Source organism: Stegostoma tigrinum, chromosome 40 (assembly GCF_030684315.1).
Source record: "Stegostoma tigrinum isolate sSteTig4 chromosome 40, sSteTig4.hap1, whole genome shotgun sequence".
Classification (NCBI taxonomy): domain Eukaryota; kingdom Metazoa; phylum Chordata; class Chondrichthyes; order Orectolobiformes; family Stegostomatidae; genus Stegostoma; species Stegostoma tigrinum.
Window position 1 is genome coordinate 16,813,787 of NC_081393.1, and position 120,597 is coordinate 16,934,383.

At 46.9% G+C, this 120,597-nt stretch overlaps 2 protein-coding genes across 2 annotated transcripts; both read right to left on the reverse strand.

The window, feature by feature from the left end:
- Positions 1–944: 944 nt before the first annotated feature.
- On the reverse strand, positions 945–113,331 carry LOC125447975 (myoferlin-like). Its single transcript, XM_059641169.1, has 53 exons — positions 113,283–113,331; positions 112,938–112,993; positions 111,585–111,676; positions 108,082–108,190; positions 107,204–107,267; positions 105,177–105,331; positions 103,010–103,138; positions 100,356–100,418; positions 98,829–98,879; positions 96,802–96,832; positions 94,022–94,137; positions 88,532–88,655; positions 87,232–87,332; positions 84,863–84,931; positions 83,796–83,839; positions 80,885–80,961; positions 76,975–77,090; positions 75,133–75,246; positions 72,955–73,132; positions 71,147–71,271; positions 70,162–70,262; positions 67,924–68,116; positions 65,489–65,644; positions 63,921–64,052; positions 60,508–60,671; positions 59,861–59,975; positions 58,476–58,578; positions 56,908–57,047; positions 55,894–56,061; positions 54,320–54,431; positions 53,150–53,227; positions 52,386–52,567; positions 49,056–49,214; positions 47,120–47,221; positions 45,918–46,079; positions 43,850–44,003; positions 42,967–43,019; positions 41,563–41,619; positions 36,319–36,417; positions 32,594–32,722; positions 29,257–29,412; positions 26,844–26,935; positions 23,365–23,535; positions 22,586–22,734; positions 18,539–18,678; positions 16,544–16,632; positions 15,378–15,473; positions 13,931–14,072; positions 11,162–11,261; positions 9,061–9,254; positions 7,543–7,652; positions 3,444–3,591; positions 945–1,101 (listed from the first exon to the last, which is right to left on the reverse strand). The coding sequence occupies exons 1-53, from the start codon at positions 113,329–113,331 to the stop codon at positions 1,045–1,047; spliced, it is 6,066 nt and encodes a 2,021-aa protein (XP_059497152.1). The 3' UTR covers positions 945–1,044.
- LOC132206634 (uncharacterized) lies at positions 49,174–52,345 on the reverse strand. Its single transcript, XM_059641060.1, has 2 exons — positions 50,346–52,345; positions 49,174–49,420 (listed from the first exon to the last, which is right to left on the reverse strand). Exons 1-2 carry the CDS (start codon positions 51,124–51,126, stop codon positions 49,341–49,343), a joined length of 861 nt encoding a protein of 286 aa, XP_059497043.1. The 5' UTR covers positions 51,127–52,345; the 3' UTR covers positions 49,174–49,340.
- Positions 113,332–120,597: the final 7,266 nt, after the last annotated feature.

Here is a 120,597-nt window from a genome sequence, read left to right on the forward strand (position 1 = left end):
GTGACATTAACATCACACCACCACCTCTCGGGTAATAATTCCTGGGAGTGTCAAAACCACAAAAGCATGGTTTGAGGTTTGCACAACTGCCTTAAGATTTTGAGTTGTGCTCAATAACTTTGACATCCACCTCCCTCCCCTACTGCTGCTCACCCCTCTCATCACAGCTCTTAAGAAGACAATTAAAGGACCCCTTACCTCCTCTTTGAACATCAGACGTCTCTCAAAAGCCATTCTTCAATCCGCGACCTCCTCAAATAAACTGCTGCCATGTGGTACCCATTATAGATTCCAAGTATAAACCTTCTAAACGCCTGCATTCAGATGCAGCCTGTAACTTGCTGGAGGGTGTCCATTACTGTACAGAAACACATTTCTGAACCCTTCAATCAGCTTTCAGTCTCCCTGTAATCTCTCAGGCCCCATTGAGAAACAAATTGTCTGTTAAATAAGAGTATCTTTGCATTTTATTTACAGTGGGCTGATACATATTTAACAAGTAAAAAAAAAACAGAAAACTTCTTTTATACGTTATCGCGACAAATTCTTTGGAAAAAGAAACAAAGATCCCCTTTAAACACAGTTTTTTTTGAGGGAAAAAAACATGCAAGTAAATGGGACACAAATCTCAGATGGGTTGCAACTGGAAATCCCACGTTATGAGTTTCCAGACCCTTACTCCTCAAAGCCTTCCATGCAAAGTTCAAGGTTTGGTTCATTGATGGGAGGCCAGCACTCAAAGGAGGCCTTTTCTTTCTTTAGTTCGGGTGCACCTTCTCCGGAATGTTCCACGTACGAACGCGGCATTCTGTTTTACTCTTCTTGAGTCCTGTGTCTCTGATACACACATGCGAGTACACATACGAGTACACGCACACGCACACAGGCACATATGTGCCTAGCTACGGTCAAAGCCACAGCATGGAAATGAGCTTCTCCCTTCTGTTCCCGCCGTGTCGAGCACCCCCCCCCCCCCCAACCCTTGACCACGAGGCTGGATGCCTTCCGAGTCCAGATGGCCCTTCTCTCTCTCTCTCTCTCCTCTCACTTTTTCTTCCTGTGGTATCTGGTGGACTGCAACAAAAAGTTTGCTAGAGCATTCTGTTAAAAAAACAAATTCGAGGAAAGAACACATAGTATCCAAGGCAAGCAGCCCCAAAACCGCAACATCATGGTCGGTGACCGCTTTTTCATTGGCCTTGTGAAGGCTGAAGTGACAGCTAGAACCTGCTGACTGGGAATCCCACTGTCCAGAACTGGAGCGACAGTCTTCACCTTCACACCCCCCACCCTTTACCCATGCAGTTCTCATAGGCATGGGTCCTCGGCCTATTCTCACTCGCACGTTGGTGCATTAATTCTCTCCCCTCAGCTCTGAGGCACAGTCGGTGAGGAACCTGCTGCGAGTGCTGTGTCTGGAAGAATGACAGGCCATCTTCCGGAAGTTTCTGAGGGGTAGCAGGGTACTGAGAGGATGCTTTTCTTTCGTTGGGAGAGAGCCAGGAGGCACAGCAAGGTGTCCTGCATCTAAAACAGAGATGAGGAGATCTTCCCTCGCTTGAGAGGGTGGTCAGTCTTTGGAATCCATTTCCATACGGAGGCTAGTGCACTGAATATGTTGCTGAATTTGACTGATTATTGATCATCAAGGGAGGCTATGTTACAGTGGGGGTGGCATGGAGGAAAGTGGAGTTGAGATCACATAGACCATCCTCTAGTCTGATGGCCTGAATGGCCTCCACCTGCTCCTGTTTCAGGTCAGGTGAGAGTCCAGAATGGATTTGAGATGGCGAGGTGTCTGATGTTTCCTCACAAAGATTCCCAGAGGCAATCCCCCACTTTCCCTCACACGGGCATAAGCTGTCTCCCTGGCACTACGTTGGCTGAGGTGAGCTGACTCAGCATAGGATGGGCATTTCACACAGAGTGTAAGGTGTCAGCACCTACAGTGCAGGGAACGTAGACCAAGACCAGGTAATCATTTTAACTGCACACCATTCAATACCAGGCCGTTGGTATCGAGGCATTAGGGCCAGATGAACTTTAGATTCTTAAGTTTAAACTAATGCTTGATCATTGCACATCTGAGTTTACTGATCATGGAGCAATAAAAGACAAAAAAACTAAATGCAGCAATTACTATCCCAGGAAAGAGTGTACAGTCTCTGGGTACCACCAATGGACATTTGGAAGAGAAACACAGAACCCTTAAGAAAAAGGATCATTTTAAAAACTAAATTTCCCCCGTGCCTGTAAATGATCCATCAATGCCTTCACTTTTACCAATTCAAATATTAAAGCTTTTACCTAGGGGTGGGCCAGGACAGGTACAGCATGGGGTTAGATACAGAGTAAAGCTCCTTCTACACTGTTCGCTATCAAACACTCCCAGGACAGGGACAGAACAGGGTTGGATTCAGAGTAAAGCTCTTCCTACACTGTTTCCTATCAAACACCCGCAGGATGGGGTTAGATACAGAGTAAAGCTCCCTCTACACTGTTCGCTGTCAAACATAGCCAAGACAGGGACAGCACGGGGTTAAAACAGAGTAAAACTCCTTCTACTCTGTACCCCATCGAACATATCCCCGGACAGGAATAATACGGGGTTAAATACAGAGTAAAGCTTCCTCTACACTGTCCCCCATAAAACACTCCCCAGGACAGGGACAACATGGGGTTAGATACAGAGTAAAGCTCTCTCTACATTTTCACCATCAAGCACTCCCAGGACAGGGACAGCACGGGGTTAGATACAGAGTAAAGCCCTCTCTATAATTTCACCGTCAAGCACTCCCCAGGACAGGGACAGCCTGGGGTTAGACACAGAGTAAAGCTCTCTCTATAATTTCACCATTAAGCACTCCCCAGGACAGGGACAGCCTGGGGTTAGATACAGAGTAAAGCTCCCTGAACACTGTTCCCATCAAACACTTCCAGGACAGAGAGAGCAGGTGATTACAGACAGAGTAAAGCTTCCTCTACACCATCCGTACCAAACAACCCCAGGATTGGGGCAGAATGGGGTTAGGTATAAAGCTCCCTCTACACTGTCCCCACTATCAAACACTCCCAGGGCAGGGACAGATTTGGGTTACATACAGAGTAAAGCTTTGCGTACACTGACTTTTGGAGCTGAGATTAATGTCATGTAGCATGGCGTGAGCTGCTGAGGGCAGCAGGATATGGCTGACATTAGCTGGTGATCACATACGGGTCCCATTACATTTGAGCCCTTTATCCAGCATTGACCAGAGCTGAGAAACCTGCCCATCTGTGCAAACAAACAGTTACAGTTCACTCCCAGGGACACAGGGCTCCCCCTTCCACAGTGACGGTCCCGCTTGCCTCTCTGGTGCATTGAGGTGCTGAACGCTGTTGGGTGCCTCAGCACAGGATTCAGAATGTGGCTCTTTACATTCCAGCCCTTTCCGAATACTTACGGGAATAGCGTGCAGGAGAGCTACCAGGAAGATTACCGGTATCACCAGAAGCAACGTGCAGATGACCCACCACTTGTACCTGCGCCAGACAATGTGCCTCATCGCCTTCAAGGGAGAACGGAACCACAAAAACGATATATCTGGCCGGCTGCAATCACACAGAGCTTTAAAAGCTTTAAACACTGCCTCCATCTCGATAACAAAACATGCCACATGTAAGGAAGCCTCCGCTAATCTTCGGATCACCGTCACCAATATCAAAGTTCTGACACGCATACTGCCAATCTTTTCCTCCATTCTTTCTTGGGAGTGGGGGGCTTATGGCGCTCATTCCGAATTGCCACTGAGGCATTTCAGAGAGCTGTTAGGAATCAACAGCATTGCAGTGGATCCAGATTGAACTTTCAGCCAGACTGGGTAAGGGCAGCAGATTTCCTTCCCTAAAGGACATAGAGTCACAGAGCTGGATAGCATGGAAACAGACCCTTCGGTCCAACTCTTACGTGCTGACCAGATATCCTGAATTAATCCAATCCCATTTGGCCCATAACCCTCGAAACCCTTCCTGTCTGTGTACCCAGCCAGGTGCTTTTTAAATGTTGTAACTGTACCAGCCCCCGCCACTTCCTCTGGCTGCTCGTTCCATATACACACCAGCCTCTGTGGGAAAAAGTTGCTACTCAGGTCCCCTTTTAAATCTGTCCTACCGGACCTGAAACGTTAACTCTGATTTTTCTTCACAGGTGCTGAGCTTTTCCAGCAACTTACATTTTTGTTCCTGATTCACAGCATCCGCAGTTCTTTCAGTTTGCCTTTTAAATCCTTCCCCTCTCACCTTAAAACTATGCCCTCTAGTTTTGGACTCCCCTACCCTGGGAAAAACATCTTGGCTATTCATCCCATCCATGCCCCTCATGATTTTATAAACCACTATCAGGTCACCCCCTCAACGTCTGACACTCCAGAGAAAATAGCTCCAGCCTATTCAGCCTCTGCCTGTAACTCCAACCCCGACAACATCCTTGTAAATCTTTTCTGAACCCTTCTTCAACACATCTGTGGTGTTCAAGTGGGTTTTTAAAATAATTGGCGATTGTTGTCATGGTCACCATTGCTGAGAGAAGCTTTCAGTTCCAGATTTATTGCTGGAAGTTAAATTTCACATGCTGCCATAGTGGGATCTGAAACCCACATCTCCAACACACTAGCCTGGGTCTGTAAATTACTAGTCCAGTGACATTACACCGCAGGCTTCCTCTTAGGGTGCTGTGTGATGAGCAGTAAAATATTGTCTCTTTTGCCAGTGTCCAGTCTGGGCTTGTGCCATCACCATCTGCTGCCGAAACTGTTTCCCCACGAGAGACATATTCATAACTCTCCAGAGAATGAGAAAGGACACAAGTCCACATTCTTCCCTCAAATGTTTGTGGCCTGAATGGAGGGAGCGAGGAGCAGATTCACCAAGAATTGAAGGAATTTGCATGTATAACTAAGGAAACCTTTCCAGGGAGACAAAGGATGAGAGGTTGTTTGAATACCTATGCCGCTAAACAATTCATGCTTTCCAAGAGGCAGGTCAGGCTCAACGGGCCAGTGGCCTTCTTCTGCTCTCCATCAGCCTATGATAACACGAAGGACAGATATTCGGCAATAAGATGTTAATAGTGGGGGATTCAGTGATGATAGTGCCACAGAACGTCAAGGTGCAATGGTTAGATTCTCTCTTGGGTGTTGTCCAGGTCTTGCTGCATTTGGACAGATTCACTACCTGTGGAATCACGAATGGGGCTGAATATTGTGCAATCGTTGGCGAACATCCCCACTTCCGGCCTTATGACAGACAGAATTATCGATGAAGCAGCTGAAGATGGTTGGGTCAAGCACACTACCTGAGGAACTCTCCAGGGCTCTTGTGGTCTAGTGGTAGTGTCCCAACCTTTGGTCCAAGTTCAAGTCCCAGCTGTTCCAGAAGTGTGTCATAACATGCTTGTACAGGTTGGTTGAAACATATCAACTCAGTGTAGTGTAATGGTAGGGTGGGCCACGAGGCCTGTTTCCAAGTCCCACCCTCTCCCGGAGTGTGTCATAACACATCTGAACTGCTTGATTTAAAAAGAAATTCCCCAAGAAACTCCTGCAGAGAAGTCCTGCAGCTGAGATGACCGGCATCCAACAACCACGGCCACCTTCCTACGTGCCGGGTGCAACTCCAACCATTGGAGAGTTTTCCCCAATTCCTGGTCACTCCAGTTCTACTCAGGCTCCTTGATGCTCAAGGCAGAGTCCTCACAAGGAATCAATTGTGAATCCTTCTGCTGCACATTTTACTGACCCGCAGGCAGCGCTCCTCGACTAGTAGGCCCAGGTTCTGAAGACATGAGTTCAAATCCTATCATGGCAGCTGGTGGAATCTAAATTCAATCAATTACAATCTGGAATTGCTCATCGATGTGGTTGGTTCTTAATGCCCTCTAAAATGGCTTAGGAAGCTATTCAGTTCAAGGGCAGTTAGGAATGGGAACTGAATGCTGCCCCAGCCATTGATTAAAAATTAAAAATTGGCACAGGAATCATGCCAAGAGCAGTCTGGATGGTGGCAAATGTTTCCAGCGAACCCAGGGCTGCTTGTACTATATTGGCTCCGTGTGTAAACACAACATTAAGTCACTTTTCTCCTTGGAGCTCGCCAGACAGAGGGAAAGATTCGCTCGAGGCACTGAACATTATGAAAAGGGTTTTTTGATCACTGTGACAACACATGCAGGAATTCAAAAGGTCCCTCTGTCTGCCATGTCACGCACATCAATTCAGAATTTGGTAACCAGCCTCCACTGCACTGTGGGTTTCTGCAGAAGTGATGTTCTGTTGCTCTTGTCACGGGCCTCAAAGACACTGTGACTTCAAACCCACAAGCCCTTCCACCTCTCATTGGCAAATACAGTATAGTATCAACATCCACTCACAGAATCATAGAACAGTGTGGAAGCAGGCCATTCGGTCCATCAAGTTCACTCCAAACAGCATCGCACTAAATCAATCCCTGTAACCCTGTATTACCCATGGCTAATCACCTGCACATCCCTGGACAATTTCCCATGGCTAATCCATTTAGTCTGCACATCTGTGGGCTGTGGAAGGAAACCAGAGCACCCGGAGGAAAGCCACTCAGGCACAGTTGTGGAGAGAATGTGCAAACTCCACACGGTCACCTAGAGGGTGGAACTGGACCTGGTTCCCTGGTGCTGTGAGGCAGCAGTGCTAATCACTGAGCCACTGTGCCGCCACTAGAATATAGCACTGGGCTTGAAGATATAACAGCCCCACTTTCAGTTGCAAATCCTACAGAATTGTGAACCGGTTCTCTGGAGTGTTTCTGGGGCGATTGCTGCCAGCAGAAATATGGAGGGGCAGGGAAATCGTAGCAGCTAGTGGCCCAATTCATTTGTTACACTTGCTACCTCACGGAGCGTATTATTTTAGGGATACAAATCTTACGCTGAGACACCGGAAAAAGACCTAACAGCCTCAATTCAGCAGGTAGCACAGAAGGCTTTGCATTTCTCAATAAGAGAGCTGGTGTCACAGCTTTTCACCTTCACATTCATCAGGATACACGCAAGAATGTCATATTTCAAAGAGAGCGAGAATTTATACCGCTTGGGAAAAGGAAGCTGATTGGTTAGTAAGTCATCTTTTGTTGGTCAAGATATTGCCAGGGAGAATACAGCAGGGAGCCACTGTCTGCGCCTCATTTCTTTAATTCAAAAAAGGCACAATACCTGGGCATGTTCCTTTTGGCTGCAGAGGAAAGATTCCTCTGCACAAACGTATATAGCTTCTAGCAAATACGAGTGAGCCACACTGCAAGATGGACTGATAATCAGCAACTGGTTGTGACGAGTACACGGGATTGTCCAGCCAGTTCTGTCCAATCTTGGAATCACACCAAACATTAGACATTGTGTTCTAAACTGAGTTGGCTTCTGTACCATATATCCTATGTTTACCAGTTGAGATTACCAGCACAGTGCACACCACGGGGTGTCAGTTCTTTGCCAATAAGGGGATTGTTTTGATAACTCTAGCATTATGGACATACTTTGGAGGTTCCAGTTTGGGATTCATATTAGGCTCATCTCTTCCCTTCCCGGCTGGCCGCTCTTCAGCTTCGCGTTCTGTCAGCAACTCCAGGGTCAATTCCAGTTTTCCCTGAACACACCAAATAAGGAATGAAACATGTAAATGAGACATTGGCTAATGGCAGCAACGGCCTAGAGTGTCATCACAGACTATAATAGTTTAATGTACTGGGCAGCGCAAGAATCTGAACAAAGTGTAGAGGGTGTGGGAAAGGGAAGAGGAAGGGCTGAGGGTGTTTGAAGGGTGCTGAGAGACAGAGACAAACAGAGGTGGCTGAGGGAGACAGAGAGAAAGGGCAGCATGAAAGAATGAGGGAGAGAGAGAGACTGACAGACAAAGAAAGGAAGGAGGATAGAGAGAGGGACAGATACACAGAGACAGAAAGATGGATAAAGAGGCAGAGAGACCAGCAGGAGAGAAAGAGAGAGAGGAGGAACACGATGGAGAAAGAGAAAGAACGAGATGGATAAGGAAAGAGAGAGAGAGAGAGAGAAAAAAAAGCAGAGGTAAGAGATAGAGGGAGGCAACAAGAAAGAAATACCGACAGTGGCAGAGACAGGCAGAGGGAGGGAGGGAAAGAGTGAGTGAGAGAGACTGAGATGCCATTGTGAATGCTGTAACCTAGCATTTATAACTACATATGAGAAAGACAGGTTTGCACATTAAACACAGCCTTTCAGTATCAACAGGAATGGACCAAATGTAATGTTAGCTCCTCTCCACAAGACTCTTTATCCTGTCATGTCCACCATGGTCAAGACATGGCTCATTCTGACCACACTGTGTCTGGATCATAAAAATCATTCTGTCAGGAAGTCACAGTGTTAAATCCACATTCTCTTTCACTTCCTGCAATTGCCTTGTAAAGAGGGTGAACAGGAGAGAACTGAGCTCCATGGGGATCAGTCTGTAGAAGATATTCCAAGGCTTTACTCAACTCTTCCCCAGACAGCAGTGGAGGCTGGGTTACTAAAGGCTGAGCTGGGCAGACCGTAATTCGCACGTGAATCAGGCAGGCAAGTGAAGTTTCGGCAACATCAGGTCAGCCCTTATGAGGCTCGAGGGGCTGAATGACCTACTTCTACCGCAAACAAGCTTCGGTAATCCTTAATTCCTAGACTTTGACTTTGCTTCAGAACTGCGAGGCTCCAAGTCATGTTGTCTAACAGTGCACCTGAATGATACTTGGGCATGATGTATTAAATTGTCGGGAAAGGTTGCCAGCTTTAAACTTGTTTTCACTTGAGTACATAAGCTTAAGGGGTGGTGAAGTTGGGGAGTTTAAGATGATTGAAGGAATTGATAGGGTCGATTAAGGGATGTGGAAACAGGTTGGGAAGTGTGGAGGAGTGGGAAACGAGTCAGGGGAAAGGCAGAAGAGGGAGTATTTAGAAATCTAGACACATCTCGGAACAGAGGGCAGGTATTTTATCATGACAGACGCAGGAATGCTCAGTGAAAGAATATTTGCTCTTACTGTCAAATAAGGTTTGCCTGCTTCGTATGTGACGCACGGCCACCAGCCTTTAATAGTCTTCTGCTTGAAGAGTGAAATCATCTTCTGCAAGCTGCTAGACGAGGTGCCCTCCTGCTTAAAGAACTTCTCCAGTGTGCAGCTATCTGCCCACTTCGTTGGGGACCGGAAAGCATTAAGATTAATCTCGAGGTAGCCTGCCAAGGAGAGAGAGAGAGAGAGAGAGAGAGAGAGTCAGCACAGAGTTGGGCATTCAGGGAGCAATCAATCAGGATGTCCTAGAGAAAGGCCCAAGTCTGAAATAGTTCACTGCAACTTGTTAACGCCAGTGAACAGTGCAGTCCTAGGGTGTGCTGGAGAATGGAATGGCGGCAAGGATCAGTGCCTGGGCTTGGGGGACAGCGTGAATTTAAGCCACGATTCCCAGTCTCTAATCATCATGCTCTGTTGAGGCAGAGAATGAGAGTGAGCGTGATGCCTACCACAGTGGGCACAACCAGCTGGCGGATGACCCACTCAAGTGGCACACATAATCACACGTGCCTGTTCAATTCTGTGCCTGATTGAAGGTCAGCGCACGAATAAAGTGTGAAAAAGAAGGGATGCCTCTTCTCACCTGCTCACAAGACAAATGTGTTAATGTAACACAGTGACTGACAGACACAGATGGCATGTGTATACATGCATACACACACACACACTCACACGCGTACTGTCTCTCCCGCTCTCTCTCTCTGGGATCTTTGGTTCCCAATGTGGCAATGAGATGCCATTGGGGGTGAAGGTGAGGTTGGCTGCTCAGTGTTTAATTTGCAACTCCAGGTTGTGTGCCAGCAAACAATTAGAATCAGTCTCAGCGATATCACCAAGTCACCACAAACCCTCTCCGAACACAGGCTCATCTGCCCTCACCTGACACCAGCTGGTTACTGCAACAGGACAAATCCAACACTGAGTAATGAATAAGTCTGGAATAAAACACGCAGGTCGCCCAAAATGTAGATTCTCTTTTACCCAAGCAACAATCACTGACCCTCTCCGTCTGGGCTCTCACCACCAGCAAGCTCCTTCACACATACTGTTCTTTCTTAAACTGAGGACACAATCACTTCAAATTTATCAGGTTAAAATCCCTTCTAAGTACTAACCCAAGTCATTTATCCTGTTGGTCTCCACTAATGTACAAGTAATCTGCAACATAAGAACTTAAAAGATATGATCTAACTCAACCCTACCAATTTGCACCATCCCTTGCTCTCCTTAGTATCCAAAATTTATCAAGTTGTCTTGAATGACACAGCCTCCAATGCCATCTGAAGAAGAGAATTCCAAAGATTCACTACTTTCACAGTGAAGAAATTCCTCCTCTCTTCAGTCCTGAATAGGTGACCTCTTATTGTAAGATGCCTAGGTGTATTATGATTTTCTAAGTATCCCATTAGCAGGTCCCTAAGAAGAGATTTTCCCTCTTGCTAATCTTAGCCTGACTGTCCTATAGTTACAGTTCTCTGTCTTGCTCCTTTCTTGAAATAAATCTATTGGATGCATTCTTGCATTCAGGGCTTCTTAAAAATTTCTTTCATTGGATGTGGGTGTTGCCGGCGAGGCCAGACACTTTTTTGTCTGTCTCTAATAGCCCTTGAGCTGAGAGGCTCGCTCAGGCATTTCAAACGGCAGTTAAGAGTCAACCACATGGCTCTGGGTGTGGACTCACATGGCGGTGAGGCCAGGTAAAGAGGGCAGATTTCCTTCCTCAAGGGCATTCGTGAACCAGATGACGTTTTACTATCATCAAAGATTGTTTCATGGTCATCATTACTGAGGGTACCTTTAAATTTAAGATTATATTAACAGATTGAGATTAATTTCCACCAAGTGGCAACAGCAGTTTCTGGAAGTAGAAGCCATTCAGCAACACACTGACTGACATACACAGAGCTTCCTAAAGGATGCATAGCCAAGCAATTTCAAGAGAGAACTCTACAGCTACTAGGATTTGTCCGCAGAACATTAGCTTGGGAGTCCAGATTACTAGTCGCCCGGGATGTTATTGGATTTTAACCAAAATTCTGGAAGATCAAACAGCAGAGCTGTTAAAGATTACCTAAGTAGTCATCAAAGGACACTTTATCATTGTCCCACAGTTGGAGAATTAGTTTAGGAGGCATTTTCATTTCCGTCTCATCCAAGCTCCAAATATAGTTCTGAAAGAAACAGAAACAGTCTCTCACAATTGGCCCTTGCTGAATTACTTAGAAAACAGAGCCCACATGCAGTAACCTTTTACGACTAATATAAAAGCAAACTACTGTGATTGCTGGAAATCTGAAACAAACACAGAGCGTGCTGGAGAAACTCAGCAGGTCTGGCAGCATCTGTGGACAAAGGGAAACAGAGTAAACATTTCGAGTCTGGTATGACTCCTGTCTGGTTTTATGACTGGGTAGATTTGCACAGATCAAATTCCCAGCCAGCGCTTTGACAGGGTCTGCGATGAAATAAAATCAACAAGCAGTAATGCCAGGCAGTTTACGTCAAATATGTTTGTTGATACATGTTTGTGCTCTCTGCCTGTACTGAGAGAATCTGAATCTATAATGAGTACATTGCTTCAAATCAATATCCCTATGAATCAACCACAGTGATAAATGTAACACAGTGGGACAGCACGGTGCCTCAGTGGCTAGCTCTGCTGCCTCACAGCACCAGGGTCCCAGGTTTGATTTCACCCTCGGGCGACTTTCTGTGTGGAGTTTGCATGTTCTCCCCCGTGTCTGCGTGGGTTTCCTCCGGGTGCTCTGGTTTCCTCCCACAGTCCAAAGATGTGCAGCAAAGATGTGCAGGCTAGGTGGATTGGGCCAAGGGAAATTTGGGATTACAGGGATGGAGGTCTGATGGGATGCTTTTTGAAGAGTCAGTGTGGACTCGAAAGGCCAAATGGCTTACTTCCACACTCTAGGGATTCTATGATTCTCTGAAGTGATGGTAAGTGCCCAAGCGTTAGTTAGAGATAAAATCTGTATTGATAACGAAAATGAGGAGACCTATTGCATTGAATTTACATTTACTGGCGACAGAAGCTTCAGTGGGAAACGGAAGGATGCAAGGAGATCGGACAAGTTCAAAAGAGTGGGCAAAAAATGGAAGGTGAAAAATAATGTAGAATATTTTTAATAAAGTCATGGAATGTGGTTATCACTAGCTGCTCCAGCAGTTATTTCCATCCATAACGGCCCCTTGAAAAGGTGACGGTGAGCTGTCTTCCTGAACCACTGCAGTCCGTGTGGTGTAGGGACACCCACATAGTGCCATTAGGGAAGGAGTTCCAGGATTTTGACCCAGTAACACTGAAGAAATGGTGATATATTTACAAGTCAGGATGGTGAGTGACTTGGAGATGAACCTGCAAGCGGGGATGATGCTCCCAGGTAGCCACTGCCCTTATCCTTCCATGTGGTAGTAATTGTGGATTTGGAAGGTGCTTTTGTAGGAACCTGGGTGATTTGCCACAATACATCTCACAGATGATACACACCGCTACCACTCAGTGCTGGTGATGGAGGGAGTGAATGTTTGTCAATCTGGTGCCAAACAAGAGGGCTGACTTGTCCTGGATGGTGTCAAGCGTCTTGAATGTTGTTGGGGGCTGCACCCATCCAGGACAAGTGGGGAGTATTCGATCACACGCCTGACTTGTGACTTATGGATAGTGGACAGGCTTTGGGGAGCCAGGAGGCAAGTTACTCACTGCTTTTGCAGCCACAATACTGATACGACTGCTCCAGTTCAGTTTCTGATCAATGATAATCCCCAGGACGTTGATTTTGTATTTAAAAACATGAGAATAGAAAGATCTTACTGCAACTGTATGAGACTGAAAAGAGTTTAGCTCATTGGGATTCCATATAATTGTGTGAATAGGAAGAGGATTAATCCATTGATTCTTTCTGATTGTACATAATAGGGGTGGAAAGTTTGATCCATAGGGATTGTACGCAAGAGTGGGAATTGATTCATGAAGATTGTATACAATGGGAATGAAAAGACAGGATTTAATCCATTAAAATTGTGTATAATGAAGGGATGGGGTGTGATCCATGGGGATTGTATACAATAGGAGTGAAGGGGAAAGGGCACTATGTGGGTGTGCCTACACCACACGGACTGCAGTGGTTCAGGAAGACAGCTCACTGTCACCTTTTCAAGGGGCCATTATAGTATACAATGGGAATAATATACAATGGAAGTGAAGGGATAGTAGTTGATCCATGGAGGTTGTACACAATGGGAGTGACGGGATAGGGTTTGATGCGTTGGGATTGAACACAATGGGAGTGACAGGACTGGGTTTAGTGCATTGGGATTGGACACAATGGGAATGACGGGATAGGGTTTGATGCATTGGGATTGGACACATGGGAGTGACGGGATAGGGTTTGATGCATTGGGATTGGACACAATGGGAGTGACAGGACTGGGTTTGGTGCATTGGGATTGGACACAATGGGAATGACGGGATAGGGTTTGGTGCATTGGGATTGGACACAATGGGAGTGATGGAACAGGGTTTGATGCATTGGGATTGGACACAATGGGAGTGACGGGATAGGGTTTGGTGCATTGGGATTGGACACAATGGGAGTGACGGGATAGGGTCTGATGCATTGGGATTGGACACAATGGGAGTGACAGGACTGGGTTTGAAGCATTCGGATTGTATACAATGGGAGTGACAGTATAGGGTTTGAAGCATTGACATTGTACACAATGGGTGTAGAAGGGATGTCAGGTATGTATTTACATCATGTAAATACATAATCACTGTATTGCTGGAATAAATCATTCCTGCCTTTCACTGTCCTCAGCTCCTCACCTTCTTGTTGATGACAAGGACACGCTCCACAATTAAATAGTCAAACTGGAAAATAAACCTCCAGTTAAAGTTGCCCTCTCCATCCAGTGACCTGTAGTGCACGTCAGTATTCTGTTTCTGCTCCTCCAACCCAACCATCCAACTAACAAAGGAACAAGAGGTTTGATTAATAACCAAAGATTCCAGAAAAAAACATTCCCGACGGTTTTATTTTCTTCTAGGGGTGTTTTTCACCAAACTGTGTTGGGATGGTGGTTGCTGAGTGTGCAAGTTTATAGTCATGATGGTATGTCTGTTTTTATTACCAGAGACGTCTTACGTAAAGCTTTGGTGAAACAGTATGTGGATTATAGGGGATAGTTTTGGTCTCAGTATCTCAAGATTGCTTTAGGGGAAGCACAACAAAGTTGTCTGATGAGAAGTGACCGACTGGGCTAGGTCTACATTCTCTGGAGTGTGAACAAATGAGAAGTGATCAACTGAAATACACAAAATTCTGAGAGGATTTGACAGTAAAGAGGTGACAGACTGGCGAGTCAGTCTCTGGGTAAGGGGATCAGACATTGACTCTGACAAGGAGACATGTCGTTCTTCAGAAGGCTGAGAGGCTTTGGAATGCCCTACTCCAGAGAGTGGTGGGCAGTCAGTCAATAAGTTTTTTGGGACGAGATAAGGCAGGAAGGAAACTTGGAGGCAGAAGATTAACAAAGATCTTACTAAATATCAGGATACGTTTGAGGGTTTAGTTTTGAGAATCATGGCAATATGCCACTTGACATCTATTTTCCAAACTAACTTGGGGGTGGTTAGAAAAGTGAAGTGTAAAATTAGCATTAAAAAAAGTGCTGGGTGGATCCTCAGCAGGTTGGAAGGGAGCTGAGCAGAGTTGAAGTAGAGTTGTTTATTTCAGGTTGCCGATCCTTTGCGAGAGCCATTAGCATCGAGTGCATCGGCCATTCTGCACTGGAACACACAAAAAGCTTCGAGTTGAATGATCAGTGAACCTGTTTCTTGCAGTGCAATGTTGGCCAGGATTCAGGAGAGCTCCCTGCTCCGCAGTTTAATCTCTGAACCAATGGATGTTCACAATATTGAGCCCTCTCATTAGTACACTGAATTGTCAAGTCCATTTTCATATTGGCAATGAAAAAAAGAGATGTGCTGCCAAAGCTTTATTGTTTTGTGCTCATCAGGACACAATTGCAAGAACCGCAAATCTCCAAGAGAACAACAATTTACTAAATGAGAAAAAGAATGTTGACTGGTGGGAAAATAGCCCTTCCTCATTCTCCTTTTGATATTTGGCATTCTTGCATTTGCCCTGATAAGTACAAGATGAAATGCTTTGATAACATACCTCCTTTATTTCAGCAATACTCAAGTTCTGTATGTCAGATGACTATCTAGATTGGTGTGGGGGTTACACAAGGATTTACAATTTACCTACCCTTTAACATATATATCACTCATCCTTTCGCCCGTTACATTAGTTTCCTGCAGAATTACGTCACTCGTATTCCAGATTATACAGCGCAGAATGTACCTGAAAGGTCCAGAGGAAAGTTCAGAAATCAAAGTCCCAATCTCATTCCAGAAAGATGACTGGTGGTGGTTTAAGCTGAAAGTCACCTCAGGCAAGGGTGATATTTGACGAAGGCAGCACCTTTATGACCTTCAGCTGGTGTGGGAATGGAACCAGAGCTGATGGCTTCACTCTACATTGCCAACCAGCTGTCCAGACAATTGAGCTAACCAACCGCCACCAGGCTGGGTTAGTAAACTACAGCATTTTCAGTGGCTAATTCTCCCATAGGCCACATTGCAGTAAGTCTGCCCTCCAGGAGCTGCACAGTGGAGCCATGTAGATTTTAAAAAATACCTTTCACGGGATGTGAACATCGCTGACTGGAACAGCATTTATTGTCCATCCCTGAATACACTGGACACAGTGGTGGTAAGCTGCCTTCTTGAACCACTGCAGTCCTTGGGGTATAATTATGAGGCCAGTCAAATAAGGCAGAAGGAGATTTTCTACAGTGCGTCTCACTGATCCATAATCTCGGGACTTCATCAGTGGTTGGAATGAACCTTGTCCCAGGACGAGTCAGTACTTTCATGGGATGAAAATTGATGAAACAATTAAAGGTCTTGCTTTTCGTGGTGCGGATATCTCATGATACTGGACAGCCCAAGAATCATTACTGCACGGCAGCCAATTCAAACAGAACAATGAGGTATAAAACCTGGATAATCAGTTTTGCTTGTGATTATCGACAGGGATAAGCTTTGGGAATCTAGCTCTCCAGCTCCTACAAATAGTTACAGGGTTAGGGTGAGGGAGTGGGTCTGGGTGGGGTGCTCTTTGGAAGGGCATTGTGGACTCGATGGGCTGAATGGCCTGCCACTTGAGAGGGCACAGGGGGACTCAGTTAGGTCTTGGAGCTATAACCACCTGACTCTGATCAGTGTTCTGGGCCTAGAGATGATAGTAAGGCATCATAAAGTCGAGGTCATGCATATAAAGGCTTTTGACCTCAAGTATAAGGATCACCAGCATTAGTAGTCACACGGAAACCCTCTCAGTGGTTATTACCAGCACATAAGGTCACTCACCGGACAGGACCCCGAGGGGTGATGTTAAAGGGTGGGCCGGGGAGACCCAACTTCTTTGGAAAGATGTCAATCCACATTTGCAGTTTCCCCTGTGCAAGGAACAAAAGTTAGGGCAACTGACCTTCAAATAAAACAGACACGCGTAGCCATGGTTTTTTTTGTCTTGTGTTTGTCAGCACATCTCCTTTCTTTATCACCAAGTGGCCTACCCAATTCTTATTCCTCATGAGCACCAAATTTTAGAGGGAGTAACAATGTGCACCATACAAGTTTGGGTTAATGATTGATTAGCGAGTTGAATCTGCTAGATCGAGGCATTGTCATAGAGAAGGCACCAGGGAATTACTGTCCCTCAGTCTATTGTTTAATTCAAAATGTCTGAACTCGTTCCCTTTTCCCAGCTTTCTGCAGTTTTTTGTCCATTTTTTCTCCATCTTCCGTTCTCTCTTCCAAAATGACAGTGAATGTACACAGCTTTTAACAAGTGTAAATATTTGCAAGGTGAACTGATAATCTTAAATTGATGGTTAGTGTAATTCTTAGCGTTCCTGTGATTGTTCCACAAATGCTGTCCCATTACAAAATCATTGGAAAGTTGTAAATTACATTCTATGTTTTAAAAGCACATGCCAGTTGGGTACTGCTTGTACTCTGCTCACAGTCAAAGGGACATGCTGCTTCATAAGATCCACCAACGTTGGGATGTACCTCTTCAGGATCTGCATCACAGTGGCACTAACATTTGCACTTTCTTCATTTAGGTGGTCGGCCAGAAAAAGCCAGAAGAAATAGGAATTGGGAAGGCCACTTGGCCCCCCACGCCTGCTCCACCATTCAATAGGCTCACAACTGATCTGATACGCCTCATATCTACTTTCCTGCCCTGTCCCTGTCACCTTTGATTCCCAGACTGATCAAAACTCTACCAATCCCTGCCTGAAATATAAACAAGGACTCAGCTCCCGCAGCTCGCTGTGGCAAGGAGTTTCAAAGGCTCCCAACCCTCAAAGTAGCCCTGACTTTGTGGGGGCGTGTCCAGGAAGAGTCAACATCATCAGAAGAGGCGGTGTCAGTGAGGGTGGATACAGTGACTGATTTTAACATCAGCAGACACGTGATTCAGCCATGTGGACAGGAAGGAATGGCAACAAGCTCTATCGTTGTCAATGTGAGGAAGCGATACATAGCCCTGACTGCTGGATGGTTCAGAAACATTCAAGGCACAGGCCAAGATCTGAGGGAGCAATGGTGAAAGATTGATTTTTGGGATGTACATGGAGTACACGGAATTGAGCTAACCACTCAACTGGACCATAAGCACAAACATAGATCAATTCAACCAAAAAAACTAACTTGGACTTTGATTGTTTTCAACAATGAACAGGTCACAGAATTCAACTAGTCCTTGCCGTGTTTCTACTCTACGTACATCTTCCCTAAGCCTTCCATTTCTTACCCCATCATGTAATTATCCAGCTGCCCCTATAATGCATCTCTGCTTAATTGCCAGAGCTACTCTCTGTGAGAGTGAGCTCCACATTCTCACTAATCACTGGGTAAAGAAGGATCTGCTGAATTAGGCTTATTAGTGAGTGTTCTTGAACTCCTTCAGAATTGGGAACACATTCTCCATGTTCGCCCTGCATAACTTTTAAGACCATGATACCTTGCCCCTCAGCCTTCTACAGCAAAGGACTACAGCCTACGCAGTTCTTATAGCCTTTCAGTTCTGGTACCATTCTTATAAATCCTTTCACATTTGCTCCAGTGTCTCTATATCCTTTCTTTTGTAACACAGAGACCAGGACGTTGCATGGTACTCAAGCATGTCCTAATCGAGAGTCTGTACCAATTCAACATGACCTGAGCTGGGAATTGTGGTTCTCCAAGGCTGTGCTGTCTGGGATTTCCGAGGGAAGGTGTGAGACAAGATGGGTAATTCAGCACCAACGGCTGGCTGACGCGTACCCAGTAGCAAACACGGTCAGCTCCTACCTGCTCAATCCCTGGTTGAGTGCTGTTGAACAAAGTCCGGGTTTCTACATGTTCCGGCACCAGATTCTGCAGCCGCAGAATGTGGAGAGCGAGTCGTTCTTCTGGGGGACCCAGGAAGTTGTAAGGAAGCTTCTTCGGCTCTGTACAACGCGAAAGAAAAGGTGTAGGGGTGGGCATTGAGGGAGGAGATGCACTGGAAAAAATATAGTCTGAAACAGTTTGTGTGGACGCAGTGTGCCTAATGACATAAACCATCCCAATATGCTGCACTGTTCCTGACACCCTGTCACATCAAGGAGATACAGGGGAAGGGGGCCAGATGTTTCAAATTGCAGGCAGAGGGATAAAGAGACAGAGAAGTTTAGCAAGGCAGCCTCAAGTCCAAGCGGCCAAATTTCCAAGTGATCCGTAAAGGTCCTACCACTGCTAGTTTTGCCAGTTATTTTCCACCTTTCTCTACAACAGCAAGCGAGGGAAATCTTGCCACTTGGGTCTTTTGAGGTAGACCACTGCCTGGAAGCAGAGGAGAGTTCACAGAGCCATATCATAAAATCCCTACAGTGTGGAAACAGGCCATTCAGCCCAACATGCCCATGTTGACCCTCCGAAGAGCATCCCAACTAGACACATCCTCACTCTCCTACCCTATCCCTGAAACCCTGCATCTCCCTGGCTAAGATAATAAAATGTGAGGCTGGATGAACACAACAGGCCAAGCAGCATCTCAGGAGCACAAAAGCTGACGTTTCGGGCCTAGACCCTTCATCAGATGAAGGGTCGAGGCCCGAAACGTCAGCTTTTGTGCTCCTGAGATGCTGCTTGGCCTGCTGTGTTCATCCAGCCTCACATTTTATTATCTTGGAATTCTCCAGCATCTGCAGTTCCCATTATCGCTCCCTGGCTAAACCTAATCTACACATCCCTGAACACGACAGGCAATTTAGCACGGCCAACTCACCTAACCTTTATTCACCACATCTCTGGTCTGTGGGAGGAAACTGGAGCACCTAGCAGAAACAGGGAGAATGTGCAAACTCCACACAGACAGTTGCCTGAGGCTGGAATTGAACCTGGGTCCCTGGTGCTGTGAGTCAGCAGCGCTAACCACTGAGCCACCACGCTGCCCCCAAACCTCTTGTGGTGCAGTGGACTGCGTTCCCAACTCTGAGCCAGACACTCCTGGCTTGAGTCCTGCCCCAGGCTGAGGTTGGATCTCAATATTTGTACCCTCCCAACACACACCAGTGTCAGGTGGTGAGCGTGGGAGAAATTCCTGGTCAGCGAAGTGATAGAAAGAACTGCAGCCTCCGCTGTCCATAGATTTCAATTACAGCACGCACAGAAAAAGCTAATGCTGCCACAGCAACATGGGGTCCCCAACTGAAATGTAAGACCCACACCACCTCCATTTGAAATACGCTCCCAGAGAAACATGACCCCGCCCAAACAATTTTACAACCTTTTCCAGGAGAAATCTGTTGTTCAGTGCTCTTTTTAAAAAAAAACTAACACAAATAAAAACTTGCCACATCGCTTTGACACCGATCAACAAAAATCTGAGTACGTGCATCAACTCTTCCTTCTCCCTGGAGGCTATGGCAATGTAAGTGATTATCCAAACTTTTCAGGAAGTGTGTTCCAGACATCTATTACCCTCTCGGTGAAAATTTCTCTTCAACCATCCTCTTAAGCTTTCTACCTCCTATCTTAAATCTATGCCCCCGAATAGTGATCCCTCTACTAATGGAAGAAGTGGAATCAAGACCTACGTCCTTCTTAATCTTATACACCTCAATCAGGTCTCCTTTCAACCTTCGCTGCTCAACAGGAAACAAACCCCAGTCTATTCAAACTTCCCTCATAGCCTGATCCACCAGGCAAAATCCTGGTGAATCTCCACTGCACCTTGTCTAGTGCAATCACATCCTTCCTATAATGTGGCGACCAGAACTACACGCAGTGCTCCAGCTGTGGCCTAACCAGCATTCTTTGATTTGATTTGATTTATTATTGTCACATAGAGTCATAGAGCTGTACAACACTGAAACAGACTCTTCGGTACAACTTGTCCGTGCTGACCAGATATCCGAAATTAATCTAATCCCATTTGCCAGCATTTGGCCCATATCCCTCTAAACTCTTCCCGTTCATGTACCCATCTGGATGGCTTGTAAATGTTGTAATTGTACCAGCCTCCACCACTTGCTCTGGCAGCTCATTTCATACACGCACCATTCCCTGTGTGAAAAATTTGCCCCTTAGGTCCATTTTAAATCTTTCCCCTCTCACCTTAAACCTATGCGCTCGAGTTTTGGATTCCCCCACCCTGAGGGAAAGACCTTGGCTATTCACCCTGTCCATGCCCTTCATGATTTATAAACTTCCATAAGGCCACCCCTCAGCCTCCGACGCTCCAGGGAAAATAGCCCCAGTCTATTCAGCCTCTCCCTGTAGCTCAAACCCTTCAACACTGGCAACATCCTTCTAATTTTTTTCTGAACCCTTTCAAGTTTCACAACATTGTCGCTACAGCAGGGATACCAGAACTGAACGTAGTATTCCAAAAGTGGCCTAACCAATGTCCTGTACAGCCGCAAAATGACCTCCCAACTCCTATACTCAATGCACTGACGAATAAAGGTGAGAGTACCAAATGCCTCCTTCACCACCCTGACTACCTGTAACTCAACTTTCAAGGAACTATGAACCTGGACTCAAGGTCTCTTTGTTCAGCAACATTCCCCAGGACCGTTAATTGTGTAAGTCCTGTCCTGATTTGTACCGTGGTGCAGTGAAAAGTTCTGTTTTGCTTGCAGTACAGATAGATCATACCATTCAAAGACCAAAGGGTGATTGAACAGTGCAAGAAATACAATGTTGTTGCTGCACAGAAGGTATAATACAATAGCAAGATCAGCATTAGATTTGAAATTTGAGAGTTCAGAAGTGTAATAATAGCAGGGAAGAAGCTGTTCTTGAACCTGTTGATACGTGTGTTTAAGTTTCTGCATTTTCTGCCTGACAGAAGAGTTTAGAAGGGATTGTAACCAGAGTGGGAGGGGTCTTTGATGATGTTGGCTGCCTTTCTGAGGCAGTGAACTGGGCTGTCGTCTCTTATGGTCCTGGGCACAGCAGTTGCTGTACCAAGATAGTGCGGATGCTGGAGAATCTGATATAACAAGGTGTGGAGCTGGATGAACACAGCAGGCCAAGCGGCATCAGAGGAGCAGGAAAGCTGACGTTTCGGATCTAGCTTTAGCTGAAAGGGTCTAGACCCAAAATGTCAGCTTTCCTGCTCCTCTGATGCTGCTTGGCCTGCTGTGTTCATCCAGCTCTACACCTTGTTATCTCAGTTGCTATACCAAGCTGTGATGCACCCAGTAGAATGCTTACTAAGTCAACCAACTGGTAGGATACCACGTTGGAGCAGTTTCTTCAATTGTGGGCACTGCACTTTCAGAGACTTGTCAAGCCCGGAGAGTGCACAGTATTTCACTTTAAAGGTACCTGGAATTTATGGCTTTCTATAATGTAGGAAGACAAGAGAAATTGGGATTGTTCCCAAGAGAAATGAAGGTAAAGGAGAGATTTAATAATCAGGGCCACAAATGAGAGAGTAAGTAGGAGAAAAGGTTTCTCATCTCAGGAGAGTTAGTAACGAGAGAACTCAGACTGAAGACAGCTAAAGGGAATCAGAGGGGAACAGGAGGAGAATTATGTTTGAATATGCAACGTAAATATGTTGCTTGAAAGGACAGTGGAAGCAGAGTCAGTACTAACTTTCAAAGTGGAATCGAGCAAAGAAGGAAGAGAGAGAGCTTGTTCGGCAAAATGGACAACTCTTTCAAGAGAATGGCATGAGCACAATGGGCTGAATGAACTCCGTCTGCGACATCACATCTTTTTGGTGGAGATAGAACAGGGAACCTCATCTGGTTCGAAATCCGCTCAGCTCTGGGTTACATGCTGTCAAAAGCCTTTATCTAACAATAATACCCTGCAGCCCACACCCCCTCCCCCCCATCCAGCCTGGCCCAGAGTCCTTACCAAAGTCATCTAGCGAGAACTCCTTCTGCCCGATGGTTATCTTTTGCCCGTTGTTCCGAATGACAGGCAGGGCGTAGTTCTTCATGGCACTCAGGTTGTTCAGCAGCTCTGTTGGAGTCAGCTGATCTCGCCATTGAGTGGAGCCAGATCTGTGGTGGGGAAGGAAGACAGCACTGTCCAGTACAACCCCTTTCCTTCTCCCGTTCCCTTGTTTAGTTTTCATACGGGCTTTGCATTCCTTCCATCTCCCTCGAGCTACAGACAGCGAGGTCAGACATCTCACAAGAACGGAAATGAAGCCACCAAGGACTATCTCCCAGGGAATGCTTTGCTTCTGAGCCTCTGCCCAGGTTGTCGTACTGTCAGAATGACAGTGCTTCCTCTGTACTTGCCCTCCAACAGTGCAATGCTCCCTTGATACCACTCCTCCTGTAGTGCACCGCTCCCTCTATATTGCCCTTCTGAGACTGATGCACTCAGACGTACACAAATGCTTCCACTGCACTGTTTTGAAGCAGAGCAGGAAGGTGTTCCCAGGATCCCGGATAGCATTTATCCCTCAGTCAACGCCACAGAAAGCAACAATCTGGTCAGGATCCCATAGCTGCCTGTAGGAGCTCACTGTGGGCAAATGAGCTGCCATGCTTCCTCCACAGCTACAGTGACAAACATCACAAGTATTTCACCAGCTGCAAAGAGAGGTTTGGGACATTTGGCAGCCCCAAAAGGTGCCAAATAAATATAAGCCTTTCTATTTTTACATCAAAGTGCCAGCTCACATGCAGTATGTCCGGGGCAGGCCGCAACGTGCCCCAAACCGTGACAGGAACCGGTTTTCCAAGTCGATCACTGTCTCTCCGATTTTGTCGTCTTGGGTGACTAGGTCGTAGTCGTACACAGACACCTTGAGATCTTTATTCAGCGGAACAGTGGCGTAGAGCTGAAACATTCTGCGGAAAGAACTTGTGCCATTAGAAGAGGTTTCTTTCTCGAGCAGTGCCCTCCTGATACTCGCTGGAGCCATGACCCACACGAGCAGCCTCTCTCCTGGTGTGCACCCCCCACAACCAGCCAGTATCCAGGGGTTATCCCACTGTGCAAGTCATCACAGTTGAGTATGATTCTCACGATAGCACTCAAACCGAAGCACAGCTTGCAGCCAAGCACACGTGACCTGACAGAAATGCATGTACAGTGTTAAAATACACTGTTAATCGGTTGATTTTGTGCAGGGTTGAGATGCTACTCCCAGAGTTTGCACTGCTACCATTGCACAGGATCAGTTCATTGAAGGATTTAACCGAGCTCCCTCCCAGGGAAAAGACACTCAAGCCTTGGAGAGAACGTAACAAAGGGAAGGTCATAGAGTTTTCACATCATGGAAAGAGGCCCTTCAGCCCATTGAGTATTAGTGGATTAGACTCATTTATGGTACAAAAGGAGACCAGTTGGTCCACCAAGCTTTCTGTACAGCATTCTACCTCTATCCCACTCTGCTGCTCTATGCCCACAGCCCTGCTAGATACTGGGCAGCTCAGAACTGGAACCTAACTGAAGAATTGCCAAAGCTTTTCATTGTGCACTCGTCAGGCAGAAGGGGGAAATTTTAAACAATCACAACAATTTGTACGACAGGAGAAAATGTTGCTGATTACTTGGGTAGTTGATGGCTGACTGGTTGAGGTTTTGCCATGGAACCGGTTAGAATTCTTTGAGGAGATAAGTTAAACAAAGGAGCGCCAGCGGATGTGATCTATCTGAATTTCCAGAAGGCCTTTGACAAGCTGCCACACAGACGGCTGCGAAATAAGATGTGAGCCCAAGGTGTTAGGGCCAAGGTGCTGGCAATGGATGGAATCAATAAATGTGGAGCCAGAAAAGCAGAGGCAGTCAGAAAGCATCCAAGAGCAGGAAAGTCAATGTTTTGGGCCGAAACTATTTGCCAGGACTTATGTTGACTTTCCTGCTCCTCGGATACTGTCTGGGCCTGCTGTGCTTTTCCAGATGCACATTTATTGACTGTAGCTTCCAGCATCTGCAGTCCTTACAGTCTGCAAGCAGTATGGACAGACGATTGGCAGACTGGCCGAAGGCAGCGAGTGTGGATTAAAGGGTCATTTTCAGGATAGCAGTTGGTGACTAATGAAATTCTGCGGAGTCCACGTTGGGACTCCACCACTCATGTTATACATTAACCATCTGGATGAAGGAACTGAGGGCACTGTTGCTAAATTTGCAGATGACACAAAGAAATGTGGAGGGACAGGTATTGTTGAGGAAGTATGGAGGCTGCAGAAGGACTTGGACATGACAGGAGAACAATGTGGGAAAATGTGAGGTTATGCACTTTGGTAGGAAGAATAGGGGTGAAGACTATTTTCTAAAGGGGGAAAGGCTTCATAAATCTGAAGCACAGATGAACTTGGGAGTCCTAGATCAGAATTCTCTTATGTTTCAAATGCAGGTTCAACTAATGGTTCGGAAGGCAAATGCAGCATTAGCATTCATTTTCAGAGGACTAGAATACAAGAGCAGGGATATACTGCTGAGGATGTATCAGGTTCTGATCAGATCGCATTTGGAATATTGTGAACAGTTCTGAGTCCCATACCTAAGGAAGATTTGCTGGCCTTAGACAAGATTCAGAGGAAGTTTACAAGAATGGTCCTAGGGATGGAGGGCTTGCCAGGAGGAGAAATTGAAGTCTCTGGATCTATACTCAATGGAGTTTAGAAGGAGGAGAGCGATCTCATTGAAACTTAAAGAATATAAGAGGCCTGGTGAGTGTGGACATGGAGATGTTTCCACGAGGAGAGACGAGGACTCAAGGGCACAGCCAGAAAGCGATGGCTCTTTAGAACGGAGACAGGGTGAAATTTCTTCAGCCAGAGGGTAGTGAATCTGTGGAATTCATTTCCACAAAAGGCTGTGGAGGCCAAGTCATTGCGTTTATTTAAGACAGAGAGATAGATTCTAATTACAGGCAGAAGTCAAGAGAATGGGTTTGAGAAATATATCAGCCGTGGTTGAATGGTGAGCTGACTTGATAGGTTGAATGGCCTAATTCTGCTCCTACATCTTAAGGTGCTATGGAGATTAATGATGTCCCAGATTCCTGACTAATTCAAAAAAGGTAGAAGGTATGACATATTCCTTTTGTTTGCGGGGAAAGGGGGATGAACACATGCCATTTTGAGCCAGCCTAAATGAGCCACATTAGGAACTCAACTGAGTTTCCTAAATTGGTTGGTAGGGGCAGCTATTAATGCACTCAGAATTGCTTAGCAAGTGCTGTCCAAACGCAACATCATATCTCACAGCAAATGTTTTCTTTTGAGTTTTACAAATGCAGACAAGTACAGAATCCCTATATTGTGGAAACAAGCCATTCAGCCCGTCTGGTCCACACCGAACCTCCAAACAGCATCCCACCCAAACCTACTTACACCCCCACCCTGTAACCCTGCATCTCTCATGGCTAATCCACCTAGCCTGCACATCCCTGGACGCTATAGGCAATTTAATATGCCAATCCACTGTAACCTGCACATCTTTGGACTGTGGGAGGAAACCAGAGCACCCGGAGGAAACCACAGTTTCAGGGAGAATGCGCAAACTCCACACAGACAGTTGCCCAAGACTGGAATCGAACCCGGGTCCCCAGTACTGATGCAGCAGAGCCAACCGCTGAACCACAGTGCCAACCGTATGCTCTGTACTCTGTATATTTTAAATAACTGAAGGAACATGCTATATGATTCGATCAGCCAATTGCAGAAACATACTGCCCAGCACTGAAATGGAGCATTCTTCCACTTGACCTGGTGAATGATAGAGGAAAAGTTTCAGCAACACATCTCTCTTGTCAGCGATCTCTTAGTTATTATGAGGACAGCAGGACAGAGTGAGTGACCATCTTAGAAAGTGGCACACCAGCAAGGCAGACACATCCTAGACAGTGATAAAGCCAGGAGTTTATCCTGTCTCAGTTTTCACTTGTAGATGCAAGTGTTCACTCTCTGGAGACCCTAGTTTCACAAGATAATGCATAGATCCATGAGAGATTGAACAGTCTTCTGTCCATAGTATTTTAATGGTGTTAGGATAATACACTGGTGAAGGGTCACCCTTCAGCACTTACAGAGACTGTTGAGACTGCATGAGGACTTGTTCCAAAATTAGAAAAGGAAATGGCAAAAAAAAGAAAGAATGGTTATATCTTGTACAGGTTTAAATTCAAACAGAAGAAGCGACTTACTTGCCAAAGACAGGGTTGAGGTTGTTGGCAATGTAATGCTCGCGATCATCAATGGTCTCCTTCCCCAGCGAGACTTTAATGTAAGGATCACACTAGCAAAAGGAGACAGAGAGGTCAGTGCGCATGTAAACATGTTTGATGAACTACTCTTTGTTGAGAGCCCCCTCCTTATCTGAAGCTCCCTCAGTCTGCAAATATGAAATGATTACTCCATCAATTCAACTCCTGTGGTCTTGTGCCCTGAGAGTTGTTTCATAGAAGTGTCAAACAAAATTTGACACTGAGCTGAAATACTTGACCAAAAGCTAAGTCAAATGTTTTAACAACTGTCTTAAAGTGAGTGGGGAAGAGGTTTATGGAGGGAATTTGAGAGCTTATGGCCTTGGCAGCTGAAGGCACAGTTGCCATCGTTGGGCTGATAATGTGATACAAGAACAGGGTCGGAATAAAGGAAAATTCTGAGGGTTACCCAACAAAGAGCAGGTGCAGAAGGCCACATTGGTATCACTCTTCTACTTAGAAGTCGATGATTGGATCAGAGTAGGGAACACTTCAGCTGGACTCAAGACCCACCTGCCTCAGGAGTGATCAGTGACCACACTCCATTGAGAATGAAAGCAAAAATTCAAGCACTCCCCCTCTGGTACATTCTTCGTCCCAATAAGAAATAAGTTTGCAGTGACAACATGGCACCAAGATCCAGGTACTAACTGTAACCTAACCCATCCTTGGAAAACTGAGATGGATTGGATGAAATTTCAGGATTTTGGACTCCACAGTTGGCAAATAAGGGGAAGCTAGATAAACAGGAGGGAGATTGGAATAAAACAAATTGCTGGAGAAATTCAGCAGGTCTGGCAGCATCAGTGGAGGGAAAATAGAGTTTACATTTCAAGTCCAGTGACCTTTCTCCAGAACTGATAGTAGCTCAGAAAAGGTGGGTATAAAAGCTGTAGACAGGGGATAGGTGCCTCGCCACAAAGGTAGCATCATCAGAACAGATGCGAAGGATCGGAGAAACTGGCAGAATGGAATGGAGTCCTTAGAGGAAGCAGGGTATGAGGGTGTAAAGTCTAAGTAACTGTGGGAGTTGGTGGGTTTGTAATAGATGCCAGTGGGCAGCCTCGAGCCAGAAACGGAAACAGAGATGTCGAGGAGGGGAAGACAGGAGTCACAGGTGGGCCAGCTGAAGGTGGCAGTAGGGTGCAATTTGGAAGTGAAAGCGATCGATTTTCCCAATTCCGGGCGAGAGAGGGAAGCAGCACTGATGATGTCATCAATGTACCAGGGGAAGAGTTTTGGAGAGGGACCTGAGTAGGGTCGGAGCACGGAACATTTCACAGGCATAACTGGTACTCAGGGCCACAATTTTGAATGGAATGAAGTGAGAGGAGTTAAAGGAGAAGCTTTAAGGATGGACTCAGCCATGTGGGGGAGGGTGGTCGTGGATGGGGTCAGTTCAGGCTTTCTTTCCAGGAAGAAGTGGAGAGCCCCAAAATCATCCTGATGGGGGGTGGACATGCATTTGGAGCCAAGGATAGATGATTGGGTTAGATGAGGAAGAGTGCAGGAGGCTTGAGTGGAGCATCATTGGTTTTTGATCATTTGACATTTCAATTCTCACCTTGTTTCCCTACAGTCTTTGGGCTCTGATGAAGCTCAACTCAAGGTTGAGAAACAGCACTTTATTTGTCGACAGAGCACTGGGTTTAATAATTTCACATCATAGTACAGGGGCAATGTTCTTTTCTTTATGTTTTTGGGTCTTATTGCTGTCTTTGCCTTTGGCTTTTTGTCAATCCCAGACCTCGTCAAGAGACATTTTCTGTTTCACATCCTGCCCCATTCCCACTCCTTTTGCGTTCGCACAGAGCATCCTTTTGTCAATTAGTATCTCCTGAATTCCACACTATCGTAATCCTTCCTCCTGTCCCCAAACCTTCCAATTGCTCTAAACATTTCTCAATTCCAAGGAAAGGTCATTGAGCGGAACTACTCACTCTGCACCTCTCGCCACAGACGCTGCCAGTTCTGTCAAGTATTGCCAGCATTATATGTTTGATATCAGTGGAATGAATGGCCTACCTCTGGGCAGAAGAGGCCACTCAGCCCTTTGAAAGTGCTAGCCAGTCAGTTCCCACTCTCCAGCATTTTCTGCAGAACGCTATGAACCTTTGGACCTTCAACTGGTTGTTTGATTCCCATTGGGAGTTTGCGATCGAACCCGTATCACTGCCCTTTTAAACGGCGTTCCAAATTGCACAGCAACTCAGCATGGAGAGGATAACCCACACGACATGCAGGCCAGTGTTCACCACCACCCCACCCCCACCTCTTTCAGAAGCTGGACACACTGTTGTGAATTTGTGACGTTTGATAGTTTTCCCTGTATGTGGAGGTGACAGATACGTACTGTCCCAGAGCGATCCTTCGGCTGGAGGCCGAGAGCACGGACAATGTAAACTCTCACTAAACAGGTCTGCGGCTCACTTGAGGGCAGTTGACGGAACTGAGGAGGGGGGACGGGCTTTGCTGGATCTTCTGGTAGAGGATAGATCCGAAACGAACCCTGAGAGAGAAAACAAACTATGAACGAGGGGAGAATAAAATTGCGACAAAGAAACCTGTGAAAATTTCCAACAACTGCCTGAGACGTAAGACCATTCAGCTCATCAAGTGATCCCAACCCCCCACCCATAACTGAACATCTGAAACCACCCCCCAAATTCAAAATTCACGAGTAACCATCAGGTCTCGTTCTTTTGTCAGTTGAAGCTGTGTCTCTTGACCCTCCACCACAGGAAACAGTTTCTCCTTATTTCTTCCATTGTAAAAGTGTCTCCTTTTGCCGCGGGAGGACCACTCCAGCTTCCCTGGTCCACACCCGCAGAACATGGAACAGTACAGCACAGTACAGGCCCTTTGGCCTACGATGTAATGCCAACCTACTATCCTATTAAGATCAAACTAGCCTGCATACCCTACATTATACTATCATCCACGTGCCTATCCAAGAGTCGCTTAGAAGTCCTGAAAGTATCTGACCCCACTACCACTGCCGGCAGCCCATTCCACATGGCCAACACTCTCTGTGTGCAGAACCTACCTCTGACATCTCCCCTACACATTCCTCCAATCACCTTAAAATTATGCCCCCTTGTAACAGTCATTTCCACCCTGGGAAAAAACATGACTGTAGTCTCTCCAGTGTCATCACAAACTTCACATCCTCCGTTAAGGAATGGGTCCTGGAACTGGATCGATTCAGCCACGAGACTGGACCAGTCTTTGGTGCAGAGGGCTTTGAAAGAAAAACACTCCTGACAGATCTAACTGCACCCATTGGCATTCCCTCCACAGAATTTCCGACATCGAGTTCAAGTGATGCCTTTGCAGTATACATTGACTGACCTGACTCTCTGTGGTGAAGTTAACAGCCATTACCAGCAGCAGAATAGGAAATCCACCAGAAGGATGCCTGGGATCAGTGAAGGATGCTAACACCAAATTCGCTGGCTTGATATATGCCTAACGGACACCAATGACAGATGGTGGAATTTGAATTCAATAATAACGAGTCTAATGATGACCATGAATCCATTCTCAACTGTCAAGAAAAACCTCTTCAGGTTCATTCATGTCCTTGAGGGAAGGAAACTGCCATCCTTACCTGGTCTGGCCTACATGTGATTCCAAACCCACGGCAATGTGGTTGACTTTTAACTGCTCTCTGGGAAATTAGGGATGGGCAATGAATGTCAGCCTAGACAAGGACACCCCCATCCCATGAATGAATGATGAAAAGAAAAATGATCTCACCCACATCCTGAACTGGTACTAAGAGACCATTCACATATACATGAAACTTGACTATGTCGTGTTTTGTCATGTTTGGTCAGATCGCTCTTTGTTTAAAGAATGTTAGGAAAGAGGAGAAAGAAATGTCATCACTGCTGTGACCCATGCCCACATGATGGCACCAAAACGTTGCTGTTTCGGGTGACGGAACCATCCAAGAAGCCGCAACATTTTAACAGCATCAAGCACTACCCATGCAGATAAGATGCCGATAAAAATGCCTGTGTGATTTCTAATGATTTGGAGGTTGGGAGCAGGATTATTCAAGAGAAGGAAAGGAAGACCGTCACCCTGATGACCCTCGCAGACGATGCTGAATGCCCAACCTCTGACATGCCTGTCCCTTGGGCTGAAGCTGCAGAAATGTTCCCCATTTCACACCACAGCGTGGAAATCATGGGGAACATGTCAGATGGGCACAGATGATGTGGCAGACTCACCCAAAGACAGCACACTCAGCAGGAAAAGACTCCCAAGCTTTTCCAACGCTAACTGCATCAATATCTTTTATAGTACAAGATCAGACCATCACAAAAAGTGAACAAATTGAAAAGAAAAGAGGCTTTTAAAAATATACATATTGACTGCATCACTCTATTTTCACTGGGGCTTTTCACACAGAGCATGTTTGTAGGCACAGAGACAGTAGGAACTATGGATGCTGGAGAGTCTGAGATGACAAGGTGTAGAGCTGGAGGAACACAGCAGGCCAAGCAGCATCAGAGGAACAGGAAAGCTGACATTTCGGGTCGAGACCATTCTGAAGTGAGACCCTTATAATTTTTCTGAAGAAGGATCTCGACCCGAAGCGTCAGCTTTCCTGCTTTCCTCTGATGCTGCTTGGCCTGCTGCATTCATCCAGCTCTACACCTTGTTGTCTATGCTTGTAGGTGGGTTACAGAGGGGCTACCTCAGTACTCTATTTAACGTGAGATTGTCCGCAGGGGCCCTGTGGTTCTGCTGTACCGCATGTGACTTTGTTGAAAGAACTCAGTCAACCGACTCAAAAGCCTGTTGACAGAGAACGTGCTTTTCCAGCCTGATGAAGCACTTTTGAAAGCCATAATGAAGGGAGTACTGCGACTTATTCATGCCCAGGAAAGGTCTCCGAGCCGCAGTGAGTTAATGACCTGACAATCTGTCTCTGAGGGGCTGGTCAATGGACAAGTGTATTGGCTTTCCTTTCAAATAGTGGAGGGGTGTCTGATTGACTGCACCCCTAGCTTGGATTCTGGCCTGGAAACCACAACGTTCTGACTGCGGAAACGAGACAGCTACCCACTGAGGCATGGTTGAGCCCAGGAGGTACAGAATAAATACAGCAGAACTGGGCTGTGGTTGTAAGCCAATGTGTGTTGCTGGTTATTTATTGCCCATTCCAGACAGCAGTTAAGGGTCAGCCACATTTCTTCACAGAATCCCCACAGAGGGGATGGAGGCCATTCAGCCCATCAAGTCCACACTGACTCTCCAAAGAATGTCCCACCCAGACACAGCTCCCCACCGTACCCCCACGAACAGAATCTTCCCATGGCCAATCCAACTAAACTGTGCATCTTTGGACGGTGGGAGGAAAGCATAGCACCCAGATGAAACCCACGCAAAATTCATACAGACGGTCACGCAAGAGTGGAATCAAACCTGGGTCCCTGGTGCGCTGAGGCAGCAGTGCTAACCACTGAGCCACCATGCCCCTCTCTAAACGTTAACCTGAGGTCCTGGACTACGAGTCCAATGACCACTACACAACCACACACCCCCAGAGCACATAGCCCAGATGACTAAACGTATGAGGGCCAGTTGAAATCCAACGTAAAATCAGACAGAATGGATGACCCAAGGAAACCACTTCAACTGTCAACTATCTTCCAAATAACTCCTTTACTCATTACCTTAAATTCACCTACAACCATAGGATCCTCGATATCTCCATACACTTTCCCCCGGTACAGTTTAAAGGTGTGGCAGAAGTCCTGAAGCCCCTTAAACTGAGGCACATCTTCCAGGGGGCATGGATAAATCTGTACAAGTACAAGGGTTGTGGGTGAAAACAAAGCCAGCAAGAGAAAGAGAGAGGCGGAATGAGATGGGGGGGTGGGGGGGCAGAGTTAGAGAGGTGGACAAAGGCAGCGAGAGAGAAGATGGAATAGAAAGTTGGAGAGAAAGGCAGATAGATAGATGGGTGCAGACAGAGAAAGAGAGAGAGAGAGAGGATGTCAGCGAGTGAGAGAGCATGTCAGAGAGAGAGAGAGAGAGAGAGAGAGAGAGAGGGGATGGGAGGATGTCAGAAAGAGAGAGGGAGACAGCAGGCAGGCAGAAAGAAAGAAAGAAAAAAAAAATCACTGTGAGCAACTCAAATGGCCTCAGCTACAGATATCAACAAACTCAGGAGCAATAGTACTTATTGCCTTGCCACTCCCTACTTAAATCCCAGGAAGCTAGAGCGCTTCCCATTCAATGGGTGAGGGGCGACATACACACACAATGGTTGGAAAATGTCAAGAAAAAGCCAAGTGTCACTGCACACCAATAGGGAAATGCTGAGCAATTCAATGAGCTACACAATCAGAATGAGTACAGGTCACGATGTGGCCACTTGGTCCATCGTGTCTGTACTGGCTCTCTATTAGGCCTCATTCTTAATCTCACACCTCCGCTTTTTTGCTGCAGGCTGGTGGTTTTGTTCTCCGCAGAGAGTTATTTAACGAGATTGCAAATTAAAACAGCTTCCAGTACACTCTGGTGAGTGTAGTACCAAATTCTGAGCTGCAGGAGCTCTCAGGAAACATACTGGCAAAAATATCGACATCTACAGCTTCAATGCTTTCCAGTGTGTTAATCATTTGAATCCTCAAAATGAGTGGTGAGTTAACTGCAAGTTTCACCCAGATAAAGAGACACAACAATTACAGCATCTCATACTCATAATCACCAGTTACCCTTCAGTGAAAAAGCTAGCCACTATTTTACCTCAAAATCAACGTATACTCTTTAAAACTAAATCTAAACCAAATAAAATCGGCATCATGTATCAATCATATTTGAGGATCATTATTCTAAGATAATATCAAAGTCTAAACATGGATAAATCTCAGTTAAAAATATGCATTTTATGTCAGTCTTTGGTAAATGTGTTGAATTTTAAAGCAATGTGAGCATTGGAACCAGTTTGTGGTATTAAATTTTCCAGGGTCTTGGGTTTCACACCGGGTGTAAACGATATAAAGCTTCACAGCCGCGGTGTAAACAATCTACTCATTAAAGATTTATAAACAATTGTAGCAGCATCTGCCTCTGAATCAGACTGACTCCAGTTATATATCTGCAGCAGTGAAATCAATTTGAAACTTTATTTCATTTGGAAATGTGATAATAGATGATGATTTTCTGTGAATGAAGTTAGAACAACTGTGAATGTGTGTGAAAAAACAGATAAAGAGAGAGAGAGAGACTGAGAATGAAAGGGAGGAATGGGAGAGAGACAGTACAGGAGAGTAAAATGCAATGAGTGAGAATAATTGTGTCCATGAGAGTGACTGTACATGTCTTGTGTGTCACAGTGATTGTGTGTGTGTGTGTGAGAGAGAGACAGTGACTGTGTGTGTGTGTGTGTGTGTGTGTGTGTGACAGTGACTGTGTGTGTGTGTGACAGTGACTGTGTGTGTGTGAGACCGCGTGTGTGTGTGAGACCGCGCGTTGTGTGAGTGAGACCGCGTGTTGTGTGAGAGACCGTGTATGTGTGAGAGAGACCGCGTGTGTGTGAGAGACCACGTGTGTGTGAGAGACCGCGTGTGTGTGTGTGAGAGACCACGTGTGTGTGTGACAGACCGCGTGTGACTCTGACTGTGTGCGACTCTGACTGTGTGTGTGAGAGGCTGTGTGTGACAGTGACTGTGTGTGCGACTGAACGTGTGTGTGAGTGACTGTTTTAGTGACTGTGTGTGACAGTGACTGTGTGAGTGACTATGTGCGAGAGCAGCCGAGTGCGAGAGCGGCCGAGTGCGAGAGCGGCCGAGTGCGAGAGCGGCCGAGTGCGAGAGCGACTGTGTATTTGGCTGAATGGGTGTGAGAGCGACTGTGTGTGTGACAGTGACTGTGTGTGTGTGTGAGAGAATGTGTGTGTGTGAGAGACTGTGCGAGAGCGATTGTGTGCAAGAGCGATCGTGTGACAGAGTGACTGCGTGTGTGTGAGCGACTGTATTTGACTGAATGGGTGTGAGAGCGACTGTGTGTGTGACAGTGACTATGTGTCTGAGGGCAGCTATGTGTGTGTGAGTGACTGTGTATGACAGCGGCTGTGTGAGAGACTGTGTGTGAGTGACTATGTGCGAGAGCGACCGAGTGTCTGACTGTGTGTGTGAGGCTGTGTGTGAGAGCGACTGTGTATTTGGCTGAATGGGTGTGAGAGCGACTGTGTGTGAGAGCGACTGTGTGTGAGAGCGACTGTGTGTGAGAGCGACTGTGTGTGTGACAGTAACTGTGTGTGTGTGACAGTGACTGTGTGTGTGTGACAGTGACTGTGTGTGTGTGACAGTGACTGTGTGTGTGTGAGTGACTGTGTGTGTGTGAGTGACTGTGTGTGTGTGAGAGACTGTGCGAGAGCGACTGTGTGCGAGAGCGACCGTGTGCAAGTGCGACCGTGTGCAAGAGTGACTGTGTGTGAGAGTCACCATGTGCGAGAGCGACTATGTGTGAGAGTGACTGTGTGCGAGAGTGTGTGTGTGTCAGAGTGACTGCGTGTGTGCGAGCGACTGTATTTGACTGAATGGGTGTGAGAGCGACTGTGTGTGTGACAGTGACTATGTGTCTGAGAGCAACTATGTGTGTGTGAGTGAATGTGTGAGACAGTGGCTGTGTGAGAGTGATTGTGTGTGTGGGTGACTGACTGTGAGGGTCCCCGAGTGTGAGGGTAACTGCATGTGTGAGAGCGACAGTATGTGAGAATGAACGTGTGACTCTGTGTGAGAGCAACTGTGTAAAAGACCAAATGTGTCTGAGTTTGAGTGACTATGTGTATCAGTGACAGTGTGTGGGAGAGTGAGTGTGTGAGAAAGTGAGTGTGAGTGTGTGGAAGCAATTGTGGGTGAGTGTGAGAAAGTGTGAGAGAGTGTGAGTGTGCATGTGTGGAAGCAATTGTGGGTGAGAGTGACTGTGTGAGAAAGCCACTGTGTGTGAGAATAATTGTGCGACTGACTGTGTGTGCATGATTCTGTGTGAGAGTGTGATAGTGTCACTTTCACACTCTCTCTCGTTATTCCTTCACCATCCCTCTCTCCAGTATCCTTTCCATCCCTCCCCTTCACTAGCTCCTGTTTCCTATCCCATTTACAGTGATTTTCCAATCACTACACATAACCTGAAACAATCCTGTTAAATCTCATTGCCATTTATTACAGAATAAGAGAATGTTGGTGACAAGAACCCAGAAAGATTTTAAATCAGACATTAAAACTGCAGTAACACTGAATTGGGAATCAATGGGTGTCTGTAAGCACAGGGCAAGGGGAGTGGCTGGTGAAGGGGACTTGGTGTATTTGGCATACACTGCAGCAATATCACAGATTACTGCAAATCATCACAAGCATGGGGTGACCCAGAAAAGAAAAAGCTCTATTACCTTTATTGTGTCATACCCCTGCAACAGATAGTCTGTGTAATCGTCATGTTCCCCTGATGAAGCGTAGAACTTACACCACCAGTCAACAGTGTCATCTTCCTTGAAAGAGAAAGCAAACAGAAAACTGCTACCATCACTGGGTTCAAGGCAAATGTTTTCCAAAGATGGGTGTAAAGGGCCCCCACTGTCAGCTTCCATCCTCAGAGAATCCAAGGTTGCACTAGGAAGCCATTTAGATCACTGTGTCTGTGGTGGATGCCATGTAATTTGGTTCCACCCTGCCCGTGCAAGTTTTTCGATTTTCAATTATTTCTGCAAAACCCCTTTTGCAAGTTACCAAAGAAGCTGTTTCCACCATCCTTTGAGGCAGCTCACTGCATTAAAAACACAGGACCGGGAGGAAAGGCCAGTCAGCCTGCTTCACTATTCAGTAAAACCCTGGCTGATCTGTTTGCATTTCAAACTCCATGTTCCTGTCTGCACCCCCTGACAATCTTTGATTTCATTGCTTGCTTAAAACATCATAAACTAAGGGGAGGAGTACAAATGTTGAAAACTGAGGTGTTTAAAGAATAAGAGCAGAAAATAATAATCTGGGAAATGAGGTTCAGAGAATGGCAAAAAGGGACAGAGAGAAAAAAGGCTTAGCTTCAAGAAACAAATTTTAACAAAGATCTGAATGTATGTCACATTCACAACAAAGTAAATGAATCGATAGTGTGCATTAAAACAAATAAACATGATCTGACACCCATTACAGAGAACATAGAATCCCTAAATGTGGAAGCAGGCCATTTGACCCAGCGAGTCCAAACCGACTCTCTGTAGAGTCCCACTCAGGCCCACCGCCATAACCCTGTAACCCTGCATTTTCCATAGCTAATTCACTTAGCCTGCAGACTCCTGGATGTAATGGGGCAATTGAGCACAATCCACCTAACCTTCATATCTTTGGGCTGAGGGAGGAAACTGGAGAACCCAGAGGAAACCCACGTGCACACGTGGGGAGAATGTGCAAGCACTGCATCAATCTGAGGAACCACACTTGGTGCAAAAAGCTCCCTGCTTTAGGGCAGATGGTGTTGAGCTTGGAAGGATGCAGAAAAGATTTACAGGAATGTCACCAGGGTTGGATGGTTTAAGCAATAACGAGAGGCTGAGTAAGCTGGGACTACTTTCCCTGGAGCATCAGAAATTGAGGGGTGACCTTATACAGGTTTATAACATCATGAGGGGGATGAATAGCCAAGGTCTTTTATCCCCAGGGTAGGGGAGTCCAAAACTAGAGGGCTTGGTTTAAGGTGAGAGGGGAAAGACATAAAAGGAACCTAAGGGGTAACTTTTTACGCAGAGGGTGGTGTGTGTACGGAACAAGCTGCCAGAGGAGGCTGGCACAATTACAACATTTAAAAGGCATCTGGAGAGGTGCACAAATGGGAAGAGTTTGGAGGGATATGGGCCAAATACTGGCAAACGAGACTAGATTAATTTAGGATACCTGGACAGCATGGACAAGTTGGACTGAAGGGTCTGTTTCCATGCTGCACAAATCCACACAGGCAGTCACCTGAGAGTGGAATTGAACCCGGGTCTCTCACACTCTAAGGCAGCAGGATGACAAGGACTGAGTCCTGAATACAGAGGGCAATATGACATTTAATAAACATCGGAAGATAGGTAAAAGTGGAAGGAAAATAGTGGCTCATTAGTCAACAGCAGATTAAATGAACAAACATTTTGCTTCTGGTGATACAGGAGCAATCATTAGAGATGACCTTGGTTCAAGAGATCATCCAGACACACAGAACAGTCATGGGGACCATATTTGCACCCGACATACCAACATTTTCATGCACAAGTTCGAGCAAGACTTCTTCAATGCATGGGACTTCTGACCAATGTGAAACACCAGGTACATCGACAACCTTTTCTTCCTTGGGACTCATGGTGAGGTATCACTGAAATGACTACATAGCAATATCAACAAGTTTCATCCCACCATTATACCTACCATGGACTACTCTTCAGAATCAGTCTCATTCTTGGGCACAGGCATCTCCATCAAGGACAAACACCTCAGTACCTCACTCTACTGCAAGCCCGCAGATAATTTCATGATGCTGCACTTCTCTCACTTCCAATCTAAACATATTAAAGAAGCCATCCCCGACGCATACACAGGATCTATTCAGATGATTCTGAAGCAAGCCCTCATAAAAATGGTATACGATGCTCAAGTCATCGATCACCAGTTCCGACGTGCCACAGCAAAAAACCACAACGATCTCCTCTCCACAGGACACAACTGATAGAGTACCCTTTGTCGTCCAGTACTTCCCCGGAGCAGATACACCATGCTATGTACTTCGCAGCCTTCTACATGTCATCCATGATGATGAGCATCTCACCAAGATCATCCCTACGCCTCCATCTCTCGCCTTCAAACAAACACCAAACCTTAAACAGACCTTTGTTTGCTGCAAACTATCCAGCCATCAGGAGAACATCAACACAACACCACACAATCCTGGCAAGGTAACCTCTGAATGGCATGTCAGATCATCCACATGGACACGACCATTGCACCAGGGAACACCACCCGCCACGTACACAGCAGATACTCATGTGACTCGGCCAATGTTGTCTATCTTATACACTGCAGGCAAGGATGCCCTGATGCACGGAATATTGGTGAGACCATACAGATGCTGTGACAACAGATAAATGGACACCACACAACCATCGCCAGGCAGCAATGTTCCCTCCCAGTCAGTGGTCAAGCACAATCAGCCTCTGATCTTTGGGTAAATGGCCTTTGAAATACACAACAAAGCAGAATTGCCCAGCAGAAACTGATAACCAAGTTCTGTATCCATGAACGCAGTCTCAACCGTGATCTTGAGTTTATGTCTCGCTGCATGTGACCCCACCGCACTGTTCTGTATCTGTAAAATCTTCCTTACTGTCCTGTTTTGTCACCATCGACTTGATAACTTGTTACGATCTCTCCATCTTTATTAGTTTGTAATGTTTTGGATTACTTATTACTTTGGTTAGACCCTCAGCATGTAACTCCTATACGTATCGCGTTATTCCAGCGTTTGGTTTGTCTCCAGCACCACCTTATTTTTAATTTTATGTAATTATCTCTCTGCCTTATTTAATCTGATTATACATCATCCCTTTGCTTGTTATTCAGCTGCTAACATTTTACTCACACCGACTGACACTTCTGATCACCTGCAGAGATTTATTATTTGAGGTTCAACTCACACCATTTGTGCGATCTTTTGATCTCTTAGCCTATAAATTCTGTGTTCTGTGTGTTTCCCTTTCACTTCACCTGATCAAGGGGACATGCTCCGAAAGCTTGTGATTTCAAATTTCAGAGGGACTAGAACCTGGTGTTGCGTGACTTCTGACTTTGTCCACCCCAGTACGACAACAGAACCTCCACATCAAGAGGTCAGGATGTAGAATTGGTTTGGGTGGAGATGACGGACAGGAAGGGAAAGAATTCACAAGTGGAAGCAGTCTATAGGCCCCATACCGATAACCACAATGTGGGACAAAGTATACAAGATGCAATACTGAGTGTTTGCGATAAAGATACACCTCTATTAAGTCTCCTTCTAACCTCCTCTGCTCAAAGGAGAACAATCCCAGCTTCTAAATGTTTCTGCCGAAGTTGGCTTCACGGGGGAAAACAATGCAGTTTTTAACAAAACTCTCAAGTGACCTCAGATTGCACTTTCCAAACCCACAATCTCTATCATTGGGATGGAAAAAGGAGACAGATACAATGGGAACACCATGCCCTGCAAGTTCTCCTCCAAGTCCTGACCTGGAAATATACTGACGTTCCTTTAGTGTCACTGGGAAAAAAAAATCTTACAACCCCCTCCCAAATGGCACTACGTCACACAGACTGCAGCAGTTCTAGAAGGCAGCTCACCCCACCTTCTCAAGGGGCGATTAGGGGAGAGCAATAAATGCTGGCTTTACAACAGACAACTTCTACAGCATGGTTTCCCACTTTAGCTATTGTGCTGAGTAAAGAGACCAAAGCAATTTGCTGGCAGGGTTCACAAAATGATTGAGAATTATTTCTACATCTGTTACGAAGTTGGATAGAGTATTCGTGAATTGGAAGGCAGGAAGTTACAATTTGTGGCTAAACATGATCGTGGGAGAAAGAGTGCCGTGGTCCCTTTAGGTACTTTGTCTGTGCCTGGAAGTTTATAAATACAGGTGCACACAGACAGTGCCCGAATGGAAACATTTTGTGTAGAACAGCGAAGCAGCAATTTTTTCCAAGACAACAAGTTTGAATTTAGCCAATTAATTTAAACCAAGCACCTAGAAACTGAAAGCCAATTGAGTTTAAATCTGATGGCGTTAACAGCCTGAAACCAACCACATTGTAAGAATTTGATTATGTCATTACGGGTAGATAAGTCGAAGGTATTCGGAAAATGGGCGAGAGCCATCGACCACCTGCCCCAGCCAGCACCATTCAGCTCTCAGAGAAAGCCCATCTAATCCGTTAAAGGTCCCATCATATTTTAGCTCAAACTCCTCATTAAAGAAATTACAGAGATAAAAAAAATCCTTGACAGCAGAACTAATGGAAGAAAGGTGTTTGTGAAGAGACTGGAGGTGTCAAAATATTCCAGAAGACAGTCAGCTGCGAACTTGGAGAGATTAAGTTATAATTTATTGCTTCTTATTAATTGGGTTTATATGAGTGGGAGCTGTCTTTATTTAAACAGTATTCCAGTAGAATTTAGACCAATTATGGAGTAGTTAGTAGTCTAAGGGGGGAATTGTCAGTTTCTTAGTAATTTTGTTAATTTGTTCATCACTGGTTAAATAAATAAATAGTTTCTTGTTCCTTGTAAAGTGGAGGCTATGGATTTTTTCCTTTTAAACACACTTCTGATAGATCACGAGGGGGAAGGCGAGAAGCTCTGGGTGATTAGGGGATAATTATTAGAGTGGAACCCCATCCCTGTCGTAACAGATTGGGGTTTGAGTTTCAGTCTAATTATCAGAGGGGCTCAGCTATTTCCCATTGTAACATGTCCAGATGCTTTCCAACTCCTGGGAGAGCAGCAGGATCTGCAGAGGAACCCTGGAGTTTGCAGAGTTTCTAGGAAGAACAAGACAGAAAAATGCTTCTGCTTGCTTGGAGATGTGAAACAACCAGGATGAGACTTCACACAACGCCCATTAGCGACTCACCAGCAGCCCTTCAGTGGCTTCCTGTTCAGATTTCTGAGCATCCTCTGCAGCTGAACTCTAAAAGACAACAAATTTCACCTCATCAGATTTAAAATTATTCTGCCCATCGAACACTCACAGGGACAGGGACAGGGACAGCACGGGGTTAGATACAGAGTAAAGCTCCCTCTACACTGTCCCCCATCAAACACTCACAGGCCAGGGACAACAGGGGGTTAGATACAGAGCAAAGCTCCCTCTACACTGTCCCTCCATCAAACACTCCCAAGACAGGGGCAGCACGGGGTTAGATACAGAGTAACGCTCCCTTTACACTGTCCCCCCAATCAGACACTCCCAGGGACAGGTACAGCACGGGGTCAGGTACAGAGAGTAAAGCTTCCTCTACACTGACCCCCCATCAAACACTCCCAGGACAGGTACAGCGCATGGTTAGATACAGAGTAAAGCTCCCTTTACACTGTCCCCCCAATCAGACACTCCCAGGATAGGTACAGCACGGGGTTAGATACATGGTAAAGTTTCCTCTATTATTTTAAAATGGAAGTAAATGTCTATCTACCCTTTAAACTAAAGGTTTAACTCCCTCGACACTGTCCTCAGCAAACACTCCAGAATAGGGATAGCAATGGTGTACAGAATTAAGCTTGGTCTGCACTGTTCCTATTAAACAGTCACAGGGCAGACAGTATGGGGTTAGATAGCGTAAAACTCCCTCTCCAGTGTCACCATCAAACACTCCCAGAGCAGGTACAGCAAATGTTCAGGTATAAGGGTAAACTCCCAAAAGTCTTTTCAACTGAAGGTAAAGCTCTTTCCATATTGTAAACTGAATATAAAGCTCTCTCTACTCTTTTAAACTGGAGTTTAAACTGGAGTTAAAACTGCTTCAACACTGACCCCCATCAAACACTCCCTGGACAGGTACAGCAAATGGTTAGATACAGAGTAAAGCTCCCTTTACACTGTCCCCCCAATCAGACACTGCCAGGACAGGCACAGGACAGGGCTAGATACAGCACAAAGCCCCCAATACAACTGCCCCCATCGAACACTGCCAGGACAGACACAGTGTCACCAAATCAAAATATTACATACACCACAAGTTGAGATCTCAATCCTCTTTTGTGATTCAGGATGCAACATGTGTCAATCCAAAGATGGTGAGAATCCCATCGGATCCCATCTGAATAATCCAGCTTGCTAGATGCTGGCACATGGAAACCCATTTTGGGATCCGCACGTTGAGGCCTGGAAAGAAATGGGGACTGGAGGACGACCTGAAATCACTGTCAGAATAAAATGGGAACTACATCTTGCCTTGTATTTCACTGCTGTGCCTCACAATTATTTTAACTACCATCCTCTGCACTCGATGGCCATTTTGCAAATAAAAAATCTTACCTCAATGTTGGGTGTTTCCACACGAAAAGTCTTGGTTGACATGATTGCGACATCTTTGGGGACAATGAAGAACATGCAAAAATACATTAGTTTCAGCACAGTAAAACCCTGACCTTGCTCTGAGTGATGACCCCCCCCAGGGTAACTGGAAAACTGCAAACTCCTGAGGTTCAATGGTGTCCCCAAATTCTGATGAAAGAACCTCTTCCATCTAAACACTTCATTCAGATTATAAAAAGGAAAACAAACTTGCTTCATAAGGCAATTTCCACCATATCAAAGTGCTCTACAGTCAGTTAACTACTTTTGAAGTGAAGTCCATTGGGACATGGTATATTGGTAATGTCACTGGGCAGCTAATATTCTGGAGATGTAGGCTCAGATCCCAACAAGGCAGATGGTGCAATCTACATTCAATAAAAAGCTAGCCTACTGGCAACTACTGTCAGTGATGATAACAACCCATCTCGCTCACAAAGATCCTTGAAAGCAGGATATTTGCATCATCTGGCCTACACATGAGACTCCAGACCCCACAGTAATGTGGTTAGCTCTTATCTGGCTTCCTGGACATGCAATACTGACTTAGGCCATCCATCAATTAATAAAACAAACATCACAGTTGCAATGTCGGAAACACAGCTGCCAAATTATTGTGCAGCAGGCTCCTGCAAAACAACAAACATGATAGGACAATCTCTTTCTGTGATATTAATTTAGGGATAAAGATTGGGCAGGTCACCAAGGATAAACACCCACCTGATCAGAGTGGGAGTTGTATCAGGAATTGAGCCTGACTGATTCTCCTCAGAGGCTGGTAACCAAGGAGAAAGTGGCTCGCATAAAACCTTAGTGTAGATTGATTTAGATATCCAGTTGTTACCTTCAGTTTCAAGTGAGCCAGCGAAAGGATCACACATGAACTCGCCGAGGGATTTCACCGTCGTCTGCCCCACCACTGGTTTGTACCCGAACGCTCGATAGTCCAGCACCTTCAGCACAATGGGAGGGCTGTAGGTGGAATCTACAGGTAGAAACTGAGGCGAGGTGACGATCATAAATCACAGTATCGCTTCGGGACAACCAGTGACAATCACAAGCCAGGCACACTTGCTCATTCATCCCCGCAGAAGTGGGACTGAGGCTCAAACGCCATCTGGGCACCCTGCCTGCGATACGCACAGTGATCACCACACCCTCAGGGCGAGACAGCTACAGGCTTGTATAACCTCATTGCTGTGTCTTTCAAATTAGTCCGACGGCTTCCCTCCCTTCTGTAAAAGGTGACTTTGCAATTAGTCCCATGAGAACCCAGTGGTATTGTGAGTTCGATCAGCTGAGATTGAGAGGAGACTGTAATGTAAGTGATAATGTCACTGGATTAGTAATCCAGAGGGTCAAGCTAAGGCTTTGAGTTCACCCCTCTACCACACCAGCTTTGGAACTTCACATTCAATCCATAAAACTCTGCATCTGAAAGCTGGTCCCAGTGATGGTGACCATCAATTGTTACACAAACCCAACTTGTTCACTAATGTGAGATAACAAGGTGTAGAGCTGGATGAGCAGAGCAGGCCAAGCAGCATCGCAGGAGCAGTAAGGATGATGTTTCGGACCTAGACCCTTCTAGCTTTCAAATCCAGAGTTTTATGAATTGAATGTGAAGTTCCAGCAGTTGGTGTGGTCGAGGGTTGAGCTCAAAGCCAGGCCCAAAGTGTTAGCCTTCCTGCTACTCGGCCTGCTGTGTTCATCCCGCTCTTCGCCTCTTAGCTCAGGTTCTCCAGCGTCTGTAGTTCCTGCTATCTCTTGTTCACTAGTGTTCTTTCGGGAAGGAAATCTAGCGTCCTTCCCCAGTCTGGTGCTGCATACAACCCCAGACCTAAAGCAATGTAGCTGACTCTTAAACGGCTGAGCAAGCTACTCAGTTCAAGGGCTATTAGGGATGGGTGGCAAATGTTGGCCTCATCAGTGATATATCACATGGCAGAGTAAGGAAAAGTAAACATTGTGGTGTTACCAGCAAATCGAGAAGCAAAGGTTAAGATGACCAATGGTAGAGGCTAACGACCAGAAGACACAGGAGTAAATGTAGGTCATTCTGCTCGTCGAGTCTGCTCTGTCATACTCCAATTAATATTCAGCCTTTACGAGTCTCCCCTTCTACCAGCTAGAACACTGGTCATCCAAGCATCACGATCACCCTGGGTATTCAATCGGGCCATGGAGATGTGGGAACGTCTGGGATTTCCATCTCCAGTTTGAACTTACTCATCCAAGCGACAATAAAATGTGACGATGAGCCTCAGCACCCAGAGGGTAATGAACCCTGGGCTCGAGAGCGAGGGGGAGGTGGGGGGGGAAACGAGCCAGGGATTCTGCCTCTGATCACTGCCCACTGGGGAAATCAGCGAGGAATCCACCCTGTTCTTGATCACTAACCCACTGAACCTTGGGAAAATCCGCCAGGGTTCCTGTTCCTGATCACTGCCCACTGATCCTTAGGGAAATCAGCTAGGTCTCCTGCACCTGATCGCGAACCCCTGGGGAAATGTGCGAGGAATCCACCCTGTAGCTGATCACCACCAACTGAACCTTGGGAAAATCTGCCAGGGTTCCTGCTCCTGATCACTGCCCACTGACCCCTGGGGAAATGTGCTAAGAATCTATCTTGCTCCTGGTCAGTGCACCGTGTCCTATCTCCTGTAAAGGCCACTTTAGGGAACAGCTGAGGACAGAAATAGTCTCAAATTTGGCTCCTCTCACAGGGAACCATCCTGTAATTAACCTTTTTGGACATTTTGGCTGGGAGTACCCAGAGTGTAGGTGAGAATGGTATGAGTGAGAAGTACCCACTGTCCAATAAGCCCATTCCCTAGTATGGATCTACAATTACTTTGGGGGTACCCAAACCCGTTGGCTGAGAATATCCAGAGATTATCACTCGAACCCACCACTGTGAGGAAGTAGATAGGATTTGGGAAATTCGGGTTCTTCTTGTAGTTTTTGATGGGCGCTGTTTGAATCATCTCCCCGTTGCACTCCACCACCAGGCTGGGACTTGTCACCTTTGCCATGTTGTAGTTTTTGATATTTCTCAATCCCCAGGCAAGAATCTGAAGGCAAGCACAGACTTCCATCAGACCAAATGTACGCAACACCTTCACAGTCCACAACGTACTTCTCTTTTTGGGAAGAACCGACACATGGGAAATGCAGCGGCCAGTCTGCACACAGGACAATCCCATATGGAATGATGGAAGCAAAACCAGATTTTGTGTCGGGGTGGGGGAAGGGTGTGTGTGTGCACATGTGTGTGAGGGAGATGAGAGTGTGTGTGTAAGAGAGAGTGTGTGTGTCTGAGATGAGAGTGTGTGAGTAAGAGTGTGTGTGCATGTGTGTGTGTGTAAGAGAGAGAGACAGTGTGTGTGTGTGTGTGTGTGTGTGTGTGTGCGCGTGAGAAAGAGTGTAAGAGAGAGAGACAGAGAGAGAGTGTGTGTGTGACTCAGAGTGTCTGTGGGTGTGTGTAAAACTGTGTGTGTATGTGAGAAAGAGAGTGTCTGTGTGCGTGTGTGAGATGAGTGTGTGAGAGAGAGTGTGTGTGTCTGCACACATGTGTGTGTGTGTGTCTGCACACGTGTGTGTGTGTGTGTGTGTGTGTGTGTGTGTGTGTGTGTGTGTGTGTGTGTGTGTGTGTGTGTGTGTGTGAGAGAATGAGTGTGTATACACACATATATAGGCAGGTACAAGTACAGCATTTAAAAGACATTTGGACATTACAAGAATAGGAATGGTTCAGAGGGATATGGGCCAAACGCAGGCAAGTGGAAGTTGTTTAGTTTAGAATATCTGGTCAGGTTGGACGAGTTGGAGTGAAGGGTCTGTTTCCCTGCTGTATGACTCTATGAATGTCTTTCAACTGCAAAAAGAGGAGTAGTCAGTCTGGATCACACAGGGCTGGAGGCTCCTAACTCAAGCGGTTGCTGTGTAACGCAGGGAAGAGAAGTGGGGAGGAGGTGAGTGTCATTGGACAGCAAGAGGCTCAGGGTGAGCAGTGGGAACAGTTGGGGTTCGGTGGGGCAGGGGGTTTGTCAGCAGCTCAGCGCACAGTGCCCGAGTGCACATGGGAGAAGGGTGGACTGTTAGGATACGTCACCTCAATGGTGCTCAACTGAAGCTGTGGTCTGACTCCCAGTGGCACCATGTACGTTTCTGAGTCTCTCATTGGCGGTCGGGGAGGTAAATTCTGGTCCCCATCCTGGGCGATCATAAAGAAAAAGAGATCCAACGTCATAATGTCACAAGACTAACCGGTACCACATCTAAAACCTTCCCCCTGCATTTCTGTTTCCTCCCAGTTGCGACACCCTACTCCAGCTATTAACCCCCGTTGTCGGTTCAACTGATAACTCCAACTGTCACTGGCACAGAGGTGCTTTCCTGTAAACATTGCCAGGCCCCCTTCGATTTCCTCCCATCCCCAAATTGGCAGAAAGCCTTCGCATCCCAACCCTGAGGCAACTGTCATCCTTCTTCCTGTTGAATAGTAAGATACAGTAGAGGCTGGAAATCAGAAATGGAAACAGGGAGAAGTCAGAGGTGTAATAGGTTTACAGAAGGACTGTTGGTGACAGGGGTGGCGGGTGAGCGGGTGGGAGGAGAGCTCAAGATCTGAAGAGATGGAAAACGGCAGCGACTGGGCGAAGACGAGTTCATCCTCCAGGGCCAAAGGGAAGGCAGATGGAGCAGGAAATAAAGGATGTGCTGAGAACCAGTGAGTTGCAGACTGAGACAAGAGACAGACTTACATTAGGACAAAAGGAAAAAGGAAGAAAAAATGTGAAACAAGCAAAGGACACGAAATGGAGAAGGAGATTCTACTCTCAAATTGTTGACTCAGTGGGTTATGGATGCTTCATCAACAAATATATTTAAGGCAGCGACTGGCAAACTTTTGGGGGGAGTCTCAGTAAATTGAGGAATTTGAGGAACAAGTGGGAAAGTTGAAAATGTGAACCAGGAACAGAAGTAGGCCCTTCGGCTCCTCAAGCTGGTCCTGCCATTCAATAAGATCATGACTGCTGTTTCAAATTCCACTTTTCCATCTAAGCCCAATAACCTTTCGTTCTTTTGCCTATCTATAGAAGGTCAGCCGTCGTTATACCAAATGGGGAGGCAGACTTGAGGGCCCAAGTGGTCCACTCCAACTCCTGTTTATTTTGCTACTATCCCTTTCAAATTGCTGATCAGGCTGGCGTAGTCTGACAGATCATTACCCCAGGCTGAGAGGCTGCAAAGAAAAACACCCATGACTGTAAGCTTAAGGCCCAGGGCCAATCAGCACTGAAGGAGGCCATTCAGCCCAGCTCTAGGAGAGCTGTACTTGATCAGTCCCACTCTCTATCACTTTTCCCCATCACCCTGCAAACCTTTACATTTCAAGTACTGATCCAATTCTCTTTCGAATGTTATCCACTGAATCTGTTCCCAGCACACTTTCAGGCAGCACATTCACAGATCATAGAATTCCTCCAACATGGAAGCAGGCTATTTGGCCCATTGAGTCCACACCAACCTTCTGAAGAACAGCCCACCCAGACCCAACCCCCTTTCCCACTCTTGTAACCCTGTACTTCCCATGGCCAATCCAGCTAACTTGCACATCTCTGGGCTGTGGGAGGAAACCGGAGCACCCAGGCGAAACCCACGCAGAAGGGAGAAGGTGCAAACTCCACACAGACATTTGCCCGAGGGTGGAACCAAACCCAGGTCCCTAGCGCTGTGAGGCAGCGATGATAACCACTGAGACGGTGTGCCGCCCTACGTCAGAGTCAACCTCACCCTCTACTCTCCAAACTTCAACCCCAGGTTATTTTACCCACTATCTTAAATCCTCAAATCCTTGCCGGCAGGAACCGCTTCACCTTTGATCAAAAGCCTTCAGGATTCAGAATGCCTCTAATTCAATTTCCTCTTAACCTTCACTGCACAATGGAGAACCAACATAGGGTTGGCAAAATTGCATTAAGTTTGAGTTAGAGATCAAGTAGCTCAGGACACACACTTCCAACGATGTAAGAAAAATCCATTACTCTCTGTTTCATGAGAAGTTCGAAGGAAACCAGCAGCTCGCCACTGAACCGCTCTCCTCGGAAGACTGGATGCCACTGGAGAGGAGAAAGATACTGTGCCGTCGAATCTAGCTTTACACTCGGGTAGCACAGGGCAGTACCCAAATATTCATGTTTGCTCTGTGAAAACAGAGGGGGAAATATCAGGACTTCTCCCGACCTCACAGCAGACACACCACTTTATTCACAGCACCAATTACTTCCACGCTCTGAATGTGCAGGGTGATCAAGTCACCAAATGAGGGATTAACTCGAGATTAAGGGGCAAAGAGCATAGTGGGGAAAATGAACGATTCGAGGATTGAGTTTGAATCCCACTGTGGGAGCTGGGAGAATTTAAACAGAATTAATTAACAATCTGGGAATAAAATTAACTGATCTCATTAATAACAATCACAAACTGTCAGATTGCTGTAAAAACTAATCTGGTTTGCTGGTGCCATTCAGGGAAGGAAATCTGGCATCCTTCCCTGGTCTGACCTAGACACTCGCATCCCATGACTCAAAATCAGAGAGTTATACATCATGGAAACAGACCTTTTGGTCCAACCAGTGCATGCTGACCATAAATCCAAAATAAACTAGTCCCACCTGCCTGAGCTTGGCCCATGTACCTCCAAACATTTCCTATTCATGTACTTATCCAAATATCTTTTAACCATTGTGACTGTACCCGTATCCATCACTTCCTCTGGAAGTGCATTCCATATATTGACCACACTCTGTAAAAAAAAAAAAATTGCCCCCATGTCTTTTCTAAATCTTTCTCCTTTCGCTTTAAAAATGTGTCCCCTTGTCTTGAAAACCCCACCCGAGGGAAACGAGACATACCATTCACCTTATCTATGCCCCTCATGATTTTACAAACCTCTATAAGGTTACCCCCTCGACCTCCTGTGGGCCAGTGAAAGAAGTCCCAGCCTATCCATCCTCTCCACATGATTCAAACCCTCCAACCTCAGCAACATCCTGGTAAATTTCTTCTGAACCCTGAATAATATTCTGCCTATAGCAGGGTGAACTGGACACAATACTCCAAAAGAGGCCTCACTAACATACCGTACAACCTCAACATGACGTCCCAGCTTCTGTACTCAAAAGTCTGAGCAAGGAAGGCAAGTGTACTAAACACCTTCTTAACCACCCGATCTATATATGATACAAACTTCAAAGAATTATGTACCTGAACCCCTAGGTGTCTCTGTTCTACAGCACTGCCCAAGGCCCTGCTTTTAATTGTGTAAGTCGTACCTGTCTTTATTTTATCCAAAGCGCAACACCGAGCATTTATCCTTGTTAAATTCCAGGTGCCACTCTTCAGCGCATTTATCCTTGTTAAATTCCAGGTGCCACTCTTCAGCTCATGTATCCTTGTTAAATTCCAGGTGCCACTCTTCAGCTCATGTATCCTTGTTAAATTCCAGGTGCCACTCTTCAGCTCATGTATCCTTGTTAAATTCCAGGTGCCACTCTTCAGCTCATGTATCCTTGTTAAATTCCAGGTGCCACTCTTCAGCGCATTTATCCTTGTTAAATTCCAGGTGCCACTCTTCAGCTCATGTATCCTTGTTAAATTCCAGGTGCCACTCTTCAGCTCATGTATCCTTGTTAAATTCCAGGTGCCACTCTTCAGCTCATGTATCCTTGTTAAATTCCAGGTGCCACTCTTCAGCTCATGTATCCTTGTTAAATTCCAGGTGTCACTCTTCAGCTCATGTATCCTTGTTAAATTCCAGGTGCCACTCTTCAGCTCATTTATCCTTATTAAATTCCAGGTGCCACTCTTCAGCGCATTTATCCTTGTTAAATTCCAGGTGCCACTCTTCAGCTCATTTATCCATATTAAATTCCAGGTGTCACTCTTCAGCTCATGTATCCTTGTTAAATTCCAGGTGCCACTCTTCAGCTCATTCATCCTTGTTAAATTCCAGGTGCCACTCTTCAGCTCATTCATCCTTGTTAAATTCCAGGTGCCACTCTTCAGCTCATTTATCCTTATTAAATTCCAGGTGCCACTCTTCAGCTCATTCATCCTTATTAAATTCCAGGTGCCACTCTTCAGCTCATTTATCCTTGTTAAATTCCAGGTGCCACTCTTCAGCTCATTTATCCTTATTAAATTCCAGGTGCCACTCTTCAGCTCATTTATCCTTATTAAATTCCAGGTGCCACTCTTCAGCTCATTTATCCTTATTAAATTCCAGGTGCCACTCTTCAGCTCATTTAATCTTATTAAATTCCAGGTGCCACTCTTCAGCTCATTGACCCAACTTATCAAGATCTCTTTGTGACCTTAGACAACCATCTTCGCTGTCCACTGTACAACCAAAGTCGGTGTAAACCTCAAACTCAGTAACCATCCTTTCGGTATTTTCCTCTGAATCATTTATATGAATGACAAATAAAAATGGAGCTACTGCCGATCCCTCTGGAACACCGCTGGGCAAAGCATAAAAGAAGTTATCTGCCAATGGGCTAGCACAGATATTCTGGGCCAAGTGGTTTCCTACGGTCTGTAGATTATCTGTCACCACGACAAAGACACACATTTACAGACACCGTGGCACACTGGCATGTAGTAGAAGCTAATATTAATGCATGGGGCCCTGAATTTACAGACAGAAAGAACATATACAAACACTGTGTCTGTTTCAATTTAACAAAATAGGTGACAGCCATTCACAAAGCAACTTCAACCTGCCTGGTTTAGAATTTAAATAAAGCCTGGCAGTTAACTGTCACCCATCAAGAACTGGTGATTCTCTATGACGTTGCTTCTGCTAGTCAGAGTACAATGTTAACCAATCAGCATTCTACTCTCATTTGGTATAAATGTTGGGTGATCCGTGAATTGGTATTCTTGCGAATTGTACTGAGGAGCGCAAGACGGGGAGGGGGGGGGTTTGAGAACATAATATGTTGTTCAGCAAAACTGAAGTTCAGTACCACTAGATTACTAAATGCCAATTTTCTTAAGGAAGGAATGACTGGTAAACAAAACTTCGTCGGCATATGATCTTGAAACTAGGGTTGGAGGTTGTGTTGGGGGGAGCGGTGCAGTGATGAGAATCTGCTTCAGAAACAGACAAGTTGCAGCACACGGTTAAACTGTGTTGTTGTTGGAGAGTGTTATATTGACCAGCTAACTACAGCTGGCTGGGAGGGGCTGTCCGGCCCACAGTTCCACTGAATGGGACTAGGGAAATGACACGAACGCAGGGTCACAGATTAGATCAAAACGTGGACACGATTTTCAGTTTCAGAAAAGAAAAACACGACAATGTAACTTACGGCACGATTACTGTCAAAGAGCTCCAGCGAGACAAAAGGTGGGCACTCAACTACTTCTCTCAGATTGCCATAGATTTCCACCTCCTCAAAAATCAGTGTTTGGTCCCAGATCGGGTTCAGAGTCCCTCTGATAATGTCGGTGCGTTTGCTCTGGTGCAGGAGTGACACTTGAATGTAAGAATCTGAAACAAAAGGAGAAAGAATCCAATGAAAAGTCAGCGACCCAGGTCATGGATAAAGGTCCAGTGATCAATAACATGCTGCCCCCATTTCAATGCTGGCAGTAACAATGACATCCCTGTCCAGAGCAGTACTGGAGTGAGAATTGTGGGGCGTAACCCTGTGTTGCTGCAGGGGAAATTGTGTGAGAATCGAATCCTGGGCTCCAATGCCACAGCCCTCAACTTCCCGCCAGTACGGTTGTCGCTCTCATGGGGTTAGACACAAAGTAAAGCTCCTCTGTCAGATACAGCACAGGGTTAGATACACAGTAGAGCTCCCTCTACATTGTCTCCAAAAAACACTCCCAGGACAGGGGCAGAATGGGGGTTAGATACAGTGTAAAGCTCCCTGCACACTGTCCCGATCAAACACTCCCAGTACAGAGACAGTGTTAAAGGTTCCCTGTGCTGCCTCCATGCAAAACCAGAACACGTACAGCATGGGGTTAGATATTAAATACATACGTGTGCAGCCCTGCAATGCACGTGCACTTCTGTTTGCTGGCAAAATAAAAGAACTCCATTCCTTGTCAACTTACTAACCTGCAGAGCTGTTGCTATCGGTGGGGAGTAAACCCCTTGCCTGGTAGATGTAGCCACGAAACTGGAAGGCATTGGGTGCTATGCAGAGGAAGAGAAAATGATGGAACGGGTCAGAAGAACCACTAACAATTGTGCAAAAATGCTAATCCTCCCACCCTAGGGAGATCAATGCATTGACAATGCTGGTGTTCTGCCTGCACAGTAACTAGTTTAGTCCTTCTAATCCAGCCATACTAAACAGGATACTCCAATGCTTTACTACTGTTTGAACTAAAAAAAAATTTCCTTCAATATCTCAGAATTGAGATGCATGGTGTCAATACTATCTGTCTGTCATTCATCTGGACAAATGCAAGAATTTCAAATGATCACAGCAATTTGTACTATATGGCGCTGACTGGATTTCAGGTCAACTCTGATTGGCCATGTGTTGCTGCGGAAAAATAACATTCACACCTTGTGCCTTTCTTGAATTGCTGTTAGTCTGGGGGACCCGACAGTTCCCTGTTGCTTTTGCCTCAGCCAGAGCATAAATTATTGCAATTATTTGGAACTTGGCTTTCTTGCATTTGCCCTGATGAGTGCAAGACAAAAAGCGTCTCGTTTCAATGAGATTCAGGTTTAATTTTCCCCCAGAGCTTCAGCTTAAAAGGTGAGTTGAATACCACGGTGTCTTTTTCCACACAAATATCCCTCAGAACGGAAAGCGCCTATCCCTCAGCCCCAATCCACTTTCGGACATGTCATGGATAATTAATGGACACTTTTAGATCATGCAATCTCAAGCAGGTGGGCAATGCAGATACCACAAGGAAAGGCTTGCACTCATGTATCATCTTTCATAACCTTGGGGGCAACCAACGAAGAACATCATCAAGAGCGGTCCCATGCTGTACGATAGGAAATGTGATGCTACTTCACATGCAGCAAGCTCCCAACACCAAGGTGATGGATGACTGAAAAATCTAGTTCGGTATTGTTGGGAAAATATTGACCAGGGAGGACTTCCCTGGGTCTCCTTTGAATAGGATCAAGGGACCTTTTATTCCTGATGAATGGTTATAGAGGGTCTCAGTTTAATGTCACAGTGACAGGACCATGCACCAATCACTAACTACAGCACTGGAGTACTGAGAGTGCCACTGTTCTCATAAACCACCTTAAACTTACGGTCCAGAATGCAAGATATAAAGGGTGCGGTCATCCCATAAAGTTCCTGATGGCCAACAGGCTTCTCCTGTTCCTCAAGATCCTCCAGATGCCCTTCGCTGCTTTCCCGACACTGAAAAAGATAACAGGGAGGCTCTCACACATAGTATTTCCAGGGCGAGCACTCGTTAACCCACCATTTCTCTGCCCAGATATCCAGGCCGCTCTAATTCCTCCTTCTATCAACTAGCACTCATCAAACGAAGCAACTCTGTGCTGGAGAAACTGAGCCATCTCTTAAAGTTCGGGCAGCCTGTGACAACACCAAGCAGTGCTGTGCCAGGTACAGAGCAGAGTTAGATACAGAGTAAAGCTTCCTCTACAGTGTCCCCATCAAACATTCCCAGGGAAGGTCTGCTAACAGTTAGATACAGGCCGCAGGAATGGCAATGAAGGGTGGCATGGGCCAGCACGGTGGCTCAGCGGTTAGCACTGCTGTCTCACAGCACCAGAGACTCTGGTTCGATTCCACCCTCGGGCAACTGTCTGTGGGGAGTTTGCACATTCTGCCCCATGTCTGGGTGGGGTTCCTCCGGGTGCTCCTGTTTTCTCCTATCTTAGATGGATTGGCCGTGAGAAATGCAGGATTACAGGGATAAGACCATAAGACATAGGCGTGGAAGTAAGGCCATTTGGCCAATCGAGTCCACGCTGCCATTTAATCACGGCTGATGGGCATTTCAACTCCACTTCCCCATACTTGCCCCAAAGCCCTTGATTCCTTGTGAGATCAATCTCTGCCTTAAAGACATTTAATGTCCAAGCCTCCACGGCGCTCCGTGGCAATGAATTCCACAGGCCCAACACTCTCTGGCTGAAGAAATGTCTCCTCACTTCCGTTTTAAATTCACCCCCTCTAATTCTAAGGCTGTGTGGGATGTACTTTGGAAGGTTGGTTTGGGCTCATTGGCTCAATGGCCTGCTTCCACATTGTAGGGATTCTAATGAAGCCATGTTAACCCTGCACAATTCAATGGCAAGGCTTGTTGAAGAACTGTGCCACACTTTAGGAAGCAAGTCAAGGCCTTGGAGAGGGTGCACAGAAGGCTCAATCCAGAATTGTACAAAAGCCAGGGAAAACTTCCATCTACCACAGGGCTGAATGGCCTGCTTCCACACTGTAGGGATTCTATGTGAGACTGGAGAAGGTGAACTTCTGTCCTCCTTTGAAAATAACCACACTACCCAAATGTGTGGTCGGAGCAGATTCTACAGCCACCTTCAGAAGGAAAGCTGGGCGAATACAGGCAATTTTCAGGGCAACAGAGAGGTGGACTGCTGTTTCAAGGGGCTGGCAAGGAAATGGGCAGGCTGATTGACCTCCCTTTCCAAGCAATACAAATCTATATTGGATTGTTGCCTTGTGGTGCTATCGTCGCACCATTAAAATGAACATGCTGCCATCTGCTATGAATTAATGTGGGTCAGTTCGTTGGTGAACCTCTCATCCATTTTGCTTGACAAATTCCAGATGATTTTGTCCCAAAGTACCTTTGAGCAAGTGACTGACTGCCTTCGAGCACCGGGAAACATACCAAAGAGCCTTCCAGTCTGAAAACGGCTGCTGGGCCTAGCTGCTCCTTGGGGACCAGCCGCCTTCTCCAGCGTCTGCGACGGTAAATGTCTCCCTTGTTCTGTTTCACGTGGAACTTCCAGCCAAACAGAGGGGCGTACTCCCAGCCATCTGAATCAATCTCTTCTCTCTGCATGAGGAACATCACACCACAAATTGAAGGGCTTCAGTTTCAGCCGTGAAGTCTCTTAAAAAAGGAAGCTCACGACTGTCCTCCCTTGATGTGAAGACTTGAGGGAGCACAGTTTCCTCTCGTGGTCTTATTAACAACGGGCCTGACATGATCTTCAAGTTACAGCCAGGGCACTCAGAAGCAAAATGAGGGAAGCCTTAAGGAGGGAATTCCAGAGCTTGGAGCTGAGGCTCCTGGAAGCACGGCCACCAATGGTGTGATTAAAATCAGGATTTCTCCAGAGCCCAGAGATGTAGGTAAACGGAAAGGAGTGTGGGGTCGGGTAGGTTACACAGCTGGGGGAGGTGGGGGGGGGGGGGGGGGGGGGGGAGAGACTGAGGCCTCAGAGGGATTTGAACATGCATGAGAATTGTAGCACCGAGCATCGATATTGACGGGGGGCGAGATTTGGTCCTGTACTTCAAACCACAAGCCACAGTATCTTGAGTGACCTCAAGACCAGGCAGGAGTGCGTTGGAATAGTGAAGACCAGAAGGAATGGAGACAGGGATGAGGGCTTTAGTCACAGGTAAGCTGGTGTTACATGGGAAAGGCAGCAGCTGACGAATGCACAGCAAGCTCCCATAAACCACGATACAATGACAAGGAGGAGGCCTGTTCTATTCATGCCAATTTGGGGAAAGTAGCTGCCCACGGGAGATCAGGGATAAGCCAAGGGTCCCTCAACCCCTACCCAACGGGGGAGACGGGCTTAATGTTTCAAATGGCAGATGGGGTCCTCCAATCTAATCGCTGCTCCCCGTCACCACAAATGCGGCGCGCGCCGACAGTATGCAGGCCCACCTTCAGCTGGCGAGAGCGGTCCGGTTTCCTCATGCGCTCGCGTTTCCATCGGCGTCGCCGGTGCGTGTGGTAGGCTTTCTCTGTGGGGTTCCAGTGCCTTGGCATCGTCTCCGGTGGGATGGCCTTTCCGTACTCCCATCCTTCAAAACAGAACAAAAGACACACTGTGGTAACAGACACCAAACCGTCTCTCTGGGGACGAGGTGCCTTTGGCCGCCCGAGGGGAGGAGTTCAACAAGTGGATGGGGGAGGGGGGCCAACAGGGGACTGACACCGTGAACTTGGTGAGGGGCTTTGGACTTGTAGTCACTGCTGTACTGTAGGGCACAGAGAGCTCCGACAAGCAGCAAAATCAACATGACCAGGCGGGCCGTTTCATGCCGTAGTAAATATTGCCCTCTCTTTGAAATAAGGCAGAGACTTGAATAACATTGACTTCAGGGGGCACACTGGCCCTTTATCTGAAAGCTGACACCTTCAATTGGGCCACAGACCTTCAGTGTTGCTTGACAATGCAATGCTCTATTGCGCTGCACTGCAGCAACACAAGCACACAGATGGTGCACTGCTTCTTCAGCACTGACCCTCGGCACTGACCCTCCGACAGTGCCCGCTCCCTCGGCACTGACCCTCCGACAGTGCCCGCTCCCTCGGCACTGACCCTCTGACAGTGCCCGCTCCCTCGGCACTGACCCTCCGACAGTGCGGCGCCCCCTCGGCACTGACCCTCTGACAGTGCGACGCTCCGTCAGTACTGATCCTCCGACAGTGCGGCACTCCCCCAGCACTGACCCTTCGACCGTGCGGCACTCCCCCAGCACTGACCCCCTGACAGTGCGGCACTTCCTCAGCACTGACCCTCTGACAGTGCGGTGTTCCCTTGGCACTGACCCTCTGACAGTGCGGCACTCCCTCAGCAATGACCCTCTGACAGTGCAGCCCTCCCTCAGTACTGACCCTCTGACAGTGCGGTGTTACCTTGGCACTGACCCTCTGACGGTGCGACACTCCCTCAGCACTGACCCTCTGATAGCCTAGTGTGCCCTCAGTGCTGCAATGGAAAGCCTTCCCGGACCTTGTGTTCATTTGTATGTGGTGGAGTATCAATGCACAATATGCTATATGTAAGGGGTAGAGTATTATGCACTGAACACAGATGACAAGTGACAGGGTGGACTATTTATTTCTTTATTTTTGTAATGTTGTTGTTCACTCAGAATTTGATTTTCAGTATCTGTTCCTGGGTGCCTTTGTACCTGCGATGGCACTGTAATGTGGCAACTGTAAACATTTCATTGCAATCATTTGAGTACGTGTGACAACAAAGCTAATTCAATTTAATTCATTTCATTTCAGTGACGAGGAAGAGCATATATAATGGGATATCTACAACCTCGAGAAACAAGAGACAAAAGGTCAGAGGAGCACTGTGGTTCGTGACCCTGATAAATAACATCGAAAACTGGGTTGGGATAACCCAGAAAAGGGTCAACTGTAAACGAAAGAAGGTAGTTACAGTTCAATAGTGCCATGTCTTTGGCCAGTCCCACTGGCACATGCCTACTTACCATGTTCATCCACTGCCCGATAAAAATCTGTCATCCATTCCTCCTTCCATTCCCACCCAACAGGACACTCGATCTCCTCCATCGGTGAGTGTCTATTCCCTTTCTGAGATACAAGAGAAAAAGCATCAAATGACAGGAGGTTTTTGCACAGGCCTCTCTCAAGCAACTGAGAACAGTGTTCCCCATTTTGTGCAAGTCAGCAGCAAAGCTCTAATGAGGCCTCAACTGGAGCACTGTGTGCAGCCCTGGTCTCTGCAATTCAGGAAGGATATGAGGGTCCTCAACATGGTGCGAACGGAGATGGACCAGAATGGTTCCAGGGAAGAGGGACTGTAGCCACAGGGTTCAGTTGGAGAAGCCTGGGGTGTTCTCCTTGAATTTGGACAAGATTGTGAGAGGTTCAGACACAGAGTCAAACAGCACTTTGGTCCAACCAGTCCATGCTGACCATAATCCCGAACTAAGCTAGTCCCATCTGCCTGCACTTGGCCCACAGACCTCCAAACCTTTCCTGTTCATGTACTTATCCAAATGCCTTTAAAACATTGTAACTGTACCCACATCCTACACTTCCTTTGGAAGTTCACTTCACAAACCGAACCAGTCTCCATGTAAAAAAGTTTCCCCCCATGTTCTTTTTAAATCTTTCTCCTCTCACCTTAAAAGTACACCCTCTAGTCTTGAAATCCCCCACCTGAGGGAAAAGACACCTGCCATTCAGCTTCTCAATATCCCTCATGATTTTATAAATTTCTAAGAGGTCATCCCTCAACCTCCTACACTCCAGAGAATAAAGTCCCTGCCTATCTAGCCTCTCCCTATAACTCAAACGCTCCATTCCCAGCAACATCCTGGTAAATCTTCTCTGAACTCTCTCCAGTTTAATAATATCCGTCCTTTATAGCAGGTGGTAGACAGAAAAGTACTGTTCCCATCGCCTGATGGTACAAATATCATTTGGGAGACATAGATCTAATGTTTTGGGCAAGCGATACAAGGGTAGAATGTAAGGTCAAACAGCGCGTGGCAATGAGCTGGAACTCACTGCCTATGAGCCTGGACTAAACAGGGATGTTGAATGCTTTCAACAGGAAAGGTGCTTGAGGAAAATAAACTTCAAGGCCGCAGGGAGGAGTGGGGCCATGGGACTGACTGGATTTCTGTGCAGAGATTCCCAACTCTTTCTGTTCCAGATTGACAATGTGACATCCTGCCCTTTTTACCTCCAGGGACTGGACTGAAGTCCAGCCCAATTATAGAAGATTCGAGTCTTTTCTTCCTTGCAGTTACTAAGGGCCCACCTCATGGTGCTTGCCTGCGCCATGTTTAACTCCGGGGCACATTTCAGTCAGATTTCTCAGAAGAAGCTGGAGTAAAGCACCTACTTTGTCTGTGAATTGTTCCAAAGCTGGGCTCCATTCTCCTCCAGCCAAATGGGTTTCATTCTCATAAACTTCATCAGTGAATTCATTGTGGCCCGCATCGGCATCAAACAACAAACTGTAAAAGGGAGGGAAAAAGAGAATTAGAAGCTGGAAACTCAAAGACAGAGAACCACTCGACCCATTTTCAAATTCCTCCCTAACTCCTCCTCCACCTCGACCTCAAATGCACACAACTCACTTCCCATCCTTCCCTCAATCATTTCATACTCCTTCTGGTCTGCAGGTTTAAGGCACCAATTTCCGTCTCCCACTCATCTCCTCTGCTATCTCTCTGTGATAAACCCACCCTTCTTTCAAACCACCCATGGCTCGCTGGATCGCACTCTCGCCCCTGAGTCAGAAGATCGTGGGTTATGTCCCACTCCAGGAGTTAAGGGCGTGATTCAGGCCGACTGTGGCATTGAGGGAGCGCTGCTCCGTTGGAGACGCTGTCTTTCAGATGCAGTGCTCCCTGATAGTAACTGCTGAAACCACAAATAAACCCTTGTCCCGTGAACAAAAGTAGATAGGTGTGCATTAACATCAATGGAAATGCTTTGGAAGGCCCCTCTCCCCAGCCCCACCCGAAAAGCAGGAAGCAAACTCACCACCTCTCGGGGTCGATGGTCCATTTTCCGTCCCACTGCCAGCCCCTGAGAGGATAGAAGTCCTTTCTTGACAGCTTTATTTTACCCAACGCATCAGAGAACGTCGGATGCTGCAGCAACCCACTGGTGCCCCAGTGGCCCATGACCCTTGCCTGATTTTCATACTGAAAAGAGAACCAGAAGTCACAAACAGTGAACCGATACATTTGGTTCCCAGTTGGTACAGACAGCGCTGTCTGGTGTGGAACAGACAGGCATGAGACTGGGAGGGGCTTGGGTTCATTGTGACCAGAAAGTGGGGGGGAAATATGATATTTGCTTTAAGTGACAAGGATTCATCGACGAAAATGTATCCATAATGCAACTGACACCACGCTCCTTCTTCTCCTTCCTCTCACGAGATTCCAATCACTCTTGCGAGCTTCCAAACACTCCCGATGAGCCTCCTGGAAACAACCCTGTGTGGATGATGAGGCACTGCAGAGCGCTTCTACAGAAGACAAGATGGACAGGGAGTGGGCAGCTGCCAGGAATGAGCGCCGAGTCTCTTAAGGTCTGTCAGAGTTCAGCACGAGTCCCCCTTACAATTAGGTGACAATGAACTAAGAACAGTGCAGCACAGGAACAGGCCCAGCATGCCTGTGCGCCGACACACAATGCCTTCCGAAACTAAAAGCCGTTTGCATCTAAGCGATCTGTATCCCTCTATTCCCTGCCTATTCCTGTATCTGTCAGGACGCCTCTTAAATGTTGCCATTGTATCCACTTCCAACACCATCTCTGGCAGCGCATTCCAGGCACTTACCATCCTCTGTATAAAAATAAATCTGCCTCTTACATCTCCTTTAAACTTTCCTCCCTTTACCTCATCCCTATGTCTCCTCGTAATTGATACTCCTATCCTGGGAAAAAGACTCTGATTATCGATGCAATTCATGCCACTCATAACTTTGTAAAACCCTATCAGGTGACTCCTCAACTTCTGACATTCAAGTGAAAACAAATCAAGTCTATCCAATCTCTCCTCATAGCTAATAAGCTCCAGATCAGACAACATCCTGGCAAAATGTTTCTGTACCATCTCCAAAACCTCCACATCTGCTTAGTCGTGTGGCGACCAGAGCTGCATGCAATATCCCAACTACCACTTTCAGGGAGCTGTGGGCCTGTACCCCTAGATCCCTCTGTATTTTAATGCTTCTAACAGTTCAGCCATTCACTGTATACTTCACTCTCGCAGAAGACCATCCAAAATGCATCACCTCACATTTGTCTGGATTAAACTCCATCTGCCAGTTCTCTGCCCAAGTCTCCACCCTACCTATACCCTGCTCTATCCTCTGGTAATCCTCTTCACCAGTCACAGCTCCCCTAATCTTTATGACATCTGCAAACTTACTAATCAAACCACTTGCATTCTCCTCCAAATCATTTATATATAATACAAACAGCAGGGCTCCCTGTGGAACACCACTGGTCACAGATCTCCAGTCAGAAAAACACCCTTGCACCATTAGTCTCTGTCTTCTATGGCCAAGCCAGTTCTGAATCCATCTTGCCAGCCCACTGTGGATTCCCATATGACTTCACTTTCTGCATCAGCCTGCCTTGAGGGACTTCCCTGACAATCTTCCCCAATAATTTCCCTATCTTTGATGTAAGGCTCACTGGCCTGTAGTTGCCCTTCTTAAGCAAAGGAATAATTCTGGATATTCTCCAGTCCTCTGGGACCTCTCCTGTGATGGAAATTGGGGGAATTCCGTATGAAGCCCCAGCCATATCCTTCTTCAGTATTTTGGGGGATCAATGCCATCACGTCCTGGGGACTTGTCTACCTTACTGCTTTTAAAGGCACCCAACACCCCCTTCCTTTTTATATCGACAAGCCCTAGAATATCAACATACCACACTCTAGACTCCCCATCTGGAAAACCATTGCCAAGTATTTGTTAAGGACCTCACCCACTTCCTCCAGCTCTGCACACAGATATGTCCTTAAGTGGGCCTTTCCCTAGTTAATCTCTAGTTTCTTATATAAAATATCTTTGCACTTTTCTTAAACCTTTTTGCCAAGGACATTTCATGGCTCCTTTTAGCCTTCCTAACGCCTTGTTTAAGTTCTTTGCTGCTTTCTTTATATTTTTTGAGAGCTCCATCAGTCTTCAGTTTCTAAAACGTTATGTAAGCCTCCGTTTTCTCACTGACTGAGCTCACAATTTCTCTCATCATCCAAGGTTCCCGAATCTTGCCGTCCCTATCCTCCACTGACACAGGAACATGCTGGTCCTGAACTCCAATCAACTGGCCTTGAGAAGATTCCAGCCTGACAGGTGTGGGTTTACCCTCAAACAGCCAACTCCAATCCACATTCCTTGGTCATGCCTAATGCTGTCGAGTTCGCCTTCCCACAATGTAGAACTTTCATCTGAAGACTGCTCTTATCCCTATCCATGAGTAACTCGAAGCTTGAGGAATTACGCTCACTGTTCCTGAAATGCTCCCCGACAGAAACTTCGATCACCTGACTGGGCTCATTCCCCAAAACCAGGTCTAGCATAGCCCCTTCCCAAGTTGCTTATTTACATCTTGCTTCAAGAAAGCATCCATTCAAGTCCCTGGCTCGAACAGAGTCCCAGCAATTTACGGCAGGTTAAAATCACCCACTGAAACAATCCTGTTGTTATTATGCACACATTTGTACACGTGTCCACTCCTCGAGCTGGGAGTTGGGAGGTCTGCAGGATAACCCCATCAAAGTGACTTAACGCTTCCTATTCCTGAGCTCCAGCCATATGACCTCATTGGATGTGTCTTCCCTCAATAACTGTGACATTCTCCCTAATCAGTAATGCAGCTCCCCTACCTCTTTCACCCGAGGTGACTCGATCAGCTAATTCAATTGGGGTGGGGGGGGAGGGGGTGTTCGAAGTCGTAACCGAACCTGATGAGCCCTGTCCTGCAAAACGGGCGGCATGGTGGCTCAGTGGTTAGACCTGCTGCCTCACAACATCAGGAACCGAAGTTTGATTCCACCCTCAGGTGGCTGTCTGTGAGAATTTTTCTCGTTCCCCCCCGCGCACCCCCCCCACCCCCCACCCAACCTTGGCTGTTTCCTTCAGATGCTCTGGTTTCCTCCCACAGTTCAAAGATGTGCAGGCTAGGCTGGATTGGCCATGCTAAACTGTCTGTGGTGCCTAGGGATGTGTAGGCTTAATGGATTCACCACGGGGAATGCAGGTTTACAGGGATTGGCGGGGGCGGGGTTGCTGATCTGGATGGGCTGCTCTTCGGTATGGACTCGATGGGCTGAAGGGCCTGCTTCCACACTGTAGGGATTGAATGACTCTATGAAATAGATTGTAAAAATAAATACATGCAAAATGCCAAAAGCACTCCAGGGTTGCTGGACTCACTCTTTCTGCGGTGACCAAAATTTTCCCATCAATGTACTTTTCAAACTCCTCTTCGTCAGTAGACAGCCCCATCCAGATCCGCACACGGAGCTGAGCGACGTTCCTTTGACTGTGCGACTTGTCCAGTGGTTGCTATCAATGTCAGTGCAAGAAATGAACTGTTACTCGTCGCTGGAAATTGTCATGTGGGTTGTGGTCTGACAGGCATCACAGTAATTGAAACACAGAAACAAGCAACTTCACAATCTCCTGAGTGAAACTAGGAAAATACCCTGTGAATGGTAATCCAAGCATCAAAACGCACCTGCAACCTTTCAGTGAAGAACAGACTGTCAGAAGGGAGTTTTAAAAGCTTAATGACTTTGTGCGCTTCAACACTGTCCATTGGGGACACAGTGCATAAAAGGAAATAGTGCATAAAAATAGGGAAGTCTTGATAAAATAATACAAGGCACTTATCAGAACACAGCTGGAATACTGCCATCAGTTTTGGGGCCATGTATCTAAGGAAAGAAACACTACCATTGCAAGCAATCTGAAGAAGATTCACTAGGCTGATCCAAGGGACGGAGACAATGTCTTGGGAGGCCAGCCCGTACTCATTGGAGTTAATTGGAATGAGAAGTGACCTTATTACAGCAGACAAGATTCTTAGAGAGCTGGACAGGGTAGATGCAGAAAGGCTGTTTGCCCTCATGGAAGAGTCTACAGCAAAGGACGTTGTCTTGGAATCAGGAGTTGCACATTGAAGGAATTCCTCTTCTTTCTCTGACTCACTTAGGATCCAATTACAAATGCAGACACATACGCGCGCACACACACAGACACACACGTGCGCGTGCGCGTGCACACACGGGCACACACAGACACGTACTCACACACACTCAGACTCACACAGACATATACACACACACTCACTTACACACACACCCACAGTCACTCACTCACATAGACACAGACACACACACACACACACACACACACACACACACATTCACTCACACACACACACTCACAAAGACACACGCACACACACACTCACAAAGACACATGCACACACACAAAGACACACACAGACTGATGCACACACACAAAGACACACACACACAGACACACGCTCACACACACACAAACACACATACTCACTCACACACACACAGACACACACACTCACAAAGACACATGCACACATACAAAGACACACACAGACTGACACACACACTCACAGACACTCGCTCACACAGACACACACAGACACACACGCTCACACACAGACACACGCTCACAAAGATACACACGCACACACACACAGACACACACAAACAGACAAACATTCACACACACACACACACACACACACACACACACACACACACACACACACACTCACACAAACAGAAACACGCACACACTCACACAGAAACACACACACACCCTCACAGTAACATGTACATACACACACACCCTAATACAAGTGTGGACTGAGGAAGTACAGGGGATTTGGAATGCAGAACTAAGTTGCGTAAATCTCCAGCACCAACAGCCACCTGAAGCGAGACACAACTCACCTTCATGAACACTGTTTGCATCCTCCCGCAGAATTTACCACATGATTTCTCACTGTCCCTGGAAAACAGGACCGAGTGCGCTTTAATCCGAGCATAGGCAACTCGCTTCTCGCCGGCCAGCATCCAGAGAATCACATCAGGCAGGCTGTTCTGAGGCTGCGAGGGTCACAGGAGGAGAACGCTTGAGCTTCCAATGGCTCTAGCTGCCAGGATTCAATTCACAGATCTATGTACCCTATCAACCCTGTTCCTGCCACCTCACCCACGCATGAGGAGAAAAGGACTGGCCTGCAGTTTAATTGTTAGAACGTGTACTTTCGAACAGAATTCAGTGCAGGACCAGGAAATCCATCCCCTCCCTAAATGCTCCCCCTTATATTCAACAATCCCTGTCTATGCATGTACTAGAGCAAAGTGAGTGACGAAGCATCGCACCCAATAAACCAGTAAGTGGCACTACCCTCCTCCACACAGGACAGTCACCGACTTACAGCAAGTCTTGACTACATACCACAGCTGAGTAGAGGCAGCGCCGCACTGTCACAGGGTCAGCGCTGAGGCAGTGCCGCACTGTCACAGGGTCAGCGCTGAGGCAGCGCCGCACTGTCAGAGGGTCAGTGCTGAGGGAGTGCTGCACTGTCATAGGGTCAGTGCTGAGGCAGTGCCGCACTGTCACAGGGTCAGTACTGAGGGAGTGCAGCACTGTCGGAGGGTCAGTGCTGAGGGAGTGCTGCACTGTCAGAGGGTCAGTACTGAGGGAGTGCTGCACTGTCATAGGGTCAGTGCTGAGGCAGTGCCGCACTGTCACAGGGTCAGTACTGAGGGAGTGCAGCACTGTCATAGGGTCAGTGCTGAGGCAGTGCCGCACTGTCACAGGGTCAGTACTGAGGGAGTGCAGCACTGTCGGAGGGTCAGTGCTGAGGGAGTGCCGCACTGTCGGAGGGTCAGTACTGAGGGAGTGCTGCACTGTCAGAGGGTCAGTACTGAGGCAGCGCTGCACTGTCAGAGGGTCAGTGCTGAGGGAGTGCCGCACTGTCAGAGGGTCAGTACTGAGGGAGTGCTGCACTGTCACAGGGTCAGTACTGAGGGAGTGCTGCACTGTCAGAGGGTCAGTACTGAGGGAGTGCCGCACTGTCAGAGGGTCAGGACTGAGGGAGTGCCGCACTGTCGGAGGGTCAGTACTGAGGGAGTGCCGCACTGTCAGAGGGTCAGTACTGAGGGAGTGCTGCACTGTCAGAGGGTCAGTACTGAGGGAGTGCTGCACTGTCAGAGGGTCAGTACTGAGGGAGTGCTGCACTGTCAGAGGGTCAGTACTGAGGGAGTGCTGCACTGTCAGAGGGTCAGTACTGAGGGAGTGCTGCACTGTCAGAGGGTCAGTACTGAGGGAGTGCTGCACTGTCAGAGGGTCAGTGCTGAGGGAGTGCTGCACTGTCACAGGGTCAGTGCTGAGGGAGTGCCGCACTGTCAGAGGGTCAGTGCTGAGGGAGTGCCGCACTGTCGGAGGGTCAGTACTGAGGGAGTGCCGCACTGTCAGAGGGTCAGTACTGAGGGAGTGCTGCACTGTCAGAGGGTCAGTACTGAGGGAGTGCTGCACTGTCAGAGGGTCAGTGCTGAGGGAGTGCCGCACTGTCACAGGGTCAGTGCTGAGGGAGTGCCGCACTGTCGGAGGGTCAGTACTGAGGGAGTGCTGCACTGTCAGAGGGTCAGTACTGAGGGAGTGCTGCACTGTCAGAGGGTCAGTACTGAGGGAGTGCCGCACTGTCAGAGGGTCAGTGCTGAGGGAGTGCCGCACTGTCGGAGGGTCAGTACTGAGGGAGTGCTGCACTGTCAGAGGGTCAGTACTGAGGGAGTGCCGCACTGTCAGAGGGTCAGGACTGAGGGAGTGCTGCACTGTCAGAGGGTCAGTGCTGAGGGAGTGCTGCACTGTCAGAGGGTCAGTACTGAGGGAGTGCCGCACTGTCAGAGGGTCAGTACTGAGGGAGTGCCGCACTGTCAGAGGGTCAGTACTGAGGGAGTGCTGCACTGTCAGAGGGTCAGTACTGAGGGAGTGCTGCACTGTCAGAGGGTCAGTGCTGAGGGAGTGCCGCACTGTCAGAGGGTCAGTACTGAGGGAGTGCCGCACTGTCAGAGGGTCAGTGCTGAGGGAATGCTGCAACGTCAGAGGGTCAGCGCTGAGGGAGCGCTGCACTGTCACAGGGTCAGTGCTGAGGGAGTGCCGCACTGTCACAGGGTCAGTACTGAGGGAGTGCCGCACTGTCACAGGGTCAGTGCTGAGGCAGCACCATATTTCCTGAACTATTGCACAAAATAATGAAGTAGTGGCAATTATGCTTTGGACATCTTATTGTCACAGAAGAAGTCATGTTCCCCTTTTAACAAGCACAACATTGGTAAATGCCCGCCCCTTCCACCTGCAGCCAGCTCTAAAAGCAAACCTCCTCAGCCAGTAGTGAGAGCCTCTCGAGCCACTCTTCAACTTCGGGCAGCTTGTCCTTCACGTTGATGTTTCGGTCTCTCAGTTTCTCTGCAGACTTCCTGATCTTCTTAAGGAGCATAACCTGTTGGTCATAGAGCTCACGATCGAGGGCAGTCACTTGGGGAAGCCTTTTCAACGGTGGGAGGGAGCGACTGCAACAAAGGGGGCAAGGAAAGAGTACAAATCAGCAGGGCCATTCATTGCTGGGTCACCACCAAGTTACCAAGCATCGAAATCTATGAAGCTAAGTCAGTTCTTGGCCTATTATCGAGTGAATGACGGTCTTAAAATTATAAAGTGAGTCTCCAGAAACCTGGAGAATTGCAACTATCTGACATTACGTCACAAATTTTAGAATCGGAGCATTGCAGCATGGAAAGAGGCCCTTCAGCCTGTCTTCAAACATCTATCTCCACTAATCCATTTGGCCCCTCGAGTCTCAATAGGATAAAATTAACGGTATGGCCTTGTGTATTGTCGTCAAACAGGGGAGCCTGGGGGTTCAAGTACATAATTCATGAAGTTTGTGTCACATGTAGACAGGCTGATGAAGAAGGCGTTTGGCACACTTGCTTTCATTGCTCAGACCTTTGAGTCTAGAAGTTGTGATGCCATGTTGAGGTTGTACAGGACGTTGGTGAGGCCTCTTCTGGAGCACTGTGCCCAGTTCTGGTCACCCCGTTATAGGAAGGATATTATTAAACTGGAGAGGATTCAGAAGAGATTTACCGGGATGTTGATGGGTATGGAAGGTTTGAGTCACAAAGAAAGGCTGGATAGGCTGGGAGTTTTTTCACTGGAGCATGGGCGTTTGAGAGGCAACCTCGTAGAAGTTTATAAAATAATGAGGGATGTAGATAGAGTTAATGATCGTTGTCTTTCCCCTAGGATTTCAAGACTAGGGGGCACATTTTTAAGGTGAGAGGAGAGAGACTTAAGAAAGATATGAGGGGGAAATCTTTTACACAAGAGTGTGGTTCGTGTGTGGAATGAACTTCCTGAGGATGTGGGCACAATTACAATGTTTAAAAAATATTTGTACATGTACATGAATAGGAAAGGTTTGGAGGGATATGGGCCGAACACAGGGAGGTGGGACATGTTTACTTTGGGATTATGTTCAGCATGGACTAGTTGAACTGAGGGTCTGTTTCCATACTGCGTGATTTTATGACTCCAAGATCACAGCTGATCTGTTTGTGTTTCAAATTCCACCTTTCATGAGGTTCTTTGGACAAGCAACTAAAACCTGAATAAACTGAACAGGTAGGGCACAATGCACGGGGGCTATACCAATCCCACCATGACAGCTGGTAGGATTTAAATCCAATTCATAAAGTCTGGAATTGAATGCGAGTCTCATAGCTGGTGATTGTGAAATTCGCATCAATTGTTATATTTTTAAAAAAAATCTAGGTCACTAACCTCCTTCAGGGAGAGGAATCGGCCCTCCTCACCTGGTCTGGCCTACATATGGCTCCAGACACGCAGCAATGTTTCAGTTATAAGGAGACGCTGGGACTTTTTTCACTGGAGCCTAGGAGGTTGAGGGGTGACCTTAAAGAGGTTTATAAAATCATGAGGGGCACAGATAAAGCGAAAGACAGGTGTCTATTCCCCAGAGTGGGAGGATTTCAAGACTAGGGGGTATACTTTTAAGATGAAAGGAGGAGTATTTAACAAAGACATGAGAGGTGATTTTTAAACAGAGAATGGTTGTGTTTGGAATGAGCTGCCTGAGGGAGTGGTGTATGTGGGTACAGTTACATTTAAAAGACATTTAAATAAGTACATGAATAGGAAAGGTTTGGAGGGATTTGGGCCAAATGCAGGCAGGCGGACTAGTTTAATCTAGGGTCATGGCCAGCATGACTGAAGTATATGTCCCTGTGCTGTGTGACTCTATGCCTGTAATGTGGTTGACACATGACCCTGAAATGGCCCAGCAAGCTACTCAGTTGAAGGGTGACTGGGGATGGGCAACAAATGCCCACCTTGGCAGTGACAATGAAATCCCATGAATGAATAGCGTAAATAACCAGAGAGTCAGTGTTGAAAGGTGCCCTGTACTGTCACATGGGAGAGGACAGCGAACGTTTCAATCTAACCAATCACAGAGGGTCTTCGGTGCCCAATCAGCAAGTGCTGAACCACCCGTTTGGATTTTTCTGGGCACACCGTTTTGTCTGCCACCTACTTGCAATCCTTCACGACCCGGTCAAGCATCTTCACCCACATGCCGGTGAGGCGTGTTCCTTCAGATGGCAGCGTTGTCCTGATCTCCTCCAGGTTGCCTCTCTAAAAAAGACGCAAGAGCACTCACAGTGTGGCAAAGACGTGTCAGTGACTAAGGCACCCACTGCCACCCGAGCAGGGGCCAGCGGTACAGAAATCCCTCGTACACATTGGTGTACAGCAGGCACGATTGGATTAGTGCTGGTTGAATATGGGGCCCGGCGCTGTGCTCCATGGGAACATCGAGGGCCGTGGACGACGAGCATTCGACCCGCTAATGCCCACTGACTGTCCAGTGGAGAATTTGTACCCCCCACTGATGTACCTCCATAGCTGCCATGAGTGCCCACTCTTTGTAGGCAAAGTTGAGACATTGCCTCCTAACAGCCACGTGGTGGTTTCGGTGGCGGGTAGCGATCGAGAACGGTCCGTCAGATTGGCAAATCCCCACTTTGGCCATTCTGCCGGAAGCAGGGAATGAGCTAGCCTGAAGGCAGCAGAGACAGGTCATGGGCTAGTGCCTGTTAGCTGGTTCCGCTTTGGGGATGCCATTGGGATCTCACTGGGAAAGCAGCTTCCTCCTGTTCCCACACCGTACTCCCGCGGATGTGGGACAACTGGGGAAATGGATGGCGAAGCCCACAAACGAAGCAATTATCAGCTGGAGGAACAAATCCGCCATGCAGTACACCCCTCCCAATAGGCCCTGCTTCAGCTTCCCACCATCTACACTACGAAATGCGTCTGGTCAAACAACTCTGAGGCCGTCTCCAGCAGAGGCAACAGTGAGGAGTCAGAAAAGAGGGAGCAGCTAGAAATACATGGCAAGGTATTGGTGACGAGACAAATGGAGTTCACTCTTGTGGGTGATGCGCATTTTATTGGAAGTGGTCAGACAGAAGGCCAACCCTGCTACGCTCTCCACAGTGGGCCCCCAAAGCACTCACCAGCTTGTCAATGATTTTGAGGAGGACATTCAACCTGTCCAGCCTATGCTCAATGTTCTCCCAGTGCGACGTCAGGGCGACCACGGGCTTCGTGTCACACCACGGCAGGTAGTAATAATAGTTGCCTGCAAAGACACGGAGACCGGGAGAGATTAGCTGATGAGCTGCATTCCTCATGCACTGTTTGTTCCTTCGGCCGGTGCTTTGGAAATGCCGAAAAAAACCAAGAAACGAACAAGAGCCAGATACCAGTCACACCTTTGTTTCCCTTGAGAGCTTCTCTTGTGAGCTTTGGGGCAGGCAGGGTGGCTCAGTGGTTAGCAATTGCTGCTTCACGGCACCAGGGACCCGGGCCCCTTTCTACCCTCGGGTCGAGTCTGCACATTCTCCCGTGTCTGTGTGGGTTTCCTCCAAGTGCCGTGGTCTCCCCCCACACTCCAAAGACGTGCGAGCTAATGTGGATTGGCCATGCTAAATAGCCCATAGGGTCCAGGGTTGTGCAGGTTAGGGTGCATTGGCCATGGGAAATTGCCCATAGTGTCCAGAGATGTCCAGGTTAGGGTGCATCGGCCATGGGAAATAGCCCATATAGTGTCCAGGGATGTCCAGGTTAGGGTGCATCGGCCATGGGAAATAGCCCATAGTGTCCAGGGATGTCCAGGTTAGGGTGCATCGGCCATGGGAAATAGCCCATAGTGTCCAGGGATGTCCAGGTTAGGGTGCATTAGCCGTGGGAAATAGCCCATAGAGTCCAGGGATGTGCAGGTTAGGTGGGTTAGCCGTGGGAAATACTACATTACACTATTTCGGTTGGATGTCCTTTGGAGGGTCGGTGTGGACTCGATGGACCGAATGGCCTGCTTCCACACTGTAGTGATTCTCTGAATCTTGCCATGATGCCTTACACAGTTTTTAAAGCACAAAAAGGGGCCTTTTGGCCCATCAAGTTGATGCCAGTGTTGCTGTTTCATGCTAATCTCTTCCCATCCTTCCTCATCTGGCCTTATGACCTTATTCCTATCTCCCATGCGCTTTTACATCGCTTTCCCTTACATACATCCACTTCATCGCTACCTTGGGAAGATTACAAAATGCTTGAGGAAGCAGAGGAGTTTTGCGCAAAACAAAATGTGGCCTTTTTGGTGATCACTGGACTTAAGATTTTTGGCCTGCAGCTGCAATTATTTGATGGAAACATTCTTGGGAGGCCTTGTGGAGCAATGGATGACATCCCTGCCTCCGGAAGCTCCAGATTTAAGCTTGAACTGAAGCTGTCTCCATAACAGAACCAAAGAGGTGAAGAGTGACCTGCAAACCCCTCCAATGTCCATCAATGGCAGGTGATAACAGAGCAGGAGAGATCCCTGGCCGGCCAGGAGTGGAAAATAAAGTCAGATTTGGGAACATCACTATCCATAGCTCCAGGCTGCAACACGCATGTAATAGCGAGCATTGCCACAGAAACGTAGCAACTCCTTCAGCGAGGCGTTACACACCACTGCCTTGTACCTGTGAACCCGTTTCGCTGGGGCTGAGGGTTGGGAATGGAATGGGGCATTGGAGGACGGGAAGGAGATGAAGATGAAAAGGTTGGCTCAGACGGAATGGGGACTGAAGGAAGGATTTTGGCCACCAGAGATCCTAATTTCACCGCAAATGGTTTGAAGTCATCACACACAGCTCACAAGAAACTCTTGTTGGGAGTATGGAGTTCAGTAAGGTGAATCTAAATCTGCCAGGCATCTATCTGAAGCCCTTAGTTTGATCTGCTGGTGCATGAGCTATCACGTAGCTGAGCAGCCACTTACCATCAAACATAGCATGGCTGTACTGCGTTGTCGAGGCGTGCAGTTTGCACGACTTGTCAAACTTGTTGCCGTAATTGCCCACGCTGACCTCAAACTGGACCGGCTCCTTCACATCCTGCATTTGCGTAGCCGAGTAGAACACGACGCTAAGGCTGTACCTCCGCCTCTGCAAGTACCTCTGAAAGTAGCAAATCAAAGAGACTCTTCACTGTGGCGCAGGCACGGAAAACCAGGCATGGAAAACTGGGTATCTTTGTGATACCCAATTTCTGAAACTGCTCAGTCTTAGAGCTCCTTGTTACACACCATAGAGCCCCTACAGTATGGAAGCAGGCCATTCGGCCAATTGAGTCCACACTGACCCTCCCTAAAGCATCCCACCCAGATCCATCCTCTTCCCTATCCACGTAAACCGTGCATTTCCCATGCCTAATCCAGCCTGCATATCCCTGGACAACTGCATCACAAGGGTCCTGATGCCCCGTTGCATCTACCCAGTCAATCAATCAATTGACTCCCATTTACACACTTAATTACTTGCGATATTCACATCATTTATAATAACAACAGCTTGCAATTACATAGCAATATTAACACGATAAAGGCATAATGAGACAAAGCTTGACCTCAGGAAACTGGACTAAACAGAGCTGGGTTTTAGGGAACATCTTTAAAAAAAACAGGGTGACAGATTTAAGAGAGGGAGCTCCAGAGCTTTGGGCCCAAGTAGCCGAAGTTTTTAGTTTAGAATTCAATCTTGGGATACAGGTGTCAATGCTGTTGCCCATCCCTAAGCCCCTGAGAAGCTTCTTGAACCATTGCAGCCCATGTGCCATAAGTTCACTCACAGTACTTTTCTCTGTAGTGGCTTGATGTAAGCCGGTGACTTGATTGACTCATTCAGACAACGGTGAAAAGCCAACCACATCGCTGTGGGTCTGGAGTGATATGTGGGCTAGACTGGATAAGGATTGCAGATTTCCTTCCCTCATATGTACATCACTGAACTCCAGATGCCATAGTGGGATTTAGAACCCAGTTCTTACTTGCCCAGGATCACTAGCCACTATGCTACCAACAATGTTGGAGGAGCCGAAGGAGATAGGGACGTCACAAGATCATGAGGCATTTGAAAACAAGGATGAGAACTTCAAGGTACTGCCAGACCAGAAGCCAACGTAAGTCAATGAGAACTTGGCCTACGGGAAAAAGGGGCCTGGTCTGAATTACAGTACAGATTTGGTCGAGTTAATAACAGTGGAAGATGGAAGGTCAACCAGCAGAGCTTCGAAATAGTCATGTCTAAACGTGACTAAGGCTTGAGATAGGGTTTCAGCAGCTGGTGACTTGAAGCAGGAATGAAAAGGGGCAGTGTTAGCTGGGATGTGCAAAACCATGCACAAAAATGGATTTACCAAAATGGTTAGGCGTGATGAAGACATCAATTGTATGGAGAAACAGTGGGTTTGCTCTTCTCACAGCAGAGATGGTAAAGGAAAACATAATTGATGATCAGTAATACCTAAGTTTTCATACTTAATTACCTTCAGAACTAAGATGGGCATTGTGTGTGGTGACTTTGCACTGTACTCCTGCACTTGAGTACATGTGGCCATAAAGCTAAAATCTTCACAACTTTCAAAAGGGAATGTGACATATGATTGCGATGGAAGGGAGCCGCGGGACCTGGTGATGTAGGGGTTGGTGAAGAGCAGGGAGGGCTGTGTGGCTATTTGGATCGCTCCAACACAGGATAGAAAGGCCAAATGGCCTCCTTTTGTTTTGCCTTATTAGGATTTTTTTATTCAATGCTGGAGCCTGAGCAAAAGAGTAGGCAGATGGGTGGACTGAAGATATTCTCTCTCTCTCTCTCTCTCTCTCGATATAGGGGAAGGAGCCCTGCCAGTTGCAATGGACAGGGGCAAGGAGGGAGCCTCTGTGCAAACGCAGTTGCTTTTGGTACAAGCAAGTGAAAAAGCAGATCATTTTGCAAAATGATGGAGCTCAATGTTGTTTAAACCCTATGCTGCCATTTGCAATCTAACAGCAGCAGAATTTAGTTGAACCTTCGCCTGCAGGACTCAAACAAACACTCGCTCTTCTCCCCGCAAGAAATCCCCAATTCCCAGCGACCATTTCCAGTCTGCGTGGAAAAGGATGGGTTTATGGTACAGATACCTGTACAATCGAGAAATCTTCGAACGACAAGTTGTCAATGGTTTTCCCTAAAGTTTCGTCCATCCTCGTGACCAATTCAATCAAAATCCTCCCTCGATAGGAGACTCCTTCACTCTGTGAGCAAGAGAATCAGGAGAAAAATCGGAATGTTACATGAAGATAGTGTGCCAGACCTGGTTCTCTCCCATCTCAACACTTCATTGTGCAATTTATTCAACCAAGTACACCATTCTTGGCCCTTTTGTGTTGAAAGTGAAATGCATACTTAAGCATGATAACCACTGAACCATCTTCAATTCGGGCCATTCCTTGTCATTAGTAGATTCAGTCCCCCTCGATCTCAAGTGAATCTTTCTCCACATCTCATTCCTTGAACACACTGCACCTCTTGACTCCTCAATAGCTTTGAGAATACTCTATTGCTCCCACTGGAACAGACAGAAAGGGATAGTAAGAACTGTCAATGCTGGAGTCTGAGATAACACAGTGTAGACCTGGAGGAACACAGCAGGCCAGGCGGCATCAGAGGAGCAGGAAAGCTGGCGTTTCAGGGCTGGACCCTTCTTCAGAAGAAGGGTCCAGACTCGAAACGTCAGCTTTCCTGCTCCTCTGATGCTGCCTGGCCTGCTGTGCTCCTCCAACAGTCAGAAAGGAGCTGTTCTGTTCTGCAGTCCCCTCATTCCCTACCAAACACACCCCTCCCAGACTCGCCCAATGAAGTTAATACGTTGTACTCTTCACTGTCAAATATCCTGAGGGCAAAACATTCTCCTCACTCACCATGTTGAAGTGAAGGCCCTGCATGAGTCTACCTTTAATTTCTTCAATATTGATCCATTCTCCAGCAAACCAACAGATTTTTAAACACAATCCTGCCTTTGTTTTTAATCTTTGGATGTGGACATCACTGGCCAGGCCTAGCATTTATTGCCCATTCCTAATCGCAGCCCCCGCCTTGAGAAGGTGGGTGTGAGACACCTTCTTGAACCGCTGAAGTCCGTGTGGTATAGGGGCACTCAAATGGTGCCCTCAGGGAGGGAGTTCCAGGATTTTGACCCAGCGACACCGAAGGAACGGTCGATATATTTCCCATTCAGGATGGTGAGTAACTTGGATAGGAGCAGGCGGCGGTTGGGGGGGGGGGGGGGGGGGGGGGGGGCGGGGGGCGGGGGGGGGTGTTCCTATGTATCTGCTGCCCTTGTCCTTTGAAATGGAAGTGTCTGTGGATTTGGAAGGTGCTGTTGAAGGATGAGTTGCAGCAATGCATCTTGTAGATGGCAAACATTGATGCGGCTGAATGTTTGTGGATGTTTTATCAATCAAGTTGGCTGTGCTGTCCTAGAGACTGTCAAACGTCTTGAGAATTGTTGGAGCTATTGTCATCCACGCAAATGGGGAGTATTCCATCACACCTCTGACTCGTGCCTTGTAGATGGTGGGCAGGCTTCAGAGAATCAGGTGGTGAGTTACTTGCTGCAGGACTCCCGTCCTCTGATCTGCTGTCGTAGCCACAGTATTTGTATGGCGTTGGAAGTATGGGTGAGCAGTTTTGTTTTTAAAACACCGAGTTAAAATCTGACATGCACTGCTTGGTGAAGAGGTGGAATACAGTTGGAATTCAATAACACCGTGCATTTATAGGGGTTGAGGTCAGAAGGAAAGGGCCTCAGCTCTTTGAAAAAAAAAGCCAGCAGAGGAATGCTGGGCCAAACGGACACTTGCTGTTCAGTGACAGCTGCATCGCTGCCCCGTGACTCCATCTGCCTTTTTTCTCCTCTTTGAAGCTGCTGATGCTGCGGATGGGTGGAACTTTGTTAGGGAGAGGAAACAAAAGCCAGTCACCTTTCCAAGGTTGAGCTCGTCGTACTTGTCGGAGCCATCTAAGCCTTCCCGGGGGCTCCCATACAGGTTCAGGAAGCACGGCCCGAATGTTGGCAGGAACCCAGGCGTTTCATCGTCTGCTCGGTTAGAAAACAACGTGTGTTATTACCGACTCACTGACACAGCTAAAGGCTTCAACGCAGCCAACCACGGGTAGCAGAGCATGGGAGGAGCTTTAGACCAAAGTGGGGTGTCAGTGGCCCGTCATAATCGAAGACCATTTATAAGCTCAGCTGGGAATTCAGGAGAAACCTATGATTGGTCTGTGGAACCCACCGAAACATTGTGAATAACTCTGATGGGGAAGATACATTAGAAAAAGAGAGACAGAAGGATATGCTGATGGAGTTTGCTGAAGCAGCAGAGGAAAGGATGCATGAATACTGGTATAAATCTGGAGGGCCGAATGGTCTGTTTCTACACTGTCGTCTACATCTACGGATTCATCGGAATGTCATGAAGTCTGCCAGTGTTATTCCTCATTGATTCCTCATTGAAATGTAGTAACGGGAATTTTTACTGTGTACGGCTTTACTTAAGGAGGGGTATACTTTCACTGGAGAACTTCAGTGGAGGTTCACTTGGGTCACTTCTCGAATAAGGGGCTTGTCCTGCGAGGAAGCTGGTGGAGTGAAACCTTGTGGAGTAAACAAAACTGAGACCTGAGCCTGTTGAGAGAAATAAGATTCTGAGGGGGCTGGGCAGAGCAGATGGTAGGAAGATTCATCCCTTTGCTGGGGAATCTAGAGCAAGGGGGCATGGTTTAAAACTAAAAGAGGGCTCTCATTTCAACAGAGATGAGGAGGAATTCCTTCTTTTCGAGGTTCATGAGACATTGGAATTGTGTCCCTTGAATTCCTTCAAGTTTGGATTTAGGTAGAGTTTTGACGGATAATGTTTTTGAGGGTTATTTTGGGGGCCCAAAGAGAAAAGTGGAGTTGTAGCCATAATCAAATTAGCCACGTGAATGGAAAAGCAGGCTCAAGGGGCTGAATGGTCTATTCCAAGTCCTAATTTTAATATTCAATGGAAAGTATAAGGTTAGACAATAAACCCAATTAAAAGACCCAATTCCACTCTAATTTAGTTGGTTGATACGTTCTTCGGAAGGAGACAGCATGACTGCATCAACATTTTCAGAAAACCAATTTATCATTTGATGTTTCAAAAAGGATAGAACTATTTACTCAGACGTTTCTTGGATTGGAGTGTATTTGCTATAAGGAAAAGTAGGACAAACTTTGACTGTTCGTGCTAGAGCGTTGGAGGCTGAGGGGTGACCTGAAAGAAGTATATGAAATTATGAGAGGCATGGATAGGGTGTACAGCTGGTGATGGAAATGTCAAATACTGGGGATATAATGCGAGAGGAGGAGAGTGCTGCCAGGGGAGGTGTTGGAAGCGGATATGATAACAATGTTTAAGAAGTATTTAAACAGACACATGAACAGGCAGGGAATAGAGAGATACTGACAATGTGTAGGCAGATGCGATTAGTTTAGAATAGCATCATGGTCAGAATAGGCCAAAGGACCTGTTCCTGTGTTGTACTGTTCTACGCAAATCTGTGCTCACTTGTTTTTGATCTTTTCATGAGTGGGTACAATTTTTCCCTGTCAGCTCTGCCCAGATTTCTTATTATTTCAAAAAGCTCAATCAAATATTCTCTTCGCCTTTTTCACTCCAAGGTCCAACTTCACTAATCTACATAACTGAAGTTTCTAATCCTTGGGAACATTTTCATGAACCTCTTTGCACTCTGTAAAACCTCCCTCTTGTAGTCAGTGCCCCTCTCAGTAAGACACAGGATACAATTTGCTTTGCTAACTGTTTTCTTCACCTGTCCTGCCATCTTTAACAAAAACAAAAATTGCAGGAAGATCTCAGCAGGTCTGGCAGCATCATAGAATCACAGAATCCCTGCAGTGTGGAAGCAGGCCATTCGGCCCATCAAGGCCGCATCGACTCTCAAAAGAGTGGCCCACCCAGACACCTGACCCCCTTGCCACTCCTACCCCACCCAATCCCTGTAACCATGCACTTCCCATGGCTAATCCACCTAACCTAAACATCCCTGGGCACCATGGGCAATTTAGTATGGCCAGTCTGACTAAACTTCACATCTTTGGACTGTGGGAAGAAACTGGAGCACCCGGAGGAAACCCATGCAGACACAGGGAGAATGTGTAAAGTCCACACAGGCAGTTGCCTGAGGGTGGAATTGAACCCGGGTCCCCTGCACCGTGAAGCAGCAGTGCTAACCACTGAGCCACTGTGCCACCCACACCTTTAGAGAGAAATTAGAATTAATATTTTGGGTCCAGTGACTCTTCTTCAGAACTGCAAAATACAAAAACCCAATCTTCTCAAATACATTGACGAAAGAATCAGAAATCTGTACAAAACAATAAAATTTCAATAACAATAATGATAAAAGCCAAATCAAACAGGGCTGGTTTTCAGTAGTTCTGTGATGGAGTATGTCTTGGTAAAATATTAATAATGTGTCATGGTAGAGCCCTTTGGGAAACATGAGCATGAGCTGCTTTTCCAACTGTCTCCCTGGCTGATGAAATGACCCATGATTTGTGATTGCCAATCATCAAGATTCGATGTGGTTTCCAATCTCTGTTAGTGGCAATATTTTAAAGCATACCCCTATAATTTGGTGGTCCTCCTTTGGACATGGTGTCTCCCCCACTTTCTCAAGCAGAACCCCTCCCACACCATTCTCTCCACCCCCATCATGACTCCCTCGAAAGGGCCCACAAAGGATTGACAAGGATGTCACCGAGAATGGATGGCTTCAGTTATAAGGAGAGGGTGGATAAGCCGGAGTTGAAAGTGGTATAGGTGAGGTGAATAGCAAAAGTTGCTTGCCTAGGGTGGGGGAATTCAAAACTAGAGGGAATTTTTTAAACTGAGAGGGGAAAGATTTAAAAGGCGAGGGGCAACTTTTTCACACAGATGGTGGTTCGTATGTGGAACGAACTGCCAGAGGAAGTGGTAGACGCAGGTTCAGTTACAACATTTAAGAGACATTTGGACAGGTACATGAATAGGAACGGTTAATAGGGATAGGGACCATATACAGGAAAATGGAACTAGAAACTTGGTCAGCACAGGCAAGATGGACCAAAGGGTCTGTTTCCACGCTCTGTGATTCTATTAATGACGCAATCCAGGATGGACGCACAGTTCTTCACTCAACTGTTGGACATCAGAAGTGAGATCCTGAAGGCAAGATCAAGGTGAGAATGGCCACAGATGTGGACACAAGGATATTGTGATTACGTCAGGTCAATCTGGATCTCATTTCAGTCAAAGGGCCATGTGTGTTCTTCTCCAACTCTGGGGGCAGAGCATCAAAATCCAAGTGGACACTCCCACCTCCAATACTGCTGGACTGTCAGACATGCTGCCTTTCCCCTCTGTCCCCTCTGGGGAATGCACAAGATCCTAACAGGGATTCTCAGGAGTCCTCCCCAGCAGTACAGGCCAACACTCACTCCTTTACTAACACTTTAAACCAGGTAAGTCATTCCCTGATGAGGGAGCTGGATGCGTGCGCGAGTCAACTTCCCTGCCAGTGACTGCACCTTCAGGAGCACTCCATTCACCATAAAGCGCTTGGGGGACATCCCAGGGACGAGAGGGGCGCTATAGAAATGCAGGTCTTTCTTACTATCATGTCATGCTACTGCACTCATGGATTGACTTGATGCAACAATGCTAGTCGACAGAATCAAGGCTGTGGAGAGTCCAGGGACGTTTTAGGTGGAAAAGCAGAAGCGAAGGTCGCGACTGAACTGAGAGGCAAAGCCATCACAGGCAGCTCCTGGTGAAGCCGTAACGCTGTAACATTCCTTACCTTCTGACCCTGTCATCGAGATTTTTGAGATGCTCAGATAGGTTGTTCCTAAGGGGTGGCTTTTCACAGCACTCTTCCTGAAAGTAGCGACCAGAAAAGATCTTAGTGATCTGTCAGGGCAAGGATGGTGGGGGTGGTTTCTGTTGAACTAGACCTCTTAGCATTTCAAAACACCAAGTACGCTCTGACATGTCCCACAGCTGCTCCAGTCAATGTGAACTCTAATGAATGGAGGGTATTTGCGAACTGCATTAGTTAATTTTCTGACTCTCGCCTCGAGGGATGGAAGGAAGGTTCGAGAGAGGCTATGGCTGCCCAGATTGACACCGACAGCTGTTGTAACCTGTGCAGCATTTGTAGAATGCTTGCAGCCCACTCCCCAAAATCTAAATAATAGAACCATAAAATTATACAGGAGGTCCATTTGATCCTCATGCCTGCACTGACTTCCGAAAGAGCTATCCAGCTAGTTCCCCTCTCCGGCCCTATCTCCGTGGCCTCAAAATGCATCCCTTTCACATATATATCCAGCTCTTTTGTACTCCGAATCCCAACGACTGTCCCAGGAAAGAAGTTTCTCCTCATCTCATTCCTTGCTGACAATCTTGAAATTGTGGCCTCTCGTCACTGACATAAACAGAACATCCCTGTCAAAGCTGTTTATTATTTTGAACACCTCAGTGAGGCCACCTCTTAATATTCTCTGCTCCAAGGAGGACAAACCCAATCTCTCCAATTTTTCCTTGAAACTTGTACTCTCTCCAGGACTTTAATGTCCTTCCTTAAATAAGGTGTCCAGTATTGAACACAATACTCCGAACATCGTTTGGTCAATGATTTGAAGGGGTGCAGCATCATTTCCTTGCTTTTACGCTCTTATGCTCCTATTTATAAACCCAAGGATCCAATGAACGTTCTTAACAACTGTTCCAACTTGCCTGGTCACGTTCAGGGAATTATATACTTGAACGCTGAAGTCCCTCCACTTCTGTACTCCCCTCAAAACAGTACCATTGACCCTGTATTACTTCTCCAAACAAAGCGCATTACCTCACATTTCTCTGCATTGAAACTCATCTGCTAGGTGTCTGCCATTTGGCCAACCTGTCAATGTCCTTCTGAATTTGCTCGCCTCCTCCCTCACAACTCACTATTCTCCCTAGCTTAGTGTCATCTGCAAATTTAGAGATTTGGCCCACAACACCCATCTCAAAATCATTTACATAAATCGGGAAACGCAAGACTGCCCACGTTGATTGCTAGGGAACACCACTTTCAACTTGGCTCTCGTCTGACCCAGGTCCATCTATACCTTCCCTCTGCTTGCTATCTTTTCATCATTTTCTAATCCATGTTCCAAGGACCCATCAATCCCAAACATTTCCAATTGCTAACCAACCTGCCATGTGGCACCGTATCAAATGCTTTCTGAAAGTTCAAAAATACAACATCCACAGCCACTACCTGAGTCACCTCTTCAATGAACTTGATTCAATTTGTTAGGCATGACCTACCTTGACAAAGCCATGTTGACTGGTGAATCTGTAGTTTCCTGAGTTATCCTTAGTGCCTTTCTTAAACAACGGTGTCATCTTTGCAATCCCCTGGGACTAATCCTGCATTCGGAGGGGCCCAGAAATTTTCTATCATTACTCCACAATTTACTCCTTACCTCCCTCAACAATCTGGGATGGATCACATCCAGGCCTGGCAACTTCTCTACTTGGAGTGCTGCCGGCGTTTTTAGCACCTCTGCTTTAATTATCCTTGTACTGCTCAGTTGCTCATTACCCACATTTTCAACTGAGGCATTGTCACCATTTTAGTAAAGACAGAAGTACTCATTTAGTGGCTATGTCATAGCCTTTGCTTCAGTGAGTGGCTAATCCTGCCTCACTCCATCCTTCAGTAATCTTTTACTATCACTACGTTTGAACAACATTCTACTGTTTGTCTTAGCACAGCCTGTGGCTTCCTCTTAGCCTTCCTTATTCCTGTCTTAGCTTCTCTCTTGCATTTGAGATGCTGTTCCTGATTTTTAATGATATGATTATTCTGATGCACATCGTATGTGCTGTGCAACAGCGAATGTGTCAGTCTCTTCACCCCAAGGTTAGTGAACCCGTGGAATTCTCTATCACCGATGGGTGCAGATGCCGGGTCACTGAATATGCCTGCAACAGTAGTAGACTCGACAACTTTAAGGGCATTTAAATGGTCGTTGGATAAACATATGGATGATAGTGGAATAGTGTAGGTTAGATGGGCTTCAGATTGTTGTGCTGACCTGTGAAACCATCGAGGGCCAAAGGGCCTGTACTGCGCTTTAAAGTTCTAAAATTCTACGTTCAGGAATGAGGAAGATAAATGTTTAGATTTTAATGGCATCAAGCAGTATGGAAGAAAACAGGTATGTGACATTGAGATCAGCCGTGACTATACTGAAAGGCTGAGCAGGCTCGAGGGGCCGAATGGCCTACTCTGGCAGCTAGTTTCTACATTTCTTCCTTTGCACCGTTACGTTTGTCAAACCTGTGGTTCTCCAGGCCCGCCCGTGTGCTGACGCTAATTTATGGACTGGGTAATATGAAACAATGAGCTTGGTAACATTCTCCATTATTGTCTGTTGATTATCGATATTAATATAATGGGCGAGCTGCTGATTTCAGCAACCATCTTTATTGGGCACTGGGTCGGGGGTGAACTTCTATTCTAAGTGTCCCCATAACAACCTGCCACAGCAACCCCTCCTCCCAACCTCTTTTAAAAACATATACTGTCGGAGTTGGGTGGGGGGGGCGGGGGGGCGGGGGGGGGGAAGAGACTGTAAAATCCAGCTGTAGTTACAGCAGTCTGCAGGCCAACATTGGTTTCCCAGCTGGCAGAGTGAAAGAATTAACCTCTCACTTACCGTTCACACACCGTGAAACGAATACTCTCACACAAGGAAGGAAACTGCGGAGAAAATGAATGCAAACAATGACTTCGTTGCTAGCCCAGTAACTTTCCCAAATCCCAAAGAGCACCACCAGTCCTGTCCCAACAGAGCAGTGTTTTGCTTATGAGAAACCTGGACTTCATTCCAAGTCCTTTCCCCCTCTCTTTCAGAGTCATCCCGTCCATCACTCTGAGCCCTCAAGGTCAACACTCCTCCGCACTATTGCCTCAATGCCGAACACATCGAGCTGATTTCCCCACTGCAGCCCAGTAGGATGGGAATCGGCTCTCAATCTACCCTATCAGCCCACTTTGGAAACATTCCGACCAGACTGGGTAGCACCAGTGGCTCGGTGGTTCGCGCTGCTGCCTCACAACGGCAGGGATCCTAGTTCGATCCCAGTCTCGGGCGACTGTCTGCGTGGGATTTGCACATTCTCCCTATGTCTGTGCAGGTTTTCACCGGGTGCTCCGGTTTCTTCCCACAACCCAAAGGTGTGCAGGTTAGGGTGGATCGGCCACGCTAAATTGACCATTGTGTCCAGGGATGTGCAGCTTAGGTAGGTGAGCCATGGGAAATGCTGGGTTACAGGAATAGGGAAGTGGGGGGCTGATCTGGGTGGGTTGCTCTTTGGAGGGTTAGTTTGGACTCAATGGGCCAAATGGTCTGTTTCCACACTGTAGGGATTTTACGATTTGTCTTTGTCAGATGTTAGTAGATTGTCCCCTTTTGGGTCTCCCATACGAAAGGAAACACAGGGCCAGTCCACACACTTCTTCATCAGATAACCCTTTCAGCCCCACGGACTGTCTGCTGGCCAAGTTGCCATTAAATGGCTGAACGGATCCATTTGGCATTCTCCTGGTTTTACCTCTATTATTTAAAACGTATGCCAGGGTTAAGATTAATACCTGTGTGTTAACTCTTTCACACAAGCAGCGGGCAGTTATCACTGCTGCTCTGTGCAGACCCACTAACCCTTACCCTGTGTGACTAGCAAGTGCTGGTCTGGGGTCAAAAAGGGATCGTGTGAAACTCACCCTGCTCTTCAAGTAGACCACTTGGTTCCATTCAGGATTTATGTGGTTTTCAATAACCTTCGTCACTACCTGCAATGAGGATAGAATGTCAAATTCCTACCTTTCACCAGCCTTATTTTCCCATTAAATCCCATTTAACCCCCAAAGCTCTGAAGGCCAGCACAGAAAAGCCACAAATGACTTACCGAGTGCTGTTCTGGTCATCACATTACGAAGAAGACGTTTTTACACTGGGTGCAAAGAAGATTTACCCGGATGCTGCCTGGGCTGGAAGGTCTGAACTATGAGGAAAGATTGGGTAGACTGAGATTATCTTCAGCAGCGAAGGTTGACAGGGGACCTGACCTGAGGTGTGTATGGTAATGAATGGCACAGAAAGGATGGGATAGGCAGGCACATTTCCCATCAGTACAGGGGACTACAACCTGGGGAGAAGATTGAAGCTAAGCGGCAGAAGGCCAACTGGAGAGTTGAGGAGAAGAATTATTTTCAGGCAGAGGGTGGTGGGAGCCTGAAGCACATTTCCTGAAAAGGTGGGTGAGACAGAATCTCTCGTAATATTTAGCAGTACTCAGGCATTCACAGCCTCCCGGACTATGGTCCAAGAGGTGGAGAAAAGAGATTAGTGTGGTCAGATTTCTGTTGACTATTGCAGACATGCTGGGCTGAATGATCTCCTTCTGTGCCATAACTGTCTCTGAGTCTATGAGATGGAGGAACAGTGAGCCGAGTTCCAGGGGAGTACAATCTTTGTAGCTGGCATGAGGCTATACTTGGCGACAGCAGACATAAAAAGGAGAAGTGCTCGAAATACTTAGCAGGTCTGGCAGCCTTACGTTAACCTTTCGGGTTTATCAGAACTAGGGAAGACCAAAACAAAAGGGCAGAGGGTGTTTGAGATGGGAGTGAGTGTGGCAAGGATGAAAAGGGAAAGTCTGTGATCAGTTGGAAGGCAGGAGCGACTGAATGACTGAATAGCCACTCCAGGGCCATCGTGAATGGAGACAGGACAAGAAGGGAAACAAAACATGCCTTGAGGAGGTGTGCTGCTGATTGAAAGAAGATGAAACAAAGAGAAATCCCAGAACAGGCAAACAAAATGGGGGACAGAGGCTGTGGTTGCGAATTGCTGAAAACAACATTGACTCCAGATGGCTAAATGAAAGTTGAGATGCTGTTCCTCATACTTCATTTGAGTTTCACTGAAACGGGAACATCAGCCCCAAATGGGCGATACGGGTCCTCAGTGCATCAGCAGGAATTACACAATGAATTTTCATTTGAGCTGCAGCAAATCAAACCTGTGACAGCCAGCTTGAGCCTGGCATATCCGAGGGAACACAAACCCAATAAGGTCCCTCCAAGGTCACGCACCAGTTCAACTCGGAAACATATAATGGCGAAATCCTGGAGTGCGACCACCCCCCAAACCCCAACCCTGCATGCCACTCTGAGTGTGCCTGCACTGCACAGACTGCAACAGCAGGAGGAAAGCAAGACTGGCATTTATAACATACTTATTGTGACCGCTGCATTTTATAGCCAATTAAATACCCGCTTAAAGTTAAATACTGTTGTAATGTCAGAGATGTGGGAGCCAATTTGTGCAGTACTGTGATAGGCAAGTGTTTGGAAGTGATGAATTTAGAGGACTATTGAGATAGGGTCGGAGAGTGGGACTAGGTAGGTAGCCCTTTTGGGAACTAGTACATACATGATGGGTTGAATGGCCTCCTTCTGTACTGTAGAATTCCTCGATTTTATGATAATGAATGGATAATCAAATTTTTTTGTGATGTTAGCTGAAGGATATATGACATCTAGAACACCAGGCAGATTATCCCTGTTCTTCAAAATAGCGTCATGGGATCTTTTACAATGGTTCATCCGAGCAGGCAGATGTTTAAACTCAGTTTAAGTTCTCAGCGAAAAGCCAGATCCTCAGGCAGTGCAGCACCCCCTTGGCATTGCACTGTGGTATCAGCCTGGATTTTTGTGCTCAAGGAGCAGGACCTGGAACCCTGTAATTCAGAAACAACGGAGCTACCCACTGAGTCAATGAATAATACAAGTGACTTACCAACACTTTCTCAGGGGCAATGACAGGAAATAGGCAATAAATACTGGCCTTGTCCCCTGCCCAGGGTTGAATAGTGGACCTCCAACCTGCTACTGCCCCTTCACCCAGTCCTGGGACACTCCCCCCTGCTCAATGCACTGAGACACTCCCTGAACCTTCAGAAAAACTGGGTGGAGCAGGAGGATTCAAATTCCAGTCTCTCCTGATCCCTGTAACTCAAGATATGCATGCCATCCAAACCCACTGCAATACTGGGCAGCCAAGCGATGAAGGATTGCGCGTGGCTCACCTTCTTGCCAGCGAAACTGACTTCCAGAAACGAGTCGACGCCTTCCTTATCCTTGTCTACCCCGAACACGTGCTTCAAGTTTGACATCAGCCCTTTGGACACTGGAAATTAAGGAACAAAATCAATGCTTCAGCCAACAAGCGTTTGCGCCCACGTTGCCCCTCTCTACTCCATCAGCCACATGCGATGCTGCATTGCTCAGAATGTACCTCCCTTGTCCCTTCCACATCTCCCCGTCTAGTCCGTACTCCCAGGGAGTGGTGTGGCACAACTGATGGATAGCTGGCTTGCAGCCGGCTTCATATCTCAAGTTATTTTTGTCTGCTTTCATCCAGAACAAAAACAGGAGCCATGTGACAGCAGTAGGCGAGGCAAGGAAGCGAGGGACTGTCGTGATCAGGTCTGGAAGGAGTCAGGCTGCCCAGTGCCACATGTGGACAGCTGACACTCGGGCACAGGGCACCTGCCAATCTCTGTTGAGACTCCCAAACCAAACGGTTGAGACAGACAGAGGACACAAGACACATGGAGCTTCAGTGGAGGAGGTGTAATATCAACAGTCTGATGATCAACAATCCAGAGGCTCGCAATGATGGCCCCATAGACGTGGGTTCAAATCCTGACCATGCCAGATGGTGGGATTTAAATTTCCTGAATAAATGTGGAATATATACATTGTATCGGTCACGGAGACCATAGCTAATGAGCATTGATTGTCATAAGAACTTAACGACTAGTGGCAATAAACTGAACTGACTGAACAAAGATGCGGAATTGAAGGCTAGCTTCAGCGAATATCATGAATCCTAGTCATTGCTGTAAAATTCCAGTAAGTTCACAACTGTCTTTAAGGAATATGCGGTCCTTACTGAGCTGGGCGGACACTTGGCATCACACACACAGCAATGCAGTCATCCCTTTGCAACTCTCAAGGGGTAACAACAGGTGGGCAAATAAATGCTGGCCTCACCTTTGAGACGCACATCCCCATAAAAAAAAAACAGAAACAAGGAGGGGGAAAACAAAACTGCTGGAGAGGTCTGGCAACTTCTGTAAACGAGAAAACACAGTTAACGTTTCGGATTTGGCAAAACCTTCCTGTTCTCAGCTGCCAGACCTGCTGGGCCTCTCCAGTAATTTTGTTTTTGTTCCAGTCTCCGCAGGTCTTTCAGTTTTTAAAAACAAGGAAGGGATGGGGGAGTTGATGGTCGTGGACAGGATGCTGTAAGACTCAGCAAGGATGTGCCCTCACTCTCGAAATCTAGCACTCGCATGAAAACAATGTTTCTCTGTGACGTACTGTGCAAGATGTCCTCAGCTCGATAGATCTTCACCTCAAAAGTGACCCATCGGGAAAGGATACCTGCTGGCTGCAGTAGGTTACTCTCAACATCATCCTCTTCATTAGTCCCTCTCTTGTCTATCTGGTGCAGCAAAGGGATTTCGATTACAACAAAAAAAAAATTATTTTGGCGCCTTTTCTTTTACCAAACAATTTCTAACAATGAAATGGAAAGCATTCATCTCCATACTCACAGTCTTTAATTCGAAATTGCAACCAATCCCCTTTTTTGCCTTTTCATCTGACAATAATCCCTACCATAAGGGTACTATTCAGCTGGAGACGGTTCGGAAGACATTTACCAGGATGTTGCCAGAAATTGAGGTTTTGAGCTATAAGCAGAGGCTGGGATATTTTTCACTGGAGCGTAGGAAGTTAAGGGGTGACCTTGTAGAGGTTTATAAAATCTTGAGGGGTATAGCTAAAGTGAATGGTCGATCTCTTTTCCCTAGGTTGGGGGATTTCGAGACCAGGTGGCGTATTTTTAAAGTGAGAGGAAAAAGACATGGGCAGCATTTTTTTTTACACAGAGGGTGGTTCAGGTGTGGAGTGAACTTCCAGAAGAAGAGACGGATGTGGGTACAGTTTCAAAGCTTAAAAGCCTGAGGAGCTGGTGCAGGGGAGTAGGCTTCACATTTCTGGATCATTAGAATCTGTTTTGGGTAGAAGTGGGCTGTATAAGAAGGATGGGTTGCACTTAGATTGGGAGGGCACTAATATACTGGCAGGAAGATTTGCTACAGCTGCTCGGGAGGATTTAAACTAATGAAGGGGCAAGGCGTGGGGGGGTTGGGAGGTACCCAGGGAGATGGCAAGGTAAGAGATCAGTCTGAGACTGGTACAGTTGGGAAAAGGAGTAAGTCAGACAGTCAGGGACAAAACAGAGGATGAGGTAACACTGATCAACCAAACTGCATTTATTTCAATGCAAGAGCCCTAACAGGTACGGCAGATGAACTCATGGCATGGTTGGGAATATGAGAGTGGGATACCATAACGATTATAGAGATGTGGCTCAGTGAAGGGCAGGGCTGGCAGCTTAATGTTCCAGGGTGGAGATGCTTCAGGAAGGATAGTGGTGGGTGGGGTCGGGGGGGGGGGGGTGCGCGGGCAAGGGAGGATGGGGAGTTGCATTTTTGGTTAAGGATAACATAACCGCTGTACTTAGGGAGGATATTCCTGGGAATACAGCCAGGGAAGTTATTTGGGTGGAACAGAGAAATAAGGGATGATGACCTGATTGGGATTGTACTATAGACGCCCCCGGTAGTTAGCAGGAAATTGAGAATCAAATTTGTAAGAAGATCTCAGTTATTTGTAAGAATAATAGGGTGGTTATGGTAGGGGATTTTAAATTTCCCAACATAAACTGGGACTGTCATAATGTGAAGGGCATGGAGGGAGACAAATTTGTTAAGTGTGCATAAGGAAATTTTCTGATTCAGTACGTGGATGTGCCTACTAGAGAAGGTGCAAAACTTGACCTACTCTTGGGAAATAAGGCAGGGCGGGAGACTGAAGGGTCAGCAGGGGTACACTTCGGGGCCAGTGACCATTAAGTTTCAAAATTGTGATGGAAAAAGATAGACCAGATCTAAAAGTTAAAGTGTTAAATTGGAGGAAGACCAATTTTGACAGTATCAGGCAAGAACTTTCAAAAGTTGACTTGGAGTGGTTACTTGCAAGTAAAAGGGCGGCTGGAAAATGGGAAGCCTTCAAAAGTGAGATAGAGAGAGTCCAGAGACAGTGTGTTCCTGTTAGGGTGCAGGGCAAGGCTGGTAGGTGTAGGGAATGCTGGATGACTGGTGAAATTGAGCTTTTGGTGAAGAAGAAGGAAGCGTTTGTCAGGTATAGGCAGCAGGGATCGAGTGAATCCCTAAAACAGTATAAAGGCAGTAGGAGTATATTCAAGAAGGAAATCAGGATGGCAAAATGGGGACATGAGATAGCTTTGGCAAACAGGGTTCAGGGGTATTCAAAGAGATTCTCCAACTACATTAGAAACAAAAAGGTGACTAGGGAGAGAACAGGGCCCCTTAAAAATCAGCAAGGCCACCTATGTACGAAATCGCAGGACAGAGGGGAGATACCAAATGTATATTTTGCACCAGTGTTTACTGTGGAGAGGGATATGGAAGATAGGGAAATAAACAGCGACATCTTGAAAAACATGTCCATATTACAGAGAAGGTGCTGAACATCTTAAAGCTCATAAAGATGGATAAATCCCTGGGGCCTGATCAGGTGTACCCTGGAACTATTGTGGGAAGCCAGGAAAGAAATTGCTGGGTCCCTTGCTGAGATATTGTATCACGGATAGCCACAGGTGAGCTGCCGGAAGGCTGAAGTTTGGCTAACATGGTGCCTCTACATAAGAAAGGTGGTAAGGAAAAGGCTACAGACAGTGAGCCTGACATCAAGTGGCGTGCAAGCTGTCGGAGGGAATCCTGAGGGACAGCATTTACATGTATCTGAAAAGGCAAGGTCTGATTAGGGATAGTCAACATGGCTTTGTGGGTGGGAAATCGTGTCTCATTAATTTGATTGGGCTTTTAGAAGAAGTAACGAAGAAGATTGATGAGGGAACAGTGGTAGGTGTGATCTACATGGACTTCAGTAAGGCGTTCAATAAGGTTAATCATGGTGAACTCTATAACAAGGTTAGATCACACAGAATAGAGGGAGAACTAGCTGTTTGGATACAGAACTGGCCCAAAGGTAGAAGACAGAGGGTAGTGGTGGAGGGTTGCTTTTCAGACTGGAGGCCTGTGACAAGCGGTGTGCCAACAGGACCAGTGCTGGGTCCACTGTTTTTTGTCACTTACACAAATGATTTGGATGTGAGCTTAGGAGGTATGGTAAGTTTACAGAGGACAGCAAAATCGGAGGAGTGGTGGACAGCAAAGAAGGTTAAATATAAGAGTCTGAAACAATGGGATCTCAATCAGATAGGTCAACGGGCCGAGAAGTGGTAGATGGAATTTAACTAAATGAGAGATGCTGCTCTTCAGAAAGATAAATCAGGGTAGGACTTATACATTTAATGGTAAGGTTCTGGGGAGTGCTGCTAAACAAAGAGACTTTGGGGTGCAGGTTCATAGTTCATTGGAAGTGGAGTTGCAGGTAGATAGTGGAGTGAAGGTGGTGTTTGGCACGCTTGCCTTTACTGGTCAGTGCATTGGGTATAGGAGCTGGGACGTCATGATGAGGCTGTACAGTACATTGATTAGGGCCACTTTTGGAATACTGCGTTCAACTCTGGACTCCCTCAGATGGGAAGGATGTTGTGAAACTAGAAAGGGATCAGGAAAGTTTTACGATGATGTTGCCGGGGTTGGAGGATTTAAGCTTTAGGGAGAAGTCGAAGAGACTGTTGTTATTTTCCCTGGAGAGCCTGAGGCTGAGGGGTGGCGTTATGGAGGTTTTTGAGTGGCACGGATGGAGTGAATAGACAAGGTCTTTTCCCCAGGGTGGGGGAGTCCAAAACTCGAGGGCCTAGGTTTAAGGTAAGAGGGGAAAGATTTAACAGGGACCTGGGGGGCAACATTTTCACACAGAGGGTGGTGCCTGTATAAAATGAGCTGCCAGAGGAAGGGGTGGAGGCTGGTACAGTTACAACATTTAAAAAGCATCTGGATGGGGACATGAATAGGAAGGGTTTAGAGGGATAGGGGCCAAATGCTGGCAAATGGGGCTAGGTTTATGTAGGATATCTGATCAGCATGGACAAGTTGGACCGAAGGGTCTGTTTCCATGCTGTATATCCCTATGACTCTTATGTTTAAATAAGTACATGAATAAGAAAGGTTTGGAGGGATAAATTCAGGCAGGTGGGGTTGGTTTAGTTTGGGAAGATGGTCAACATGGACTGGTTGGACTGAAGGATATGTATCATGGTGTATGACCCTATCTCCTTTCACTTCTCCAGTGCTGTGGTGGCAATGAGTAGCTGGAGTAGTTTCAATTCACACTCATTGTCCTAACCCTTTCCAAATGCACTTCCTTCTACACTCACCCCCAAGTCACCGAAAACACCACCACTAACCATAGCTGTACCTCAACTGGCTGTGAATTATATTCAGGTGGCTTAAGATACTCAGGGTGTCTTGCGTAAAGTTTACAAATGAACAAAGTCTAGGCCACAGTTGCATCTTTTGACTGCCTGGCCCTCTGGGTCTTTGACCATCTATTCACCACTCCCTCACCAAAACCCAGGATGCTCTTGACCTGATTCAATCCTTTACGGTCTCACATTCTGACCAATTCCCCCAGCAGCGCTCTCTCGAAGACAGACAACATGAGCTAGTGCACAACCGATCTTGGGAAGCTCCCGTTGCTTCCAGTTCGCTCCATGGTCTCTCTCTCCCCGAGCTTATCCTGTCAAGGCCAACTTCTATCCCCTGAACAACACGTCCACCATTTTCCTTTCCCGGCTCCTGTACTGGATGACATTGCAAATTATTCTCAACTTCTTGCCCACTCTCCCCTTCAAAACCATTTCACGAGCCCAGACACCTCCAAAGGCCCACCTTGTCCCTGCAAACATCCACTTTTCATATCCAACTTCGCCAGCCCATGTGAGGTCTTTGAGTGTATTTGTGCAACTAGCTGCTTGTTTGGAACTCTCCAGGTCAGGTTTCCACACTGAAGCCATAGTCTCCATGTACTTTTTCTCTGAAACCTGAGAGATGGTTGATCACAATATCCCCCTCCAACACCCCGTCTTCTTTTGACCAGCTTGGGGGGACTCAGCACATGTTTACATTTGTAAACAGGGCATCCCCAGTGCCCGCAATTTCTGCACACAGGCCATAAGACACAGGAACAGAAGTAAGCCATTTGGCCAAGAAGGTCTGCTCTGCCAGTCAATGAGATCATAGCTGATCTGACAACCACACGTCTCCACTTTCCTGCCTTTACCCCAAAAACCATGATTCCCCTTCATTAAAAACCTGTCTGTTTCAATTTTGAGTATGCATCACGAACCCATCTCCAATTCTCCGATGCCTCTTCTAACCCCTTTGTCAATCTCAGCACTGTCAGGCTAACTGCCTGAGAGCTAATCCTAGACCAGCCACAGTTAAGCCATTCCTGATGGTCCAGGAGAAGGCATTAGTTGTGAAATGGAATGGTTCTAGATGAATAAGGGTGGAGGTGAATTTGGGAAGTGGACGGCAAAGAATTCGTTCAGTATCCTATGACGAACTGGTGTGGCACGCTGCTGCAGATGGAGAAACACATGCCATTTTCAAAGAGCTTAATCCCTACAATAAGCATGTAATCTCTCTCTTCCTCCCCCCCAACAACTGGAAACCATCAACATTCACAGACTCACATCTCACACAGTGGGAACATTTTGCAATCACTGATGTGCCAAAGTGCTTTCCAGGCAAGAAGTACTCACAAGGAAGAGACCTGCATGACTGGAAAGAATGCAGTTGTGCTCACCGGTGCTTCGTCTCCTGCTGTCAGGACGATTATGCTGACTTTCAGGTACCCCTTGGCCAAGGACTGCACATCATCCGACTCGTACAAGAGTAACCACTTCCGTAAGACTGCGTGATCTGTGACAGAATACCGCCGCAACACAGTTACAAAGAGCTCAAACAGCAGGGGAACCGATTGGTTTGTGCAAGCCTCAATACTCCACATGAGCTGCCATTCCATCCCTTTCTCCCTCACAACTCTATTCAGCTGCAATGCAGCAAATTTTCAGCGGATGCATTTTGACAGGGAGAACTTGAAAGACAACCTAAAATAGGGAGTTTGATTCTAAATAGGAAGGAAGAGCAGAGGGACCTGGGGGTATCTGTGCACAGATTAGTGAAGGAAGCAGGAGAGTAAAGAGTGCAGTTACTAAAGCCTACAGGGTACTTGGCTTTATTAATAGAGGCATAGAGTACAAGAGCAGGGTGGAAATGTTGACCTGGTACAAGTCACCTCAGCTGAAATACTGTGGCTCTATGCACCTCAGAAAGATGGGAACGCAGTGGAGAGAGTGCTGAAACAATTTCCCAGAACGGTTCCGGGAATGGAGAACTTTAGTCACAAGGACAGATGAAAGAGCTTGAGGCCATTCTCCTTGGAGAGATCTGATAGAGGATTCAAACTCACAGAGGGTGCTGGGTAGAGAGGGAGAAATCATTCCCACTCGCAAAAGGAACAAGATCAACAGATATAACAAGGTGTGGATCTGGATGAACACAGCAGGCCAAGCAGCATCAGAGGAGCAGGAAAGCTGATGTTTCAGGTCGAGACCCTTCATCAGAAAATCATTTTCTGAAGAAGGGTCTAGGCCCGAAACGTCAGCTTTCCTACACCTCTGATGCTGCTTGGCCTGCTGTGTTCATCCAGATCCACACCTTGTTATCTCAGATTCTCTAGCATCGGCAGTTCCTACTATGTCAAGATCAACAGGCCACAGAATTAAAGTGTTTTTACAAAAGAAACAAACGTGAGACAGGTTTTTCTGATGCAAGGGGTAGTTTGAGCACTGCCTGGAAATGTGGTGAGGGCAGAATCAATTGAGACATGAAAAGGGTACGGGAGGATTATTTGGAATGAAATAATGTCCAAGGGTATGGGGCGGGGGGGGAGTTGGGAAGCAGGAAATTGGCAGTAGGTTCTGATGCTTATTTGAAGTGCAGACTCGATGGGCCGAACAGCCTTTCTCTCAGCCATGACAGTTCTTAGCTCTTCTGCGATTCCCTTTGAAGCATCTCTGCTATTTCCTTCAAGCACTCCATGTGTACTGAGTTTAACTGAATTTATTAATTTTATGCCTCCAGAATTTAGGATCCTCTCCTCTTTAACATCGTCCCTACATCTAACCTATCAAAGCCCTTTATAATTTTAAAGAACTCTATTTATTAACTCCTTGCATCCAACTCTGATGAAGGGTCTAGGCCCGAAACGTCAGCTTTCGTGCTCCTGAGATGTTGCTTGGCCTGCTGTGTTCATCCAGCTCCACACTTTGTTATTTTGGATTCTCCAGCATCTGCAGTTCCCATTATCTCTACTTCTATGCATCTTGGGTTTCTCTTGATATTTGAAGCCCAATTCCAATCAACTTTCTCTCAAGTTGAACCTTCACATACTTTGAATATCGATGTAAGATCATAAGAAACAGGAGCAGGAGCAGGTCTTGAGCTCGCTCAGCCACTCAGTATGATCATGGCTTTTCACTTTCTTGCTTTCCCCCATTTCCGCTTCTCTTTCTCGGTGCTCAAAAGGCTGTAAATATACTCAATGACCCAAGCACCACTGCTTTCTAGGGAAGAGAGATAGCCAAAGATTCTGCGACAACAAATTCACCCTCATCTGCATCTCAATGCCCACAGAAATGTCCTCTCAGAATCCACCCTGCCAAGTCCCTTCAGATTTTTTAATGTTCCAATAAGATCACACAGCTCTAAGTGCAAATGTGCATTTTACAAAAATTCATACAGAGGGCAAGGACATCACTGGACGGCCCAGCATTTATTCCCCATACCTAGTTGTCCTTGGGAAGGTGGCAGTGCGCTGCCTTCTTGAAACAGTCCATGTGCTGCAGGGAGACCCACAATACCCTAAGGGTGGGAATTCTAGGATTCTGACCCAGCAACACTGAAGGAACAGCCAATGCATTTCCAATTCGGGACGGTGAGGGGCTTGGAGGGGAACGTGCAGAGGGTGGGGTTCCCATGTATCTGCTGCCCTTGTCTTTCTAGCTGGGAGTGGTCATTTGATTGGAAGGTGTCATCTTAGGAGCCTTGGTGATCTGCTGGAGTGCATCACGTACACACTACTGCTACTGAGCATTGGTGGTGGAGGGGGTGAATGTTTCTGAGTGTAATCTTCTACCACCCCAATCCTCCACCCTTCTTCAATGCTTTTGTCTGTGTATGGAGGTTTGTTTACATTAAAAGTCTTTGTCATCCATAAAGGACCATTCATTTTTATATGAAGGCAGATATGATTTATTTGCAGCCATAACATATCGGTCACGCACTTCTGTGTCTCAAAGTTGAGAGATGGAAGTGAGTGCAAAATTAATGCTGCCATGCAGTGAATGTAGCAACTTGTTCAACTTTTCCTGAAATTAATCACCCCTTTAATCTTCTACAGTCAAGGAAATATGAGCTGAGGCAATGTAACTGGTCCTTATAATTTATATTCTCCTAGCCTTAACTCTCCCTCTGACACAATGAAGCGTTTATATTGTTCAGATTGAAGGTAACATTACAAACCTGGAAGATCATAGACAGAGCCGATGTCCAGCTGTAAAGGGAGATATCGCACAAGTTAAAGAAAACTCTTTCTAAATCAAGGTGCAAGATTTTAACTTAGCTCTTTCACAGCTTGCACTGGAAAGAGACAGTGACATTAACCAGTTAGCTTACTGATCTCTCTCAAAGCCCCAACAATTAGTAGCTGGGCTTGTAATGTTGAAACTGAAACAATTGCAACTAAATAAAAAAAAAGGCAAAAACAAAGGAGTAGATTAAAAGCATATTTAAATCAGCTGAATCTTCCCCCCACTCCACATCCTTCTTCAACTTTTGGCTGTTTATGGGATGTCACTGCAGGCAAAATTCTGTCAGGTTTGCTCATTTTAGGCATATTTTGCTAACCATGTACCCTTATTGTGTGAATCTCTTTCTGATGTTATAAAAGGACAAGGGCTATATATATTTTTATATGGGGAGAGATATCATTTCGGTCCATAATGTATCAATCACACACTCTTGTATTTCAAGGTGAGAGATGAGAGTGAGCGCAAAATTGATGCTCCCATGCAATCAGCTCAAAGCGCTGTGACACTGAACCTTCAAGAACTGTAGACCAGGGGCGGATCGAGGTCAGATCTAAGGGATTGGAGGATTGATGGATTGTCAACGAACACAGACGCAAACAAAAGATGAACCACTCTGTGTTTGGAAAAGAGATTACCATGTGTGCCACAGTTCACTCAGTAAGTCTCAGTTGCTGTGACAACATGCACCTTTATGTGTGATGATGGCAGGGTCTCCAATGTCCTTTCCATCACAATCGATCAGGAATCACTCCCAACTATTGCGGATGTGCACTGGAAGGATTTGCCAGTCAATGCTCCAACTGTTTTACCATATTCTGCACAAACTTTCCTTGACCAGATCTGATTCTCGAACCTGGACCTTCTAGTCCAGATGCAGTGATGCTACCCACAAGACTGGAGGATTTCTTCCAAGACTATTGGCATTACCCCAAGGGCTGATGCAACACCTTACAAAACTGCGTTGGAGAATATTACAACATGGCATGCAGACCATTTGTGACTATGTGACCAATTAATCACATCCTCCGACCTGTTCCCCGTATTGTTCACATGGATGATCCCTGGAATGCTAGGCCTAACATATGTTGAACAGCTGAGGATCCTCGGCTTGTATTTTAGAAGGTTGAGGGGTGATCTAATAGAAACTTACAAGAAAATGCATGGCTTAGAAAGGGTGGATGCTGGGAAGTTATTTCCGTTAGGCGGGGAGACTGGGACCCGTGGGCACAGCCTTAAAATTAGAGGGGGGTCAATTTAAAATGGAAATGAGACAACATTTCTTCAGCCAGAGAGTGGTGGGCCTGTGGAATTCATTGCCACGGAACACAGTGGAGGCCGGGACGTTAAATGTCTTCAAGGTAGAGATTGACAAATTCTTGATCTTGCAAGGGATTAAGGGCTACAGGGAGAGTGTGGGTAAGTGGAGTTGAAATGCCCATCAGCCATGATTAAATGGCGGAGTGGACTCGATGGGCCAAATGGCCTTACTTCCACTCCTACGTCTTATGGTCTTCCTCACAATCCTGTGAGATTCCTCGTGTATTGTGACCCAGGATAGCACTGATTACAGTCTCCCGATACATTCAGCATTTCCACTACTGAACTGAATTTGAATTGAATTAGCATTTATTGTCATATGCACCTGAATGAGCGCAGTGAAGAGTTTGTAATGTCACTGCGTTCGTGCCATCTTAGGTGCAGGATACTTAGGCACATGTTACAGGCTTAAAAGAATCATAAAAAAATGTTTGGCATGAGAAAGAAAGAATATTTATAGAACATTTTTAGAACTGTTTGAAAGAAAAAGAACAGGCAGAGCAGAGGAGCTCTGGCTGGAGCATTTTACTTTGCTCCTTGGATCAATTTAGGCCGTCCAAAAGCTGAGCTATTTTCGTTTAAAAAAGTCTGTAGAATACCTGAAACATGCAAGGCCCCTCAAATCGGCATGGAAAGACTCACCTTGAATACACCAATAATGGAATCAGCACGAAGCGAGTGCGAATTTAATACCTTCAAACAGAAAGACAGGGAATAATCCATGAGGGTACTGGGCAGCTACCGCTCTGTAAATTTAAGAACTGTTGACACTCAGCTCTGCATCTGTTGCACAAAACACTGGTGAGTGCCCTGGGGGTGTCACATAAGGAATACCAGATAACCCAGGGGCAGGGTAGAATTTGACCAAGACCGCACACTTAATTCAGTCAATGCTAAAAGCTGCAAAACCCATCCTTTTTTTCCAGCTAGGGCATTTTGATTTAACCATAACTATAACTCAGCACCAAAATATAGGCAGTGAGGTTGGTGAATTTGGAAGGTAACAATATCAGAAAGAGCTCAAGGAACTCAGTGGGTCTGGCAGTGTCTGTGAAGACAGGAAGTAGAGTCAACGTATTGCACCCTGTGACCCTTCATCGGCTGTCTCTCTACAAATGCTACCACACCTGTAGAATTTCTCGAGCTATTGCTGTTTTTGTTTCAAATTTCCAGCATCCGCACTTTGTTTTTTTTGAAGATACAGGATTGTCCATAGTTCAGACCAGGTGAGAAGTGCAACAGAGCCCTGAAGCTGGCTTGGAGGTGTCGTTACCACATAACAAGTTTACACAGGTCACTCCCATATTAAGCACAAACACTAAGGACTTCCTCGGCTCAGCGGCAATGTCCCTACCTCTGGGCCAAAAGCTTAAAGGCTAACCCAAAAGTGATTCAAAGTAATTAAATGCAAACACAGAAATTCAAAACAGAAGCACGGTAGTGAGGTTACAGAAAAACAGGTAGTCAGGCATTTTGTTTCAGAGATAGTAGGAACTGCAGATGCTGGAGAGTCTGAGATAACAAGGTGTAGAGCTGGATGAACACAGCAGGCCAAGCGGCATCAGAGGAGCAGGAAAGCTGACGTTTCGGGCCTAGACCCTTCTTCAGAAAATTTTTCTGAAACGTCAGCCTTCCTGCTCCTCTGAAGCTGCTTGGCCTGCTGTGTTCATCCAGCCCTACACCTTGTTATCTCTTTTAGTCAGGCATTTTACCTTGTCTTCCTTTTTGTCTGCTTTATTCACTCATAGGATGCAGGCATCCCTGGCCGGGCCCAGCAATTATTGCCCATCCCTAATTGCCCAGAGGGCAGTTCAGAGTCAATCACATTGCTGTGGGTCTGGAGTCACATGTAGGCCAGACCAGGTAAAGATGGCAGTTTCCTTCCCTAATGTACATTAGTGAACCAGGTGGGATTTTCCTGACAATTGACAATGGATTCATGGTCATTATTAGATTCTTAATTCCAGATATATTATTGAATTCAAATTTCACCATGAGCCATGGTGGGATTTGAACCCGGGTCCCTGGAATGTCATTTGGGTCCCTGGATTAACAATCCAGTGATAATGCCACTGGGCCATCGCCTCGTCTCTGGCCTGATTCTCAGCTGAAAATCCAGCAATTTTCTTTGACTGTCAACTTGACAGTAATTAAACTCGGCTAACCTACCTGCAGGTGTATCATTGTGTTGAAGACCTCACTTGGGGGTTTATAAAAATTCTGGAAGAAAATCTGTCAAACCGAAAAGCAGCATTAGTTATTCTGCAGGAGAGAACTTGAAATTTCACAAAGCTAGGCATGCGAATCAAAATTTTACATCCTGCTCTCATCAGGACAAATGCAAGAGTGCCAAATTTCAAACAATCACAACCATTTATGCTGCAGGACAATGGATGCCGACTGGCTACCTAGCAACTCTTACTTGCCAAGGCCACACCATGGAGAAATCCCAAGCTCCTTAACGTTGTGTCCCAGGCCCAACCATCTTCATCTGCTACATCAATCACCTTCACGTCACAAGGCTAGAAGTGGGAATGTTTGCCAATGATCACACAATGTTCAGCACCATTCGCAGCTCCTCAGGTACTCAATCAGTCCATGTCAACGGGCAGCAAGACCCTGGATAACAGTCAAGTTTGGGACAACCAGTGGCAAGTAATGTTCATGCTACAGAATTGCTAGGGAGTGACCATTTCCAACATGAGAGATTCTAATGATCACCCTTTGTCATTCAATGGCGTTACCATTGCTAAATACTGCATTGTCAACATCCTGGAGGTTACTGGAGAAACTGAACTGGCCACATAAATACTTTGGTTACAAACTGCAGGTAAGAGGCTGCGAATCCTGCATTGTGTAACTCACTTCGAGTCCCCAACGCCTGTTCTCCACTGACAATATACAAGTCAGGGGCGTGATGGAATACCCCCCACTTGCCCCTGGATAGGGGCAGCACCAAGAACACTCAAGGGACTTGACACCATCCAGGACAAAGCAGTCTGTTTGATCAACACCACACGGAGCCATTGAGACATATAGCACAGAAATGGACACTTCAGTTCAACCAGTCCATGCCAAAATATAATCCAAACTAAACTAGTCCCACCTGCCTGCTCCAGGCCCATATCCCTTCAAACCGTTCCTATTCATGTACGAATCCAGATGTCTTTTAAACACTGCAATTCTACCCACATCCACCACTTCCTCTGGAAGTTCATTCCACATGTAAACACCCTCTGTGTAAATAACATACCCCTCATGTCTTTTTTTAAATCTCTCTCCTCTGACATTAAAAATGTGTTCCCTAGTCTTGAACTCCCCCATCCTACAGAAAAAGCACCTACCATTAACTCTATTGATACCTCTCATTATTTTATAAACTCTGTTGTCTAACTCACTGCGTAGCACTCCTGAGTTAAAAAGGATTAATGCAAATTGGTCAGCGTTAGTCGCACTTTCACTTTACAACAGTAAGCTTGCAGTAGGTAATACTCGAGAACTCTCTGATTCCATAATTGGGAGCCAACAAGTCCAGTCTGCCCCGCCAAACAGCATCTCACCCAGACCCATTCTCCCAGCCCTGTCTAACCTACCTAACCTAAGTATTCCTGGAGACTGCGGGGTACTTTAGCAAGGCCAATCCACCTAAACTGCATAAATAAAAACCAAAAGAACTGCAGAGGCTGTAAATCAGGAACAAAAACAAAGTTGCTGGAAAAGCTCAGCAGGTCTGGCAGCATCTGTGAAGGAGCAAACAGTGAACATTTTGGCTCCTCCACAGATGCTACCAGACCTGCTGAGCTTTTCCAGCAACTTTGTTTTTGTTCCTAACCTGAACATCATTGGAACGTGGGAGGAATCCCACACAGACATGGGGAGAATATACAAACTTCACACAGTTGTCCAAAGGTGGAATCAAACCTAGGTCCCTAGCTCTGTGAGGCAGCAGGGCTAACCACTGAGCCACTGTGCCACCCTAGACCTTAGCTATTCACTCTGACAATGCCCCTCAAGATTTTATAAAGCTCTATAGAGACATCCTAAAACAGCCTATTCAGCCTTTCCTTACAGCTCAAACCCTCCAATCCTGGCAACATGCTCGTACTTCTTTTCTGCACCCTTTCAAGTTAAGCAACATCCTTCCTATTGGAGGGAGTCCAGAATTGAACACAGGATTCCAAAAGTGACCTCGCCAATGTTCATCTACCCCTCTCCGTACATTCCCATTTGTTGCGTCTTCTCTTTTACTGTTTGAGATCTCTAAATGCATTACTTCGCACTTATCAGAGCTGAAATCTATCTTCCACTTTCCTGCCCACTCCACCATACCATCCAAATCATTTTGGAGCTTACAGCTATGGTCCACACTACCCACTACATATCCAATTTTTTGTGTCGTCTTGAAGCACACTCACTGCAGGAACAGCAAATGAACCAACAAGGCAGTCTATCTCTACACAGGCTCAGAGTGTGCCATACAAGTACAGAAGCAACTACAAGAGTTTGAGTCAGAGAGAGAAGACTACAAGTCAAATCCAGTCTGGCTTCCCTTGGTTCTCTGTGACTTGGACAAGGAAGGCTGTCAGATATTACTTGGAAAACCCTGCAGCAATTATGCTCAATAAATTGTTCCACTTTGCACCAGCTCGACAATCCTGCTGTTGACTTACACCCGAGCACTCACTCTCCAACAACCATCTCAATCAAATCTCAATGGGTCTCGTGCAAGAGAGGTTTGCACCACTGGCACATCCCTGCCACTCAGCCAAGCAGTCAAGACAGCTGTGATTGGGCTTCAGCAGCGTAAAGGGAGATCCCCTTACCTCGTCGAAGATAGGGTTGTTACCCCTTTTAATTCTGGTGCGGAACACGGCGTCCCCTATGTACACTTTCACCACAGGCCGGATGTTGGCACCCTGCAGCTGGCGGCCCTCAATTATCCGGACTCGAACCTGGTAAAGAAACGCCACAGAGTAGAGGACAGCCAGTCAGTCCCACATGCTCTTCCAAAGTGCTGTTCAATTCATCCCACTCCCCTTCTCTTCGCCCACACAACGTTGTAATTCTTTTCCTCTCAATTCTGCCTCTAGGCTTACGTGACCAATTCATTTTTTGGAAGTTTGAATGAATCTGTTTACCCCCCACTCTTTTAACCAGTGCGTGACAACTCACTGCGAGAAATATTTCCGCAGATTGTGTCTGGAAATACCTTAAATGCGTCTACTTCGGTAACCAGCTCTCTTGCCAGTGAATAATATTTCTTCCGTATTCACACATCTTCAGTGAGGGATCCCTAGTTTTATAGTAGTGACCCCCCACAAGGGGAAACATCCGCTCAGCATCCACCCTGTCAACCCCCCTCAGAATCTGAGACAATGGGAACTGCAGATGCTGGAGAATCCACATTAACAAAGTGTGGAGCTGGATGAACACAGCAGGCCAAGCAGCATCTCAGGAGCACAAAAGCTGACGTTTTGGGCCGAGGCCCTTCATCAGAGAGGGTCTAGGCCAAAAACGTCAGCTTTTGTGCTCCTGAGATGCTGCTCATCCAGCTTCACACTTTGTTATCGCCTCAGAATCTGATAGGTTTCAATCGGATCGCACCTCATTCTTTAAACGCCAGTGGGTACAGGCCCAGCCCTACCTGGTAAGTCAAATCCCTTGAGGGCAACACGGTGGCTCAGTGGTTAGCACTGCTGCCTCACAGTGCCAGGGATCTGGGTTCGATTCCAGCCTCAGGCGACCGTCTGTGTGGAGTTTGCACATTCTCCCCCATGTCTGCGTGGGTTTCGTCGGGGTGCTACGGTTTCCTCCCATCCAAAGATGTGCAGGCTAGGTGAACTGGCCATGCTAAATTGCCTATAGGGATGTGTGGATTAGGTGGGTTATAGGGAGATGAGTCTGGGTGGGATGCTCTGATGTTCAGTGTGGAATTGTTTGGCTGAAAGGCCTGTTTCCACACTGTAGGGATTCTATGATTCCATGAAATCTCTCTGTTCTAGGAATCAGCTGAGTGAACCTTCTCTGAACTGCTTTCTATGCAACAATATTCCTCCTTCAGTCAGGAGACCAGAACCATACACAGTTCTCCAGACATGGTCTCGCTGATCCCTGTACAACTGCAACAACCTGCTCTCAATCTCTGGAACGGGACAAAGGGATTGTCTGACTGATTGCCTCAAGGGTGGATTTTTAAAAAAATTGACGTCTCAACTCAAACAATCATAGAATCTCCACAGTTTGGAAGTAGATCATTTAGCCCATTGAGTCAATATTGGCCAAGAAAACTGGAAAAGGTGTCTTGCTCCTTGTTCAACAGTGTGATGGCATGCTTAATAACTCGGCGTTCACAGAATCCCTCCAGCGACACTCCAAAGAACATCCTACCTGATCTATCCCATCCCTGTATCCCTACACTTTCCATGGCCAATCCACCCAGCCCAAACATCCCTGGGCACTGTGGGTAATTTAGCACGGCCAACTCACCCTAACCTGCATATCTTTGGACTGTGGGAGGAAACCAGATCACCCGGAGGAAACCCACGCAGACGTGGGGAGAACATGCCAACTCTACACACAGACGGTCGCCCGAAGTAGGATAGAAACCAAGTCCCTGGCGCTAAAAGGCAGCAGTGCTAACTATTAAGCCACCACGCCACCCCAACATGTCATACCCTCAATACAACCCTTTTGTGTGCAGCTAAACAATCCAAGTGTCAGCAAGTCTGTGCATCATTCCAAATGGATCTTTCTTTCTCCCAACCGAATGAACAAGGAAAGCATAGCATTTGCATTGCTCCCATTTTGGATTAGGTCCTACACAATGTGCATGGTGCCTCAGGTCCTTGTCCCCAGGCCCAATGTGAGCCCTGAACCCAAGTCATGGTGCACAACTGTGACAGTGCAAAACAGGTTGAAATGGTTAGTCAACACAGTGCAGAACCACCACTCCAAAACCCCCATCTCCAACCACTGCCCCATCACGTTTACCTGAAAGTCCTGTGGTTTATCTGAAACTTTCTGTGTGAGTTTCACAGATCCCTTAATGGAGGAATTTTCTGGAGATGGTGACTGAGATCTCAGTGGGATCTCCTGTAATTTAGGAACATTAACGATGTCATCTTGTTCTGGACGGCCTGGCTTTGCTGATGGGAATACAGATCAAACAGTGTCGACAGAGTGTACAAGCAAAGAGATGCAAAAAACACACACGCACGCACACGCACTCACACACACAGACACACACACAGACACACACACACAGGGGATACAGTCACGGACATATAACAGCAACAGAGACTTTCTTCTCTCTGGCTTTAACTGGCAGCTCACTCAGTCAAGAAGGGGTTCAAGTAGTAAAAGGCAGATCAAACATTGACGATGTGAGTATTTTGTGGAATACTTCCATGCAGTCGGCAAACAATGCCCCCAGTTTCCGGTGGCCTGTCACTTTAATTCCCAACCTTGCTCTCACACTGACATCTCCGTCCTCGGCCTGCTGCAGTGTTCCACTGAAGCTCAGCATTTGCTTCAGGAGCAGCGCCTCATTTTTCAATGGGCATCTCCTCTACCCAACCCCACCTTTATTCAAAACCTATTGCATCTCTAACCTATTGCAGTGCTGATAAAAGGTTATAGCCCTGAAGCATTAACGCTGCTTCTCTCTCTGTCCCTCTCTCTCCACACTGACGCTCCCTGACCCACTGAGTATTCCCAGAATTTTCTATTCTATTAAATTTAAGGGCTTGCCTGTGCGTCGAGGAATAGAACGCTTCCGAGGTTCACTGAGGAATACCTGAGGAGGTACAGCTTGGGCAGACAGAGAGGAAAGATTCCTCAAGGTCTTGTGGCACAGTGTACAATGACCCCCTACCCAAGACAAATGTTAGCAGTTTGAGTTCTACTCCAGGCCACAACAGCCAAGGTAAGCATGCTCACCACACAGCCAAATGTACAAATACTTACAACGCATGTTGGTGGAAGGGGGCTAGAAGCAGGAGAGACTGTTGATAAGCCATGTGATGGAAAGAACATTGGAGCCCCCACCATCACCACCGTGTGCACACTGACACACCAACCAACAGACAGCCACACACACACACATACATACACACACCAACCGATACAGACACAGACACACACACACACACACACATATCACAGGTTACCCATATCCATCTTGTGTCAACGCCCCTTACTATCCTCGACGGATTGTGGACGTCAAATTATTCACTGAGGTAGAATCCACTGCTTTTCCATGGGAAGGAACTCCACACTTTGGCCACCCCTTTCTCCTCTGAATGACCTGGTACTGATTTCAAGGTCGCAGCCTCTTGTCCTAGACACCCCGCCCACCCATGGGGAAAGTCTGTGCACCCAATCAATCCCTGATGGAGTCCTGACAGAATTTCTTGTCAACCCTCAATACTTCTGGTGAATATGAGCCTCTCTCTCTCTCCTCACCACTCTAGCCAGGGCTGTGTATCGCCGCAACCATTAGAAATAGGAGCAATTTCAATTTGATCGTAACTGCTCTGACATTCCTCATGTCCGCTTTCCTGCCCTTCCCCTGGTAATCCTTGATTCCCCAGCAAAGCTCCCTCTCCTGTGTCCTGGAATTATGCATGTTTGCTTCCACTGTTCTTTTCCTTGATTTGTTTCAGTGTGCGGCTTTGAGCTTTGTTATTGATCTGTGTGCATGTAGGCAGGACAGTACATCGGGGATGCGTTTGGCTTCCAGTCATCCGGCTTCTCTCTGTGGGCCTGTAAAAGCCCTTGGTTCATCAGCATTTGCAACATTCGGATCTATCCGCCTTTCTGGGTCCAACCTCACGCTTACTGGTGGTGAAATCCATGGTCTGCAGCTTTCTGTCACTGGATCCGCTCTGATGTACCTCCACAATATCATGTGGCTCTCGCTAACGCGTTGACCAGCCTGGCACTTTTGCCACCTGTGACAGTCCCTCTGAATGCCACGGCGCACAAAGAAAGACCAATTCACGCAGCTCCCCACTTACCTTCTTTCTTTTCTTTTTTATCGTCGAGGGGTGGGTCGTAGATGATCTCAAAGCTGAGCAGGTTCTGCAAGCCAGATGGAGGCGAGTTACCAAAGCATAAATTCCTATCGATGTTGTTCTCTGTCTTAACAACCACTACCCACCCAGTCCAGAGCAGGGTGATACCGTCACATCTACTTAACAAACTTCATCTTTGACAACTTAAAACCCAGCCCAGAGCAGCTTCATTGATTCTGATTTCACTGGAGTTTCCAGGTATCGGTCACATGAATTCCCCCCTGCCTACCCCCAACCCAATTCAGGACATATGGCCAGAGGTCACCTCAGTCACAGGAGGACATATGACCATGTTCATGTGCGTTTCAGGTAGACACTTTTAACACAGAAAATCTTCACAGGAGTGTAGGAAATCGGAACAGGAGTAAGGCCGTAAGAGCGCAGGTCTTGATTTAAAAAAAAAGGATGGCTTTTGTTAAAAAGAGCATCATCAAGGTGTAAGTGGGAGACGGAGTGGCAGAGAGGTCTAGGGATGGAATTCAAGAGCTTAGGGTCCAGGCAGCTGTAGGCATGGCCACCGATGGTAGCAACATGCAAGCTCAAAGGCTGGACACTGGAGGAGCACAGCGCAGAGATCTCAGAAGGTCGCAGGGAGTTACAGAAACAGGGAAGGACATGGCCATGGAGGGATCTGAATTTCAGAACTGAATTTTCTGGATGGCATGCCAATACAGGCCTGGGAGCAACAAGCAAAAGCGACTCAGTGCTAATACGGAAACCAGGCGCCAATTTTCAAAAGAGCGCAGATTTGCACTGGGCATAAACTGGGAGTACAGGTCGAAGAGAGATCAGTCAGCTCCGTGCCCCCATAGAAACATCACCTTCGTTTTTTGCTTCTTCTTATCCAGCAGAGGAACTTTGACAAAAGAGATATTCCTGCTCCTCTCTCCCACCAGATTGGCAAGCCTGACGTTGATGGATCCGAGGAGCCTGCAGAGGACATGTGAGATCAAATCCAGTTATCATGGGTTGAAATGTCACTGGATGCAGTGGTATCATATCCACTTAACAAACTTCATCACTGACAACTTCAAACAGAACCCAAGTTTATATTCCAGGGTGCGTGGCATAGAGCATAAAGCAAGACGGATTTGGGTTTGGAAAATGCTGCATCTTACAGGCAGCGCATGGAACAGTGAACAATGTGAACACAATGTGCCACAGTACGCCAAATTATAACATACATCCTCCTCCTGCTTGGGAATCAATTCACAGGAGGTTTACTCATGCCTGGAATTAGCAGGTTGACTTGTGAGGAAGATTGGACAGGCTGGGCTTGCTCTTGTCACACTTTAGAGCTGAACTCCAGAGGTGAGGTGAGAGTGACAGCCCTGAACATTACGGCTGCATTCGACGGAGCGCTGGATGAAGGAGCCCTGGAATCAATGGGTACCAGGGGGCAAACTCTCCGCTGATCGGAGGCATACCTGGCACATGGGAAGATGTTTGCTATTGTTGAAGGTCAGTCATCTCAACTCCAGGACATCTCAGGGCAGGGGCCCCACAGGATAGAGTCCGAGGCCCAACCATCTTCAGTTGCTTCATCTTCCCTCCATCACAAGGTCAGAAGTGGGGATGTTCGCCAATGACTGCACAATGTTCAGTACCATTTGCGACTCCTCAGAGGTTCAATTGTAACAAGATCTGGACAATATGCAGGCTTGGGCTTTTAAGTAGCAAGTAACATTCGCGCCACACATATGCCAGGGAATGACCATCTCCAAGAAGATACATCCAACAATGTCACCAGCACTGTATCCCCCACTATCCATTGAACAGAAACTCCACTGGACTCACCATATAAACACAGTGGAGACAAGAGTAGGTCAGAGGCTGGGAATCCTGCAGCGAGTAACTCCCTTCCTGATTCCTCCCCCCCAAAGCCTGTCCCAACATCGACAAGGCACAAGTGAAGAGTGTGATGGAATACTCCCCACTTGCCCCAGATGGGGGCAGCTCCAACAACACTCGAGAAGCTCAACACCATCTAGGGACAAAGCAGCCCCCCTACTCGACTGGCCCCACATCCACAAACATCCCACTCCCCATCGATACTCACTAGTAGCAGTGTGTACTGTCTACAAGATGCAATTTACTGAAAGTCTTTAGACTGCACCTTCCAGACCCATGAGCACTTCCATCTAAAAGGACAAGGGGCAGCAGCTACATGGGAACAACACAGCCTGCAAGTTCACCTTCTGAGCCCCTCACCATCCCAGACTTGGAAATATATCGGCCATTCCTTCAGTGTCAAAATTGCAAATTTCAGGGCAGTAATGAGGAGATTTTGTTTTGTCTCTCAGAAGGTTGGTGCACCTTTGCAACTCTCTGTCTCAGGAGGCAGTGGAAGCAGGGTCACTGAATAGTTTTAAGGAATGTGTGGATAAATTCTTGTTCGATGATAAAAATGAAGGATCACTGGGGATAGACAGGAAAGTGGAATTCGAACCAGAAAGAACAGCCACAATTTTATTGGACGGCAGGCCAGGTTCGAGGATCCAAATGGCCGACTTCTGTTCATAGAATCCCTACAGTGTGAAAGCAGGTCACTCAGCCCATTGAGTCCCCATCTGACCCTCGAAACAGCAGCCCCATCCAGACCCACCACCCCATCCCCTGTAACCCAGCATTTCCAATGGCTAATACACCTAGCCTGCACATCGCTGGATAGTATGGGACAATTTTGCATGGCCAATCCACCTGAACTGCACATCTTTGGACTGTGGGAGGAAACCAGAGCACCTGGAGGAAAGCTGCACAGACTTGGGGGAGAACATGTAAACTCCACACAGACAGTCGCCCGAGGGTGGAATCGAACCCAGGTCCCTGGCACCACGAGGCAGCAACACTACTTACTTTGGTTTCTCCCGAACTACCAGAACTATTCCTAATTTTGGAGACAGAGAGAAATTGCTCCCATTGGCAGGTGGATCAAGAACCAGATGACACAGACCGAGGTCGAATGGCAAAAAGAACCAAAGGAGAAACCTTCTGAGACAGCAAGCGGTTACAGTCTGGAAATGAGCTGCCTGAGAATAACTTTAACCCTGAACTTTCTTTCTCTCCTACGACCCCAGAAGTTAGTGCATGGCAGAAGCCTCCAAAAGACAGTCAGCATGCATGGGGTTTCCTAGCAGCTGCAATGTCTTCAGGGGAACGGTGCCCCCAGATGGTGGTTGGACGCTGGCTCAAAGGTGGTTTTGCAAAGGGAACTGGATGGATTGTCTTTGAAGGTGAAGAACATGCAGGGCTGCGGGGCAAGTGGAGCGAGGCAAATCGTTCCATAAAGAGGACACGCGTCCCGAAAGACCCCACGTAGTTCTTTCTAACCTGTAAGGATCTCCAGAACTGAAATGCTGCCCCATATTTCAGAATGCCCTCAGCAGACTGGATTGGGATTTGTACTGAACGTACAGCCATAGAACCGAGCCCCTTTTCTCCCAAAGAAGTCATATTACAGTTGTAAGTGGCTATGGTTAGACCAAACCTAGGGTCCTGAGAACAATTTTGGTCTCCATATGACAGGAAATGGGAGGCTCATCATGGAAACAGTGCAGTGAAGATTCAGTAGGCTGGTCCCCGAGAAGGGGGTTGTCTTAAGATGAGAGGCTGTGAAAACTGGGCCTATATTCCCTGGAGTTTAAAAGAATGAGAGATTAGCTCAATAGGACGTACAGATTCTGAAGGGGCTTGACAAAGTGGACATAGAGGCTGTTTACCCCTCCGGCTGGGGAATCTAGAAATAAGGGACAGGGAGACACAGTCTCAGGATGAGGGGCCGATGACTGGACAGAAATGCCTTCACACGTGGAGTTGTGAATTTCTAGGAACTCTCAGTCCCAGGATGCTGTATTATTGAGTAAGGCTTTTTAGGCAGATTGCAGGTCTCCCAGGGAATCAGGGTAAATGGGGAGCCTGTGGTAAAGTGGAGTTGGAGCCACAATGGTGGTAGATTGCAGTGTAGGCTCTCGGGGCCAAATGGCCTCTCTCTCTGCTGCCGTGTCATACAGTAACTGGTCTGCGCCAATGCTCCACACTCTCTCCCTGCTTCATCTCACCTTAGCAGCACATCTTTCTGATTCTCACACTTACACTCTCTGTCTCCTCACGTGAACTCTGCAAGGGACCCAGTCTCCAAAGTACTTGGATGAGGATACTGGTACACAATTGTTCCTGTACTTGGATGCAGCTGACAGCCATCCCTGATTTCCCCTGGGGTGTGAAAGTCTCACATTCATTTAAGATAATTCACTGACGTTTTTTGCACTGAATTCCCTCGTCGACGTGGGGAACAGCTTCTTCACAAAACACAGAATAAGGTTACCTGCCCTTTCCAACTCTGTCTTTGCCTTTCAGGTGAATCTGAAGAGAGGATTTTGCATTGAGAGGATTTCCTTTCAACTTAAACTCCAGCCTCTAAAAGATTGAAAAAAGGATTGTGACAATTACAGACATTCAACACGAGCAGCAGTTGTGCATGAATGAAAGCTGTGCCCCCTGATCCCACTATACTGGACACCATCTCTCCCTGTCCCCTTAAATATACCTCACTACCTAGGGCACAGCTAGAACACTGTGAACAGGTTTGATCCCCTTATCTGCTGGACGACAGACTGTCCTCAGAGGCAGTCCAGAGAAGGTTCACTGGGCAGACCCAGGAATGGAGGAGCGGCTGTGAAGGTGGGGCTTCTACTTGTTGGAGTGTGGAAGAATGGGGTGACCTCAATGAAACACATAAGATTCTTGGGGGGGGGGTGTCTTGAAGAGTTCTGACCCGAAACGTCAGCTTTCCTGCTCCTCTGATGCTGCCTGGCCTGCTGTGTTCCTCCAGCTCCACACTGTGTTATCCCTGACTCCAGCATCAGCATTTCCTACTATCTCTGTAGATACGGAGAAGATGTTTCTTGTCATGGCAGTGTAGGATCAGACAGCATAATCACAGAACAAAAACAAAGTCGCTGGAAAAGCTCAGCAGGTCTGGCAGCATCAGTCAAGGAACTATCAGTTCTGAAGAAGGGTCACCAGACCCGAAACGCTAAGCCTGTTTTTTACCCCCTTCACAGGTGCTGCCAGACCTGCTGAGCTTTTCCAGTGACTATTTTTTTGTTCCCGATTTACAGCATTCGCAGTTCTTTTGGTTTTTATTTAGCATAATCACAGAGTAATTTAAATTAGAGAAAAGAAGGAATTTCTTCTCTAAGAGCGTAGTGAAATCGTAAAATTCTTTATCTGAGGGTGCGGGGACATTAAGTACATTCAAAGCTGAGACAGATTTTTAAGCAGGAAGGGAGTCAGGGTTAGAGATAGTAAAGTGGAATGAAGGATTATCAGATCAGCCCTGATCTCATTGAATGGTGGAGAGGGCCTAATAGGCCAAATGGCCTACCTCTGCTCCCACCTCTACAGGGCTCACATGACTTAGCACATCTCCCCATGTAATAGCTCCTGTGCATCTCTTTTGGGTTTCCTTCACCTTCTCATCCTGCCTACTCTACCACCCTCCCTCTCTCCTAGGCCACCCTTGGCCATCCTGATCAGGGCTTCACCTCTGCCATGTCACGCTGTTCACCTCTAAACTGCAAATATAACTGCACGCTGTTATTCTTGATGCCCACGCATTTTTCCGTGACTGTACACGTGGGGGCTAGGTCTACCCGTGGAGCGCTTCTCCACTTGCCTCATTCCACCTTACGTTCTTCTCCTCTTCCGATAAGCTTGTTCTCTTCTTTTTCCCTGGAAAGATGAAAGGAAATAAATCACTGTTGGGTACTGGTAGAGATGGCTCACCAACACTTTCTGCCCTTTCTGTTACTGCCCCTCCTCAGAAGGGGAATGGCAGACAGGATACACTATAACACATGAAACACCTTGCAAAATGGGGCTGAGAGAAATAAGAATGCAGCTTTATTCACGGAGTCACACAGCACAGAAGCAGACACTTCAGTCCAACCAGTCTATGCTGACTATGTTCCCAAACTAAACCAGCCCCACCTGCCTGTGCTTGGCCCATATCCCTCCAAACCTTTCCTGTTGATGAACTTATCCGAATGTTTTTTAAACATTGCAAGCATTCCCGCATCCACCACTTCCTCTGGAAGTTCATTTCACATTCGAACCACTGCGTGCATAAGTTGCTCCTTAGGTCCCTTTAAAATCTTTCTCCTCTCACCTTAAAAATAAGCCCCATTGTTTTGAATTCCCCTGCTCTGTAGACAAGACCCTTGCCATTCACCTTATTTATACCCCTCATGGTTTCATAAACCCTCTGTAAGGGTTTATAAAACCCTTAAGCCCTTGACAAACCCACTCAACTTCCTACTCTCCAGTCAAACAAGTCCCAGCCTATCCATATAATGGAACCCTCCACTCCTGGAAATATCCTGGTAAATCAGAGATAATGGGAACTGCAGATGCTGCAGAATCCAAGATAACAAAGCATGAGGCTGGATGAACACAGCAGGTCAAGCAGCATCTCAGGAGCACAAAAGCTGACGTTTTGGGCCTAGGCCCCTCATCAGATTTTTTCAGGTCTAGGCCCGAAACGTCAGCTTTTGTGCTCCTAAGATGCTGCTCGGCCTGCTGTGTTCATCCAGTTCCACACTTTGTTACCTCAATATCCTGGTAAATATTTTCTGAACCCTCTCCAGCTTAATAATTTCCTTCCTATAATAGGGCGACCAGAACCGGACAGAGAGCTCCAGAAGAGGCCTCATCAATGTCCTGTACAACCTCACCGTGACGTCGCAACTCTTATACTCAAAGGTCTGAGCAATGAAGGCAAGCGTGCTAAACGCCTTCTTAACCCCCCCGTAGAAGCTAGAAGGAGGGGAGCAGAGGGATCTGAAGCACAGTCACTAAAGGTAATAACGTGGGTGAACCAGAACAATAAAAAGTTGAAACAAAAACAGAAATTTCCAAAAAAGCTCAGCAGGTCAAGCAGCGTCGGTAGACAGAAAGTTGTCTCTCCACAGGAGCTGCCAGACCTGCTGAGTTTTTCCAGCAATTTCTGCTTCCATTTCTGATTTCCAGCATCTGCAGTCCTTTTGCTGGTTTTTGGTTCACTCGAAAAATAAGTCAAGCAGTGGGATTCATTCCCAGTGAGGTCAAACTCCAAATTAGAAAAGCTGTGTAAGGCTTAAAGCACTTGGCACAGTGGGAATGCCGCTGAGCCAGAAATCTAGAGGCTAATGCTCAAGGAACACGGGTTGAATCCCACGTCAGCAACCAGTGGGACTCAAATTCAATGAATTCACAAAAGCTGGAAGTGAATCCCCTTCCATAACAGTCATCATTGTTGGTGTGTCCTAGAATCAGAAAATCTGGTCTGGCCTATGTGTGGCTCTTAATTGCCTGGCAAAGCCCAGATTCGATACAGCAAATAAAGAGAGTTGGGAAGAAGGGTCTGAAACTAAAATGCAGGTTGAGTGCCAGAAATAATTTGTAAAACTAAACCTGATTGGATGAGAGTTGAAATAACAGAGATTGGACAACACGGTGGCCCAGTGGTTAGCACTGCTGCCTCAGAAGCCAGGGACCCAGGTTCATTCCACCCTTGGGTGACTGGGTGGGTTTCCTCTGGGTGCTGCAGTTTCTTCCCACGGTCCAAAGACGTGCACTCGTGCTAAATTGCTGACAGTGTCCAGGGATATGCAGGCGTAGGTGGGTTCGCTGGGGGGAATGCTGAGTTATAGGTAGGGGGACTGGGTCTGGGTGGGATCCTCTTCAGAGGTTTGGCATGGACTTGATGGGCCAAATGGCCTGCTTCCACACTGTAGGGATTCTATGAAGTATTCATGGCCTTTTATCATCCAGTAGTAGTTTCAGACTTTTCATTTGCCAAATAATGAGAGCAAGGAAATCACTTGCTCATTAAACAGTCCAATTGGCATCCCATCCATTACCACCACATGGCTCCCTAGTTCCACTCCAAGCAACAAACTAACATGATTTGGAACTATACTGGCCATTCCTCCACTGTTGCTCTCACCCTAACAGCAGCATGAGTGTATGCATTCAGCACAGAGTACAGAGGTGCAAGGCAGTTCACTTCTTCTTGAGATCAATGAGGTTGGGGGCGGGGGGGGGGCAAGGGATGAGCAACAAATGCTGGCCTTGCCAGCGATCCCCGAGTGGATAAATTGGGAATGATTAAAAGCCACAAGACTCTTCAATTACAGTTTTATCCTTCAGATGGCTCAGATGCCCTTTTGCGGGCGGTAGTTGAGAGCGGATCACCGTCAGGGTGCCAACACAAAATGGTATGTGCGGCTTTAGCACTGTGCTACGGCATCATAGAGTCAGCACTACAACCGCTTACAACTGTACAGTGCCCACTAACGCAGTGTTAGTTGCAGCAACATCAAAAAAATACATTTTGAACACCAAGCCTCAGAAGTAAATGGTAAGGAGCCCCTTGAAGAAGAATGAACAGCTGTGGGTTAAGAGTATAGGAGTTGAGGGGTCACGGGGAGGCTGTACAGAACAGTGGTCATGCCATTTTTGGAATATTGCGTGCAATTTTGGTCTCTCTACTATAGATGTTGTGAAACTTGAAAGGATTCAGAAAAGATTTACAGGATGTTGCCAGGGTTGGAGGGTTTGAGTTATAGGGAGAGGCTGAATAGGCTGGGGCTATTTTCCCTGGAGCATTGGAAGCTGAGGGGTTTATAAAATCATGAGGGGCGTGGATAGAGTGAATAGTCAAAGTCTTTTCCCCAGGATGGGGGGGGGGGGGGGGGGGGGAGTACAAAATTAGACGGCATATGTTTAAGGTGAGAGGGGAAAGATTTAAAAGGGACCCAAGAGGTAACTTTTTCACGCAGAGGGTGGTGCGTGTATGGAATGAGCTGCCAGAGGAAGTGGTGGAGGCCGGTACAGAGACAGCATTTACAAGGCATGTGGACGGGTATGTAAATAGAATGGCTTTAGAAGGATATGGGCCAAATGATGGCAAATGGGATCAGATCAAGTTTGGGATATCTGGTCGGCATCTGGTTGGAACAAAGGGTCTGTTTCCATGCTGTACAGCTCTATGAATCTACAAGTTCCACTCCAGTGCTTGAACGCACATAAACACCACAACTGATGCTCCAGTGCCCTATTGAAGGACCACTGCATGATTCAAGGTGTTGCCTTATGGATGAGACGTTAACCTCAGGCCTGGCACTCTCTCAACAAGCAGGGAAGGGTTAGCTGCATTAGCCGAGTATCTATCCCTCAAATAACTTCACAAAAGCCGACTATCTGGTCTGATCATCACACTGGTTAACCAAACCCATGGTCTGAAATGATATATTATTAGCGGCGCGTGGACACAAGTCTGTGATGTGGACACCACAAATGCAGGGGAGAGAAAGGGAAACTGAATAGGAAATGCGTTTAATCAGAATGGGAGGTGCTGTGGGCAAGATAAGACCTCAAAGTGCATTGCAGGACATGGGGCACAAATCCAGAGAAAGGCGTGAGGATTTTTTCTTATTCTTTCAGAGGACATGGGTGCCACTGGCTGGACCGAGCATTTGTTGCCAATCCCTAACTGCCCACCTCAAGAAGGTTGGGGTGAGCTGCTTTGTTGAACTGCTGTAGTCCATGTGGTGTAAGGAGACCCCCTCTGTACCTTCAGGGAGTGAGTTCCAGGATTTTGACCCGGCGACAGTGAAAGACCGACCGATATATTTCCAAGTAGGGACAGTGAGGGGCTCGGAGGGTGAGCGGACAGGGGGTAGCTGTTCCCACGTATCTACTGCCCCTCGTCATTCTTGATGGAAGTGGGTCGTGGGTTTGGAAGCTGGGGACTTGGTGAGGTGCTGCAGTACATCTTGTGGATGGTACACACTGCTGTTACTGAATGTTGCGGGGGGGGGGGGGTGTCAGATGTTTGTGGATGTGGGGAAAAATTAGTGGGGTGCTTATCCCAGATAGTATTGCACTCCTTGAGAGTCATTGGAAATGAGCTCATCCAGTAAAGGCCATCAGACGAATAGCTGATCTCATCATGGTCAACTCCACTCCCCCGTCCCTTACCCACACCCTGACCGATCCCACTCCCCCGTCCCTTACCCACACCCTGACCGATCCCACTCCCCCGTCCCTTACCCACACCCTGACCGATCCCACTCCCCCGTCCCTTACCCACACCCTGACCGATCCCACTTCCCTGTCCCTTACCCACTCCTAAGGGTCCTGCCACTCACTGCATAATTTCCACCTGTACTTGACCTTCACATTTTCACCTCACATTTTTCCAGATTAAATCTGCCATTTTTCTACCCGTGCTTCCAGCTGATATTTATCCTGCTGTATCCTCTGACAATCCTCATCACTAGCCGCAATGCCAACAATCTGTGTAGCATCCACAAACGTACTAATTAGACGTTACATTTAAGTGAGGGGGGATAGATTTAAAAGGGACGTGAGGGGCAACTTTTTCACGCACAGGGTGGTGTGTGTATGGAAGCAGCTGCCAGGGGAGCTGGTGGAGGCTGGTACAATTACACAATTTAAAAGGTGGACAGGTATATGAATCAGAAAGGCTTAGAAAGAAAATGGGACTAGATCAGTTTAGGATATCTGGTTAGTGCTGACAAGTTGGACCGAGGGGTCTATTCCTGTGCTGTATAACTCTATGACTCAAAATGGAGAAATTCCTACTCACGTCAGTCCTCAGCCATCGTCCTCTCATCCTGAGACTATGTCCCTTCTCCATGGTCTAGACTCCCCAGCCAGGGGAGAAACCACTTCTGAGTGTCTACATTGTCGACCCCTTCATAATCTTGTTACGTTTCACTGGATCACCACCATCCTGCTAAACCCCAGGGAATTTTAGACTCAATTTGTTCAGCGTCTCATCACAGGATGAACCCCTCATCCGAAACAAAAACAGAAATTGCTGGGGATACTCAACAGCGTGTGTGGACAGAAAGCAGAGTTAACATCTTGAGTCCAGTGATCCTTCAGCAGAATTGATTGTCACTCAGAAAAGGTATCATAATTGCTCAAGACAGGGGCTGGGGATGGGTAATGAAGTGAGAGACTAGGTGGAGACAAAGCCCAGAGGGAGTTAGCCAAACAAGGGGATGGAAAATGGTGCAGCGGGAAGGTGGAAAGCTGATGATCGGGACCACAAGTCCTGTGAAAATAGGCTGGCTGTGCTGAAAGCAGCCCATGTGATGACAAGGCCTGAGGTGTGGGAGGTGGTACAGGACATAGCTGATGATGTTCTGGCCCTAAAATTATTGATTCTCGGCCTGAGTCCTGAAAGCTGCCAGGACCTCCAAGCAAAAAATGAGATCCTGTTCTTCCAGCTTGCAATGAATTTCACTGGAGCACTGCAGCAAGCCCAAGGCAGAGATGTCTGCCAGGGAATACGGTGGTGTGTTGAAATAGCAAGCAACTAGAAGCCTTCGCCCTTACCCCTCATCCAAAGGACATTCCTGTGAACTAACACTGTACCATTTGCAAGACAAATCTACCCTTCAAGTATGAAATCCAGAGCTGCATATAGTACTCCAGGTCGGGTCTCACCAGAGCCATTTACTGTTGTAGTAAGATTTCCCCATTCCTATGCCCTTGTAATATGGGCCACTTGCCCTTTGTGAAAGGCTTTAAAATTAGTGGCGAAAAGTTGAGATTTAGCAAATCAGTAGCTCAGAAAAAAACATCACGAGCACAACCAAATGTTAGAAAAGTTGGCAATTAGATTAGATTAGATTCCCTACAGTGTGGAAGCAGGCCCTTCGGCCCAACAAGTCCACACCACCCCTTGTAGCATCCCACCCCGACCCATCCCCCTATAACCCACACACCCCTGAACATGTGGCAATTTTGCACGGCCAATTCACCTAGCCTGCACATCTTTGGACTGTGGGAGGAAACCGGAGGACCTGGAGGAAACCCACGCAGACACAGGGAGAATGTGCAGACTCCACACAGACAGTTGCCCGAGGCCGGAATTGAACCTAGGTCCTTGGTGCTGTGAGGCTGCAGTGCTAACCACTGAGCCACCGTGCCATCCTGATGAAGACTTTTGTAAACCTTCCAGGTCTGAACAGAGAAACTGAGCCAAGATGGAGTGCTGGGTTGAAAGCAACACCAATGACAAACTGAGAAATTGCTTTATCAGGACTGGTATTGATAAGCTGCAAGGCGGGGGGGGGGGGGGGGGGGGGGGGGGGGCGGAGATCATAGGGATAGCTTGGGAGAAGCATGGATAGGAATGTTCGCATGAGGAAAGGGATTTAAAGGGGAGGGTACGATTGTGATACAACGAGGGATCACGGAGGCTGGAATCACCACACAAATGTGGGAAGCTCGTTGTTACAGAGTCTGAGGCAGGAGAAGAAGGGAAAAGATCTCAGTGGGGAACATGCTGTGATTCTGGGTGGGCAATACAGAACAAAGAGAATGTGTGGAACTAAGTGTGGTAGTCCAAGGACGAGACAGGCCAGAAGTATGATTCAGACAGAAGGGGCAAGTGATATAGCGTACAGCCAGATGGAGGGGTAGCATGAGGGAAGAAGTCCTCAACCTCACCTGCATCAAGACCTTGACATCAGTGCGAAGCTAGGTGCTTTATTCACGGACGAACGTACATTTTGGAAGCGGATGCTGAGAGGCAGCAATGATAGCCACTTTTCTAACATCCAGTGTAGATTAACAGGAACGAGGAAAGGTGTAGGAACAAATGGGAGGCACCCGGGCTGGCAGAAGCTGAGAATCAGAATGGGGCTGAAGGAGACTATGCGGCCCATTGAGCCCATGCCAGCTCTCCGTACAGCAAATCAGTCAGTCGCTCGTGCTGGGTTTGAAAGCTTGAGGAAAGTTGATGCTGAGGTAAAGGCAGAGCCGCCCACAACAGATATGGTTCAGACCACCGAGAAAGCATGGTCAGAACCACAACCTCTCCCCAAACCCCGCATCGGCACAAACACTGCTCACCTCTGAAAAGCACAGAGACGTGGAGCTGGGAGCTCTCCTGCCTGTAGGCTGCCAGTCCGCCCACTCTCAGCATCCTCTCAGCTGTTCGGCCCTCACATTGCTTTCATTCTCGCCTTGGCTGAAGCTCACGGCTGTCCCCGGGCGCCGCTGCCTGCCGTGGTCCGTGTCCCTGTCCCCGCTCCTGCTCTCCAGCTGCGTCCCTCATTTCCACCCGACCCTCCCCCCACCCTCCCCCCAGAACAAGGACAGCTTCACAGAGCGGAGCAAGGAGAGTCACATGACCGCAGACAACAATGCAAAATCACATGACAACCAGATGGAACTGAGGTCACACGACAAGGCATCAGCAGGCAACAATGGGTGTCACATGACAATGGGGAGAATCATGGTCACGTGACAGC

Excerpts from the sequence above, each read along its gene's own strand:
- LOC125447975 (XM_059641169.1), bottom strand. The coding sequence starts at position 113,331 with ATGCTTGCAATGTTTAAAAAACATTCGGATAAGTTCATCAACAGGAAA. Across the intron at positions 41,620-42,966 it reads TGGAAACACCCAACATTGAG|AGTTCAGCTGCAGAGGATGC; the intron begins GTAAGATTTTTT and ends GTTGTCTTTTAG. Across the intron at positions 26,936-29,256 it reads CGAAGGATCGCTCTGGGACA|TGTGATCCTTACATTAAAGT; the intron begins GTACGTATCTGT and ends TCCTTTTGCTAG.
- LOC132206634 (XM_059641060.1), bottom strand. The coding sequence starts at position 51,126 with ATGAATGAGCTGAAGAGTGGCACCTGGAATTTAATAAGGATAAATGAG. Across the intron at positions 49,421-50,345 it reads TTTGGATAAAATAAAGACAG|CTCCCACAGTGGGATTCAAA; the intron begins GTACGACTTACA and ends AAATTCTCCCAG.